Source organism: Astatotilapia calliptera, chromosome 7 (genome assembly GCF_900246225.1).
Source record: "Astatotilapia calliptera chromosome 7, fAstCal1.2, whole genome shotgun sequence".
Classification (NCBI taxonomy): Eukaryota; Metazoa; Chordata; class Actinopteri; order Cichliformes; family Cichlidae; genus Astatotilapia; species Astatotilapia calliptera.
In genome coordinates, this window is record NC_039308.1 from 6,093,100 (window position 1) to 6,210,174 (window position 117,075).

Genomic DNA, 117,075 nt, shown 5'->3' on the forward strand with positions numbered 1-117,075 from the left:
CATCCTCTGCACACGGCCATAAACAATCAGAAGAGTCTGTTCAGTGACAGGTTGCTTCTCCCCAAGACAAGAACTAACAGACTTAAAAACTCCTTTGTCCCACACGCCATCAAACTGTTTAACTCCTCTCTGGAGGGGAGAGGGAGGGGAAACAGGAGGACAAAGGAGGGGGGAACAACTAAGCTGTAGTGCCTCTTCACCTCACTGTACAATACCTTGTGCAATACTTTTTGTAAATAGTCAACAGTGCAATAGACTCAATACTTGAAATGTGCAATTCACTTGTATTTTTATTTTTTATTCCTATTTATTCTATTTATCCCCTTTGTATATTTTATTTATATTTGTCTCTGTATTTATATATATGTGTGTGTGTGTGTGTGTGTGTGTGTGTGTGTGTGTGTGTGTGTGTGTGTGTGTGTGTGTGTATATATAACAATTCTGTAACTGTAACTTCGGTCGTTGCTGTGCTTTTTGGAAGTTGAATTTCCCAGAGGAACCCACCCGAGGGATTAATAAAGTTCTATCTTATCTTATCTTATCTTATCTTATCTTATCATCACCTGGTTTGAGCAGGGAGTCAAGGAGGCCATTTACGTGAAAAAGGAAAGACCATCTCTGAATCGTGGAGGGGGCCTAAGGGTACATCTTTCGCCATCTTACAATGCTGTGATTGCAGCCATTCCCCAACTCTCTGTGAAATGCCATTGATTAGTGGTCTTTGATCAATGAGCTTTGATCTGTCATTGTTGACCAATGGTCATGACAATTTGCATATTAATGATCAAGGAACTGACCTCCCAGCCCATTTTTCCTTCAGTAGTGCTAGTTTCAGTCATTGTGCAAATTTACTGTTTCTAATACTGGGGAAACCTGCAGTCAGCTGAGAATGAAAAAGTGGTTTAGATGAGTGATGAAACATTTCTCCCACTGAAAATGCTACGTCCAGATGAACAGAATCAACTTTTGGGGGCAGGAGTTGCTTGGTCCTGGTTACACTGAGAGTGCAGGATCAGAAAAATGGTGATGTGCGTTGATAAATGAGAATAAACAAGCTGTTCTCCACTCACCCCTCCAAGATGTACTCTTAGTAGTACGAGAAAAATACAAGAACAGTCTGACTACATTGTGCCAAGTGTAAAGTTGGGTGGTGGTCAGGGGTTATAGTGTGGAGGTTTTTTTGTTGCTTTTTTCAGGAGTTTGGCATAGTCCTTTAGTTACAGTGAAAGGAACTGTTAGAACTCATAGAAGACATTTTGCACAATTTCATGCTAATTTTAGGAAAACCTCTGCACACCTGAATCAAACGACAAGTGCTTAGAGAAAGAAAATGTAGAAAAACATAATATAATAACATAACTGCTGCTTACCACTGTTTTTATTCAGTTACAACATTTCTGTCTGTGCAACCTTCATCGTTTACAGAGAAAAGCACAATTTCATGCTACTAAATTTGTAGGACGGGTTTGGTGATGGCCCCTTCTTGCTCCAACATGACTGCACACCAGTGCACAAATGAATCAAGGTCCATAAAGACATGGATGAGTGAGTCTGGTGTGGAAGAACTTGACTGGCCTGCACAGAGTCTTCACCTCAACCCAACAGAACACTTTTGAGTTGAATTAGAGCAGAGACTGTGAGCCGGGACCTTTCATCTAACACCAGTGGGTGACCTCAGCAATGCGGTTCTGGAAAAATGGTCAAAAATTCCCATAAATTCCTAAACCTTGTGGAAAGTTTTCACAGAAGAGTTGGGGCTATTATATATGTAGAGAGTGGATAGAAGTCATGTTAATCTCTGCAGATTAAGAATGGGATATCACTAAAAGTGAATATTTTTAGCAATATTGTGTATATGTTTAAGATGTATAAAATTTTTCTCAGTCAGTCACAAACTCCATTGTATATGTTTTTGTAAAACTAATTTCAAGACTTTTCAAATGTATCTGAGTTTTCTGAAACTGAAACTATGGAAATTTTCATTTTCAACTTGTTTTTCTTTTCATCTTTTTTTCTCAATTTTTGGGGAATTCTTGTCTGGAATTTTTGTCATTATGCTGAAGCTTCTCATCTGAAAAAGAATAACACATCCATGTTTTCTGAAAGCACAGAAGACAAGTGTTTGAGGGGCAACAGATAAGTCCTGAAGGCTTAATTAAAGATTACCTCATACTTCATAGGTAATTAGCAGCACAGGGAAGAAGAGAGTTGACAGGATCTACCAACCCCCACCTTTTTCCTGCCGTACAACCCCCAATCTCTTGCACCTCATCTATCCCTTTAAAGTATGAGGAAATCACCTGTGAAATGCACTTTAGCCCCCATGCAGCCATCCAGCACATGCCATCCCCCATGGATCCACCAGGAGAGGCCAGTCCCCTCCCCCAAGAATCACAGAGGACCAGGCCCCAAGTGAACTGAAGAGAGAGAGAGAAGAGCAGAACAGTGTGAGATATAAGGACACCCCCCCCCCCCTCCCCCTTCACCATGACACCTCCAAGCTGGTGAAAAGAAGGATTAGTGATTTGCATTAAAAAGGACAGCAGGTGGAGTAGGGGATAGTAAGTTTGGGGGACCAGTGACATTATTGCCAGGAGATCACCTGGTAGTGGAGATTTACCAGCTTGGAAGCAGTTATGACGTTTAATTGTAACGGTAATAAAGGGGAGGTCTGAAAGTTTAATGTTATTATAATCTATCTAATTCTATCCAAGCGAATTATCTTATAATATATTTTACTGTATTGTACATTTGTTTTTATGAAGAGTGAAAAGACTGATTTGGGCTCTTTTGTTTTTCCAGTAAAACTTAATAATGTTGGAGTCTAAAACCATATGGATGTGGTTTGAATGGGATAATTGAGAAAAATAATAACTTGGGGTAAGGCTTTAATTTTAATGGTAGCTATTCACCCTAATAATGTGATGGGAAGATTTTTCCAGCATTTCAGATTGTTATTAATCTTAAATTGCCATATGCGGTAATATACCGTGCTGTAAATCGGGCTGATGTACATCGAACAACCAGCTGGTGTCAGATGTTGTGGGACCTGCCTTTTGGCAAAGCAGTTGGCCGGAAATATTCGAGATGGGGCTTCATCACACCATCGCTACTTACCAGGTTAGCAATTAAATGAAAAATCAATGGAAAGGCACTATCAATTTTGATGCTAAACATTTTTCTTTATATGTCAGGTTATTTATTTAGTATGTGATGTGTGTTTGTTGATGGAGAGGGTGCATTGCAATTTTTGAGGTAAATTTATGGGTAGTTAACAGGGATGCACAGAACATGACAAGATGTTAAAGAACCACCTAGTTTTATTCAGGTGTGTTACAGAAGGGAAAAATCTAATATCTGTTGGACAATGGAATCCAAGGACCAGAGGTGGTGATCTCTACCAAATTAACATTCCCACACAGATTATTTGGTTGTTCTAAATTGTCCATAGCTGTCTCTATGTGATAGTCCTGCATCAGACTGGTGACCTGCGTACCCCGCCTCTTGCCCTTCGGTAGCCAGGATAAGCTCCAGTGAGCCTGTGGATGAGATGTGTGTGTGTGTGTGTGTGTGTGTGTGTGTGTGTGTGTGTGTGTGTGTGTGTGTGTGTGTGTGTGTGTGTGTAAAATGTAAGAAATTAGTTGCACATATCTCATGAACCTTGCATGAATTTAAAAAAATCTATTAATCTGTACAGAATGTTGATCTATGTCTGCACAGCTGAACAACAACATTTTTAAGATGGCATGGTTTACAATATTAAGTGGTGGAGCCCAATGTTGTATTTTTTTTCACGGGGTCCCAAATTCCTGGCGGCACCTCTGCCTCGGAAAGTTTTATTTGGTCGGTGCTTGTTTATTTCAGTAATATTTTACTAAAATTGTCTTATTTTAATTAATCCTCCGCCGTGCTGAGGCTCAGTATCAAGCCTGACCTGCTCACATCCTTCATTTGTCAAAATGATTTTTCCCCGATAGTGAAAGCTTCCTCCTGCTCTTCAAATATCCTGACGCTTTCCACATGTGACAGTGAGGGCTGTGCGAACAAAATCGCACACAGCTGACACAAATCGTTCTTTACTGCGCCTCACATAGTTTGTATGTATGACAATATGCGACGTTATATGACTATTGGTGAGATGTATTTCATATGCCAAACAAAAGTGAACGTGTGCGTGTTTTTGAGAGCAGGCTGTGGATTTATGGGGCATCAGGCTACACAGATTTAAGGAGAATTCATCCTGACAATCTGCTCCAAACCTGTCTTTCACGTGAATAGATTACCATTAGGCATGGAGACGTTTAGAGCTGTCACGTGACAGGGCACTAAACGCCAATTTTGCATATTTAATAATATGGATAAGAAATAGTTTCAGATAAAAATTGTAGTCGTTATGTTACTCGGGTTGTAGACTCAGTTTTGTCAAGTTAGCATTTTCATTCAATTTTAGTATTGCAAAAATATTTTTGATATTGTCTCTGTTTTTATATTGCAAGTTGATAACACCAGCTAGGAGTATTTTTATTTATATTATTTTTATATTATATTTATAATATAAATATATTATTATATTTATTGTTGCATGTATGTAGTTACTCGTATTTACTTTGAAAGCTTGATTGTAAGCAAGAGCGAGAGAAAGAGAGATATATGGTTGTGTTAAACTGCACATATTATAAATGAGTGTCACGATGCCCCGTCTATTATTTGTATTTTGAGTTTAATTCGTTTGTAAACAATTAACGCAAACTAATTCATTTTTTGTGGCCACCACCATATGTGGGGTGTCTGCCGACTGATACAGTTGTCGCATATAAACAACACAGTTTGGAAAGGATTGTTCTTTCCTTCCATTGTGTGCAGGCGGATCTATCCACAGCAGTGCCAAGAAAATGCTGTGCCGGAGAGCATGGGTAGGCTTCATATCTCTGCCGTTGCCCAGCTGTATAGAGAGATCACGGCTGAGATATCAAGTTCAGGGGTGCTTGAGAGTTTCAGTGCAGACCTCTTGACTTACAAGAGGGGGAAACTTGTTGAAGGTTTCATCTTTGCGACCATTTATGTGCTCTTGATTTTGCCCATATTTTACTCTCAGGCAGCAGAGACTGTAGATGGGAAAAACGAGCCACAGGCCTGGATCTCACGGCTTATGGGAATTGCAACAAGTGTAGCTATTATATGGAGAAGCGCGAGTCGAACAGCAAGGCTAACTCCACTACCTATTTAAAGATGTTGAATGACTTTAAAATGAAGGATCAACTGCGGAGCGATACCAGTTCTTTGGATGGTAAGATCGGTGAGTTTCTTTTTTGCCTGCACAAGGGGATGGTCGGCTTTCCCATCTCCTGACAGGTTTGGAAGAGTGTAAGCTAATTTTGCAACGCCTTTGTTTCTGTGTCTGTCCAGGTTCGAGACTGTGTTTTCAGTTTGATATTTTTATGATATTATTATGTCTACATGTTCCCCACTTGATTTTATGAAACATGTTTGCTGCTACGACGCATAATTTCTAACATAAAAAGTCTTTCAAATTACGTTGTTATATTTCATGCTTCTGGGGCAGTTTTGTGTAGTCTTGTTGTTTATTTTATTTAGTTATGTTTTATGTTGTTGTTTTCAAAATTATGTTTCGGTTTAAAGAGATATGAATAATCCCTGTGTTCATTTATGGCGTACAACACTGAAACTCTCCCACTAGTTTTCTCAATAAACCTCTAAGAGAATTCTTTAGTCGTTATAAAAATATAAGTAGTGTTTAATACGAATATATAACCCCAGCAGGTTCTGTCCTCTTTATTCACTCAGGCGATTCTCTTGATTTACTGAAACGAACCATTCTAGGGAAAACGTATAAATAAACAAGAGAAGAAATTCATTTTTTATGTATTCGCAAAAAAAAAGTGAATTTATTTTTTTGTTACCAGGTTTGCAGATTTTTTCCAGTAAAATGGACATATATTTTTTGTGTGCGTACATGATGACCTCTATATTCCAGCAAGAGCTTTGTGACATGCAGGTTCGTCTGGGTAGCGCTTTATTTGGATGACTTGGACAGTTAACAAATAATTCATATTCCCGAGTTACAGGGCTATGTGCAAATCACAGTCGCAGTTTTGGGAGCATTCTCCCCTTTTACATCAGCTGTAGCCTTCTCGTTCACGCCGCTCATGTCTGTTCTGTTGTCAATCAGGCGCTGACTTTCGACAGCAGGCCGTGTGTGAGGGCTGCGCGCAGATCATTTCAGACCGTTTCCTGATGAGGGTCAATGGCGCGTCCTGGCACCAGAAGTGCCTTCAGTGCGCTGCGTGCCAGCAACCGCTCACCGACACCTGCTACTTCAGAGACACAAAGCCGTACTGCAAGAGCGACTACCAACAGTAAGAACGCTTCTCTGTATCCATGGACTTGGCCTCTGTGGGCCCAGTCAGCCAGTGGCTCAAAGTAAAAGAAAAGAGTATAAATTGGGTTGTTTTTGTTTATTTGAAGGCGCTTTTTATGCAAATTTAACCTTGAGCACGTTTTATAATCTGGCTTTTTTGTTGTTGTTTAGTCCTAGCACATTGGTTAGTGCGTGAAAAGAAGGAAGTGCTTTTCTGTTTATTTTTTACGGGTTACATTTTTCCATATGCACCTTGACTCCTAAAAGATGTCTTATTTATTTGTTTTTGAAAGGCGTTTATTCTTGATTCATAAAATAATAAATATTAAAATTTAACAATTCCATAATTAATTGTAATGCTTCCAGTAATTTTATTTTAAATGGAGCTACTGGCATCCCAGAAATCTCTTTAATACAGTTCTAAGTATCCACTGTGGTGCATTGATGTAAACGTTCTTTTAAGGAGTTAGAAATTAAAGTTTAGTTATTACCTTATTTGGAAGATAGAAAATAAAAGAAGAAATTGATGCGTGTTATCATAGGGGTCTGTAATCTTTGTTATCAAAAGATTCATTATTTAGAAACTTTCATCATAAAACGTCTGTATGGAGCTGCCTTAAAGGAAGATAACACAGTTTAATCAGGTGCCTCTACTCTTGTCTAGAAATGCCACTTACCCTGCCCACAAAGGGATTTGTGTCTCTTGCAGGGATCAAACTGGGGATCTTCTGATTGTGAGGTAAATCTGTAAACCTGAGGTATTAGTAAACCTATGGAGCCACTACTCTGTCATCTGTGTAAATTAATCATATTGAAAGTAGCTTATTGGGACAATTTGCTGCAGATGTCATAGCCCATCTTTGATGGTATCTATGAAGTAAGGATTCATGGATTCAGAGTAAAGAGCTCAACTTCACTGGCAATAACTGAAGCAACTGAAGCAATAACAAATGCACTAGACATACACACATATATATATATAGGAGATTTCTTAGCATTGATACTTGACAATAAAATCAGTTGGAAACCTCATATCAGACATGCTCGAAATAAATGATCAATCAATCAATCAATCAATCAATTACTTGAACACCTTACTGTGAATGTCTTCGTGCACCACCCGTCTAAAGCAAATGGCAGTCTAAGTGTCTTTTCTAAGATGACATAAAGATCAAACTGCTCACCAGTTGTGAATTTGCTCTGTTTCTTTTATCTGCACATGGACGGTTCTCACCAAATGAAGCGTGGTTTCTCTGAAATGTCTTTCCACAATTTTCTTTTTTCAATTAATGAATTAATGTATTTGTTGTTGTTTGCAACTTCTCACAACAGGTTAAGCATACCAAACAAAGACAATTTTAAATAAACTGTATTATTTTCCTCTGTTACTTTTTCTTTTGGAATCCAGACCTGGGGCCACTCAAAACTAGCCTTTAATGCATTTCTACTAACATTGCTATTAAGGTTCAACAAAATTAAGAGGATAAGGCATCAGGTGACAGATGTAGGCTATGAAACACATTTTAATTGATACCATTTTTTCCTTTGTTTTATTTTTTAATACTTTAAAGACAGCATATAGGCTACACATTTGATAAATAATTAATAATTAGTTGCACAACCATTGTTCATTTTCATAGTGAAAATAATGTATTTTTGTTGAAGCCACTCAAAATGGGTAAAAGAGCTGAATGTTGTTGGAAACCTGCTGGTGGCATGTATCACAAAACTATTTTCAGGATTTTTTACTGAACATACAAGAGCCAGTAATCGCACTGACTGTAAGAGTTTCAATAGAGCATTATAATAAACCCAAGTGGGGACTGTCCCTTGAGAGCATTGTTGACCCACTATTGATCATGTGCCTCATCACATGCAAATAGGTGTGAAAAGGGGTGTGGGTCATTATCAGCAGAGGTTTCAGGTGAAACCACTGCCTTGCCTCACCCTATCATATGCCCTTGAGATCACCTAACGCAAGATGTGAGTGGACATTAGGGTGGCTGGGAAAAGATCTCAAAATCGCATTGTAGTGACAGACAGTTGTTGTCGTAAGCCCTCTGTTCAAAAATGGGAATTCACACTGGACATAAATGGCTTACTTTACTCCTCTTTCAAACCATTTGTCTTTTCTGTCCAAAATTTGAACATCGGTATCCTTGAAAAATTAAATTTTATTGTTTAAATGCAGATGGACAGTTGAGTCATGTCCTGTCGAGGTGGCTCTTTTATGCTGTGCCATGTATTTATAGTGTGGCTCATTGCAATATAGAGGTCTGAGCACTACTTGCTGCACTTCAACGCAGACACTATGTTGTTTAGCTTGTCTTTGGGAGTTTTGTCCTTGGGATGAACCAATTTTTGTCTGAGGCTGTCACTGGGTGGGAAGTGCACAGGGATGTCATGCTTTAAGAAAATTCTCCTGAGTTTATCTGCTAAGCAAAACATGGCAATGTTGTTCTGTTTGGCTTTCTGTTTCTCGCTAGTTGGTGTCTGACCTTCTTTTTTATTCATCTTTGTTGATTTGATGAAAGCCCAATTGGGATAACCACATGTTTTAAGAGCTTTCATTAAATGTGTGTGTTACTCCCACTATTTGTTGTGTTGCTGGAGGGGGAATCCTGCAGCTTGGTGGTCTTGCCTGTTGTATTGAGGCGTCTTCCAGACAGGAGCAGCACACTGATAGCGGGCTGACTTACTGTCACATTATCTCTATATGGGATTCTCTTTGGGCCTGTCTGCTCCTCTTAAAGCACCATTGTCCACTCTGAAGGTCACCATATCATCTGAAGGTCTTCTACAAGATGTGACTACAGCACTATAAACAATCTCTACTGCGATCATCACCGAAACCAAGCAGGTGATCTACAACTCGGCATCAGTGATGACTGAGATGCTTGACTATAAGACAAACGAACACAAGGTAAATGGACTGATAGCGCTTTTCTTCTCTCCTGGAGTACTCCAAGCACTGTATACAACATGCCTCATTCACCCAAGCACTTTCTTCTATACACAAGTGCAATCTAAGCAACATTCACACACATTCATTCATGCTCCGATGGAGCTAACTTGGGGTTACTATCTTTCCCAAGGATATTTGGCATACAGACTGGGGGAAGCCAAGGATCAAACCACCAACCTTCCAGTCAGTAGCTGATCTTCTCTACCACCTGAGCCACAGCCACAATGTCATGTAAGGAATTGCGTGATGTAATTCAAGTAGGCAAAAACAAGGTGATTGATGATATCCCGAATGGCGTCATTGACAAGTGCCTGGAAGACAGAAAGAATGTTAGTCAGTGAGTTTGTCATGTATTTCTCCATGTCTTCTTTTTCCAGTTTGGATAAACTATATAAACTGCTGGTGGGCAAAGGTCCACTAGGATAAAGGTTGATAGCAAATTGATAGTTGATAGTAAATTCTGTGAGGAGGAAGAGAAAGAGAGACAGGGCTTTTTTAAAAATACTTCATCTAAACAAGATACACGGGGTACTGAAGCTAGATCGGGCAAGACACTTCACCCGTTGCCTACTGGTGGTGGTCAGAGGGACCGGTGGCGCCAGTGTCCGGCAGCCTCGCCTCTGTCAGTGCGCCCCAGGGTGGCTGTGGCTACAATGTAGCTTGCCATCACCAGTGTGTGAATGGGTGAATGCCTGGATGTGTAAAGCGCTTTGGGGTCCTTCGGGACTAGTAAAGTGCTATATAAATGCAGGCCATTAACCATTTACCATTTAGATCAGGTGGAGATGGGGGAGGCTAAGAGGAGAATGATGGATAGTATTTTTCAAACAGAATTGATGACAGTGAGTGCTCCAACCAGAAATAAATGGGTTTTTTTCTCTATTTAGTGTTGAGATTATTCTCTCTTAGCCATGAATGACCGAGGACGAGAGGAGCGAGTGGTGCAACAAATAGATAGAAGCATATTTGTTCTGTGTGGTTGCCTTACACAGTGGGAGTTGCCAGCTGGGTTTTGTGAGTTATGTTGAGTAGTCTTTTTCCATTGAGAGCAGTGACTTGGAAACACTTATAGGGCGGGGATTCAAGCGAGGATATGATTTTAGTTCATCATTTAAAGTGCATAGGAAAGCTCCATGAGGGGCCTTTTACTCCAATCCCATGTCTTCTGCCAGAATCCAAAGACCAATAGACAAATGGCCTCAGGGAAAAAAGCAGAGGCATTGAGGTTTGAACCCTTGTCAAAAACACTGCAGAACTTAGCAAGAAACTCCTCACAAGAGAGATGAGTTAGTTTTTAATACAGCTTGCGCCCATTTAACAGCCCAGTCAGCGCTGTCACATTAGAAAGAGACAAAAGACAGACAGACAACACAAAAAGCAGTGTTTCAGGTAAAGTGTGTTTTAAATATGTACTGATTTGTGTCATGAAATTACCTCTTTGTCTTCTTACTGCTACAGCTGTTTTATTAATGACAAGCCGCGCTGTTAAAGCAGAAAAATCTTTGTGTGACAGTGTAACATCAAGATGACCGGACATTTAGATGGGCTTGTTGGAACTTGTTGAGCCAGACTGGGGATGGCGGTTGCTGCTGGTGTTGGTTCCGGATTTGCTTTTCCTTACCTTGCAGTGGGGTGTAAGAAATCTCTCCTTCCACGTACAGTTGTCTACCTCCCCCCCACATCCCTCTGACAACTGTTACAGCAATGGTGCTGTATGTGTGTGGTTTTCTCTCGCTCCCCTTTCTCTGTTGGATTTGTCCTCCCTCTGACAGCAGGTGTTTCTCCTCATAGTTGTGGGCACAGCGTATAAAGGGGAAAAAGAGGAGAGCAAACAAAGCTGTTGGGCCTTTCAAAGCAGTGTGCACACCGTGTGTGGATTTGAGAGGACGATATCGTGTTACTTCCGTTGGAGATGGTGTCTAAATAGTGTGTTATATCACGGAGTCGGTTGTAGACGTTACAGTTTCCTTTCAGATTTTACTTCCCTTTTTCCTCTTCCTTTAGTTTTCCTGGGAAGGGATGTGACTTCAGGTTGGAGATTGTTTTAAGTTCTAGTTACTTTTATATTAATGAAACAAATAATAAATAATAAAGTAATGAGAGCACATGACACATGAGCTATAATGACTTTATTTTTTAGTGTCACGGTTCTGGGTCCGTTGGACCCAGTATTTTGAGTTCATTATGTTTTGGTACTTTTGCATCATGGATTTTCCTTTATGTTTCTCTGGTACTTGGTGTTTCAGTTATCTTGGTGTTTTTCTATATTATGATTTATGATCTGATACTGTTGTGATTATGATTATCATTTAGTAGCCTTTGGTCAGTGTCAAGTCTGTCTCTGTCTAGTCTGTGTCTTAGTAAAGTGTGTTTTGTTTCCTGTTTTACTTTGAAGGTTCTTGTTCTTGTCTGATGTTAGTATGTGCAGCTTTGTTCCCCCTGTCTCGTTAGCCCTGATCTCTCCCAGCTGTGTCTCCCTCCTGTTGCCGATTTCCCCGTTACTACCCTGTGTATATAAGCCCTGTGTTTTCCCATGCTCAGTGTCGCGTCGTACCATCAGTTTATGCCTGTGTGTTCTTGGTCTCAGTGTTCAGTCCTCACTTTATGTTTGTTTTCCTGCCAGCAATAAAGCTGAGGTTTTTTGAGTTACATTCCATTTTCCGAGTCCTGCATTTGGATCCTCATCTCTGCCTGCCCGCACACAGAGCCTTGACATTTAGGGCTTGGGGGCAGTTGTGTTATCCAGAGGTTGGTGGATGAGGTTGATGAGATAGTTCCAGTCGCCTCTTCGTTGCTATTTTACCTGCACCTTAGACATTGAGGGTTTTCAGGGAGAGGCCAGCAATCGTATTCTCATGTTGCATCTGTCCCCTCAATTTTATTACCACTCTAGTTTTCACACAGTCATACTCATTTACACCTCATACACTCACATACAACACATGCACAAAACAGTCGACCTTGAACACTGTCAAGTACGGAAGGGATGAGGCGGGTCTTCCTACACCACTGCTTTTTACACCCTGTCTGGGGTGGGGACATCTACCAGAGTCAGTTTAGGGTTCTGTTCAATTTCGTTTTCTATTCTTCTTCCTTCCATCTTTCACCAACCTGGCTCTAACCCACTGTCAGCTCTGGCATAATACTGAATCAGATAATAATGTGAATAATAAAATGAAATAAAAATAGATAGATAGATAGAGGGAATTATAAACATAGAAAACTACCATTAGTGCAATCACGCAAAGTCCTCTTCAGTTCTTTGTGGCCTTTCAGTGCTAGAGTCAACTCTTTGGTGGAGCTTTAACCCATTGGACCTGTGCCCTATGCTTCCAGCAGCTTAATAAGCATAAAGAGGTACAGGATTAAAGAGGATAAGAGGAGAGGAAAAAGAATGAAGCAGTAAAAACAGACTGTGTGTGTTCCTTCACTATTGTCTTGTTTGTTCTCCCTCTTCATGGAGCTGGGTGACCTAAAAGAGGAGGTTGGGTGGATGAGTGGGTGGTGGCTTTGGGTGGCAGCTTGATGGACTTTTAATTAGCCAGAGTAATCAAAAGATGTCTATGAAGGAGGCAGGGAAAATAAAATCAGTATTCAGAGAATGGATTTGCTGTTTGTTCAGCGAAAGCTCAAAAATTCATAGTAAAGCCTAGAGATTCTCTAGAAACTCACTTCAACATGTTTTTAGCATGGTAATGATCTCAGCTATCAGTAGAGCTATCGGTGAAAAAAGGGAGTAGGAGTAGTGGAAAAACCCTTTTGTCATTTCTGTATAATATTAAACAAAAGTAAATGTGTGATTCTCACAATATGGATCTTAAAAATAATTTTTATATTCCATATATGACACAGACTCAAAGTGTTTTGGTATAATAAAAAAATGAACCCTTTGCTTTTGCCTGCCTCTAAATCTAACTAAAAGCTTGCAAAGAGAAAGACGTTTTCACTCTGCCTTTCAAAGATGACACATTGCACTGTATAATACACCATGGGACTTATTTTTCGAGTGCCTAAACATACTTACTGATTCCTGATGATACTTGGCAAGGCGAAACAGTATATAATGTTTTTAAAGTTGTTTATTTATTTTTTTTAATGCAATGAGTATCTTTGGGGTATTTCAGAGGAAAGAATAAATAATATTTCCCCTTCATTCACAATTATTAGGGATGTAGACTAGTCTAACCAACCCTTCTTACACTGTATTTTCCACACATTTCTTTCCAGGCTTTTATTTTACTTTAGTACACTTTGTTTACAGCATATATGAAAGCCCACAACAACTGAAAAACAAAAGGTTGTGAAAATTACACGTTTAGGTATAAACAAGGATTTAAACTGTTGCAGTCTATGCAAGCTTGAAAAGTTTTGTGTTTTTTAAAGTTGCAGAGAAGCTGTGGTCTCTCACCCCAACCAGTTGCAGCAGATGGCCGCCCCTAACTGAGCCTGGTTCTGCCAGAAGTTTCTTCCTGTTGAAGGGGATTTTTTATTTCCCCACTGTCACAAAGTGCTTGCTCATAGGGGGTCATATGATTGTTGGGGTTTTTTCTCTGTATGTATTATTGTAGGGTCTACCTTATAATATAAAGCACCTTGAGGCGACTGTTGTTGTGATTTGGCGCTATATAAATAAAATTGAACTCAATTGAATTTTAATTTCCTTTACTTATGCAAATTTATCTGTTAACAGCATTGCAAACATTCTTGGTGAGTTGTGTAACTGCTCACACTATTGATAACTCAGTGAATCAAGGTGTTGTGTTCGTTTTTTTGCTGAGAGTAGTTCAGGAGACAATCTAGCAATTATCAGGCAGTTAAAGATTTGGCTTGCACAGCTGTGGACTTCTCAATGTCAGGCAGTCTGCACGTGGAGAAGTGAAGCATAGTTCATAATTCAAAGCATATATTAGACCAGGGGTGGGCAATCTCAGTCCAAGAGGGGCGGTGTCACCGCAAGGACTGTATTAGACACATGACAACCGGAAATAATTTTGATTGGCTATTGATGGGGAGGTGCCATGGTTTAGACTTGATTTGTTCTCCTTGGGGTCCTTCCACATGATAGCAGTCATTAACCTCCAGTCAGAGATCTTGTCCTGTATGAAAAAAAAAACCCTCCCTACCTTACAGTTGTTACCAGGGATGTTTTATTTTCATGCATGAAAATGAGCACCCTGTTATCATACACCCAAGGGCAAGCAGCCCTTCCTGTCTGATAGTGTGTTCTGTAAGCATGTAGCAATTTACCTTCACTCAACTCTTTCTATCCCTCTTAGTTATCCCTTCACACCATGGGGTTAGTGCTTATATCCATTTAATGAGGAGTGTATCAACTTCGGCAGTGCGTGGTCTGAGGTGTTGTTGCAGGGGAGATGGATGCAATTGCATGGCATCTGCAATCACGCCTCTGCCGGCATAAAAAGCTGTGCTGTCTGTTATGTTGTTGTTGTTGATATGTGTCGGGCTGTGAGCGGCGGAGCTGCAGCCGACTGTTGTTGTACAGCGACCAGGAGAATAAAAGTGTTAAATAAAGAAATGCTGAAAACCATGAACTCGTCATCGGGCCTGTCGTGGTTCTGTTACACAACTCTATTATGAGCATACATTGCAATTACAGTGATTTGAACCAGATTGTGGTGTATTTTTATTTGTTAATTTTACTAGGCAATGTCTTATACTTTATATACTCTGTCCATCTTTTTTTTTTTAAAGAGCCTTGATGGCAAATGTTCTTCTCACTTTCTGAATTGACAGATGGTAAGACAAAGGTTGAAAGAGAAGATCAATGAGATATGGGGAATGGGAGAAAAAACTATTGAACAGAGAAGGATAGTGTCATTAGAAAGGAACAGTGCAGCTGTCCAAACTCTTGTGTACCTGCCTAATGCTACCTCTTTCCTCCTCTCCCACTCTTTAACTCTTTTCCAAGATTCAGTTCTTGCATGCCCCCCCCCTCCCACACACACACACACACAGACACGGGTGAATGAGGCAAGTTGTATAAGAACCAGTCCAGAAGCTCATGTGCTGTTACCACAAAGATACCAATGGTAACTAGAACAGACTAGCCCTTTATTGTCATTGTACAAAAACCGTCTCTCAGAGCAGTGATACCAGATCCTACAGCAACTTGTATAGCACACTAGTCTCCTCTGGTCTAATCAGTTTTCCATTAGACCAGAGGCTCATAGAGAAACAACCAAAAGAAAAACAAAACTACTGGCCTCTAAGATTGGCAAGCTCCAGTTATTGTTAGCAGGACATGAACACACCCATGAAATTTAGACTTGGTTGTGATTCAGTGGAATCAAAGGTAACCGACGCTTCCTGTGACAAAAGTTAGCTGTGGCTAAAAGTAACAGAAAAGTAACACCAAAACTAGATTCAGTTTTTTTTAATCTAGGTGTTACTTTGGTACCTTAATTAAAGTAACAATTTCTGGAAAATTATCCACCAAACTTAGTGTTTTGTGATTTAAAAGCCACAGAGATCCTGTAAATTGATAAATAACTTTACACTTCAGTGGTAATGGGATGGTGAGAAAACTGTAGAAAGAAGACATTTTAAAGAGAAGCCTCTTGTGTTTAAATACTGTTGAAAACTGTTGTTTGAGTACGCCAGTTTGTAAACCCATTCAAATGAAAATAATCGGTGAAACTATCAGCTTTTTCAGTGTGACAAATAATTTTTCACCCGAATTTCAATTTGAGCAGCAAAATGTGTTGAATTATGGTCAGAAGGCAAAACAACTTTTATTAGATTTAGCTTGGTAGCTTTTGTGTTTGTGTTATCTCATTGCTCCTCCTCCGCACTCTGTTGGAGGAGAAACATAACTGCTAGAATGATTCAATTGCAAGGAAAATATGTCAAACACAATTTTCCCTAAAAATGCTGCATCAATAACACTGTTCTTCCTTCCCCTTGTGCTCAGGTTGTTTGCTGTGGAGTGCAGCAACTGTCTTGGAAAGATAGCGCCCACAGAGTTTGTTATGCGAGCTCTGGACAGTGTTTACCATCTCAGCTGCTTCTGCTGCTGTGTCTGCCAGCGCCAGCTGTGTAAAGGAGATGAGTTTGTACTGAAAAAAGGTCAGCTGCTGTGCAAGACTGACTATGAGAGAGAGAGGGCCCTGCTCAGTACACTCAGTACAGACATCACAGACTCAGGTAATATTTTATAACAGATTATTAAAGAAAAGAACTGAATCAAAAGGAACGTACCTAATTGATGACTTTATCTAGAACTGGAAAATTCCCATGCAATGCAAAAAACTGAACTCAGGTCAAATCTGCAGCAACAATTAAACAAAGGGATTAATGGAATTATTTGTGTCTGGTGACAGATAAGAATGAGGATGAGGACGAGGATGTGAAATCAGAAAAAACCCTATCAGTCAGGAAATGCAGCAGTGACAGCAAAGAACCCCTAAGGCCCAAACGCCCACGCACCATCCTGACCACCCCGCAGCAGAGAGCCTTTAAGGCCTCTTTTGAGGTTTCTTCAAAACCCTGCAGAAAGGTGAGTAGAGGTATAGAGTATATTATAATTGTATACTGGTATATTTGAGTCAAAAACCACATATCAAGTACTACAATTACATTGCATTTCATTTCTTACATTACATTTGAATTCAGTATCATTTCGTTTATATAGCATCAATGCTTAACAGCAGTCACCTCAAGTCTATTTTTCTACTATGACTAAGAAGTCATAGTAGAAAAACAGTATTATGTTCTTAATAAAAGTAGCAGTTTAAATATGAAGGAAAAGGCCCCAAGACAACCAGCCAAGCAAATATTTAAAATTATTTTAACACTGAAACTTAAAAATTAGTTCCTCTAGCTTTAACAACCCAAATTTAAAATGAGGAGTTGAATGAATTAACAGTTGAGACTTCATTAAACTTATTAACACATATATGCAAAGAAAATTAATATGTTTAAGCACAAAACCTTACTTATGTTGTCATGAAAATTATCTTATTTCCAAGCAACATTTTGTCATTTTCTTTTCTTTTCTTTTAAAATAGGGTTTTGTCAGTCCTGCATCGACGCTTGAGGGTTGAAACCCTGTAGAGCCTACATTGTAATAGATTATGTTGTTGTATATATGTGTGTGTTTTTATTTATACTTCTGAGCTGGTGTGTCTACATTTGTCCTCTATCAAGGGTGACACTGAGGGTAGTAGAATTTAAAGCTAATAAAAACTAGCCCAGAAGAGTTTGTTTAATGGAAGCATGTTGGTTTTTTTTTATGTATTTGTTATAATAAAAAAGTAAGAATACTAATAGTATTAATTGTTTTATTAATATTATTTTTATTAATAATAATAATAAAATAATAACAACAACAACAATAATAATAATAATAATAATAATAATAATAATAATAATAATAATAATAATAATAATAATAATAATAATAATAATAAAATTTAATTGTGCTGTGATTTACAGGTAAGAGAGACCCTGGCTGCAGAGACTGGACTTAGTGTTCGTGTGGTCCAAGTCTGGTTCCAGAACCAGAGAGCAAAGGTAAGGAGCACATCCCCAAAGCTATAAGCATTTATACATTTATAACCTAGTTTCATAATTTTGTGGTTGTAACTTCTAAGCATTCACATTGTTGAACTACAGTTACAATTTTTAAATTGCTTCTTCTAAGCAAAGATAGTTAAAATGAGCCTTTAGGTGTTTCACAGAAGTCTTAGTCGCTGATGGCCCCCCACATTGCATCCTCTGACAATGGGCCCTTACTGTTTATTCCCAAAAGTCCTTAGTTATGTAATCAGTTTTTCATCAGTCAAGCTTCAGTGTACTAAGAGTTTCTAATCTAATTTGTCTGGCTTGGTGGCATTTGAGAGAATAAACTCATCATAGTCTCACTAGCTACAGGGATTTTACTATTGTCCATCATCGGTCTGATGCAATACTTGCTCAAGTCTAAAATATATCATAATCATGCCGTTTAATTTAACAGCCATTCATTGCTCTTGCATGTCTACTAATTTCTTCTTTGTAAATTAAAAAAACAACATAGTGTTTTAAAAATTCTAGCATGATGAATAGTCTGTCATCTGGTTCCCAATAACCTAGAAGCTTTTAAAATTTTCAAAGCTTTCTTCTGTAGCATATGAATTAGTGTGCATCTTCTCCTTGTGCCCTTGTGGGTTCTCTCGAGGTACTCCGGGTTTCCACAGACATGCATGTTAGGTTCCCTCCTTCCACAAGACATCGACACACACATAGACACAGTGGCTTACTGCTCTCCACATTCAGTGCTTGCTTTTCTAGATTTTTTACATGTATATGTGTGGATGTATGTGTTTTTTACTACTGTATGGCGAGTAGTATCTACTCAGGACCTTCTGAGTTTGGGATTACACTGTGCAAGGAACACTATGTCAGACTATCACCACTTCCACAGGATTCCGGAGAACATAATAAGAACTCCAGGCCTGCAGCAAGCCCAAAAGGAAGTGTAAACAAAGGAGGCAAAAGCGAGGCTGCAGGGTGGGCCCAGTAGCATGGTTAAAGAAAAAAACATTTAAGCCACCGCTCCCGAGTATTTGCTTCACCAACATTGGGGGTTTATGCATCTAGATCAATGACAGCTGGTCTAAAGAGACAAAAGACTGTAGACAGCCAGTGTTCTGATTTGGAATATTTGACTGTTAAATGCAGACCTATCTACATACCTTATGAGTTTACTGTCATCATGGTAACGGCCGTGTATGTACCACCCGATGCTAATGCTAACTCAACCATGGATGAGCTGTAAGCAGTCAACAGAAATCCTGGCCAGATTTCCTCAGGTTTGAACAGTATTTGATTGTGCAACAAGGTGGAAAAATACACTGGATAAAGCCTACAGCAACAAAGGCTCATACATCACAGTACTTTTTGTTGATTACAGCTCCGCCTTCAATACTGTCACTGTCACTCACTTTGTGTGTGGAAGTGGAGAGGGTGAGCAGCTTTAGATACCTGGGCGTCTACATCACAGAGGACCTCACCTGGACACTGAACACCACAAAGCTGGTCAAGAAGGCTCAGCAGTGGCTGTATTTCCTGAGGAGGCTGAGGAAATTTGGTATGTTGGCCAAGATCCTTGGCAGGTTCTACAGCTGCATTGTGGAGAGCGCCCTGACCAGCTGCATCACTGCATGGTACGGCAGCACTACTGCTATGGACCTGCAGAGAGTGATAGCAGCTGCAGAGAAGATCACCAGGACTCCGCTGCCCTCTCTGCAGAGCATCTACCATCGCAGAGTCCAGAAGAGAGCTGCCTCCATCCTCAAAGACCCCACACACCCCCAACACGGACTGTTCACACTTCTGCCCTCGGGACAAAGGTTTAGAAGTGTGAACTCTAGAAGATCCCGACTCAACAACTCCTTCTTCCCCACTGCTATCAGACTCTTGAACAGCTGACCTATTTTAACTAGTAATAATAATTTTTGCACATCAGGTCATCTCATGAGCTCATAGCTCTTTTGCACATAAATCTATTTAACACTTCAATTTTTTGCCGTCTCCACTTATTTATTCCTATTTGTATTTAATCTATTTGTACATATTAACCGATACATTGGTACAATATTGTGTAAAAGTCTTAAACTACCTCTGATTTCTTTACATTTTGCTACAAAATGATAAATAGGAGCCGTGATTTATTGAAACATGTGCATACATGAAAATAAAGCTTCAAAACAGAAATTAGCTCACATGAGGACCGCCCAGGAAAGGAAGTCCAAGAGTCACCTCTGTGTTTTGTCTCTATGGCTGTCTGCTTTAGTGGTCTTATCAAGCTCCTATGTGGCCCTGCTTCACATGACACAGTCCTCTTTACTGTATGCTGTAATGCTGCCCCACACTCATACCCGGGCAACTGCTCAATCCATTTGGCAATACAATACAATACAAACCTTTTCCTGAAAACACTTGTGATAAGTGGGAGCTAATTATTTGTTGCAGTTATGAGCTGCAAGTAACAAAGTACCTAAAGTGCTAACTATGTCCAAAAAATATCTTTGAAAGACCTTAAGAACATTGCTTAGAAAAATTACTGGTCCTTAGAACCACAATATAAAGAAACAGCACAAGACTTTGCACAGTATTGCATGTGTGTTTTTGGTTGTGTGTGTGTGTCTGCTTGTTTGCCTGTCAGTCATGTATCAAACTGTTTGCTATTTATTTATTTGCAGATGAAGAAGTTAGCCCGCAGACAACAGCAACAGCAGGAGCAACACAACAGCCAAAGGCTAGGCCAAGGTAAGGATTTATCTTTGTTTGCATTTCCAGTTCCTTTTTTTTGCTACTTTTCTCTAATGTAGCAAAATGAAACGCGCCACCACTGACGTCCTTCTGCGTCAGTGGGGCAGAAGAACATTAGAAATGTAACTGTCATTACAATCTGTCCTTTAGAATTCTAATAACAGCGATTCCAGAAAGCTAGGTGATTTATCAATAATTTGGAGAGACAGCTTGAAATATTAAATTTTTTATTGGAACAATAAAAAGAGTAAAGTCACTCAGCAAACACTCCCAGTTTTGTAGTTTTTAGAACGCCCCATATTGTGAAACCAGAATTTCATCTCTGCTGGTAAATATGGGTTTTTCAACAGCAGAGCTATAAAGCGGGAGCTGAGATTCTCTCTGCAATATAGTTCCACATGGCTAGTGGGCTTATTGCCACTGTGGTCTCACAGTGGATATGAACAGACAGTTTAGATAAGTGTCTCACTGGTTTGGCAAGCACTGCTTCTGTCTGTTCAGGGACTTCCAGCATGTCAATATTGGCATGGCAACAGGGTTTATTAGAGTCGAAGCCGCTGCTGTTAACCAAACGAACTAAGCAACCCAGCAGCAAGCAGCCGGTTGTTTGAAGGTGAGATTAGCAAATGAAATGTTAGGTGAGACATCTTTAAGATCAAACAGCCAATGATAATGATGATTTATTTGTTTCTATGTAAGACACGTTGTTGTACAAGAACATTTTAACATTGGTGTGCTGCTTAAGTCCTGCAGGAGAATAGATCAATAAAATAGAAAAGGAAAATGAAAGAAACAGCTACTTCAAACAAACAGACAATACTGTCATTGTGTTGTATAATATAGGATAAAATGTCAGATCTAAACTGACAATTTTATTTGTGTATTAACCTCTATACGATATACAATATTTACATGTCTTTTCAATATGTCTGGCACTTCTATATTCAGCATCCTTTGCGCAATATATCCACTATCCTTTTCACAAACCCAAACCATCTCAGCTGTGCCTCTTTCTCTCCAGACTGCTCAACCTGAGCTGACACAGTGATATACTAATTTCTGAAGATAAATACAAGTCTAAACAAGTAGTCAAAGAACAGCAAAAAACTTTTGGTGTTAACTGAGGTAGTAGTAGTAACTAAGGAGGTAGAAAGTGAATATAACCAACTGGTAACTTAAAGAAATAAAATGGACATTTACAAGATAAGGGTTTGAGAAGATGTTCAGTTAATCTCTTACTTCTGGTTTCTTTTGTTTGTCTTTCTAAATAAGTTGAACAATTCCCTGCACTTTTTCCAACCTATATTTTAAATAGAACATTGATAATAACAGAACTTTGTTAGCAGCGGCTCAGGTTATGTATAATTTGTAATAAAAGATTATTAAACTCTCTCTACATGGTCCTTTTTTTTACTTCTTTATATCTTCTTCTCTAATTTTGACAGGTATTGACTTCATCCATGACATTGACAGTGAGACCTCTCTGACAAGTCTAAATGATTGCTTCATGGCCACTCCAGATGAAGCCTCTTTACATGAAAGGGTGGGGAACACCATTGACTGTCTTCACTCCATGCAAAGCTCATACTTCTTAAGACACATCATCAGTTTCAGTTCTTCTCAGCCCACCATACCTCCTACCAAGCTGTGGACGGTGAGCCCACAATAGTGCAGACAAAAGGCACAGAGTCTACTTGGCCATAAGACACAAAACAGCAAGCAACTAAATATGACCAAGGCCGACCAAATACACCAGACTAACCTCCATCCAAGGAAAGGCGCACCTAAAGCAGATACTGGACTCCTTTGTTTCTCAAAAGTTGTTTTGTTGCAGTGGGATTGCCTTTTAAGCTATTTTCTTTTTGGTGGACAGGCGGTTAATTAAGATAATAACTAGTTGAGTCCTGTTTCATAGCAAAATGTAATAGTATTGAAAGTGTTAGTTCATAGCCGTGTATGTGTAATTTTACTAGCTGGCTGAAATGAGATGACTGGCTAAGAATGACTGGTTTACTGGTGGGTCAGTGATGGTCCAGGAAGGCATATTCATGTTATCACACCTCTATTGGCTAAGCAATGCCACTATTAGGTATCAGGATGAAATCCTTAGACCCACTGTCAGCCCCTACGTTAGTACAATGGGTCCTGGGTTCCTCCTGGTGTGTGACAATGCTCGGCCTCATGTGGTAAGAGTATGCAGGCAGTTCCTGGAGGATGAAGGAATTGATATGGTGGTCCCAACACTCACCTTTTTAAATCCATCCTCTTGGACATTATGTTTCTATCCATCTAACACTGACAGGTTGCACCTCAGACTGTCCATGAACTCAGTGATGTGCTGTTTCAGAGCTGGGAGGAGATCCCACTGGACATGATTTATCACATCATTACTTACTGTAAAAGCATGCCCTGATTTTGTCATGGCATACAAACTAATGAGTATCATTCTGAGTTATCGCAATGGAATTTCAACAAAATGGACTAGCCTGCCATCATTTGTTAACTTCAATTTTCACAGTGATTTTGACTTCAGCCCTCTGTAGCTTGATAGTCCATATTACTATGGATACCCAACATGATTTTTTCCCCATTGAGGTAAAATGTATTTTCAACACGTTCCTTTATTATTTTTTTTAAGCAGTGTATATTTATTGGACAAGAATAATAATGCTCTGTACTGTCTGTGAAGGTTCTCAGTCATCCAGGTCATCGTAGTCAAAGGAGCTTGCAAAGAAAAGCGTCTGGACTTCTTTGTCAAAACGCCAAAACACAAACTTAACAATGTGGTGTATGCTGTACAGTGCAGCGAGGAATGCTCAGACCTCTACATTGGAGAGACCAAACAGCCACTTCACAAGCGCATGGCACAACACAGAAGAGCCACCTCCACAGGACAAGACTCAGCAGTCCATCTGCATCATAAGGATAAAGGACACTCTTTCGAGGATGCCAATGTTCACATTTTGGACAGAGAGGACAGATGGTTTGAAAGAGGAGTGAAAGAAGCCATCTATGTCCACTGTGAGCGACCATCTTTGAACAGAGGCGGGGGTTTACGACACCAACTGTCTGCCATCTATAATCCAGTTTTGAGATCCCTTCCCAGACGCCTTAACGCCCACTCACATCCTGGGCCATCTGACCTCAGGAATTCGCATGATAAGGTGGGGCCAGGTTTCACAATGAACACACCCGAAACTCTGGCTGATTGAGACCCACACCCAGTTTCACACCTTGGCTCAGGCGATTAGAGGATCATCAGGGGGTCCTTTTGTCCCTCTGTGGGGGGTTACTCCCACTAGGTTATATCTGGGACTCTCCACCATTTGACCTTAGAACTGAAGAAGCTTCTCGGATGAGAGGTGAAACGTCTTCAAGCAACTTAAAGAAGTCCAGACGCTTTTCTTTGCAAGATCCTTTGAATGCTCTGTACTAATATTGTAAACATTTTGCAGTTTGTCTGTTCTGAACTAGTTCAACTTAAAGATTTATTGAAGTACTTCAAACAGTGTCTCAGAAGCACAGAGCTTTGTGTTTCTCTATGTGCCGCTCAGTAAAGATACCCGAATAATACTGTAAGTTGTTCTAAAGGAGAAGTTGAGCAAATATTATATTTTTGTTATGTGAAGTATTATGTGAGCCAGCTGATTGATACCCATTGTTGTATATAGTATTCCATCTACATATACTATTTTTGAAGAACATGCATTTTTGCATGTTAGAATGGACTAAGTTATTTATTTCTCACCAGTATGCACATACAATAAATAAAGAAGGTTCTATTTAAAAAATACAATATCATCCTGTTTTAATCTATTTATCATACTATATACATTGTTCATATTCTGTGTTTAGTGTGACTTTGCTATTTATTTTTTTCCAATGGGGTCAGCTAGAAATGATCAGGGATGCATTTTAAATTTGCTGCTTTACTAAGTGTTGGTACTTAAAATAAACAATTAATTGCCTTGAATTCTTATCTACTTATTTTTTTTATTCCTTGAGAAACAACTAATGCTCTTTTTATTTAAACACATTTTAAGCTATATTGTCAAAGTCATAAAAGTAGTGTAAAAGCACTCTGAGTGCTCAGCAAGGCTAGAGGTGCAGAAAAATAGTCAAATATGCTTGGGGAAGGTTGCTAACTGAGATAAGTGACTTGGAATTATCTGCATGGTAGCCATAATGACAGCTGGTTAAGTTCTTTTAATAATATATTAATAATATATATATATATATTTTTAAAATCCTTAAGTACTTTGTTTGTAACCTCCTTTAGTATAGGATACACTGATCCATTTGCTTCCACTTGTCCTTTTCAGGGGCGCAGGGGGCGCTGGAGCCTATCCCAGCTGTCATAGGGCGAGAGGCGGGGTATACCCTGGACAGGTCGCCAGTCTGTCGCAGGGCTAACACACAGAGACGGACCAGCATTCACACTCACTCCAGAATTCCCACCTATGGGCAATTTAGATTGATCAATTAACCTATCCCCACCAACTGCATGTCTTTGGACTGTGGGAGGAAGCCGGAGTACCCAGGGAGAACTGACGCAAACACAGGGAGAACATGCAAACTACACACAGAGGAACCCTGGTCTGATGGTCAAATTAAACTCAGGACCTCCTTGCTGTGAGGCAACAGTGCTAACCACCGTGCTGCCCTCCAGAGGTTCAGACAATTAGGGAGGTGATGCTAAATGGATAGAACATTGAGTTCAGCCTCTGACATTGAAAGGTCGAAGGCAGGAGAATAAACCAGCTGTTCTCCACAGAACCAGCCAAGGTGTACTCTCAGTGGCAGGGGAACAATATGAGAACAGCACCACCAAACCTGGAGACGGAGCAATACTGGAAGAGCATATGGGAGAAGGATGCAACCCATAACGGCAATGCTCAGCGGCTAATGGATCTGAGGGCAGACCACAGCAACCTCCCCGAACAGGGTCCAGTAACCATCACAGTGGCAGACATCCAAGAAAGAGTCTCCAGTATGAAGAGTTGGACAGCACCAAGCCCAGACATGGTTCACGCCTACTGGCTGAAGAAGCTGACTGCACTCCACGAGCACCTGGCAGCACAAATGAACCAGCTGCTAGTTGACGAGAGACACCCAGAATGGCTAACCGAACGCTGCACAGTCCTGATCCTCAAGGACCCCCAGAAGGGAAATGGTAAATGGTAAATGGCCTGTATTTATATAGCGCTTTACTAGTCCCTAAGGACCCCAAAGCGCTTTACATATCCAGTCATCCACCCATTCACACACACATTCACACACTGGTGATGGCAAGCTACATTGTAGCCACAGCCACCCTGGGGCGCACTGACAGAGGCGAGGCTGCCGGACACTGGCGGAAGGGAAATGTAGTCGGATGATAACAAAGAGAAGGAACGTATTCAGAACTGAAGGGATCGAACTACCAGAAGGCAACATTGTAGACATAGAGGACAGCTACAATAATAATAATAATGGATTGGATTTATATAGCGCTTTTCAAGGCACCAAGGGGTTTACAATGCCACTATTCATTCACTCTCACATTCACACACTGGTGGAGGCAAGCTACGGTTGTAGCCACAGCTGCCCTGGGGTAGACTGACAGAAGCGAGGCTGCCATATCGCGCCATCGGCCCCTCTGGCCAACACCAGTAGGCGATAGGGTAAAGTGTCTTGCCCAAGGACACAATGACCAGGACAGAGAGCCCGGGGATCGAACCGGCGACCTTCCGATTACAGATGCGCTTCCCAACCCCCTGAGCCATGGTACCTGGGGAACCCACAGGTAAATGGGAACCATGAAGAGGCTGCTAGAAAAGCTGCAACCACCAAGTACCTCCAGAGGGTCAGGCAAGTACTGAGAAGTCAGCTGAACGGTAAGAACAAGATCCGGGCTATCAACACCTACGCCCTGCCCATGATCAGGTACCCTGCTGGGAAGTTGGCCAAAGGAGGAGACAGAAGCCACTGACATCAAGACAAAGAAGCTCCTGACCATGCATGGAGGGTTTAACTCCAAATCCAGCACCCTGAGGCTGTATGCTAAGCGGAAGGAAGGAGGCCGGGGACTGGTGAGTGTCAGCACCACAGTCCAGGATGAGACAACGAACATCCAAGAATACATTGGGAAGATGGCCCCAACTGACCGAGTGCCCAGTGAATACCTCAGGCAGCAGAAACCCAAGAATGAGGAGGAAGAGGAGGAACCATCATGGAAGGACAGGCCCCTGCACGGTATGTACCACCGGCAGATAGCAGAGGTGGCTGACATCCAGAAATCCTACCAGTGGCTGGACAAAGCCGGACTGAAAGACAGCACAGAGGCACTAATCATGGCAGCACAGGAACAAGCTCTGAGCACAAGATCCATAGAGGCTGGGGTTTATCACATCAGACAAGACCCCAGGTAGCCAGTAGTATACAGGAACATCTGTGCCAAATACGGCCTGGAAGTGCCGAGGTCAAAATGGAAGACGCCCCCTAGGGTGGTGGAGAATGACCGAGCTAAGATACTGTGGGACTTCCAGATACAGACAGACAAAATTGTGGTGGCTAACCAACCAGACATAGTGGTGGTAGACAACCAGAAGAAGACGGCCGCAGTGATAGACGTAGCGGTTCCCAATGACAGCAACATCAGAAAGAAGGAACACGAGAAGCTCGAGAAATACCAAGGGCTCAGAGAAGAGCTCGAGAAAATGTGGAAGGTGAAGGTAACAGTGGTCCCAGTGATAATCGGAGCACTAGGTGCGGTGACTCCCAAACTAGGCAGGTGGCTCAAGCAGATCCCAGGAACAACATCTGAGATCTCTGTCCAGAAGAGCGCAGTCCTAGGAACAGCTAAGGACCCTCAAGCTCCCAGGCCTCTGGTAGAGGACCCGAGCTTGAAGGACTGACCGCCCGCAGGGGCGAGCGGGGAATTATATATTCTTTACAGATGAAAGCAGGTTCACACATAGAATGTATATATATGTATTATATATATATATCTTCTCTTCATTGGCTAATGTGTGTATGAATGAGTATGAATGTGTGTGAATGTTAGCTATGAAGCACTTAGAAAGATGTGCTTGTGTGAATGGGTGTGAATGGGTGATTGCACAAGTTGTGTAAAGCGCTTTGAGTGCTCAGATGAGTAGAAAAGTGCTATATAAGAACCAGTCCATTTACCACTCTCGTATTACAGGCATACTTGTTCTTCCTAGAGTATTTAAAAGTAGAATGGAAGGGAAAGCCTTCGGTTTTCAGGCCCCTCTTCTATGGAACCAGCTTCCAGTTTAGATGTGGGAGACAGGCACTCTCTCTACTTTTAAAATTAGGCTTAAAACTTTTTGCTAAAGCATATAGCCAGGGCTGGATCAGGTGACCAGGTGATCCTCCTTTAGTTATGCTGCAATAGATGTAGGCTGCTGGGGGATTCCCGTGATGCACTGAGTATTTCTTTTTCAGTCACCTTTCTCACTCACTATGGGTTAATAGACCTCTCTGCATTGAGTCATACTTGTTATTAAGCAACTGGTTCTTTTGTGCTGACTTCACGCTAATGGAGTGCAGTGAGCTTCTTTAGCCAATAGGCATGAATCATGTCAGGGCCTGGTGCTGTCCAGCTCATCATGCGAAAGTCTCTTTCTTAGATGCCTGCCACTGTGACGGTCACTGGGACCTGTTTGGGAAAGTTGCAATTAGATCTACTTGCCACTGAGCATTGTTGTTATGGGTTGTGTCCTTCTCCCATATGCTCTTTCAGTATTGTTCCAGCTCCACTCTTGTTCCCTTGCCACTGAGTAGAGCTGATTTATTCCCCTGAATTCTATCTCTCTGGTATATCCCTTCAAGCAGCTGACCAATGCTGTGAGTCGTTGCTTGGCAGTTTCCAAGGCTTCAGGTATAGACAGATTGCTGTACTTGTTAGGCATCCCTTTCTTCATCACACCTTTCTTCAGCTTTCATACAGTAGTTGGCTAACTTTTCTCTGCATTGCCTTGATCATGGCCTCTAGTCTCCATCCCTTCTCCATGAAGGGTACTGCTCTGTTCACCTTCTACCCATGCACCTCACAAGTATCACTTGTGCCATGGTGTACATCAACTGGTTGGTTTCAGTGAACGTCGCAGTAGGGATTGTCGGTAATGCTGCATTCACATCTTCTAGTAGACCTGCAGAGGATACTTCACATAGACTTGGTAATCAGCCACAGAGGATCCAGGTTTCCAGCTTAGCCATGATCCTACCTCTCAGGTCAGCTGTTCTAAGACTTTAGAACAAATCACACCTTCAGTCATACTTGGGACTTCCTACCCAATCATGGGTGAAGGTGATGCTATCGCCCCCCTTGCCATTTTTGTTTTGTACCTCATTGATCTTCAACTGTGGTAGCAGTTTCTTCTTCCGAATATTGGAACACTGAGTACTAGTTGTTTACTAGTTGTTTCGCCATCAGTCTGGATGTTGAGTATCAAAGATTCCATAGGTCCCACATTCTCTTCATGTAATGCTTTCCACTGGGGTTACTTGCATAGTAGAATTCTAACAGCGCCCTGTACTCATCCCTTCCCCATGTATGCCTTCTTGTTCCAGTAGTATCATCAGTGTATCCTGATTCCTAGACACCTGACATGGACCTTGTTAATCCAGAATCGAATGCCTGACTCCAAAGACGAGTAGTGTTACCATTACACTATCCAGTTGGTAAATATAAATATATATTGATTCTTTATATATGTTCTAATAGACACATATATGTTTTGGGGTTTGGTGGTGGTGGCGGCGGGGGGGTTATATGATGATGATGGTGATGATATGGACCTATGATGGCCTATGATGATAGGCCACTGTGACAGAGATCGGACCCACACAGTGCACTTGATGTGTTTTTGTTTGCTTTTATTCTTTTTGCTTAGGGGTTCGCTCAGTGTATGGCAAATTTGAGCCAGGAGTCAGCTCATTTCGCAGCTCCTCCACTGCACACACACTCCCTGTCAGTCTCCACCGTCACTATATACAGGGAGAAAGTCATTAGTCACAGCCAGAGATGGGCAGTAACGCGTTACTGTAATCCGTTTACTTTTTTCAAGTAACGAGTAAAGTAAGGGATTACTATTGCAAAAACGGTAATTAGATTACCGTTACTTTCCCGTAGGAACGCTGCGTTACTGCGTTACTAAAACCGTGATTTTTTTGCGAGAATGTCTCACGACAGTGACGTAAGCGAGTGCGACGTTCTTGACAACAGCTGTCTGCAGATCAACAGTGGATAATATATCGAGTGCGGGAGAGAGTATGAGCGTGTAGCGTTTAAAGCGTGGAAGTACTGACCTTACTTTGAGTTTGATTCTGTAAAAAGTGACAAAAACATTAGCGTCCGTTGTGCGTGGGAAGAAAACTTCTTTTTACAGCGAAAAAAACCCCCTAAACTTCCAAGCAAGCTCCGAGTGCGCTATGACGTAATGGGAAACTCACAGAGAAAATCGCGGATTCTTCCACTGACCGCCGCGGCACACCTGCACCAGGGTAAACCTCCGCCTACCCCACTCCTGCTTTACAGGTGAAAATAGAGCAAAAGGACCGCTGAGTCTTTGATTTTATTTATTTTCTGCTGTGTTTTATTTGCATCTATTTGAAAGACTGCGTGTAAACACAAAAAAAATTATTTTATGTGCTGGAATGTGTAGAAAATAGGTTTAAATATTAAACAAATTTCTTCCAGTCAGAGAATGTTGCATATAATTCAATTTTTGCTTGATGCATAAAGTTAAAAGATTAAAACTAATAAAACAAGTTTTAAAAAGGGACCTTTCCATTTGATTACATTCTGTATGATGGATTATGTAGACCGTCTCACCTCCTTATTGGTCTTAGGGCACGGGCAGGATGCGTTCGCTGCTGTCTCCTCCACTGTGGGCGCACCTGCCTCCTCACCAAACGGTACACCAAAAACTGCGCTTCCCTCCGTGCACTGAAAGGTGGCAGAGGCTCCAAACAAGCCAAATGGAAGTGTGACAAATTGGTATAAACCGTACGGAGTGGAGAAAGCTGTTTTTTCCTTGGACTCTGTAGATAAGGGAATCTGCCAGTAGCCCATGGTTCAATCCGGTGTCGTGAAAAATTGGGTTGTACCTAACCTGTCCAGGAGCTTGTCGGGGTAGACATCGAACCATGACACTTCGTTCACCTTGCAATAGTCAACAAACTGCGTTTCAAAATGGTGCTCAATGAGAGTCGTACGGCTGGGCAGGGGAGAGAACACATATGCAAAATGCTGTTGCAATGCGACAACTCTCTGAGCCTGTGTGAGATGGTTATCAATTGGAGGGAGACGGGAATGGTGGAAGTTGGCACCTTCGGCCCAAACTCATCTCTTTCCTTCACCAGGCTCACCAGAGAAGTGGTCTCAGTGAATATCACTATACACACACTTCACCTCCACCCACCCTGTTTCCAGCACCGCCCACACCTCCAGCACTCCTGCCCCGGCGTCTGTGCCATTCTCCTATGCTCAGAAGCAGTGCTGGTCACTTGCGTGTGGTCAAAAAATATGGATAAAACATTTATAAAGCATTTTAACCACAACACCACCAGCAGCTTGAGACAACTGTATATTCACTATTAAGTGAGAGAGTTCATTGCTGATAGAGAAAATGAGAGCAGGTGGTACAGTTTAGAAGCATTTGTTTGACTTCCTGTTTTTGTGTAAAATTGGTATCAGTGTTAATGTATCCACATCTTAGTCTTTCTGTCACTTGAATGAGGTCAAAAAAGCAGAACTGGATTAGATTTTTATCCAGAAAAGCTCCAGAAAAGTGTTCATTCTCTTTGAGGGCTTTGAATGTGTTCATCCAAAAACTGTTTTCCTGGTATTCCCCACCAGGATTTAATGCACTGCCCATACTGCATCCACAAATAAAACTCCTATTTCTGGCAAAAGTGTCCTTGTGGTTTCTCCCAAGAAACATTCGCCTGCTGGAGACTTGTCTGTATTCTGTGCCATTATCGGCACAAATCCTCTCTGGACAACCACCCAACCACGTAAATCTTTGATTATAATAGTTAGCATGACCTCTGAGTCATTATTTCTCGTGGATGCCTCCATCCAAACAATAAAACAACTGAAACAATTAATGCATCCATTAATTCCTATACCAAAGGGCACTGATTTATCATAAGAGTTCATGTGCCAAATAGCATTTGGCCCTTTAGTGCAGTACTGCTGATGCCTAAGATGCTGTGCTCCAAACCATGAGGATCGATTACTTCAATAATCTGTGGGATTGTGTCCTGCTGTACCACAAATCCCATTTGAATAACTCAAATATGTAACCAGCGATATCCTTGCATCTCTCCATTGTGCTGTAGTTCTTGATACACAAAGGCTATCAACTCATCCAAATCAGTGTGTTCTTTTCTTCTGAATAAATCCAGTTCACGACAAAGTCCGGATGCTTATGATAACGTGGTGATTCTGAGCCAAAATCAAAAGTATTTCCTTGTTGCTAAATCCAATTGAAAAGTATGATTCAATTAGGTGCTCCATTGTTGGAATAGTGCATGGTAATCTCAAAATGCACAGTAATGAGTTTCCTTGACCGAAAGAAAAGCTATTTTCTCACAACAAATTTTCTACACAAACCTGCCACTTTTTTTGATTTGAGACTTTAATGCTGAAATCTTTCTTTTTTTTCTCAGTTGTTTTAAAGTAAGCTATTTCAAGCTTTTTGTTTGAAGTACAATAACATAAAGAAAACGGAGAAAACCCCAACAATCATATGACCCCATATGAGTAAGTGTTTTGGTGACAGTCGGAAGGAAAAACTCCCTTTTAGCAGGAAAAAACTTCCAGCCGAACCAGTCTGAGGTAGGGGCAACCATGTGCTAGGACCAGTTGAGGGTGAATGGATGAAGACAGGACAAAGACATGCTGTGGATATCCCCCAGCAGCCTAATGCTATTGCATGTAACTATGGGAGGATTTAGGGTCATCTGATCCAACCCTAACTATATGCTTTATGAAAAAGGAAAGTTTTGAGCCTAATTTTAAATATAGAGAGGGTGTCTGTCTCCAAACTGGAAGCTGGTTCCACAGAAGAGTACCTATGTTAAGCATGTATAATGTTTTTTTGTGTTGTTTTTGTTTTCTTTAATCCTTTCCTGTCTGGCAGCCTATGCAATCAGAATTGTGATCTAAATGCACTGTGATAAGTAGGAATATATTGAAATTACAGAGTGCAAATAGAAATGCGCAATCCCAACTGCTGCTCCTGTAAGAACAAACAAACATACAGCACAAATAAACTGGATTTTGTCCACTAGGGTGGATAAGGCTAAGCATCAGGTTTCAAACGAACTGAAGCTCTGTCTAGGTGTTTGGTTAATGAAAAAGCTGGAATGGAAGAAACCCTAGCGGGTGTGTCGCCGAGTGGTGAAAAACAATTAGATTTTACTGAAACATCATGATTAGTTAATGCATTGTCTCTACTGTTCCCCAACATTCCCCGAACTCACAATGGTACCTAAGAGCTGCCATCTGGTGGTGTGACTAAAAATGGCACACACACACACCTTTAGTGAACATTTAGCAACTCCAACAGTTAGTTTACACATGACCACACTAAGGTTTGTTACATGGAATATACATGAAGTTGTTTCCAGGGAAAAGAGGCAAAATATTACTAATTAGTTTAATGACTTACTTGGCAGACATTGAAGAAAGACATGTCTTTCAGCAGGAGACTCACATGTCCAAAACAGCTGCACACACACTCACTTCTCCACAGTTCCCTCACACATTCTCAGTCTGTTACGATGCAAAACAAAGAGGTGTAGCCATATTAATTAACATAAAAACAAAACTTCACTGTTAGCAGCTCTAGGTTGTTGAGTGACATGAGATCAAGAGAGACTGAAGTCCCCCCAGCCACCCCTGTCATCATAGTTTGGGCGGGGTGGGGAGGTAAAGGGCTTAACATCCAGGCTTGTGTGTTAAAGATGACCAGAGGGCTACAACCGAGCCATTTTCATTTATTATTTTCCATATATGCTAATAATAGATTATCTTTATTCTTATTCCAAAACATAAATCAAATCCAAGCTTAATACTGAATACCAGAATATTATCAGGTAAACATAATTATGTTTAAGTTTAGATATTGGTGGATCCTATTTAAACAGAGTGATTGGATGTCTAGGGAGGAGAGATGGAGTCAGCACTTGAAAGGGCATAAATTGGAGCACCCAGAGATGTTTTGGGTCTGTTTCTGGCAGTCCTGCGAGATGAGCAGTTCAGAAGATTGGATCCCAGAAGTTCGCCGTTGAAAATTCCCGCAGTGACACTAGAGGGATCAACCACCACTGTCCAGATGGTGGACTTACAAATTAAACTTGGATTTGGCTCTTTCTCTGCTCATCATCACCATCATTGCCATGTTGGATTGTTTCCATTAACACAGAACACTGAGAAACACATCTCCAGGCCTGTATGTGCCTGTCTCTCCTCGAAAGAAAAATAAGCATTAGCTCAGAGTAAGTTAATTAGTAAATGATTCAGGTGAATTGTTTATCATTTTGTGATTATTACTATTTAATTTGGCTTTTGCTTTGCTCCTGCTAAATTGATTTTTTAAAAATATCCTGCAATTAAAATCTAAATTGTGGACATTCAATTTTTAACCTTTTGTGAAATAGTGAAGTTAGAAATCTGGATGCTAATCATTAATAGTGCAAATAGCTCTTACAGGTTACTACATCCCTTAACATATAACAGTCCCTTGGGGGCCTACTGTTGCTCATTGGTCCAGTGTTCTCTTTTTGTATGACAGTACATTTTTCATTTTATTTACAAATAAACGTCCTCAGACTGGGAGAATATTGCCATGCCAGTGTTTTTTCCACTGTGTTTTAAGCACAAAGTTATCACAGCTGTTCACTGGAAGATTTTAAAGTACTTTATCCTTTCCGACTGTGTGTGCTAACAAGATTTTTGGAGATGCATATTTGCTTTTCCAGGAGGACTGCACACAGTGCCAAAACTATTGCCAAGTAGTTTGCTAATTATGTTCTTACTGTGATTACTGTGTGGCCAGCAACCTTGTCTGACTGAACCTAATGGAGAATGTGTGGGGTATTGTCAAGACAAAATCATCAGTCTTGTTTTGTATATTCAACAATTCCAGACAGAAAAATAACTCTGCTGTTACCTTTTAACTGCACCTCTTTAAGAAGTGCTCTGTTATAAAAAAACATTCTATATTGTGTTTTCCCCAATAATGTCCCCAACTCGTCCTCTAAATGTTGCAGGGAAAATGTTCTACCACTATTACAATTTCACAATTAAAGAAACATTAAAAAAAAATCATCTCAGCCATAAAAAGCATGGTTCTGGGTCTTGGACCTAGCGTTTCTGGACCCTGCCCTGTTGGTCTGTATTGGTTCCAGCTATGAGATTTATTATTAAAATAGACATAACATAATTTTTTCACCCCCTCCCAAAGAACACATGTTCAAAGCAGCATGTCAGACCAATATCAGACAGAAATGTCACATGATATCAAACAGAAGTTGTTAATTCAGCTCTGCAAAGTGGGCAATCATAGTGAAGCAGTTCATTATAAGCTGTAGTTTTAAGTTACTCTTTATATTTCTGGCCACCAGATGTCATCAAAGATGACTGTGTTGAAAAGCTTTGAATAATGAGCAGTTTTTCAATGCAAGCTTCATTGCTTCAGAAAGCTTCATTTAGCCATCACAACTGTCAGGTTTGAACTTGAGTTTTGTGAGCTGGCCCCCAAGAAAGCTGAACTGTGATCTGAGAAGCTGTGCTTTCTGTTCCCCATCTAACTCATTCAGAGACTATTTCTAATGTTGCAATCTCTGTGTATCTCCTGCTCATTCTGAGACGGCTTGATATGCTGCCTAGGCTTTGTGCTTTGTGGGCTTTGTGTCGGACAGGGTCGTCTGCAGTACGGGGGCCCCACAGGGAACGGTTCTGGCTCCGTTCCTCTTCACCATCTACACTGCAGACTTCTCCCACAATTCCACCCAGTGCTTCCTGCAGAAGTTCTCTGATGACTCTGCAATAGTCGGCCTCATCACTGATGGGGACGACAAGGAGTACAGAGGTCTGACCCAAGACTTTGTGGACTGGTGCCAGCTGAACTACCTCCAGATCAACGCCAGTAAAACCAAGGAACTGGTGGTAGACTTCCGCAGGCACAAGCATTCTCCACTGCAACCACTGAACATCCAAGGTATGGACATTGAGGCTGTGGACAGCTACAGGTACCTTGGTGTTCATCTGAACAATAGACTGGACTGGACTCATAACTCAGACGCCCTCTACAGGAAAGGGCAGAGCAGGTTGTACCTGAGACTGAGAATTGTGTCCCTGTGCTTTCAAAAACTGCTGTGTTCCAAAGCTTTCTAAACTGTGTATTTTGAGACTGTTTGCTGTGCTGCTAACTAAATTCTCTCAGAGACTGAGACTCTGCCCGCAGCCTACCCAGAGATAAGTTTGTGACCTTGTGGTCTCCTCTCTGCTTCAGCCAGAGGTCCCTGCACCGACGCCCCGTCCTGATCCGGCCAAGGGGCAAGGGGGCCTCCAGACCTGTCTCCCTAGGGCAGTGGTTCCCAAACTTTTTTTGCTTGGCCCCCCTTTGTTTTAAATTTCATTATAAGAAGCGTTTGTGAACTAAAATTCAATAATGTGGGATACTGTTTTTCCATGATTTGGACAGCCCAGCGCGTGCTGTCGGGAATACCTACCTTCGCACCACCATTGTGCAGGTGAAGCCAAAGGCAAGATAAGGGTCGTCATATTTTCTAGTCTTTGGCTTGGAAGGAAGTTGGTTTGGAAGCATATTTGGCATATTTGGAAACAGAGATATACAGTTACAATTGTGTCATTAACTGCATTGCTAAGTTTCTTCCGTTATCTGCATGAACATAAGAAATAATCAAAAATGCTTTTTCCTTCATGCACACTTGCACGCTACAGTGTGTCATGAGCTGAAATCAGACACCACAGCACCCCTACCAAATGCAAGGAGAAAAAAGGAAAAGAGTGTGTTTTTGTGCCGGGAGTCTGCAGCTCCCATGCAGCTCTGTTTTTTAGCTCTCTCTTTTTTTCCTTTTTTCTTTTCTTTTCTTTCTTTTTTTTTTTTTGCTGTTTGCCACAACATGAAGACTTTTGTTGAATAGTTTATTAAATCCTACAAAAATCCTTTAAATTTTGAGTGACGATGATCACTAACACGTGTAAAAGACATGTATTATCATATTATATATAATATAAAAGAATAAATATTAATCTTGTTTGGGGTTTTTTTTTTAACATGAAATCTGCATGAATGGATTCAAAGATTAAATCTATGGCTCTCTCTTTCAGTTCTTCCTTCCATGCGCTTACGTTTTCAATCAGAAGGCTATTCTCTAACTCTTTTCCCCTTGTTGACAGAATTTTATTACATATATGCAGAATTCCGTTAAATTCCCTCTTCAGCCATTTATTGCGCCTCCAAGTGAAGCCTGTCTGCGTGTCAGTAGTCACGCAGGCAAAAACCCCAATCTTAGACCGGTTCGTGTTGTAATCTCGCGTTATGTAGCGAGACTTCGGGTGTACCGGGCTCAGCAGACAAATGTCTTGCTCTTTTTAATGGGCGGTAAGTTGCCGGGTGCCTAGATATTGAAATAAAAACTAAAAGGGGACTTCAGAATGGAACCGTATTGTTTGTAATAGGAGGAAGTCGAACATACGCTGCTGTGGAGACATTTTAATAGACGCTTAGAGAGCAGACAGCAGAATTCTCATCATATCGACGCGTCTCGTTTCGCCGGCATCTTTCACTCGCTAACGTTGAAAATAGCTAGCTGAGCTGATGGACTCAAGTGGAATTTGTGCTTGTGTGTGAGCTTCACGGTTGTGTTAGTGGTGAAAAGTGTGCGTTGTACGCCAAGTGAAAGCCGTCGACTTTAATAGAGGCACGTGGTGACGTAGTAGTCAGGACTCGCGATATAAAGGCGATTCAGCCTTAGGTTAGTACAGGGTCAAGCTGTTCGGGAGAGGCGGACACATGATGCACCAGCAGGGCTCGTTGATGCCCTCTTTGCTCAGTGGTGTATTCTGCCAGTGTCGGTCGACAGACACACATCCAGGGGCCGACCCTGGTGGTGGAGGCAGGGTTCCCCCCTCCGTCCCTCCCTCGGATGCATCACCATCTAAACCAGTAACCCAACAGTCAGCCTCCGGCGTGTGGCACACCGACGAAGGAGAGCATCCATGTGACATATGTGGGGGTTCGGAGCAGGAGCACAGACTCAAAGTGCTCTTCCAGGTCCTGGATGTGAACGGGGATGGAGGCATCTGTGTGAACGACTTGACAATTGGGCTGAAGAAGTTAGGAGTACATCGCACTGAACATGAGCTCATGGTAAGTGGACACAGCTCGGATGCTCCGTTGCATGATATATAGTGTCTTCACTTCCCTTTTTGTGTGTAATAACAGAATTTCAAAGCATTTCCCACGGAAAGACACCACATTCATTGTAAATTTTTCATTTAAGAAGAGTGAACATGAATGCAGGGTGAGACAATGAAATGGAACTGGTGCTCAGAGTTATTTAAATAGGAGAGTAGGTAAGGGAGTCAGATGACACCAGGGCATGGCTTGAAACAACTGGAAAAAAGTACAAATGCACTGAACAAGCTTTGGGGTAAATACAGACTGACATGTCATTTAGTAACAAAGGATTTAGTTACTTGTACACCAAAAACATTAAGATATATCAACTGAGATAATAGTGATAGCACTGTCAATAAGCAATGCCATGTTAAAGGGTGTTAAATGGTACAGTGCATATTTTATATTTAAAATATCTCATACATAAGAAGTGCCAAAATACTAGGGATCTGCACAACTAGTTGACCAACCAAGTAATCGTTGCTATTGTCACTAATTGCTACCAGATGTACTAGTCGTTTAGTCTTAATTGTTTTACATTTGAATTGATACCCATGGCAGGTGTTGTGCCAAAAAGTGATTTCCAGTATTTGCCAAAAAATGACTGCTGGAACTTAAGCTATTATAAAATAGGTCAATCATAGTTTAACAAAGAATATCAAGTCGTTTAGAGCCAGAAAGTGCATTCCTATCACAAAGTAGCTGCTGCCATCAGTTTTTGGCAAAGTTACTTTTTTTATCAAGTAAATAAAGGCTATATAAGTGTCACTGACATTAGTGAACAGAGATTCTAACAGAGATCTTTAACAGAGATTTAGCAAAGTGGCCTCTTTGCTAAATTGTAACAAATATAACATCACAGTTCTATAAACTTACTTGAAGTGACCAAAAAAGACCAGATTAATGACAGTATGGGTTCAAATACACAGTCATAAAGATACTTCAAAAAGAGGTAATTTCATTATTAAATATATATAACCCCTTCATAAATTTACTGTACAATATAAAGCGCCTTGAGGCAACTGTTGTTGTGCTTTGGCGCTATATAAATAAAATTGAATTGAATAAATCCTATTCACTACAGTCTATTTACTACTGTAAGTAAAGATATTAGATGTTAAAAAAAACCCCAAAAAACCCCCACCTAAAAACAATGGAAATCACTTGCGTCTTAATGTTATGCAGGCATCTGCCACCAGATGCAACTACATTGGTGAGAAACACATTAAATCTATTAATCTGGGCTTGATCTTTTTGTTAACATTATTATTGTTGGGGTTTTAAGGCGAAAAATGAGATCACAGATACACGTGGTGGAAATGAGCTTTCACTGAAAGGTGGATAGTGTTACCCTTAGCAATAGGATGGGGAATTTAGTCAGGGGATCATAGTACAGCTGCTGATTTTCCACATCAAAAGGAGCCAGCTGAGGCGGGCACCTCCTGAGTAAGGTGTTCCAACCAGGCATGTTCTACCAGCAGAAAGTGCTGGGGCAGACCCGGGACCAGCTTTGAATAACTTTTCCCTGGATGAGCTGGAGGAGGTGGTACATATTTCAGTCGCAGTTTCTGAGTTTTTCGGATGTTAATTTGTCACATTTCAATAATATGTGAACATCTTACGTAGTAACATGTTTTCATATCATATTTAACATCGGTTTATTTTAAGTGTTTTTCTTCTTCGTTGTCTGGAGTATAACATGCAATGTTCACAATGCATAATGCCAGGTGCTGCACAGTTAAGCTGGAGGATTTATTATTGAAGAATGTGATTAGTGGTTTAAAATGCCTTTGTTTAATGAGTTTTTGCATTAAACGGTTCTCAAATTTAACTTGATATTAAGTGTTTCTTAGTTTTAGACTAGTCGGTAGTTTGTATTTTGGGGGGGGGTTGCGCTTGGAGGACTTAGAAATTAGTTGCCTTGAACATCCCAACTAAATACAATTAGAGTACATGCTTAACGGAGTGCAGCTTTGTTATTTAAAAAGAAAAGATTTCCAGACAAGGTAAAAATGCCCCCAAGACCAGTACCGCAGGAACTTTGACAACAGCTTGAGATGCAGAGGGAAATTGGGGATGAGACTGTGTGAGTCTAAAAGAGAGACACAAGACTGAAAGAATCCCAAAGAGAAGTCTCTGGGAGATGAAGTTGGTACATCAATGCCCCGAAAGAACCAACTGACAGCTGAAACAGGAAACATATGATTCAACTGTGTTGTTGTCTAGAAACGTGCACAGTTGAGGTTCACAACCGTTTCACTTGTGTGTTAGTTGGTGAATCCTTGCTGATTGTAATGGTAAAGATATAGCTATGTATTTGTTGTTGTTTTTCTTGGAATACCTATAGCTTGGCTGTGTGCTACTAGGATAAATTCATTTTGTTGGCCTGCTGGGTTGAATGAAGGGGTTATGCTGTGTATAACTTGCAGTGGGGGAAAAAAACCCATTTCAACCTTCGTGAGGTAAATTCCACAAAATTTATACATTTGTAAAAAATGAAAATGTAACTGGTAATTCTATACCTTGTGTTTTGGGTCCCGGTGACCAATGAGATTCCTTTCCTAGTTCAGTTTGATACATGTTTCTGTACCTGAGTGACACGAGTTGATGTTATGGTTTTTTGAGTGAGAGGAGAGTTGCAAATGATGGCAAAGCTTTGTTGAACACAAGCATCTTGTTAAAAATTTTGTTTGGAAATCTGTCTTAATAATTGAGGTACCACTCTATGTTACCATATTTATGTTTTTTCAAATATTTATGAATTGATTCTTCTCAGTGTGACACACAAATTTTTCTCACTGTTTGCTAATAATAGTCTCTTAATACCAGATAACAGTGTCCTCCTAATACCATGTAACATGCTGTTCAAGATGGGATTCACCTTCAACAGCTAAATGAGAATGAAATTTCAATGTTTCTGAAGATAATAGTGAAATCCTATACCCCTTTGACAGCAGGAACCTTTCTTTAAGCAGATTAAAGTCGAGTGTTTTTACTGGAGTATTCTGTATAGTTTATTGCAATGAACATCTAGTTTGTAAATAGTGACCCTGTGCCTGGAAAGCCTACAGACAAAGACAGAACATTTTTGACTAACCATTAGAAGGTGTGACAGAAATTCTCTGTGACCAAACACTGTTGTGCCAGATGTCATGTCAGCATAAGTCACATATTTAACCAAGTCCTTTTGACTGAAAAGAATTATAAACACTGCATGGATCAACAAATCCAACCTGATGTGTTTGACACAGAAAAATTCTGCACTATATATTTTGTACCCAAGTTGTTTGACATATTTAACAAAAAATACATTAACTCTGGTGCACTGAAAACATTCAAGTTTATTGAAATAGTCCCAAATCACCACAACAGTTGCCTCAAGGTACTTTATAATCAAAGTATAGACCCTACAGTATTTGGGATAAAATCCTACAATAAGGCAATCCACTATTAAAACACTTGTGGGAAGAAAAAACTTCCTTCTAACAGGAAGAAACCTCCAGCAAAACCAGCCTCAGGGAGGGGGCAACTGTCCGCTGCAGCTGGTTGGGATTGAGAGAAAAGAAAAAAGAGCATATTGGGATTGGACAGAACACACACTATGGGGAAGAGACTGCACAAATCAGGCCTTTATGGTCAAATAACTGCTAAGAAACCAATACTAAGGAAAATCAGCAAGCAGAAGAGATTTGTTTAGGCCAGGAAACACAAGGAATGGACATTAGACCAGTGAATATCTGTGCTTTGGTCTGAGGAGTCCAGATTTGAGATCTTTGGTTCCACCCTCCGTGTCTTTGTGTGATGCAGAAGAGGTGAATGGATGGTCTTTACATGCATGGTTCCAACTGTGAAGCATGGAGAAGGAGGTGTGATGGTGTGGGGGTGCTTTAGTGGTGACACTGTTGGGGATTTATTCAAAATTGAAGGCACACTGAACCAGCATGGCTACCACAGCATCCTGCATGCGACATGCCATCCCATCCAGTTTGTGTACTTGGACCATCATTTGTTCTTCAACAGGACAATGACGCCAAACACACCTCTGGGCTGTGTAAGGGCTATTTGACCAAGAAGGAGAGTAATGCTGTGCCAGGTGGCCTGGCCTCCACAGTCCCCTGACCTAAACACAATCAAGATGGTCTAGGACAGTTGTTCACAAACTGTGGTACGCATACCACTGGTGGTACTTGGGCTCCTTCTAGTGGTACACAGGAAGTCTCCAGATTAAATAATGTACCGTGTTCTGGCTGAGAGATTTCTAAAAAATTAAACAGCTCTGCTATCACTTCCGGCATAAATTAAGACAGGAAACTAAACCGAAATGGCGTTTGTAAGCTGGTATATAATTATGTGCTACAGCTGTGTTAGCATAATATGGACACAGTGAAGCTGGAGGATGAACACCAACTTTTTTCCACTCGATTAAAAAAAAGTTCAGTTTGAAAAACTGAACTTTAAAATGAACAGTGGTAATAGCAACCGAGAGAGGCTGACAGTGATCACTGCCTTGTTTTAGGGGCTTGTTTGGATTAAATAGAACAAGATACAAAGCACAACACAACAGCCCTGATAAACTCAGAGTAGTTTGTTCATATGTCAACAGTTAAATACCATATTTCCCACCCGCTGGATTGTTTTAATGCAGTACAGTTGTTATTATTTCCACTTATCACGTCCTGTTTATGACAGTTAAAATAAATAACATTTATATAAGAAATAAAATTGTCTCATGTAAGCTGTATATGGTGTTAAATAGACCTATACTACTGTACTTTAATGTCGGTCATGAGCGTAGTACTTTAAGAGCCATATATTTTATGAGGTGGTACTCGTGAAAAGTTTGAGAACCACTGGTTTAGGATGAGATGAACTGGAGAGTGAAGGCAAAGGGCCACCAAGTGCTCAGCATCTCTGGGAACTCCTTCAAGACTTTTGGAAAACCATTTCAGGTGACAACCTCATTACGGTCATTGAGAGATGCCAAGAGTGTGCAAAGCAGTAATCAAAACAAAGGGTGGCTATTTAGAAGAATCTAAAATATAATACATGTTTTGAGTTATTTCACACTTTGTTTACTACATTATTCCATATGTGTTCATTCATAGTTCTGATGCCTTCAGCGAGAATCTACAATGTCATAAAGAAAACCCATTAAATGAGAAGGTGTGTCCAAACTTTTGACTGGTCACTCGCAGGGCGTAGGTGTTGTTTGGCTGGATTTTGTTCTTTTCATTCAGCAGGATTTCCTTACCCTCTGCAGGTACTTGGTGGTTGCAGCTTTCCTAGCGGCCTCTTCGTGGATCCCATTTGCCGTGGGATTCCCAGGTACTTGTAGCCGTCCTGGATGACTGCAATGCTGCCTTCTGGTAGTGTAAGCCCCTCAGTTCTGACTAACTTCCCTCTCTTTGTTGCCATGCGACTACAATTCTCCAGTCTGAATGACATTCCAATGTTGTTGCTGTATATCCTCGTGGATCAGTGAATCGATGTTTCGTTCACACCTGGCATACAGCTTGATGTCATCCGTCACTTGGTTTTCGCTCTCTCTGCAGTAGAATATCACTTCCTGTTCCTGTCACAATACACAATGGTGTTTTTGTGTAGCTTACCTGCATAGTAATTTAATAAAGAACTTTTAGAAAACTTTTTATTTTATAGTGTAATCTTCATGTGCTTCATCTGAAGCACACTCTCCGTGTATTCACTTGCTAATTTATGGTCACAGTATTCACTCACTGTCTTTCACTGGCTTAGCTGGTAGCTGACTCGCTAGCAGCATGGCCTTTCCACCTGTCCCTCCTGCACTTTCCTGCTCATTGCGTCAGATGTTTAGTTACTCCTCGGCCTCCCTTAGCAGTATTGATACTTGTAATAAATGTAGCCTATTTGCAGCTCTGGAGGCCAGGATCACTGAATTTGAGACTCGGCTTTGCACACTTGAAAAACCTGTAGCTAGCCCAGCTAGCTGACCCCCGGTAGACTGTCACGAGCAGCCGGGGAAACAGGATGCCTGGGTGACGGTGAGGAGGAAGCGTAGTCCTAAACAGAAGCCCCAGGTACACCACCAACCTGTTCGTGTCTCTAACCGCTTTTTTCCACTTTGACAGCAGTAATGACACCCAGTTACATCAATCAGTGTTGAGTAAAATCACAGCTGAATCGGTGTGCAACTTGGCCAAAACAATGTTGAAATCTGTAGTTTTCTCTGGTCCACTCCCCAATCGGACCAGGAGTGACATGTTTATCCGCATGTTCTTCTTAAATTGCTGGCTAGGGATGGGTATTGATAAGATTTTCACGATTCCATTTTCGATTCTGTTTAACAATTCGATTCTTTATCGATTCTCTTATCGATTCTTTTTAAAAAGGAGAACACTAAGGTCAAGTAGCTTAGAACTTTGTTTTATATCTTCTCTTTGAACAAGATAGAAATTTAGGAGTAGCATGGCCTTACAAACCCAACAGTGAGATCTTAAGAGATCCAGCCTACGGCTCTTCAATGGGGTGTCACAAGGTCCCTGGAGGAAAAAATGGTAAATGTAAAATAATAAAATAAATATTCTTCTGTAGCAATAACAAAGTATAACATAAATTATTCAGTAGCAATTACACAAGAATATCCAGTAATGTCCCTGCCTACAATTAAACACATTCACTTACCGAAAATCAGGGGCATCTGCTGTGGCAAATGGGTGCAAGCCTTTTACCACAAACTTAGTCACTGCTCGGTGACATTCGTCTATCCTGGCCTGAAAGGAGACGCTACCGGTAGACTGCAGCGAGAACTGCCAGCATCTGAGCCAGCCAGACTCTGTCTGTCTCTCTCATCATGGTCACGTAAATGCACAGTAATGGCAGGTTTTGTAATAAGGCAGAACGCGCTAACATAATATGCACTGTTAGTTGATTATTTACCTGCCGCATTAACGGGAGAGGACGTGCAAACGTTACCGCTGCTGCTGGGTTGAGATTCATGAGTCCGGAGCGAATTAAAAACACGACATTCATTTAAGGTCATCGCGTGTTTTGTGAGCAAATGCTTTTGCATATTCGTAGTGTTTCCTCCCTTAAATGAAATATCTACTTTGCAAGTATTGCAAGTTGCCCTGTTGTCATCCGTTCTCGTAAAGTATAATCAAACTTTTGAGTGTTTGAGGCGCTTAGGCGCCGTGTTTCCTGCCAGGTAAATGATGCTCCACAACTTGGTGACGTCATTCGAGGCGACTGGAATCGATAAGGGAATCGTTTGCAAAAATGGCAAACAATTCCAAGGAATTGAAACAGTGGGAACCCTCTTATGGGACACTCCCAATAGGGCTTAAAATCTGGGACTATGCACCATTTGCTCTTAGAACTGAAGAAGCTTCTCAGATAGAGGTGAAACATCTTCAAGAAACTTAAAGAAGTCCAGTCGCTTTTCCAAGATCCTTAGATCAGTGGAAGAAATGTTTCGTTACTCATCCAAGTGACTTATTCAGTCTCAGGTGAATGGAGATTTCCCCAACCTTATAAACAGTACATTTTCATCATTTATGAATAGCAGATGTGTTGATGCATGCTCAAAGTTGAAGCTTCAAAATGCAGAGTTCTCAAGCAGTGGGTGAAATCAAGCTAGTTGCATCTACCTTTCAAAAACAAAACCTTTTTTCCAAACAAAATGGGAAGATGTAGTAATCCTACATCTTCCCATTTTGTTGTATGACAACTGGCTCCTGAACATTGATTAGTTACAAACAACAGACACAGCTCTTTTATTGGTCAGGAGATATTTTGGAGCATTTCTGCTCTTTCCTTTTCATTTAATCTGCTTTTGCTGTTCCTGAATGTAGTGATGGAGCTCCTCTCTGCAGTTAATAGACTGTTGTGCTACCTAGCTACGTACCATTACTCAGCATATTAAATAACAGGTTAAAATATTTCAAATGAATACGTTTTCGTTTCTGTCTATATACAGGTATTTGAACTGTTGTCATAGATTTCTACAATAGTAACCAGTGGACTGGGACGATGCACGTTTCTGTGATTTTGTTTGATTGGTTGATGTTAAGATACTTATAAATTAATGCCAGTTTTATCCTTCTATAAGCATAGAGATATTTTTTCTTTTCTGGTCTAGAGAGCCATGTTGACAGTGTGGTCAGTAAGGTAGTAAGCCAGGAAACGGTTGCAAGAAAGCAGCGTTTAATGCAGAAATAGAACTACTCTGCTTTGCCACACTGTAACTCTCCAAGCAGGAGGAACTATATACGTGCTGAGAATGAAAATCTGTTTGCCTTGGATGCTTCAGAATGCTTGCTTGATGCTGACAATGCTCTTAGAATGACTCAGAGCAAGTGCAGGAGGCTAGTGTGGGAGGGAGGAAAAGGAACCGTCACTCAGCAGATTTTCTTTACAGGGAGGGAGGTGCAGCTGAAGGGAATCCTGCTGTTTAGCCAACCCTATCCCTCTAAGTTCATTGACAGTCAGTGACATCGCTTCATTTCCGTGCTGCTACTCGGTCCTCTATTGGCGGAGACCCACATTCTGTGGTGAAGCAGTCAGACCTGCTTGTATGGTCTGCAGTGATTGGCCAGGCTGGGCTGCAGTGAGGATGCAGGTTTTGGAGGCTCTCACTGCTGCATTTCCCTGGCTGATGATACTGAAGCTAGCACAGTGGCAAATCCTCACTGTGTGTTACTGATTCTATTGCATTATCAGCATCAACAGAAAAGATTTTTTGTCTGCATCTAACGATTTGATGATCCGTGAAGTAACTGCGCCTCAGAAGCAGTGTGGTAAGAGTTAGATGGGAGAACTTGGTTTTGTACTGCTGTAGCTTATGCTGTGATCCTGAGCCTGGACATTTTAATAAGGAAAAAGATGCACTTAGAATATGAGGCACTGAGTCTGAGAAGTGAGTGAAATCCTTTCTGCAGCCCCATGCTGTCTTTAGCTAGCCTTTCCACACTTGTAATACTAGTTCACCTCTCTGCATTTTGCAAGACCTATACTGTTGCCGTTGCTTTTGGTCTGAGTGCAGTCACCCAAATAGTGTGGGAGAGCCAGTTTGAGGATGCTGCTGGACATACTGAGCTTTCTATACCAGAGACTTTTTGGCAGGACACAATGTAAGCCTGTTGAAACCCAGCTGCCAGGAGAGAAACAGTCTGAGACTGCAAACAACTGCAGAGAGCTACAGGCAAGTCTTCAGGAAAGCACTAAAGAGTCCTCTAATGGTAAAGAAATCAGCAGGAATAATGTTACTCCAAAGAAGACCATGGTATTAATCATGATGGCACCACCTACAGATCTTCAACAGGTAGGATAAAGCTGGTAGAATAAGGTCTGTTTTCTAGACCTGTATAGCCCTTAGTGAGAGTTACTTCACTGTTCAACTTTCTAATAATATTAAATAGAGACCTTCAAGACTGAAAAATAAACCCACTGTAGTCCCCCAAAATGCAGTTTCTCTTAAGAACACTTGGGCTGACTACCAACCATGATTTTGGTGTGCGTGTGTGTGGGTGTGTGTTAGTTAGTTTTTCTTTCTAAACAACTATAATGAGGGTGGATTTGTTTGAATCACAAATTTATACTTAGAACTTATATCACTATGACAAATATTATGCTTCTTTGTGGTAAAAACCAACCATGAGGTCTGTGCTTCAGTTTTGATGATTGAAATTCTTGCATTGTAATAGTCTGTTACTTGATACACTAGTAGGTATCAGAGTCTGCAATAGCAGAAAAGTACAGTTAGATGGATGCAGTTTAGAAATAAAGTCATTCTTATATGATCTTAAAAAAAAAATTTTTATTGTAAGGTAGACCCTACAATAATACATACAGAGAAAAATGTTGGCAACAGTGGGAAGGAACAACTCCCTTTTAACAGGAAAAAACCTCCGGTAAGTATGATTCAATGCAGAGGGGTCTATTAACACACAGTGAGTGAAACAGGTGACTGAAGAAGAAATACATCAATGTGCATCATGGGAATCCCCCATTGCAGCGTAACTAAGGCAGGATTCAGGGACACCTGATCCAGCCCTAACTATATGCTTTAGCAAAAAGGAAAGTTTTAAGCCTAATCTTACAAGTAGAGATAGTGTCTGTTTCCCGAATCCAAACTGGAAGCTGGTTTCATAGAAGAGGGGCCTGAAATCATTCTACTTGTAAATACACTAGGAACAACAAGTAAGCCTGCAGTGCGAGAGTGAAGTGCTCTAATGGGCTGATATGGTACTATAAGGTCATTAAGATAAGATGGGGCCTGATTATTCAAGACCTTGTATGTGAGGAGCAGGTTTTTGAAATCAATTCTGGATTTAACAGGGAGCCAATGAAGGGAAGCCAATATAGGAGAAATATGCTCTCTCTTTCTAGTCCATGTCAGTACTCTTGCTGCAGCATTTTGGATTAACTGAAGGCTTCAGGGAGTTTTTAGGACATCCGGATAACAATGAATTACACTGGTCCAGCCTAGAAGTAATAAATGCATGAACTAGTTTTTCAACATCACTCTAAGACAGGATATCTATGAATCATTCAAGCATTAAATCATTAACACAATTGACTGGAGTTGGTTTAGAAAGTTTAATATGTAACAATGACCTCTGCCAATCAACAGTGCCAATGGAAAAGTGAAGATAGGAGTGCAGGCAGGGTGGAGTGGGTGGAGGCAAGTGTCACAGCTGACTTTTGACACAAGAATAGCAGCAAGAGTGCACAGTGAAGATTTCGTCAAAACAAAAGTGAAATCCAGGAAGGAGCAGGTGTACATATGAATCCTTATTCACCAGGTGTGTGATGGCCATATGAACCATTGTTAATGAAGGGTACCGTCTGTGGACCAGAACACAATGATGCTATCTGCAAGAGGCGCATAAATCTGCCTCACAGAGGCAGCATCACTTTGTGTGGTTTTCTGTGATGGTTTGTGATATTTTAACAGGGCCATTGCTTTCAGCTCAGATGGAGCTATTATGGTTGCTGCGTCATCATCCAGCACTGGTGAATTACACCCCCATTGGGCTGTTAATTTCCCACTTCTTGTCTTAAAAGACCTCATACTACCATATCACCCCAGTAGAGCACTTTGTTCTCAGACTGCTGGCTTACTTGTAGTTCCTTGGATATTTAAAAGTAGAATGGGAGGCAGAGCCTTCAGGTTTTAGACTCCTCTTCTTCCCCTTGCCTCCAACCGGTTACAGCAGATGACTTCCCCTCCCTGAGGTTTTCGTTCCTGTTAAAAGGGAGTTTTTCCTTTATTTTTCCAATATGAAGTACCTTGATGATTTAGCCTACTGTAATTGTCACCATAAGTATATGGATATCACTTTAAATAAAAAAATTTGTCTCTTTTCCTTTTTCTGTAGGTCAGGGTATAATAAGTTCTTTTTTATAGTCCTCTATAAAGTTTCATTTCAGTATGTCGAAATCTCTGATGATAATGTAATTTTCAGTAAAAGGAGATACCCTGGTCAAATTGCTCTTCTGTGTCATAGCATGATCTCAACAAGATGTTTTTGCTGATTTAAAAAAAAAAAATCTAACTTCATTTCGTTGTTTCACTTCACTTCATTCTTAGCATATTAAAACTTCATGATGGTTCAAGTAGACAGTTTCAGTATATCTTTTTGTGTGATGGTTGACCCCCCTTTCCTAATAGGAGGTGTCATCCATTCTTGTACCCATTACCTGACAGTAGATGGCATTTAATTGTGTTTCGGTTAAAACTGTTTCCTTGCAACCTTTTCAGTTGACCTGACAAGCTTTGGTAGCACTAAGCACCCTGGATAGTCTTAAATATATAGTAACCTGAGATGTGTGGTGGTTGTAAAATACACTACACTCCAAATCAAGTCAACAAAGCACAGATGGTACGAGGTAGGGGATTGTACACCCTAACCTCGACTGCTGTTTGTCAAATCACTCTTTCCACACAGATAATGCTGTACTATTAGAGTGTGTCATTACTTAAATGAGCTGGCATCTAAATGATTTCTCTTTGTTCACAGAAAATAGTGAAAGCCGGAGACAAAGACCTGGATGGACAGTTAGACTTTGAGGAATTTGTCCATTATCTCAGAGACCATGAGAAGAAACTCCGACTGGTCTTCAAGAGTTTGGACAGGAAGAATGATGGTAAGGCAGTTTGTTAGAAATAGAATGCCTTTTATTGTCACTATACACATGTACAATGAGATACAGAGCATCTCCTACTTAGTGCAGACATGTGGGAAACGAAAGGGGACGAGGTGCACAGTTCTGCAGTGCCATATACATATGAACAGTATTCAAAAAATATCAAATATACAAATCGGGGGGAATTTAATTGTGTTGTCTGTTTACAGTGTGGGTTATTGCATGTAATTGTAATGGTAGTTGTGTAGTCTGTGTATAGAGGGAAGTTCTTAGATTGGGGGGTGGAACTGTGTTGTCAGTACATGTGTGAGTTCAGGGTGGTTATGGCTTTTGGGAAGAAACTATTCTTGAGTTAAAAGTTAAAGCAGAGTTTGAAGCATTTTCTGAGCAGTGCCAACAGTTCCTTCTGTGGTCATAGTTCGTAAGTATTGGATTCTTAAACCAGAGTGCTGAGCCCATGCTTGTTTTTGAATAACTGATAGGAACAGATGGTTTCTTTTAGACTTGATCTTAATCCTAAAGAAATGCAGAAGACATAGGATTGTGAATGAATTTGAATTGATTTTAATGTCTGTGAGAAATCGTTGCAGTAGCCATGGCTAATAACTTCTTGTGTTGCAGGTCGAATTGACTCACAAGAAATCATGCAGTCTCTGCGTGACCTGGGAGTGAACATCTCTGAGGAACAGGCAGAGAAGATTCTTAGAAGGTTAGATAATGCTGTCATCCACTGAACACATATCTATCAAAATGGTTAGGCAGCATCATTTTTTTGGGGTGTCACATTTGTGGTAATAAAGTTAGCGGCACTGTTTTCTTTAGCCTCTTTGACACGTGCACGTCTTGGATTAACTGGGTCAGTAAATGGAAATTTAACTTTTCATCATCACATCTGAAGCATCCCATTTCTGTCAAGAAAAGTACAGACAGAGATCTGCACATTTTTGTGTCCAGTCCAATTCCTGCAGTGTTGGGTATTTCAGGAGGTTACTGTCAGTGCACACCTGGGACATCAGCCTCGCCTTTACTGATAATTTCAATCTCTTCTGGGAACGCAGTCAGTTATTCAGATACAATGGCATACATCCAATTGGACTTTGAACAAAACTTTTTTCCTTCAATACTTCTGGTATTATCTACTCATGCATTCCTGTCCTTTGAACTACTCACAGTTTACAGTTGCTAATATATCACTATATAACTTTCCCAAACCGCTCTCTCATAATACAATAAAAATTAACAAGAGACCAGTCACCTACAAACCAGGAAGCAGACCTCTAATACACACTGCTTTTGTAGACCTTATTGGAACACATCACCCATGAGGCATCCAGGAAGCATCCTTATCAGATGCCTGAACCACCTCGACTGGCTCCTTTTAATATGGAGGACTCTATCTCTAAGGGAGAGGCCAGCCACCCTTCTGGGAAATTTCATTTCAGCAACCGATGGCATGTCCATGTATGTGCCATGGGGTGAACGGAAAGATCCACGCTTTGTGTTTACATCTTTTTGCGGAATTTGTTTACCTGCTCTTTAATTGTTTGCTGTTTTAGCTGTTTGGTGGTTGTTGAAATGGCTTTGTGAGCTTTTAACTGAGATTCTGACTTTTCTGTGGATACCACACATGTCTATATTTAAATAACAGATCTGGTGGTACACCCCGATAAAGCAGATGTTCTCCCTCTCACCTCCAGTACCGGTGGCGTTGGGCTTCAACAAATTAATTATTTATTGCCTCTTACTTTCTGTAGTGTGAATGGCCATAAGGGGTTTTTAATCACTAGGAAAAGCTGCAAAACTTATGAAAATACAGTAAAGTCCAAAATTTCTGCTTATGCGGTTATGTGGTGAGCAGCAGATCAAACAAGTTAAGAATTATAAATGGCTTCAAGGGCACATTCGGACCTCTGAGACTCATTTAGACACATGCAGACATTTCTGCATCTCTGTCATTCAAAGAAACTTTGTAAATAGTTTATTTTATGCAATATTGAATACTGAACTGTAAATGTACAACGTTTTATTCAGTGTTTTCATAACAGCCTAATTTTATGCATTTAGTACTACTAGGGAGAACACACATGAGGTTTATGGACTGTACAACTTTTGCCCTCCACAATGGCTAAAAATAAAAACAGGTATCACTTTAGCCAGGTAGGTGGTATTGTGAGCACAAACATAACTTTGTCATTTTTAATTCCAATTTTAATCAAGTCTTGAAAAGGAAAAGTGTTGTGGTGTTGCTGTCAGATTGTCCTGTGATTGTTCTGTTTGTCACTCCCGTCTCCACTCATGTTTCTAATTTCTGCTTTATGTCAAGGTTCAGTGTGATCATGTCTGTTTCCTCTAACCTCCTCCGTGTCTGTCTTTGTCTCCTTTTCTCTGGCTGATCTCAGAATAAGGAGGGGTCATATCTGGGCCCCTATTATGTAGTAAGTAGTAGCTTCTATAGTCTGCTTGCTCAGCCAACGCTGCACAAATCACCAATGCATAGTCAGCATGTCTGAGTGCTGACTATCAGTTTTCAGCTTCAGTGTATTCCAGTGACGTAAAAATGCAACATTTAATTGTAATGATACAGGTTTAGCACAAATCGCTAAAGAAAAGCATCCTGCTACAACAAACTGCATCTGAATCCATGGAGGCAAATGTCTAAATTACTGAGAATAAACAGTGCATGTGAGCAAACTGCTTGTGTTTCCTCCTAAAAGCATCACATCTCTTATACTCTGTCCGCTGTGTTCTCTCTTGCATGTGCAGTATGGATAAAAATGGAACAATGACCATTGACTGGAATGAGTGGCGGGACTACCACCTCCTGCATCCAGCTGATAACATCCCTGAGATTATTCTTTATTGGAAACACTCCTCGGTACACACTCCTCCTCTCCATCCTGTAGCAACACAACAATCACAAAGCAAATCACGTGATTTCCACTTGTTTTTAATTGTGTACATATTGTATGTGATGGGCATGTTGACGTTTTGATTAATTTTAAATTATTGAAAAAATAACAAAGGAATGTTCAAATGAAAAAAATTGCCAGTTTAATAATAGGATAGTTTATATATAGGATATGAGGAAAATTTAAGTAATAGAGACACTAATCCCACTTGAATAAGGGTTTTTCTCTTTTGCTTGACTGGTATTTTCTCATGGTGTTTCCCTGTCAATGCTGTAACTTATGTGTCCAGGCTAAAAACGGCTGCTTCCTCCACAGATCTTTGATGTAGGGGAGAGTCTGATGGTTCCTGATGAGTTCACAGCAGAGGAGAAGAAAATGGGTATGCTATGGCGACACCTAGTGGCTGGAGGAGGGGCTGGTGCAGTGTCTCGAACTTGCACAGCACCACTGGACCGTCTGAAAGTTCTCATGCAGGTAAAACACAACTATTGCAGTTTTCATTTTTCTCAGTTAAAGGAGAAGACGGCTAATAAGCATTTCATCGCACTCGCCCAGGTTCACTCCTCCAAGAGCAACAGTATGCGCATCGCTGGTGGCTTTTCTCAGATGATCCGAGAGGGTGGTGTAAGGTCTCTGTGGCGAGGCAACGGGATCAACGTCCTCAAAATTGCCCCTGAGTCTGCAATAAAGTTTGTGGCTTATGAACAGGTACACAAAACCAAGCGTTAATGGAATATGAAAGATAAAAATATGTAATTTGTATTTTTTTGCATAGCTCATAGCAGAGTGAATTTGTTTGGTCTGACTTTTATGTTGCTGCTAAACAACACTGACATCTGTCCATCAGATTAAGCGACTGATGGGAAGTAACCAGGAGACGTTGGGCATCACAGAGAGACTGTTGGCCGGCTCTCTGGCTGGAGCGATCGTTCAGAGCAGCATATACCCCATGGAGGTGAGAGAACAATGAACACAAAAAATAAAGCAAGACATCAGTTTAACAATAGCTGTAGCTAGGCAGCAACTTATAACTTACTGTATGCTGAAATACACTGGACTGCTCTGCCATTTCAAATTCAAATTCAAATTCAAATTTTATTTGTCACACACACACAACCATACACAGTATGACATGGGGGTGAAATGCTTGTAGCTGTACAATGCCCGACCATTAAATGACAGAAGAAAAGTTTTACAATATTTACAATTTACTACAAAAATTTACAAATTAACTTAGGAATTTACAGTAAAGAATGTGCAAATAGCAGAAGAGATTATAAAGATAAGGATTATAAATTATAGGAATTATAGGATTATAGGAAATGTGTGGTGGTGCGTGTGGTGACGTGTGTGAGAGTCCAGTCTTATAGTGACGTGTTTGGGAGAGTCCAGTCCTACACCTGGTTCAGGCCCCGAATAGCCTGGGGGAAGAAGCTCCTCTTCATTCTCTCTGTTTTGGCCTTAAGGGAGCGGAAGCGCTTCCCAGACCTCAACAGTGAGAAGAGTCCATTGTTGGGATGGGAGAGGTCCATCATAATCTTCCTAGCTTTGGACTTGCACCGCTTGGTGTAGATGGACAGCAGGTCAGGGAGCTCTGATTGAATGATGCGTTCTGCCGAGCGCACCACCCTTTGCAGATCTCGTCTGTCCTGCTTGGTGCTGTTCCCAAACCAGGTGCAGATGTTTGACGTCAGGACGCTCTCGATGGTGCAGGAGTAGAAGTTCTTGAGCATCTTCAGTGGCAGATGGAAGTCTCTAAGTCTTCTGAGGAAGAAGAGATGCTGACGGGCTTTCTTAACCAGGGTGTTGATGTGACAGGACCATGACAGGTCCTGAGTGATGTGGACACCCAGGTATCGGAAACTGTCCACTCTCTCCACTGGCGTGCCACTGATGATGAGGGGTTTGTAATTCCTCGCCTGCTTTGTAGTGAAGTCCACGATCAGCTCCTTAGTCTTGCTGATGTTTAGGAGGAGGTTATTCTCCTGGCACCAGGTCTCCAGGTTCCTAATCTCCTCCAGGTAGGCCGTCTCGATGTTGTCGGAGATCAGGCCCACAACAGCAGTGTCGTCAGCAAACTTGACAATGGAGGTGGTGTCGGATGTGGCAACACAGTCATAAGTGTACAGTGAGTACAGCAGGGGGCTTAAAACACAGCCCTGAGGCACTCCAGTGCTGAGTGAGATGGAGGGGGAGACTTGTTTTCCCACCCTCACTGATTGGGGTCTGTCTGTGAGGAAGTTGAGGATCCACTGACACAGTGATGAGCTGAGTCCTAGATCCGTCAACTTGGTGAAAAGCTTAGAGGGAATTATTGTGTTGAATGCTGAACTGTAGACCACGAACAGCATCCTAACATAATTCCCTCTGCCAGTGTCCAGGTGACTCAGGGATGTGTGGAGCAGGTGAGATATGGCATCGTCTGTGGAACGATTAGTCCGGTAAGCAAACTGAAGTGAGTCGATGGTGGGAGGAAGTGAAGAAGTGATGTGATCTCTCATCAGTCTTTCAAAACACTTCATCACAATTGAAGTCAGTGCTACTGGACGGTAGTCATTGTTGCAAGCGGGCTGTTGTTTCTTTGGAACAGGGACAATAATGGACTGTTTGAAGCACGTGGGAACCACAGCTTGGGCCAGGGAGAGGTTGAAGATCTCCGTGAACACCGGTGCTAGTTGATCAGCGCAGGCTCTAAGGACCCGGCCAGGGATTGCATCTGGTCCTGCTGCCTTCCTGGTGTTCACCCTCCTGAAGGTGTTCCTCACGGCATGCTCTGTGATGACGAATGCATTTTCTTCACTGGTGCACTCCGAGCGCGAGCAGCCGTTTGTTGTTTTAATTGCTGCGGCGTCGAAGCGAGCATAAAACGTGTTCAGCTCATCAGCCAGTGAAGCATCGGCATTCATCATTGAAGAAGCTGGTCGTTTATAGTCCGTTATAGTCCGCAGTCCTTTCCACAGGCTCCTAGAGTCGCACTGTCGTAGCTGTGACTCTAGTTTTTCCCCGTAGCTCCGCTTTGCCTTTCGGACCGCGCTGCGCACGTTGTAGGACGCAGCCTTGTATAGGTCCATATTACCGGAGACAAGCCCTTCATTGTAGGCAGCGGTGCGTGATCTCAGAGCGTCGCGGATGTTTTTATCCACCCACGGCTTCTGGTTGGGAAACGTTCGGATGATAGTTCTTTCTGCTGTGTCGTCCGCTAGTTTCCCGATAAATCCCACAACCGCTTCCGTAAACATGTTGATGTCATCAGAGCTGCGCCGAAACATGTCCCAGTCTGCGTCATCCAGTGCGTCCTGCAGAGCGGCCACCGATTGGTCCGTCCAGCGAGCGACCTCCCTCCTGATTGGTGGTTGCTGCTTTAGCCTTTGTTTGTAAGCAGGTATGAGGAAGATGGCGGAATGGTCCGATTTTCCAAATGCCGGCAGGGGTTGAGCCTTGTAACAGTTCTTGAACGGGGTGTAGCAGTGGTCTAATGTCCTCGTGCCCCGGGTGGGGCAGTTGATGTGCTGGTGAAGGTTGTGAAATGTCCGTTTGAGATAGCGGATTTGTGTGTTTTGCATGATGCCCATGCAAGATTATCGCAGATATAGCAAAAAGTGACGAAAAAGTGGAGAAGTTAGGGCAGAGCATCCAGCACGGCAGCCGACCTCACCGGCGCCATTTTGTTCTCGCCATGGAAGCTCCTGGTGCTGTTTTTGTTCTTCCAGAAGAGGTTTGGAAATGTGGTTCTTCATTCAGAGTGTTGGTGACACTCTGCAGCCACATTCTGGAACTTTACATGGTCTGACTTATTTGTTGTAGTTCCTAAACACTTCCAGGTTTCAACAATACCACTTACTCTTGATCTAGAAGGGAAGAAATTTCAACTAACTCGTTCCAACACTGGCATCCTGTTATTTCAGTCAACTCTTTATCTTTCACAAATTCTTTGTAAAGGCAAATTGCACAGTCAGTTCCTTGGCTTTATGCATCTGCAATGGGGCTCAAAACACCTGAAATTAAAGATTACGATGTGTGGCCCAATAGTTTCATCCATATAGCGTGTCTCAGAACCTCCTTGTCTTGTGACTGATGACCTTCAGTGTGAATATGTGGTATATGGGAATGAGGTTCATAACATGAATTTGAAAAATTTTAATTTTATTTTTCCTCTGGCTTGTTATGTTATTGTAAGTACAACTGATTCCTGGGTGAGAAGTGCAGATTTTCTGTTTTTTACAAGGTGTGGCATTACTTCCTGTGCATTCAGGTCCTGAAGACACGGTTAGCCCTGAGGAAGACGGGTCAATACTCGGGCCTCCAAGATTGTGCTAAACATATCTTCCAGAGGGAAGGCGTGGCAGCTTTCTACAAGGGCTACATCCCAAACATGCTGGGCATCATTCCCTATGCTGGCATCGACCTGGCTGTGTATGAGGTTTGCTACTATTGCTGGGTGATAGTTTTTTGTTTTTTTGGGGGGGGGTTTATTAGTTAAGTCTAACCTCTATGTTCACCTCTCCTATGACAGACTCTGAAGAATTCGTGGTTGCAGAACTACGCTACAGATAGTGCTGATCCAGGAGTGTTTGTGCTACTCGCTTGTGGCACTACTTCCAGCACATGTGGACAGTTGGCCAGCTACCCACTCGCTCTGGTCAGGACTCGAATGCAGGCACAAGGTCAGTCACTGGAGAGCTCAACAGCACTGCATAAGACAACAAAGATATATACACACACACACATGCACACACAACTTTGTACAGCTGTTTTGAAGAGGGTCCACATGGTTATTATACCAGGTTTAATGCTGTAAAGTTGGAGGTTTTAAAGTGAGAGTCTATGGGGATTGACAGCCTAAGGTTAAGGCCTAAGGCTGCTACAAGAACTGTTGGGTTTCTGCGATTAACGATGATTTGTGAATGATTAAAGTTTTCTTCTCATAGCGTATTATTAAAAATATTACCCCAAATCTTTTAATTTTTGTATTCATCATCCCCTCTGAATGCAATGTTTTGTTCTCCATTTGTATTTATTCAACGTAGACAACTTAACAGTCACCAAAATTTTTATCCATAGCAGAATTTTGGTGCAGTTACCACTAAATGTAGAATAAAGAATTTGTAAAAGTGCTGTAGGCACATATTCAGGATTTATTGATACAAATACTGGTTTGAGGTGTAAAGGACAAAAGTAAAAAGATGTGTTTGATGTGTTGTTTGATGGCATCATCTTCCCTTTGTTCCTACAGCTTCTCTGGGAGGAGGTCCTCAGATGACCATGACAGGACTGTTCAGACACATTATTAGGACTGAGGGAGCAATAGGACTCTACCGAGGCCTGGCACCCAACTTCATGAAGGTCATCCCATCTGTCAGCATCAGCTACGTGGTCTACGAGTACCTGAAGATCACGCTGGGAGTCCAGTCAAAGTGACCAGGGAGGCAGACAGAAGAAAATAAGTGGCCAAAGGTTTTTTTGTTTGTTTGTTTGTGGTCTGAAATGACCAGCTACAGTTCAACATATTTTAGTGCAGAAAATGAAGGACAAAGCTGAGATGTGTGATTTGAAGAGAGAAAAAACTTGACTGAAGTCATGTCTGTTAGTTGTTCTCTTAAGCTTTCTTTTAGCAGCTCGGTGGTGTTTCAGCACCTGTGAGTCTCAGTTTAACAAGTGGTTACATGACTCTGAATTACTGCTAGAACTGGAACATGTGCCTGCTGCTGAGTACTGTGAAAGGAACAGTCCTGCGTCTCTGGAAAGGAAGAATCTTGATCCTGGTGGGCTTTGCTCAGTCATGACACTATATCATCATATTGCTGTCAGCATATGATATCATACACTATCAGCTTTGTCTGTGAAGCTGTAACTGGATTTAAAACGGTAGATAAATGGTCGATTTGGCTGCATTAAAACGGAGATGATACAAACAAGAGAAACTGGTTTACTTTAAGCTAAAATCAGTATATAATGAAATAAAGGATTAACGTGATCCAAAGTGATTAGGGCCATTCTAGCAAATACTAATTACAGAACCAAGGGAAGTGTTCACTATCCCTGAGATTAAAGTAATAAGTATTAAAATAGGCTTAAAATAGTTATTATCGATGTCCTATGAAAAGTTATTGCTGCAAATCGAGGAAACCAACTCAGACAGTGAAACTGCGACTTGTGCCATTGGTTAGTGAAGTCTCATTCTGATCCCTGAGCTGAGAGTATTTTTTTTCCATTGGCATCTTGGTGTTTTGAAACTTAGAACAATCGTTATTTACAAGGTAAGGTAAACTTCATGTTGCGTTCAATATGACCTGAAGCCCATAAAGGAAAGTGTTCACTGGGGTCACATAAAAAGGGTGCTGAAGGCCGTTTTCCCAAAGACCTGTAAATAACCACAAGTCTTTGCAGCCAGAAGAATGAAGGAAAAGGCATTAAAAAGAAAGCAGGTTTAAGGCACTTTAGCACTGACTTCACTTTTCAGACCAAGAAGCTGTGTCCATATGTCACCCCCACAGTATCTTTTGTATGATTGATGTGGTTTCTTGACAACAAAGAGGGAAAAAACAGACCATAATTTGGTCTGATTATTTTTGATGTGTGTCAATTTTTTTCTTTCTTTCTTTACCACTACAATCATTGAGAATATCCAAGTTTTTTTTTCTTGCATACTTGTCAGTCCAGGTTTTTTCCATTTAAAATCATTATCCACTGTCATTTACGTCTGCTTTTTGTTTTTTAAATGTAGAATGGCCCTAATAAGGACTCTCATATAAGTTTGCAGAGGAATTTCACAGAAAAATAGGAAAAAAAATGAAACAATGAAACAATAACAGAACGATCATCTAGGGACTTTTCGACACGCTGGATAAAGAGCTCTGTTACATTCAGTCTATGGTCATAAACAGTGAGATGGAATCGTTTGTTTTTTGTATTCAGTTTTGTTTTAATTTCGGCAGATACAACATGATCTGACCATAACAGACGTATTGTGCAGAATTCTGTTCTGAGAGAAAGAAGGTCACCACAGCAAACAAAACACTGCTACAGGGAGAGTCACTGACCCAAGAAATTAGCATTGTTGAGCCACAAAGTAGTAATGCCCATGCAGTGAAAAGGTTTGCACTCATAATGCAAATCCAAAACAACAGACACCTCTGCATTAGTTTTTCAAATTGAAAAATGCTTAAAGCAAAACCTTTATTGACTTCCTCTCAGCTGAAGTTGAAACTGAATGTTGTGTTATCACACTGATCTTATTTTGCTAACATGTCCCAGAGCGCTGTTTGGTTTCTCAAAAGCTTCATCTCTCAAAACTGTAATGGAAATTGATAATTATAAATGAAAGCCATGTTTCCATTTTTATATAAACACTCCATAAAATAAGTGGTACGGCGCCCAGGCGGCACTCTCCACCTGACTGATGTCTGTATTATATGATCATCTCAAGAGTGCCTTGTGTTACACGCATAAATCCACCTGAACACTATAGGATAGCATTCCTTTTTTACTTTAAATGTATTTACTACTGTATTCATTTATTTATGTTTACAGAGAAGTCAAGATGATTGACTGAAACGGTGTGAAAATGTTATTTAGTGCTTTTGCTGTTTTCACAGTACTCATGATAATGGTGGCAGAATTTTTATTTTTGGCTTTAACATACCTTCAGTTATACAGAAGCCCAAAATGTTTCAAATGTAAACAGTGAATCAAATTGGATAAATGCTAAATTGTTTAAAATATATATGTTATAATTCTGTATATTCAGTTTTCTATTAGATTTTTATTTAAGTACATGCAATTTTTGCTTCGTATTATTCTTTTATTTTGTCAATTAAGTCAGTGACATCAATCCTGTCAACATACAGAAAAACAGCAATGAAAACATTTCTCTCTCCTTGGCAATAATGAGTAAAGCCGTGGAAGTGACTGAATTAACCCACTGAGATTAGCTCCTGCTGTACTGGTTCTTAATGTAAGTGTTAAAGATATTGCGTGAGGTTTGAAAGAGAACAAGTTCAAATCTCTGTACAGATGATAGGTTGTAAAATAACACAAGCACCTACCTAACTATAGGCTATACTGGTAATTTAGAGGGTTGCATCCCTGGCTATGTAGCTAAATAAGTATGAAGATGATACTGAGTCTATATTTATTTATAGCAGCATCTACATAGACGTGCTAAAGGGCACTAATTGCACTTGCTAACTAATGGATAGGCAAAAGGGCAAGGAGCAAAAAAAAAAGTCAAAGAACGTACAAATTCCACTATTATATAAAATGTTTGAAACAAACAGGGAAGAATGCTAAATAAAAACGTTTTAACATGTTTAACAATTTAGTTTTTAAACCTGTTTGTTATAAGTCTTAAAATGTATGTAATGTTGAATATGTTGGGCCTGACAACATAGAATTCATATCTGTGTGTATCATTGTTAGGATGATAAAACACTACTAACCCTACAAACACATGACTTCAGCTTGGAAGCGAGAGAGATGCAGTGTGGACAGGTGTTCATCGTACTGATTCAAGTGTGTGTGCATAGTACTAGAATAAACATGAAGAAGCCAGTTGCCCTGATGTATAAAGCAATGTGCTAAACAATTTGTGTGTTTCTCTGGTAGAGCTGCAGTCCCACACACTGGACTGTCTGGTTGTGATCTTCAGAATGTGGGCTGCTCTCGGGAGCTGATTTACTCCAGCAACATGTCTGCTTAAGTCATCACTTTCTAGCAGATTATGGGCCTACACTTGCTTATAACAGCAAAAAAGTGAACGGATGACATTTACTTTATTCTTAATGTCAGTGACCGTTTCATGCCTTTATTATTGGCACGACTGGTGTGTTTCGCACTCCTTGCTCAGTTATTGCATATCATGCATAAGGCGGTGACACAGAATGTCATTGTGTGGCTGTGTGTAAATGTTTTCTGTATTTCTACAGTGAAAGGTAATGCTGCAGTGTCTTAAAAGTAACCATGTGTTGGCTGTATGCTGTACTGACCAACAGCCAATTAGGCAGACCCAGTGGAAGTGCTACCTATACAAACTAAAGGCTACGCTATTCATAAATGGTGGCCTAGTTTACAAAATATATACACTTTATATATATTTGTATTTTATTTTATTATGCTAGCTGTAAGTGAATGAGTATGTGAGTACATGTATAGTAGTTTTCTGTTTGAAGCCCCTGCCACTCAAAGAGTGTTGAGTTGAGACAAATATTTATGCTTTAATGAGTTCAGCTGTTAAATAAACTAGTTCATGACTGACTGTTTGTCTTTTTTTGGAAACTTAAAACATAGACATCCTAAGCTCCTGTAAATATGGAACTGCAAAATGAATTTGTCACATCAAGCTCCAGCAGTGGAAGACGTCCATGCATAATTGTTTGGCAATTTGTAATTGTGAAGACGAATGTTATTGTTGAACAAATACAAAAGTGTCAGTCAATCCACAAAGAAAACTGGCCTTTGTGTTTTCCATGAGGGACTTGATCAAAACATCAGGATGCAGTGCACCGTTTGATGTAATGAGTGTCCAAACATTGGGATGTAATTGGACAAGCATGTATTAGCACACATTTTGATCACTTATATTATAACTAGTACATAATATGTAACCGTCGTCCCCATTTCCATGTCCTTCACCAAATTTTCATCAAAGCCATGACTTCTGGGTTTTTAAGATAAATATGTGACTTTTCACTCCGACTCTGAGGTAGGGACCCAGGTTAACATATCCTCACTCGCTGTGTTTGACTCAAAGGAAGCTTAATTCCTAGTGACAGTAAGAGAAGACTTTCAAAATAAGAAGCACCTGCCGCAAAACAATTTCACTTTCACTCAGACATTAAAAAACTAATCTGAGGTGCTTTCAACTTGGGATTTCTGGTCTGGTGACTTAGATGAATTTATCCTCAGCAGCAGTGGTGACTCTTGGTCATGTGAGCCAGTTTCGTCATAGCACTTGATGGGTTTTTACCACTGCACTTGGGGACACATTCAAAGTGTTAGCAATTTTCCATCTCACTGACTTTCAGTTCTTAAAGTGATGATGGCCTTTGTTTCCCTTTACTTAGCTGATTGGTTCTTGCCATAATATAAATTTTAACAGTTGTCAAATAGGTCTGTCAGCTGTGTACCAGCCTGATTTCTGCCCAGCACAACTGATGGTCCCAGCCCCACTAAGAAGACAAGAAATTCCACAAATTAAACCTGACAGGCACACCTGTGAAGTGAAAACCATTTCAGGTGACTCCATCATGAAGCTCAGAGAGAGAAGACCGAGGGTTTGCAGCGCTGGCAACAAAACAAAGGGCGGCTACTTTGAGGAATTTAAATATAAAACGTATTTATTTATCAGTTGTTTCTTTTATGCATAATTCCATATATCTTGCTTCATATATTTGATGTCTTTAGTTTGTATCTACAATGTAGAAAGTAGTAAAAAAAAAAAAAAAAAGTAAGAAAAACCGTTAAATGAGAAAGTGTGTCCAAACCTTTGGATGTTATATTTAACTATCTATGAACTGAACCAAATTAGTTCCTCCCTTTACCGTAATGCCCAGTTACACTACAAAACAACTTTAGTCTGATTGGGTTTTTCTGTTGTTTTTTTTAGTGGATGCGGCTTTAACCACAGTGTGCAGTCAGGTGATCAGACGCTGACTTAACAGCTTTGTCGTAAATTTGCTGTCGTGGCCTTTGGTCTCGTGGCGTGGTCTGACTGACAGGAAGCAGTAAACACGTTTTTACTTCTGTAAACATGGAAGTGCATAAAGACGCTTTTGACTTGCCTTCTACAGTGTATCCTGTATGACAGGATTCCTGAGAGCTGCAGTCACGAGTTTTTCCCGACATTCAGCCACGTCCTCCGGAGCAGCGTGTTTCTGCTGCCTGATCGGAGGAGAAAGTTGGACATGTATTGATCTAAAATTGCTTCGGACTAAAACGCAAAATGCCTTGTTTTGAGCAAATAAAGCAGGGTTTGGAGAGCGCAGGGCAGGCGCACGTCCTGCAGTTTTGGCCGGAGCTGTGTGAGGAGGAGCGGGATGTTTTCCTCGAGGAGCTGGCTCAGCTGGACCTGAAAGGGCTGAAGGATCACTGTGAAGGGGCCGCGAAGGCTGCAGCCTCCCCGCCTGACAGTTTGGATCAGCACATAGAGCCGATCCCCCCTGAGTTCATCGGTAGCGTGAAGAAAAGTGGGAGAGACTCTCTAGAAGAGTGGGAAAGACGAGGTAAAATACACATTTGGTGCACGAGTAACGCGTTCAGACACGGAGGGGGGCAAACGTGCAGATAGTCGTTACATAAGTACAGATACTGAGTGGTAAATACTCTAGTAATCATCATCATATATGAACGTGTGCAAATATGTACACAGAACAGTTCAAAATGGCGAACACTTTAAAGTTAATTGTAGTGTTTTCATATTAAATTGGTTGAAAAATAATTGTTTTAAATTACTTTGGAAACACTTTAGCCACCAGCTACCTGGCGTTAGGAGTGATAACCAGCCTTAGCAGAGGAGAGGGGGCATGGTAAAGTTATATCATTTTCTTATGATGGAAAGGTTAATGGATTATACTTTTTTTGCATTTTGTGATTGGACCACCAACTATAGATGGAAACCTGAGCATGCGCACAGAAGGCTTATCCGATTATCTGGACTAGATTAGGAGTTAAAATTGGATTTCACAAGGTGTGAGAATGCTAAAATCAGCTGTGGTGAAAAGAATAACAAGTTGTAACAATTTCTCTTGTGAGTTCCAGGAGATTTTCCGAGTAGGCCTATAGGCAATGATCAGTTTAGACTTGCTGCTGCTGCTCCGAGGTTAACTGTCTTTCCACAACTCAGTTAATCCAAATATAAGCACATATTACATGAGAGGACATGGCGGATTTCCAACTCGTCTACATTATAATCCTGAAATTCAGTGAGTTAATCTGATGAGCAACATCATCTTAAATTCAAATTGATGTCTGCATCTATAATAAAGCTAATGAGCCATCAAATGAAGATATAGGAAAGAGTTTTAGTAGCTAGGCTAAGAAGAGAGGTGACAATCGGAGAACAGAACAAATGTGATGTTTGCTTTGAGGGTGCTGATGGACAAGTACACAGAAGGTTGGAAGGAGCTTCGCTGTGTCTTTGTGGATCAAGAGAAAGCATAGGACAGGGTGCCAAGAGAGGAACTGTGATACTGCATGAGGAAGTCGAGAGTGGCAGACACGTGAGAGTGGTGCAGGGCATCCAATGAAGACAGTGAGACAGTGGTGAGCTGTGCATGAGCAGTGACAGATCAGTTCAAATGAAACTACAGACTTTGGTTGCACAAGAGAGGTAAAGAAAAAAGTGCAGGCAGTGTGGAGACGAGTGTCAGGGGCGATTTGTGACAGAAAGAGAGCAGCAAGAGTGAAAGGGAGGTTTTACAGAATAGTGAGCTACTGTGTTTTTTTTGTTTTTTTTGTTTTTTTTTCAGGCTTAGATTTAAATCATTTTGTTGACTATATTTTGATGAGATGGTGAAATGGTAAGGGCTAACAATAGCAACCTTGGTTAGGAAGCACAAACTCCTTCAGTGGCGCTAACACATCACAGGACATATTATTTGTTAATTCCTTAATCTTCCAGTATTTGAGCACAAACACAGTTAAGTCCTTTTCACTGTGGCCAAGTAGATGGCAGTCTGCTACAGCTGCCTGTAGATGCAGACAGATGCACACATAACTTTAGGCCTTAAAAGAGAGGTTGCGTATTTAGAGAGATTTTTAAATCCTCTCTTAAATGGACTCTATAGAGAAATGTTTAATATACATATAATATAAAAACATATAATTTACATATAAATTTATTCTGATTTTTACTTTAAAAAAAATAATCCAAATCAAGTCAGAGCCATTTGCCCTGGCAGTACTTTAAAAGCTACGACATGAAATGATCTGACACTGGGCTGTCATTGCTTCACTGCTGTCCTCTGTGATTGTCATGAGTAAGCACTGCTGGGTTATGACAGCAAGTAAAACTGAGTAATTTCTAAGCTCCACAAAATTTATCTCTGAAGAACGCTTCTATAAAATTATGAATAGAGTAATAAGTTCGTTATAGTTATATAATTATAAATTAAAATACGTTATTATAGAAAGTTTAAGTTATAGAAGTAAACAATTCCCTTGTGTGTGCTTCTGCTCATTTTAGCTTTTTCTTTTTCTTCCCAATAACAGGGCTGCTGGAAATCTCGGAGAACTGTGTTGGAGTCCTGCTCTTGGCTGGTGGTCAGGGGACCCGTCTTGGTGTTCAGTACCCTAAAGGAATGTACAATGTTGGGCTGCCGAGTGGCAAAACTTTGTATCAGATCCAGGCAGAACGCATTCGCAAAATCCAAGAGCTTGCAGACAGCAAACATGGCTCTAAATGCACTGTTCCATGGTAGGTTCCTCTTGCTCTGCTAATCTGATAAAGTGTAAGAGTATATACTCAAAGTCAAAGTAAAAACCCTGATTCATTTTCTCTTTCTATAAGTTTTTGTAATGTTAACTTTTTCAATAAAGTCAACATTAACCTCCTAGGACCTGGCGTCCACATATGTGGACATCACATTTTGGGTTATTTAGACCAAAACACTAAATCTTGCTCTACAAGGGCCTGATATCCACTTACTGCTACTGTTCTATCGAAAGTTTAAACGAATATCCTCATATGTGGCTGAAATTTTCTTAGAAACAAAAATCAGGTAAAAAAAAAAAAAATCGGGTAATTCTTTAAGTTAACATTGGTTTGAAAACGTGGCTGTGGTTCATGTGGTTGAGAATGTCATCTACTAATCAAAAGGTCTGCTTGCCAAAGTGTCCTTGGCCAAGACACTGATTCTCAGGTTGTCCCTGCATCCATCGGAGTGTGAGAATGTTTGTGAATGTTAGAAAGCATTTAGGCATTAATAAAAGCACCATATCAGAGTGTGCGTGATTGTAGTAGAAAGTATTTTCAGTGCTCAACTAAGTAGAATGGCTCTATACCACTCGGCATCACTTCCTTTTAGCTTTTACATGGATAATAGTTTTAATTTTTCAAAACATTTTTCTAAATAGATTTTGCTAATGCTGCATTCAGTTTAACCCCCGAAACAGGAGTTCCACAATAGTCCTCCACTGCTGCAGACTGTGTGTAACGGTGTATAATCTCTACCCTCTGTGCTCTTCAGGTACATAATGACCAGTGAATTCACTCTGGCTCCAACTGAGACTTTTTTTAAGGAGAACAACTATTTTGGACTGGAACCAACAAACATCGTTATGTTTGAGCAAAGAATGATTCCAGCTGTGACATTTGATGGAAAAGTCATCTTGAAGGATAAAGGGAAGATAGCCATGGCACCAGGTGGGTGCATATGAAGTTACACAGAAGAGTCAGAAACAAATATGAGTGGAGTTATCTAAACTTTGGTTTCAGATGGTAATGGAGGTCTGTACCAGGCACTGGTGGACAATAAGGTGCTGGAGGACATGAAGAAAAGGGGAGTAAAGTACCTGCATGTGTACTGCGTGGACAACATTCTGGTCAAGATGGCCGATCCTGTGTTTATTGGCTTCTGTGTGAGCAAGGGCGCTGACTGTGGGGCCAAGGTGGAGTAATACAGCATCACACAGTATACATGAAAGAATACATTAAGATGTCTTTTACATTGTAATTGAATATAATCAATTGAAGGATTATATTTTGTGGAAAGTGAATTTCATTTTTGTTTCTTATGAATATTTTCTTTGGACTCTCACGTTAAACAAAGTTACTTGAATAGCAGTCCAATCCTTCAGCTACAATAAATCGTGCAGAACTGTGTCCAGTACGAGTATCTGTGTAGTCATTAGAGCAGACTGCATATAGCCAAGTGATTGGCTGTACATGAGTATGCTAATGGTTTCTCCTAATTCTTCCTTGTTCGTCCACCTCTGTCTTGCTTTAGGTGGTGGAGAAGGCGTACCCTACAGAGCCGGTCGGCGTGGTTTGCAGAGTACGAGGGGTATCCCAGGTGGTCGAGTACAGTGAGGTCCAGCCACAGACGGCTGAACTGCGAGGACCTGGAGGAGAGTTGGTTTACAGTGCTGGAAACATCTGCAATCACTTCTTTACCAGGAGCTTCCTGCAGGATGTGGCAGAGTAAGGGGCAGCACAACGTTATAAACAATTGAATGGCAGCTTTTAGTAGTACACAAATGACCAAAAAAAATTAAGAAAGAACAAATTTGAGCTCTTTTTATTCTGCAAGTTAGATCTGGCTGTTTCAGTGTATGCTAGATGTTTGTTAAAGAGTCCACAAATAGACCAAAACAATATATTAGTGCATAAATGTGTACTGTCCCAGCCTGTTGGAGTATCTTAGCTTCAATTAGTTTTTAGTGAGCACACATAAACCTCTAGAAGGTAGTAGTTGCTATAGTTCAGTGATTCTCACTTCATAATCATTGTTGGGGAGTTCAGAGGGCCCGGTGGCGCCAGTGTCTGTCAGTGCGCCACAGGGTGGCTGTGGCTACAATGTAGCTTGCCATCACCAGTGTATGAATGTGTGTGTGAATGGGTGCATGACTGGATGTGTAAAGCGCTTTGGGGTCCTTAGGGACTAGTAAAGCGCTATACAAATACAGGCCATTTACCATTTCTTTCTAGGGATCTGCAGCAACGCTGAGGTGTGTGGTGCAGTTCTATGCAAAAGTCTTAAAACACTACTTGAGTTTCTTTATATTTTGCTTCAAAGGAGCTCGCCTTTGTTGTAATATTTTAAATTGGTCATGAGCAGTAGTTCTCCACGCTTTCTAAGTTTTTCAGTGGACATTGGCTGCTTTGTCACTAACTTTCAGTCCAGTCCTTGAACCTGATCTCTCTTTTTTGTTTTTTTTTCTTTTCTTTGTTTGTTAAGACCGGCGTTAGCACTGGTCAATGATTCATTCGAGCATAAAAGGCTATTTAACTGAAGGGATGAGTCAGTGCTTTGTTTACTGATAACTGACAACTTGGCACAGAAGAAGTCTTAACATGTTTTTCACTGCCAAATTAACCAGATTTTAATTATACAGCTATTGAACTTCATTGCTCCTTGAGTATAAAACCTTCCATTTTTATGGTATTCCATTTTGTTTGGTGCTGCTAACATATTTCATCTTTTAGGAAATATAAAGACCAGCTGAAGCAACATGTTGCCTTAAAGAAAGTGCCCTTTGTTGACGCACACGGCGTTCAAGTCAAACCATCCAAATCCAATGGCATAAAGATGGAGAAGTTTGTTTTTGACGTCTTCAAATTCTCAAGGTATTAATTGCTCTACATTATCTTTCAGTTTGTATGTGTTTACACATGTTGTTTTTACTGTATAGGTGATTTGCAATTAATTAGAAATTTACTCCCTTGTATTTGGAAGGAACTTCGTTGCGTTTGAGGTTGTCAGGGAGGATGAGTTTTCCCCCCTGAAAAATGCAGATGGCTCAGCCACAGACAACCCGACCACAGCCAGGAACTCTCTGCTGGCTCAACACTGCCGTTGGGTCACATCTGCTGGAGCCACACTGTTGGATAAATATGGGAATCCCCTTCCTCTTCCCAGGTCAGAGATGCTCCTATGTACTCCACACCCTGAGGAGCTGATTTGTTGTTACTACTATTGGAATTATAATATATACTTTGTGGCATGTAGCTCTTTTTAAAATGTATGTTAGTGTTGTTTTCAGGCTGATAGAAAAAAAAATTGAAACCTATTATTTAAATCTCAAGTTGTGCATTATTCATCCTGCAGCGTGTCAGCTGATGACAGTCCTCCGGCTCAATGTGAGATTTCACCGCTTGTCTCGTACTTTGGAGAGGTGAGAACAGTGTGTTAAATTGTGGAACCCTGCAGAGCACTTAGAGACAGCGATTCTTTCTTGTATTATAGATACACTGCGGACAAAAAGTACTCACTAAATAATTTTTTAGTTTTGCTCATGACTTAACTCCTGCCTCATCTCCTCTGTCAGGGTCTGGAGCAGCTGCTGAAAGGGAGGACAATTCATACTCCCTTTGTTCTGGATGAAAAGCAGGCCAAAAAGTTGCAAGCTCAATAGCTTTTTTTGTCATTTAGAGAGTTTTTTGACATTCCAAAACAGTGGATTGCAGCTTAGAGGTGTGTGCCAGGACTGCGGCAAAGTTTTGTTTTTTAATTTTGAATTGTATGTAATTATGATCATATCCAAATGTCACTTTGATAACCTACAATGTGATGTTGTTTCCTGGGGGGAGAATTTCTAAAAGAAAAAAGAAATTGATCCACAAAAAATAAAAGAATATCAAAAATAAACTACTTTCATCTATTTTGTCTTTTGATAATCCAGAATACATGTGTGTGAATGATGGGGAGACGTGTGGATGAGTGAATGCCTGTTGGGTTACTTACTACCTTGGCTTAACCCCACCACCCCCACCCCCCCATAGAGACCCATGAGGGAGGGTGTTTTACTGACTGATACAGTCACTTAGATAATAAAGTATTTTAACTTGAATGTATAAGAAACACAACATATTAATGAAACAGTCTACTTACTGAGCACATCTGGCTGTTAGGTCACGAAGTCACCCCTTCTTCTGCAAATGCTGAGAGAGAGGCAAAAACAGACTTTAATAGATACCACTACTTACAGATTAAAATTAATAATACATAACCCTCCCACAGTTACATTAAGATGACTCCCCCCCCCCCCCCCCCAACTTTTCACATATATATGTGAACATATGTAGATGAGGTATCATCACCTCATAACTGTAGCTACTTGGGAGCCATCTTGGTAAGGTCTTTTATGATTAGAAACATTTATGGAAGCAAAATAGCCCTAATTGTCACATCTGACCAGTGTATGTTTCCTGCCCTGACTTCTAACCTGTATGTTTAAGAAATGATGTAAAAATCACAGTTTAATAAGTGTCATGAAATCAATATCCTTAGTATCCTTATTTTCCTATTATATTGTTTTATGTACTTTAATAATGAAGGCTTGTAGAGCAAGGCCACTTTTGACTCACAAACTAAGTGCTCAGCCAGACTAAAAAAACAGGAAGTTTTAGTGCATAGGCATATTAAAAGATAAGACTCAGAAAAGAGAAACTTTGCCATATAAGCAATGTTTGAAATTGTGTGTGACGTGTGTGACGTCTGAAGTACAGAAATAACACCATATAAGACACATGTTGAGCTAAAAATGTTAGAGCTCTTGCAACTGGCGTTTGAGCTGTGCAGGAGTCTCTCTCTTCCGGAAGATGATTGAATAAAAAATGTTTTTTAACAATAGTGTTTTCTCTGTTATATCATGGGGACAAAAGAATCAGGGTTAATATTGATTAGGTACATTTATGGAAGAAAAATAGCCCTAATTGTCACATCTGACCAGTGTACGTTTTCTGCCCTGACTTCTAACCCGTATGTTTAAGAAATGATGTAAAAAAAAATCACCGTTTAATAAGTCAGAACGCCAGAGAGTGGTGCCTTGAACCGCCCCTTCTGAGTGGCGGAAAGAACGCTTTTTTCCCGGTCTATGAACGCCGCTTTTCCCAACACTCGCAAAAAGCAGCGCTCATTGCGCAGCTGCGTATGACGTAAAAAGCGGCGTTGGAAGACCGGGAAAAACGGCGTTTTTTCCTCCACTCAGAAGGGGCGTTCAAGGCGCCAGTCTCTGGCGTAAAATACTGTGTTCTGTTCCGGTCAACGCCGTTTTTTTTTTACGGCGTTCTGACTTATCAAACGGCGATTTTTACGTCATTTCTTAAACAAACGGGTTAGAAAATTAGAGAATTTTGGCCTAGATTGTTTGCCATACTAATCGCTGCTACTGTGAGTCGTTGGACGGATAAAAACAAATCCACTGGAAGGAAGCGAGCGGGATGTTTACTTCCCAGCTGCCGAAACTCGACATATGTAATATGTCCTGGGTAGAAGAAATATTCAACGATTTGATTCGGTCGCAACACATCGTTTAATACTCTGACGACATTACGGCTTGTATGACGCTTGCCCAGGGAAGAGAGTGGTGTTGTCGTTTATCAGCTCCATTTGCATGTTGGATGGCTGATCTATTATGCTAAGAACATGTTCAAAAATGTTTTCGGCTCAGGGTTTCTGGTGAGAACATCACATGTGATTCTGACATGGGTCATAACGTTAATCCTCTTCCTACATGATACAGGTGAATCTATCACTTTACATTCATAGGCTTTGCCTCTATAATCGCTCGCACACCCCTGGGAGCTGTGGTGGTGTTAAGTGTGTGAGTGATGTGTTCACAGAGCTGAGGAAGCAGGAGGAGACGGGCCAGCTTGTCCAGCCCGTGCTCTTCGTCCTGCTGGTGCTGCTGTCTGTGCTGCTGTACTTCGCGGTCTCTCTGATGGACCCGGGTTTCATCCTGTCTGATGACACGGACTTGCAGGTGAGCACGAGCCTACTGTACATTACTGTTATCACTCCCACTTTTTACCTTTGTGTTGTGATGGTTTGAAGCAGCTTGAATGTTTACGTTGCTGGTTAAAAAACCTGATTTAAAAAATATATCTTAAAAGATAATCGTGTGCTTGCAGTGCCAAAACAATAATGATAACAATAATTTATTTAAGGCAAACTAACACTCTGCCTTTAATTCAGTTCAGTTTTATTTATATAAGATCACAGCAATAGTCGCCTAAAGTTGCTTAATATTGTAACTTAAATGAGCTGTAGGCCACTGCTGGCACTGTCATCTCTTTAGTGGCCACTTTAGTGTAAGTAGTGCAAAAACAAACCAATCAAGCAAGTATTTCCAAAAATTTAGTGTTTTGTTTGTTTGTTTTAAATTTCAAATATTCTATAACAAGACAAAACTGCCAGTGTTAACACATTTTCCCCCCCTCATGCTTAACTAACCGAAGCCTTTCATTAAACTACCAGAGAAGGAAATTGCTACTCTCTTTCTGGCCAGACACATGGCATCACTTCTGTTATAATTTTGTTCGTATTTAACAAAATAAAAAAGCAGACAAGTGTACACGTTAGTTTTTGACTGCTGGTGAAAATTGTTTTTTTCACAAATAACTCTCACTGAACTAACACAGCCAGTCCCTCAACATGTTTGTACTCTCTCCTCATGATGCCTTCATATTAAATCGTTTTTTGCTTTTTAAAGAACTTATTTTAACATTGCACTCAACAACAAACAAATCCTCCCAACAAAAAGGTAACTTCAATATACGGGCTGCAAGTAGGGGTGACGTGAGCCACAAGTGGCCATGGGCTGCGAGTTTGAAACCACTGCCCTACTCTAATAGCGAGAAAGAAAAGTATGTGAGGGTGGTGCAGCACATGTATGAGGACAGTGGTGAAGGATCTTCTCTAAAGCCTTTCTTGTTTCCAGTTGAAATTAGGGGTGGCTTTAAAAAATCTATTTTCCGATTCAAATCGATGTTAGCTAGAATAACACAATATCGATTCATTAAATCCTGAATCGATTTTTAAATATAAATTTATTTTGCCAGAAACACCAGAATCTCAGGTTAAGGCTCACAAAAGAATTTCAACAACCACCAAACAGCTAAAACAGCAAATGAGAGCAGGTAAACAGAATCCGCACAAAGATGTAAACACAAAGAGCAGATCGTTCACCCGATGGCATGTACACAGACACGCTGTCTGGGCTGAATTCTGATTCTGCAGGTTTTGTCATTATCCGATCAAAATTCACTGAACCAGCAGCAAAAGAAGATCAAAACTACAGTTCACATTTAATAAACATCATATTTAATTCCCTCCTACTTTTGCTCTTTTGCTTCCACCACAATAAAATCACACTTCTGCACAGCTCTCGCTCGCTCTCTTTCTCTGTGTAATTCAAGAACAGTTTCTCTCAAACTCAAATCTCAGTTTTCTGCATTATTCGCTTGCTTATTACGCACCAGTCTACCGTTGTGTGCATTGCTGTCGCCCGCTGTTTTGGGTTTTTTTTGGTTTGTTTGTTGTTTTTCAAAAATGCCTAATTTCAACCTGCATATGGCCAATAAAGCATTCATTCATTCATTCATTCATTCATTCTGCTGTTCAACGACAAAGAAATGTAAACTTTTTAAAATTATGCCAAACTGCAAAAGGCTTAGCTGTGTCTCTAATAAAACCTCTGTAACTTTGCTCTGTTTCGCTTCAGCAGCATCAGGTAATGTTCATATGTTAATTCATGGTTTTCTTCTGTTTTTGATCTACTGCAGAGAATTTTTAAGGTGGTGCTATAAAAATTCAGGCCAGGAAAATCTCCTTCATGTTTTTCTGTGTTTTATCCACAGTTACTTTGACACAAAGGCATGTGCTGTGATGCTTACACCTCTGATGAAGTCAGTTTTTATACCTAGATATAAAATATGGATATGTACTGATAAATGATCAGAATTATACTATACCTGACTAAGTCAAAATTGAATTTAATCAAATTGAATCAGGGATAGAATTGAATTGGGACCTCGTGAATCGGAATCAAATTGATTATAGAAATCAGTGATGATATCCAGCAATTGTTGTAATGGACAGGCTAACAGATGAGGTCAGGCAGGAGTCTCTGTGGACTATGATGTTTGCAGTTGACATTGTGATCTATAGCGAGAGTAGGGAGAGGTAGAGGTATGCTATGGAGAAGAGGAATGAAAGTAGCAAGAACAGAATATGTGTGTGTGAATGAGATAGGTGGAAAGGGTGAACATGCAAGGACCAGAGATAGTGAGTTACTGTCGATGTGCCAGCACAGAGAGTGGTACTCTGCTCTTAGATGAAGTAAAAGGATTTCATGCAAGTCAGAAGTTACTAGCAAAGATGCAATTAAAGGTTCAGCTGTTGTATAACTTGGTTGGGGTCCAGACCATCTAAAGCAACAGACACTGCCCAAGAGAGGTGAAAGAGAGTGCAGGCAGAATGGAGTGGGTGGAGATAAAAGTCAGGAGTGTGAAAGGGATGATTTACAAGATGGTAGTAAGACATGTTATGATGTATGGCTTGGAGACAGTGGCTTTGACTAACAGACAGGGGGCTGAGGTGAACATGTTAAGATTTTCACTTGGAGTGACCAGGAAGGATAAGATTAAAAGTGAGGACACCTCAGTCCATCTGATGTCCCTACCATATAGAAAAAGTGGGAACAGTGACAGTGTCCACTTTAACATAATTTGTTAGCTGGACAGTTACTCCTTTCTGACCAATTTGTCTTCTTTGTTGTATTAGTTCATGCTGGGAGTGACTGAGGAGCAGCAGGACATGATTCCTCCTGCCACCAAATCCCTGAGACAGCGCCGTTGTGGCCACTGTCTGCTTCAGGTATGCTGCTCAGCTCGTCGGCAGAGGTGGTATACACATGTCACTTAAATAGAAGTAGAGACACTTCCAATAAAAAATACCCTGGTAAAAGTTAAAGTACTTATTCAACTTTTTTACTCCAGTAAAAGTAAAAAAAAGTACAGGCTTTGAAAAGTATAAAAGTAAAAAGTAACTCCTTGTTACTTCAGTTCTAATTAATAATGAATGTAAACAGTTTGCACATCCATAATGTAGAACACAAGCAGAGAAAAACAAAGGGAATTAAAAGAAACTAGCTCTGTTGCCTTCATTGTAGATATGTGGAGATCAGATGGAGCTTTCCTGCTGCTCTTTCTGGCCAAATCAGCAGGATATGAGCATCTTACATGAGGTACTACGGCTGATTTTCAACCCAAAGCAGTACAAAGCTAATTTAAAGGTGGAATTCATTGAGTGAATCTAATAAACATCATCACCTAATTTGCTGCCTGCTGCCCTTGGTGTAACCTGACACTGACCACCGCTCCATCATAGGGCATGGCTGTAAACGTCACTGTGTTGTGAGATAAGCAGTGTAGTCTGCACTCAGCTGCCTACAACTGTCATGGAACATGTGAATAACAAAAAGGCAGTATGCCAGTTTATTATCGTCAGGTCTCTACAATCTTGAGCGCCTGGAGTTGATTGTTCTTGTAATTTAGTGCTATACAATTAAATGGAATAGAACTGTGTTGAATTTTGCACAATGTTTCATAATATGAAAACCGCGAATTGCTACCTTATCGTGGTGGAGGGTTTTGTGTGTCTCAGGGTTCCCAGGGGCTATGTTGTCCGGGTGCTTTTGCCTCCTGATAGGGTCTCCAATGGCAAATTGGTCCTGGGCGAGGGACCAGACAAAGAGTGATTCAGAAGACCCCTATGAGTGCAAGATCAAGGGAACACTTCACCTTGGGTGGATGATTGACATGACTCTGCAATGTTGTGTGGAGATCAGGGGTGGTACCTCTGGATTTGCAGACCGGGGTAGTGGTTCCCATCTTTAAGAAAGGGGGAACGGTCTGTTAGTCGAACCTCGGATACAGGAGGAACAATGTGGTTTTCATCCTGGTTGTGGAACACTGGGCCAGCTCCTTATCCTCTCAAGGATTCTTGAGGGTGCATGAGAGTTTGCCCAACCAGAGAAGACATGGAGAAGGCATTCAACCGTGTCCCCTGGGGTGTCCTGTGGGAGGTGCTTCAGGAGTATAAGGGCGCCTGGCCCATTTCTACGGGCCATTCGATCCATAGACAACTGTTGCAAGAGCTTGGTCCACATATCTGGCAATAAGTTGAACTCGTTCACTGTGGGTGATGGACTCCGCCAGGGCTGCCCTTTGTCATCGATTCGGTTTGTTATTTTTATGGACAGAATTTCTATCTGTACTCAAGTGGCAGAAGGCTTTCATTTGGGTGGTCTCAGAATCTCATCTCCGCTTTTCGCAGATGATGTGATTTTGTTGGTTTCATCAGATGATGACCTCCAGCTCGCACTGGAACGGTTCACAGCCGAGTGTGAAGCAGTGGGAATAAGAATCAGCACCACCAAATCTGAAGCCATGGTCCTCAGCCGGGAAAGGGTGGAGTGATTTCCTGCCCCGATTTGAGGAGTTTAAGTATTTCATGGTCTTACTCACAAGTAACGGGACAAGGGAGCAGGAGATCGACAGATGGATTGGTGCTGCAGCTGCAGTGATATGGACGCTGTACCAGTCCGCCATGCTGAAGAGAGAGCTGAGTGTAAAAGCAAAGCTCTCTACTTGCTGATCAGTCTACGTCCCTACCGTCACCTATCACGAGGTCACGAGCTCTGGGCAGTGACCGAAAGAACAAGATCACGGATACAAACAGCGGAAATAAGCTTCTTTCCAGAATAATAATAATAATAATAACTTTATTTATAAAGCGCTTTCAAACAAAGTGCTGTACAACTATTTAAAACTAAAAAGATAAAAAAAATAATAAAAGCGATACATAGCAATACAGGTAAAGGACACAATACAAGTTAAAAAAAAGAGATAGGTTTAGGACTTCAGCCATCTGGGAGGGGCTCAGAGTAGAGCCGCTGCTCCTCCACAACGAAAGGAGCCAGTTGACGTGGTTCGGGCATGTCCCACCGGGAGGAGACCCCAGGGCAGACCCATGACTCGCTGGAGAGATTATATCTCTCAACTGGCCTGGGAACGCCTTGGTGTTCCCCCAGACAAGCTGGAGGAGGTGGTCGGGGCCAGGCATGGTCTGGGCTTCTCTGCTTAGGCTGCTGCCCCTGCGACCCGGCCCCAGGTAAGTGGAAAAAGAAGATGGATGGAAAACAGATCACACCAAACAACAGATCATCTATTGATCTGATATCTTTTTTAAAAACAGCTCTAAATTAAATAAGGAGATTACACGTCAGCTATCTAATGCCACTGAGCAATCTTTATCCTAGAAGATAAAATCTCCTGTTGTCTCTCCATCTCTGAGTGAAGTTATCTCACTTTCTTTTCTGTCCTTTGCAAGCACAGCAGGCATGCTGTGTGACAAATGGCACACAAACCGTTTGTGTGTCTGCTCTTATGAGTATATTTGAAAAATTGCACTGGAAATTCCTTGAGGTGACTCTTGTTGTGAATTGGAGCTGTACAAATAACATTGAATTTAAATTATCCACGACTTTAAAAAGTTTTATGCTTCTCTTCCGTAGCACTAGATGCAGAACCACCAGTGTTGTGGAAAAAAAGCTTATTATGACCAGCTTCCAGATATCTGGACCAAAACACACTGTTCTGGATTGTTCCGGCCCACTTTAAGCCTTGAAAACAGTGCTGTAAATGATGCACCGACTAAATGTTTTTGCCCTGTTTATTTGTTCATGTGCAATAAGCACAAGCAATTATTGTTCCCTCCATTTAGGTTCAACTTTGTTTGATATTTCAAGACGCACAGTAACCTGAAATAATAACTCAAATGTCCTCACATGTCTTAAACTTAGAGTAACAACCCCGAGTAGAAAATGGAGATATTTGTGTAAAAATGTAGGGACTAAAAGGGAAAAATAAATACTTAAGTACAGTTGAGATTTGTACGTGTACAACCACAACCCAAGTGACTAGGTCTCTGAAGGAAAAGGCAGTGAATGTGTGAGATATCTTTGTCACTACATTTGTACTGCACTGATTCACTTTTCTGTGAGGGAGCTAATCTCAGTTGTGGAGAGGTGAGGGTGGTACATCTGGCCAGAACAAAATCAGAGAGCCAAAGCCACCAGAGCCGTTTGGAGGCTAAGCAGGTCACCTACTAATCAAAAGGTTGGTTGTTCGATCCCCATCTGCTTGAGTCTGCGGCCTAAAACTCCTTGGGCAAGATATTAATCCCAAGTTGCTCTCCCATCTTCATCCATTGGAGTATAAATGAGTGTGAATGTTAGATAGAAAGCACTTGTATAGAGGCAAGTTGTATAAAGCGCTTTGAATGCTCAGAGTAGAAAAGTGCTATATATAAGAACCAGTAAAATGGTACCAGTCCATTTACCAAATGGTAAATTGGATACTTGTCACGCTTAAATGTTTTAGACATAACCTGAGTAAACACAAAATGCAACTTTTAAATGATAATTGAATATATTAAGGGGGAAAAAATCTACCTGGCACTGTGTGGAAAAAGTGATTATACCTGTCGAGAAAGGTGGGATTCAGCGAGACATTCAAGTAAATGATGTATGTGCACAAGTCAGATAGATGGAGAGAGGATGATAGTTGTCGCTGGTCATCTGGTGATCAGGCGTTAACAACGTGACTGGATGTCACAAAGGGTCGGGCCAGATGTCATCTCAGAAGATGTGACGTCCAGAAAGAGAGGGAGGAGAAAGCTTGACCAGGTATAAAAGTTAGGTGAAAAAGAGATACACGGATCTTCCCTTTGTCCTCTGCAAGATGAGCAGTTCAGAAGATCGAATATAAGATGTTAAAGATTCCAGCAGAGACTCTAGAGGAATCAATATACCTGGATACCAGAGGCAGCTAATGCTGTTACTGCCCCTAACCCTCACCCATCAGGCTCCATCTAAGCTCATTTATCAGAGGTTAGGACTTTTTAAACAGAGAGCCAATCCAGATCTCCTGTATTAGATTGTTGGTTCACCAGGTCCACACCCCCTAAACCTAATAAGTGGTCATGACACCCTTTGAAGCAAGAACTGTAATCAAACATTTTTGATAGCAAGAGTTCATTTTGTTGCATCGGAACCCTGATCTTGACTGAGGCAATTGATGTGGATGCATTGGGGTACAGTATCTTGCCCAAGATAAACTGGAGAAGCGGGGGATCGATCCATTGAATTTTTGATTAGTAGACAACTTACTCTACCACCGAATCAAATGGCCAGAAATAAAAGGACAGTTAAAATTGTGTTGCTTCTAAAACAACGAACGGATGCTGCTTGTGATGGATCCACAACTCTCCAGAGGTCATTTTCTGCTGTTTTTTCCCCCTCCTTGAAGTCTTACTTTTAAAAGGAGTCTGAAGGTCGTTCTGGATGTTGAAGCAGAAGTTTGAATAAGCATATGTCTGCTTGTGACAATAGAGGAAAAGCTGGGGTGGACAGACGTAGCATCTGTATTCCCATACAGGATGGGCAAACTGTACAATGTCACCTCTTTGTTCTCTGCATGTGTTTGTGTGTCAGTGTGTGGCTCTCAGGCTGAAATGAGACACTTGATATCTGGCAGGATCCAGCAGTGGTATAGGATATCAGGAAACACAGGGCTGTGTTACATACCCAGACGACCTTAAAAGTATCAGATAATACTTCAGATGCAGTATGCCGGGACTCCGAGTAAAATGTTTCATCACCAGATAAGAAAAGCCCCACATACTCACACAAACAGGAACTAACAAAAATTGGGCAAAATTCATGACGCACTGACACTTTCTCTAAGGAGGTACCACGGTCCATTGATAATACTGGACTACTGAGTTGAGCTCTGAGTTACAGACAGTCTGCCTGTATTCATTGTATATCAGTCACCTGATATACTTTTACACATCCAACTACACTCTGTTTCAGCTGCTTTAGCCTATCCATTTCTAAGGCACTTTACAACCCACTTCCCTGTCATCCCCATATTTCATTTTCAGTTTCATATCTGCTGACATGGTTGCCCACTCTGCTCAGTGGTCTTCCTGCTGCTCTCCCTGCCTCCGAGTGGCCTATGAACTGAACGGTGATGCTAAATTGCTCTAAATTAAATGACTAAATGGCTGAACTAACGACACTTTGTGCCCTGTGCTGTTGTAATCTTACCAAATACAGTGCATTTGGAAAGTATTCACACCGCTTTACCTGTTCCACATTTTTTCACATTATAGCCTTCTTCAAAAAATGAATTCAATTCTTTTCACTTCAAAATTCTACTTGCAATACCCCATAATGACAAAGTGAAAAAGCTTGCTTGAAAATCTTGCACATGTATTGAAAAACTAAAAAAAACCCCCACTATGCTATGAATGCACATATTCATAGCATTTATGGATCCTGTTTGCACTGATCATCTGTTAGAGCCACCTATGGTAATTCCTCTTTATATAATAATAATAATAATAATGGATTTATATAGCGCTTTTCAAGGCACCCAAAGCGCTTTACAATGCCATTATTCATTCACTCTCACATTCATACACTGGTGGAGGCAAGCTACGGTTGTAGCCACAGCTGCCCTGGGGCAGACTGACAGAGGCGAGGCTGCCATATCGTGCCATTGGCCCCTCTGGCCAACACCAGTAGGGTAAAGTGTCTTGCCCAAGGACACAACGACCAGGACAGAGAGCCCGGGGATCGAACCGGCGACCTTCCGGTTACAGATACGCTTCCCAACCCCCTGAGCCACGGTCGCCCCATATATACAAGGTCTTGAGTAATCTTAAACACCTCATAGTACCATGACACCCCATTAGAACACTTTGGTCTCAGACTGCTGGTTTACTTGGGGTTTGTAGGATATTTAAAAGTAGAATAGGATGCAGAGGCTTCAGCTTTCAGGCCCCTCTTCTATGGAACCAGTTTCCAGTTTGGATTCAGGAGACAGACACCATCTGTACATTTAAGAGTAAGCTTAAAACTTTCCTTTTTGCTAAAGCATATAGTTAGGGCTGGACCAGGTGACCCTGAATCCTCCCTCAGTTATAATGCAGTAGGCCTAGGCTGCTGGGGACTTCCCATGATGCACCGAGTGGTTTATACACAACTCTGCATTTAATCATTAATTATTAGTTATTATTAATCGCTTGCTCTTTGAGGCAACTGTTGATGTGATTTGCCTCTATATAAATAAAACTGAAAGAAAGAAAAGGAAATGAATATAAATGGTACAATTATTAAAGATGAGGGTTCTATGGCACGTGAATTTAATAACACTGTATACAGTTAGTAGTGGAATTAACTCAGAATTTCAATTCTTCAGTTGTAACATAATAACTGTGGAATCATCAGATTTATTTTGCGTGCAAGAGGTTAATGAAGCAGAAATCATGGAGATGATTAATGATTTGGACACTTGTTTCATTCAAAAAAAAAAAATTGTTCTGTGTTTCAAGCAGCAGCCAATGAGATCAAAGCACTGCCAGACGTGTCAGCACTGCGTCCGGCGTTATGACCATCACTGTCCCTGGATTGAGAACTGCGTTGGTGAGAGGAACCACCGCTGGTTTGTGTTTTACCTGGCCTTCCAGCTGCTAGTGCTTCTATGGGGCCTGCGCATTGCCTGGTGAGCAACACCACCCATCTCTACCTCCATGTTACTGTTGCTGCTGTTGCAAAGCTGTCACATCCTATTGCTCTCTCCTCTTCAGGACGGGTTTCACCTACGTACCCATCTGGCACCAGTGGCTGCGTACAAATGGAGTCCTGACGGCCGTGACCATGCTGCTAGCGCTGCTCTCGCTCATCGTACTGTTGCTGCTCGGCTCCCATCTATACCTGGTTTCTCTCAACACAACCACGTGGGAGTTCATGTCGCGCCACCGCATCTCCTACCTCAAACACTGCGGTGCAGATGAGAACCCCTTTGACCGCGGGACATTCCAAAACCTTTGGGGTTTCTTCTGCATCTGGGGCACAGTGGTGTGGGAGCATGTGTACTTCAAGGAGGGCAGCGATCAGGTTTAGGTACATTTCAGTGATGAACAGCCTCTCTGGATCTGGGATTACACACCAAATAGGAGGATAAACTGTGCTTGTGACCGGTTCCCTTTATATAGGCATTTGTGTTGTTGTGCCATAACTGTGGAGCGTTTCCCTCCTTCTCATCCTCTCAGTCGTTCTTTATTGCAATTGATTGCCTGCATTTCCTGTTTGTTTTTTTTACCTCAATGCAGTCGTAGTGAAATATGTGGGAGCTTTCAAATAGTCAGTTTTGGTTAGGAAGTTTTCTAATGAGTAAAGTGATACAGGTGCATGACAGCTATAATAAAAGCATTTCAAATTCTGGTCTAAAGACCTTATGTTAAGGTCTACAGCAAGAGAAATAAGAGCTATAATAATTGACTTAATTAAGTATAATGCACACTTCACCTTTGGAATGTTTGTTGTTTATCATGGAATTAATTTTTACTTAAGGTCAGCTAGAATACATGATGGATGGAGGAAATTTTACTTCAGTCATGGAAATCAAGGACTTAAATGAAATAAATCATTTTCCTGCTCATGTGTCTTACGGGCTATGGGGCAGGGCAAATTAGCATGATGCCCTAATGATCATGATCTAATAATAGTGCACTAATTTAATGAAATTTAAAGATGCAGCCGATTCATTTCAATAATAATCAATATGCTGCCAAGAGCAGAACAAATGAGCAGCTCAAAAACAGCAGAACCGGTGAGAAACCCAACGAGGATTGTGCGAACCAACGCAGGTCTTAGAAATAGAAAATGGAGAATGCGAGGTTCAAAGGTCTGAGACACAGCTGGAGCTCAGGATTTAGCCAGCATTTTTCAAACAGCTGTATGACCTGTAAGATGTGTAGAAGGTAAACAAAAGCATCAGATCTTGAGCCTCGCACACGTTCGTGAAAATACAGCTACTATGCCTACATGCTTATGAGCATTGCTCATTGTTGGTCTGTGCAGACTCCAGAGGAAGGACAGTTCAGCCAAGTTTCAGTATTATTGAGCAGAACACTCAGGGACAGGACTATTGCTATTTTTTTATGACCTTCATGAAACATCACAGTAAGAACACGCTAATAAGGTGGGCATTTTGCCGTCCATTGTCTCGATGCTGTAATTTCAACACAGTAGACATCGAGTTGGTTAGAATCTCAGCACACAGGCTTCTTTTCCCAACTTAAACATTTTGACCTCGATGGAGAACATCACCAGGTCGGGAACAGGAAATAGGAGTCATTTTTAGGACAATTTGAACATAGTGTGTGTTTCCAGAATGAGGCTGCTCCTCTTAATAACTGGTAACCAGCACTGCGGCCTTCCTCCTTATTGTCGGTGCTGTGCTTTTTTGGAAATCGAATTTCCCAGAGGAACCCACCCGAGGGATTAATAAAGTTCTATCTTATCTTATCTTATCTTATTGTTTACACATCAAGTTCATAATTTCCTTCAAAACAAGCAACTCTCTACATTGTCTTCAGGCATTTTACACACCTGAGTGAATCCGGTTAAGCTAGGACTTTACTCACCCAAATACCCTCAGTCCTGCCTCTTCCACAAAATCATTTAAGTAACAAGTGATGTTTGTTGACATTAACCTGACTGTTCACCCTCAATTCACATCAATCATTACATTCAAAATTTGAGTAACAATTACTTTAGTGTAGTGGGTTCCATTCTCTTGTTGTCTCGTATGATGAATGCTGTGCCTGTTTTACAGGATTCACCTTCTCCAGCAGCTTTTGTCACTAAAGTAGGTTAGTCCAAGTGAGTGTGTTTGAAATATGAACTGTATTGTTCCTGGCAATTATTCCATACATGTACACGATATTTAGACCTGTTACAGTGTCTCAAGTTGTTTAAAATTGTACATATTTTTTAAACTATTTTGGAGCAGAAAATGTCTTTAGATTTTTGTAAAACTATTTTAACAGGGACTTGAATGATACAGTGGAACACTGGTTATTAGCTAAAAGGTTTGAGTGCAATATGTTTCCATTTAAGGTTTTCCTTGTGCAATAGTAACCTTGTAAGACAGCAATAAATGTTTGTGTTTGATCCAGTGCAAAATGCTGAGTCCTTCTGCTTGGACAGTAAGATCTCTGCTTTTTTTTTTTCTTTTTTTTTTACACAAATTAACATTTACAGTCTGTGGTGTAGTTTTCAATTATATACAATATTGTCATGCAGTGTTTTTTTAAATACTGTAAATACTGGAAGTACTATAAAACTCAATAAATGTTTCATGAGGAGCTTTCTGGTTAAAGTCCAGCATTTATACATTTATTCATGTTTACCTTCACATAATTTACACTTTACATATAGGCTGGTTTTGTCTAAATGGGCACATTTGTTATTTAAAATTTCTAGACATTAACAGGTCAATATCAGCAGAAGTGAGAATTTTGGCCATTTTAAGCATTTAACAAAGAGAGAATAACAAAACAATCAATAGAAAAGTACATTCAGTGCGTTTTACCTTCAGTGAGACTTCACATATTTACAGGTTAGACAGTGTTACTCTTCAGAAACATTGCAGTGTAAATATTCTGTAAATAGCCTAACGAAAAATGACAAAAAAGTACAAAAATGATTTTGGCAAAGTGTTAAAAGTAACTCCTGCACAATGAAATCAGACCCAGCTAAGCAGATCTTGCCAGGGAAGAAATATCTGAAGGATATCTATAGTTTTTCCATCTTCTGCTCTTCTGTTGAGCCAGAAGAGCAGTGTTGAATAAGACAGAGCTTGAATCGCCGTGGTCAGCTAATGAAAGAGAAATCAAAGTCTGCAAAGATTTCCTGTTGCTCAGCAGTGAGGATGCAGGGTGTCCGCGGGAGTGTAAGGACCGGTTTGAGACGAGTGAATTCTTCATCAAAGTTACTGACATCCTGTGGAGCTCTAATGGCTGGCAGGAAGGGAGGCTTCACCTTCTTGGCCAGAAGAGCATCCCAGTCCATTTCCTGGTAAGATAAAATAGGAGTTAAATTGTCTTTTTCAAGAAAGATGCGGCCACGACAGCAGCAGAAATTGCAGGAAATTACAGTTCTATAAAGGCCTGCATCGAGTATAATGTAGAAGATAGTAGGTATAATAACCGGGCGTCATAAAGATACTCTATTTAACATATAATTCCTTTGGAAAATTTGTTGTCTACAGGCCATTTACCAGTATAAGCAAATATATTAGGCATTTATAAACCATACAGAAACATCACCAATCACTTTTTGGCAGACAATTACTTTGGGACACAACATCAGACCCTTCTGTATCTCCACTAAAGTGATGGCAATTAATGCCCAAAATATTCTGACATTTATGTTTGGTCGATGATTTCTTTGTTGTAAAAATGTTAAACCGTTGGAATGCCGGTTTATATCCCTTTAAATTGTGTGTGGGTTGCACTCGTGAAAAAAATCAAATCAAATGAAAGAATCAAACTAAATCAATAAATTGTTAAATTGCCAAATATTTCCTGTTTCTTCAGACTTCAATCATCCAATCCAACAAACGACACCAAAGGGTCAATAGCAGAATAAGCTGTTTGGCATTGGCAGAGAAGATTTGGTAGGTTTTCCATGGGTGCAACCCACATACTGTACTGAACTCTACTGCTCAAGCCACAAATGATCTAAGGAGCTTGGAAAGAAAAGCAACCGGACTTCTTTCAGCTTCTTAAAGACAAAAGTTAAAGAAGTCCGGTCGCTTTTCTTCCCAAGTTCCTTAGATTACCATGACTTGGATGACTGAGAACCTTCACAAATATAAATACATTTCCTTACACATAAATAGACTTTCCAATGGAAGAAGAATTGTTACAAAAAAGAAATAATCAACCAAACAAATTTCTTTACTTTTTCTGCCTTGTTTATCTCATATAGAGTGTTTATTTTTACGTGCACCTAGGATTTCTGGCCAACAAGGCACAACTGCTGATATTTTTAAAAAGGGATTTTTATGTCACATGATCTCCTCAAGCTGTTACATGTACTTTGAGATGGCTGCGATTAAAAGTACACAAACGTAACCCTTGTATGGTATTTTAATTTGGAATCCACCTTTTTTTTTTTTTAACTACCTTGACCTGGATGAAAGAGAACCCACACAGACACAGACTAATTTCTCAACTTCTCATGATAATCACAACCTGAAACTGGTTCCAGTAGATGGCCATACCTGCCTGACCCTGGTTCTGCCAAGGTTTCTTCCTGTTAAAAAGGGACTTTTTCCTTCCCACTGTCACCAAACGCTTGCTCAAAGGGGATCACGTGATTGAAATAATCCAGAGGAAAATGCCAACAGAGTCTTTACCTTACAATATAAAGCACCTTACGGTGAATTTTGCTGGGATTTGTCATATAAATAAAACTGAATTGAATTGAATGTTGAACTCCTTTGCCTCAATTCAAATCAACTGTATTTATATATATAGCACCAAATCACAACAAGCATTGCTTCAAGGAGCTTTGTATTACAAGGTCAAGACCACACAACAATGCTCAGGTCACTCTCTACAAAGCCAACACTGTTGTTTCTTGCTCACTGGTTAAATAATCAAACTTGTGCTCTTCATCATTCCTGTCGAAACTAATAATATTTAAATGAATAATGATTGTGGATGACAGTGGGTTTGGTTGTGCACTGTGAATATTTTGAAAAATCAAATTTAAATAATCTGAAAAATTGTAATAACAATTATCCCAGGTTATTATTTGATACTGTTAATAGCACTGTTTCTCCTCCACCCTGTTCTAATGAGGATGATTCTCAGTGCCCTGAATCATTTATGTCTTTTTCTCTAATTACACTTAATGACTCAATGATTACCTTCTTTACATCCTATTTGAGACGTCCACCACCATTAGCACATCTTTGTTTTCAGTTCACTGAGGCAAGGCAGTGTTCCCTCCTATACAAAACAGCCTGAAATAACTGCTTTACTGAAGAAACTTAATCCATTGGTAGCTGTTACCAAATTATGAAGAAACACTTGAAGAACATCAATTCAGATCTTTTAGCATTTCCTCCAAATGGCAGATTTTTTAACTCAAAAGTAGGACTCCGTTTTTGAAGCTCTGTTATGATCTTTTGATGGCTTCTGATACAGGGACTTGTTTTACACTCTTCCTATTTGACCTCAGTGCAACCTTTGATACTGTTGACCATAAAGTTTTACTTAATAAATTTAAGGTTCTGGCTGGCATCTCTAGCTCTACATTCGATTGGTTTCCCTTCTACTTATCTACAAGGACTTTCTCTGTTAGGACGAAGAAGCTATCCTTGAACATAACATTGTGGGGTTTCCACAATGAGTCGTCTTTTAGTCGACATTTTGTTCATGTCTCTGATGATGGCATTCAGCTATATATGCCTTTTAAGGCTCAAAGCTGGATAGGTGGTCCTCCCTAGTCCACTGTTTAATCAAGATTAGGAACCGACTCACTATCTGTTACCTTGTTCTAAACGGCAACAAGAGCGACACTGTGGTTATAGCTCCTCCTGAAGTATGTCCTAAAATCAGTCAGGCTTTTGCTTCTTTCTGTTCAAATGCAAATTCCAGAAAGGTGATCTCTGGAGAACATGTAAAATCTATTTTACATTTCTGTTTCTTTCATTTAAGAAGCATTTCTAAATTGTGACGTACGGTCACCTTGGCTGAACTCGACAAAATCATTCATTTGTGCGATTGCATGATTACTAAAATGCCTAGATACTCTCTTCCATGACTCCAAACAAACTCACATTTCTCCTCTTTTATATTCTTTATACAGACTCTCACTAGATTCTAGGATTATTTTTCAGTTTCTTATACGACAGAACAGTAAACAGCCAGGCCGTAGGCCATTTATCCCAGCTGCTTAAACACACTGCTGCTCACAGTCTTCAGCCACAGACTCAGAATCTGTTAGATGTTCCTTATAGAAATTTAAAGACTAGGGGACACAGAGTCTTTGAAATAATTTCCACTAATGTGGTTAGCTGACTCTGGACTTCTGCTTAAAAAGCAGTTAAAACCTTTTTCTTTAACCTGACAAGTCTTTGTTGAGACTACGGTCTTAACCTGATTTTGTATTGGAACTGCGGTATTTAATTTTCTCATATTTTTTGTTCCGTTTACTTGTGCAGCTCTTTGTGATTCCTTACTTTTCAGATGTTTTTACTCAGCACCTGCCCTTCCACTATTTCATCTCATACTCGTACCGGGTACTTCAGTGACTTCAGTTGAAGCAGCTACAATAACTGGACACTGACCTCATAAAATTTGTGCCTTTTGATCTCCAAGGCATCCTCTTCTCCTGCTCCCAGTCTCAACTCAGGATTTTTCTGCAGCAGCTGAAACACAGGCGGGAGAAAGAAGGTGATGTAGTAGCCTAGGTCAACAGCATTTAGAATATTCAGATCATATAAATAGAACTCAAATGTGCTGATAAGCTCAACAGACAGTTTAGATTTTGAGCACTACTTCATTATTAAAAGTGTGAATAAAACTGAAGAGGTCATAAAATGTTCCTCATCTGGAGAATTCAGTTTCCTTAGTCTGGGAGCCAACCTTCTGAATGAGGGATGCAGAGTTAGGAGAAAGGAGGCGGGGGTAGCGCACATCATCATTGACAATGCTATCAAACACTTCTTCCTCATCGTCGCCGGGGAAAGGAGACTGAAAGAAAGAACAGAGCTGTAGTAACTTCATATTGTTCTTGACATTATTTAAGGATATAATTCAGGCATATGCTCCAATGCCTTGTGCCAAACAGCTACCTGAACTCTACTCACACAGAAGTGTTTTTACATCTTCACTGGGTACGCCTCTTGACTCCTCTGAGCCAAGCATTCCTTTAACCTTAACTATTAATTCGTGTGAATGCTGATTAGGCATTCGGACTGGCAGTAGTAAAACCATTACTTAAAGAGCCATCACTTGACCTGAGTGTCTTTCCTTTTATCTCAAAAATTCCTGAAGGAGTGGTGGTAAACAGCTAACTTATCATCTGCAAAGGAAAGGTTTTTTTGAAGAGTTTCAGAGCCCATCACAGCACAGAAAGAGCTTTAGTGAAGGTTACAAATGATCTTCTTATGGCCTCTGACAGTGGACTCATCTCTGTGCTTGTCCTGCTAGACCTCAGTGCAGCGTTCGATACTGTTGACCATAATATCCTATTAGAGCGATTAGAGCATGCTGTATTACAGATACTGCGCTGCAGTGGTTTGCATCATATCTAATAGATTCCAGTTTGTTCATGTAAATGGAGAGTCCTCTTTCCACACTGAGGTTATTTATGGAGTTCCATGGGGTTCTTTGATAGTAACACTGTGAGAAATCTTGGAGTCGTTTTTTGACCAGGACATGTCCTTCAATGCACATATTAAACAAATATGTAGGACTGCTTTATTCCATTTGCACAAAATCTCTAAAATTAGAAATATCCTGTCTCAGACTGACACTGAAAAACCAGTTCATGCATTTATTATTTGTAGGCTGGACTACTGTAATTCACTATCATCAGGAGGTCCTTCAGTTAATCCAAAATGCTGCAGCAAGAGTACTGACAGGGACTAGAAAGAGAGCATATTTCTGCTACATTGGCTTCTCTTCATTGGCTTCCTGTTAAATTCAGAATCTAATTCAAAATCCTTCCCCTCACATACAAGGTCTTGTATAATCAGGCCCCATCTTATCTTAATGACCCCAACAGGGCACTTCGACCTCAGACTGCTGGCTTACTTGTAGTTCCTAGGATACTTAAAAGTAGTATGGGAGGTAGAGCCTTCAGCGTTCAGGTGACAGACAACCTCTCTACTTTTAAGATTAGGCTTAAGACTTTCCTTTTTGACAAAGGTTACAGTTAGGGCTGGATCAGGTGACCCTGAATCCACCCTTAGTAATGCTCCTTTTTTCATCCCTTTTCACTTACCGTGTATTTATACACCACACTGCATCTAATAGTTGGGTATTATTTATCTCCTACTCTTCTCCATGGCATGTCTTTTGTCCTGTCTTCCTCCCCTTAACCCAACCAGTTGCAGCACATTGCTGGCCCTCCCTAAGCCTGGTTCTGCAGAGGGTTTCTTTCTGTTAAAGGGACTTTTTCCTTCCCACTGTCACCAAAGTGGCTGCTCATTGGGGGGGTCACCTGATTGTTGGGATTTGGTTAAGCCTTCGTAACACTTTGAATTCACGTTGATTTTTTTTTTTTCATGCGAATATCCAATATGGTGGTGTAGAGAGGCAAGACTATCAATAGTACCCTTGTCCAACAAAGTACAGACCTAACTGTAATTATATAAACATTTGTATATACAAATGGTTGTTAGTTGTCCATAAACAGTCCAGCATTCACTTCTTTTCAGATTTTTTTTTCTTTTACTTAGCACCAAATCACAAGAGTTGCCTCAAGGCGCTTTATATTGTAAGATCAAGACCCTACAATAATAATTCATGTTTGGTCTAAATAGACTGGTTCTTATATAGCACCTTTTTCCCTACTTTAATGTCCTCATTCATCCATTTATATAAGAACTTTCTCTTCGCCAAAATGCTTTCTATCAACACACACTCATGTTCCCAGCTGGGATCATCCCACCAACCTTCCAATTAGTAGATGACCTGGTTTACCTCCAGACCTAAAGCCAAAGTCATATTTAGACTTTGGCTTTAGGATAAAGTCTAAACATGACTTTATCCTATCTCTGAAACATGGTTTTAATATAGGAATTTTGGTTTGTCTGAGCTGGGATGATTTTTCAACATTAATAGAGCATTGAATTTAGCAATTTGGCAGCAAAGTCTAACAGGAAAAGCTAATTGAACTAACAAAGCATTTCATGTGAGGAAATGTGAGGTAACATCAGTGTTTAAGCTCTTCTGTATGGAGGAATGAGTAAAGATTACTTTAAAGTAATGCAGTGATCAATAATGAATGGAAATGTGTAGGAAGGTCTACACCAGACACTGAAGGTGAAGGTGGACATTGCCCCAAAAAATTCAAACCTTTTTCTTCCTGCAACCTTATGACACGGTGCATCTTTATATACAGTCTATGGTTTACACTGACCTCCCCCACCAGCATCTCATAGACGAGGACCCCCAGCCCCCACCAGTCCACACTGCGGGTGTAATTGCTGTCTGTCAGCACCTCTGGAGCCAGGAACTCTGGTGTGCCACAAAAGGTTGATGTGCGATCCCCGTGGCCCATTTCTATGCACAGTAAAGTGTCACAGAGTGACGACAGGGATTGATTACATACTTGTTTAGTTGGTACTGTTCATGCATATAAGTGTGAGTGATTAATTACAAACTATCCATGTACATTCATAGCCTTTGACACAAACACTATAGAGTTCTGAAATCTGGCAAAACACAAAATCTAAAGCTTTGACTTTCTGCACTGAAGATACAGAGACCACACAGTTTGATTTTTCAACAAAAAAATAAAATTGAAATCTATTTACCTTCTTTGCACAAGCCAAAATCTGCTATCCTTACAAAGCCATCTGCGTCCATCAACAGATTGTCCAGCTTCAGGTCTCTGAATGACACAAACAGAAAAAATGATGCCTCATGCTCCTGACATGCAGCTCATAGTTACGAGGACATAGTAATAAATTGCCTTGAAAGGACTCACCTGTAAACTATTTTGTTTTTGTGGAGAAACTCTAGACCCAAAAGCACACACGAGGAGAAAAACCTAAAAATCAGAGAAGTGGTAGAAATAACAGCACTATCCTGGATTGTAGCGGCAGGTTTTACAGAAAAAACATGAGCTCACCGAGCCTGACTCTCATTGAAGATGCTGTTGTGAATGTGCGTCATGAGGTCTCCTCCGGGCGAGTAGGCCATCACAAAGCACACGTGGTCTGCAGTCTGGAAACAGCCGTACAGGTTCACCAAGAATGGATGACGAGAGGAGTTGATCACTTCAAAGATCCTCTTTTCACACATGAGGCTGAACATGACCACACAGATACAGTGGTAGAAGTGACATATTAATACCCATCATCTCCTTCCAACAGTCTTAACTCTATTCAGACCCTTGCAGTTCAATCTTTAGATGTCACAGGTCAGAGTAATCATCGTCATACTGATATATGGTAATTAAAGATGGGGACAGAAATATGCAGATGCGAAGCGCTCCCAAATACTGTGCACCTTTTTGTGTCGGCTGGCTATTGAGCTACAAAAACAACAACACAACCCCCACCTCCATCCATCTTCCTCACCAAACGTGAGATTCCTCATAAACAAAATGGGAGGAGCTGCAATCAGAGATTTACTACAGCCGGGACGGGACACTAGACCATGTGTACAGTAACATTAAATGGGCCTACAGAGCAACACCCCTCCCCCGCCTAGTACAATCTGACCTGCTCTCTTTGCTCCTTATCCCTACCTACATCCACCTCAGTCCTCCAAGCACTTGGGTCATTAAAACATGGCCAGATGACACTCGCCTCCAGCTACAGGACTGTTTTGATCTAACAGCCTGTTCCATCTTCAAACAGCGGGACCTGGAAACCTGCACTCACTCTGTCCTTTTCTGTATTAAGTGTTGTGTGGCGAATGTGATAATGACTAAAACCCATCTGTTTTTCATAACCGAAAACCTTGGATGATGGGTAAAGTACCGGCACGGATCAGAACTCGTAACTCAGCCTTCAGGCTGAGGGACAGTTCCATGTACAGCGCTCCCACAGCCAACCTGAGGAAGGTATCCAACAGGCCAAGGAGGCCTACAGGAGGAGGACAGACGGCTTCCTCATTGATAACAACCCCCACCAGGTGTGGAGACCTCCAAGCCCTCACCAACTACAAAGGCCTTTTTACCAGGATTTTGATGAAGGTTTTGCTGTCAACCTCGATTAAGCTAATTGTGCGATAAGAGCCACACTTGTCAGGGGGTTTTATCCTTTTTAAGGATCAATGACATATTTGCTGTATACAATGACCTTGGGAGGGAGCCTGTCATTGCTGAGTGGAGATACATATTTGAGAGAGGCACTTTTAGTCAGTCCTAAATTATCTTATAAAATTCAGGTCCTTATCCATTCAGTCAAGGAGCTTTTCCATTCTGTAAAGCATTAATTACTTTTACATCTCCTTTTACTCTTTTACAACAGAACCAGGGTCGGCTGTGACTACCTGGGGGTGAGGGTAAGAGAGGCGAGCAAAGAGACACTGGAAAAAAAACAAACTGGGAGAAAGGGATAACGTTCCAGCATGCAGGAACACTCATTAAAATTATAATTTGTATTCTATTTGATAAATCTTTTTGTCTGTTCTTCATCTAGCTCAACAGCTGTTCACCTAATCTGCAAATGGTGGGTGCATGCAAAGTCTGATGCTGTGTGGTTGAGCAGTTCTCACATTTTGCCTTTTACCTAAAAGTTGTTCTCTAGAGAGACTGCTCCATTCTGTGCAGGAGGAGGGACACACATACACAAGCATGTTTGTTTGGCTCTCTTTGTGTGTGCATTCATTTACATTAATGCATTCCCAAGATTCCTACACCTGCATTTAACCATTGCAGAGATTTACTCAAACTCTAAAGTAAAGTAACTTTAAACCCTGAAACTGCGCTCTGAAGGATAACTTTTAACAGAATTTCACTGCACCGATAGTCTAAAACTCACTTTATTATTTTCTCTTTCATTCCCTGCCACAACTGGCATCCATCACTCACTCACTCACTCGTGTAATTTAGATGAGAAAGCTAAACCCTATATTCTGCCCAGCCAAGTTTGTAATGGGCACAATCACAATCACTGAATCAGCCTTTAGCTGGCTTCTTTTCAAAACAATAACTTTGACTGTCTTGTGAAGGCATCTGTACACTGTAACTACAAAATATAACCTGGGTTACACAGGCACTAGTTTTATTCATGAACAGCCCTTAACTGATTTTTTTTTTTTTTTTTTTTTTTTACTTTTAAAGAGGGAGGAACAGAGGACGATGTAGAGTGGAGGAAGATGCATACAGGTCAATTAGATGCAATCTGAAAGAGATGGGAGACTTCAGTTGATCCAAAATGCTGCAGCAAGAGTACTGACACGGACTGGAAAGAAAGCGTATTTCATCCATACTGGCTCCCTGTTAAATCCTCCTAATATATTAAAAAGTAGAACAGGAGGCAGAGCCTTCAGCTTTCAGGCCCCTCTTCTATGGACCCAGCTCCCAGTTTAGATTCAGGAGACAGACACTATCTCTACTGTTAAGATCACGCTTCTAACTTTCCTTTTTGATAAAGCATATAGTTAGGGCTGGATCAGATGACCCTCAATCCTCACTTAGTTATGTTGCAATAGGCGTAGACTGCTGGGGGATTCCCATGATGCACTGAGCGTTTCCTCTTCACTTACTATGTGTTTATACACCTCTCTGCATTTAATCATTAGTAATTATTATTATCTCTGGCTCTTTTACACAGCATGTCTTTTTTCCCGTCTCCCTTCCTTCATCCCCAACCAGTTTTCAAAGGACAAGGTTAGCAAAGAAAAAATGGAATAGCTAAGGACATAAAGAACGTAGACATGCATATAGGGAGACTAGGTGTGGAAAAGAAAAGGTTTAATTTCATCAAGCACTGGGAACATGTCCAAGACACCATCCACTAGAGTCAAAGCATTTTGGAGAAGACGAGATGAGATTACATACCTGTCAACTTCATCACGTGTCACAATATCACCTTTCTTCAGGGCTTTGATGGCATACATTTTACCTGACCTCTTATACTCTGCTAGCAGCACCTTGCATCAAATAAAAGAAACAGAAGTAATGTGGCTTAGTAGATGCACACATGGTATAAATTAGAAAATCCTAGGTGTCTTCCTTCTTGATTTACAGGATTTTCAGAAAAACTTGATCTCTGACCTTAGCTTTGAGGTCAAGGTCACTGAGATTTGAATTCAGATTTGCAATCACTACATTGCAATAGTTGCATATAAATTGTATTCCATGTTTAATGAAATGTTGCAGTCCCACTGTTGCCTTACAAATATAGGAAAGTAAGTTTAATGTATACCTTTCCAAAGTGACCTCTCCCTAGGACTGAAATACACTTGAAGTCTTCTATTTGAAGCCCTTTATCCTTCCTGCATGAGGATACAAAAGTGCACATGTTTATGTCCTGAAAGATTCCTTCATTGATTTCAGAGAAAAAAAAATGAATAAATAAAAATCAGTGTCTTTGTTACCAGAAACTAGAGAAGCAAACTTCAAACATTTATGTTACTGAGACGTGAACCTTCCGTTTGGATCCCAAACGAACATCTTCAAATATTTCATCTACACAGAATATCTACACATATCGACACAGAACCTTTAGATGTATATTACTTTAGAACTGGAACCACAGGAAGTTAAGTGTGGTTTATTTTTACTTATCCTATTTCACAGAAGGAAATAAAATCTTGGGTTGGTGATCTGGAGTACCCGAAAACTGTCTAATCAAACCTAACAAATTCACAAACATTAAGAAAAAAAATAAATCAGTATGACTTACAGTGTAGGTGGAAGAACAGACGGTTGTCTCTTTGGCTTTGGACTCTTGTTCTCATTGGAAGACTGTTTTTTTTTTTTTTTTTAGCAAAACAGAAAATAGATGAACTGACAGAAAGTGAATCCTTACAGAAAAACAAGAGCAGTATGCGAGTCAAAGCTGTAAATTCCCTCCACACCATCCATGAATTCAAAAGAGACTGATCCCAACCCTGATTACTTTAGGATACTTTCTAGAAAACATTATGATAATACGTTTCAGTTTTTATTACTTCAATTTGATATCTATTTGTAAAGATATGACGCCAAAGTTCAGATTTTCTCATCTCTCACAATACTAAATATTTTTTCCATAAATTCCTGGATCCAGAACTGGATTAACTCCAAAAGGTTGTCACATCTGAATTGAACCATGCACCAGTACTGTAACCATTTTCATTCAAATCATCCATAACTTTTTGAATATTCCTGGTAACAAACTGGACTAATCAGTTGCCTCCTCGGACCATAGATGATTAGTTTAGTTATTTTGTTAAACACGTTACAAATGCATCTAGTGTTTGTATTCATTTGTCACGCAGACGGGAAGCTTACCAGTGGGGAGTTTTTACTGTTCTTTCTTATGGAATGTGGAGATCTGCCTGGTGGTTCTTCAGCAAAATTCAGACTCATTACTTCAGGTTCTCTTAAATAAACCAGAACAAAATATAGTTTATTACACTGTACCATTCTGCAGTTATTGTCTTGAATTAAGAAACTGACAAATAAATCATTAAAAATGATACAAACTTCAATAAACAAAAAGGGCGAGCCATTAGAAAAAAGAAAAATATTAAATATAAAAAAAATATTAAATTTGTCTCATATTAATACAACAGAAATCAGATCAAACCCGAAAACAGGTCTATATTACAAGCGGTACTTAATCTAAAGTAGACCCATCTCCGTCTGTGTGGAGCCTGCATGCTCCCCATGTGTCTGTGAGGGCTTCCTCCCACAGTCAAAGGCATACATGATGTGAGGCAGAGTGCTTTAAGTATATAAATATATTTGAATTATATCTAAATGTATGATTAAAATGCAACATGATTCTTTTGGATTGCCCAAAACAATTCCATTCATGAGCTGAATAAATCCTGATTAAGGTATACCAACCTCATAAGGATAGCATCAAATCTTTTAAACAGATAAAAGATGAGCTTAACATCAGCAATAGACTTCTTCTGCTATTTAAAATTAAGAAATGTCTTAATGTGACACGAGGAGTGGGAAAAAGTTACAGAGAAAATGGGGGTGAGAAATTTATAACTGCAAATACTACATTACAAGTAAAAAGGAAATCTGCAACGGAGCACACAGGGTAACAAGCTCAAACTCTTGGAGAGAATTCAAATGGAACGGCCCACGCCACTAATACATGCTGGAGAAAATGTGGTACACATACTGGGACTTGCATACATATATTCTGGCCATGTGCAGAGTTAGATATTGGAAGAACGTTTTCTGTGCGCTCACCAAAATTTGGCTAAAGAAGATTATTGGTGGCAGCAATTACATGCATTACAATTAGACGGCTGAAGGCCGACACTCCAACTTATCACATGTGGTTGGATAGACTTTGGGAAATCTGACTAATGGAGCAAATCTCGTACTACCTAAGGCTTTAGAAACACTTATTTATTAGGAGATGGAGACTTAATTTTACATTTTTTCAACAACGAAGAGAGAGAAACACATTAGCGGGCTAGAAGGGGGCATGGAATTTTAAATTTAAATCTGATTAATGGGGTTTCCTCTCTATTATTGTAAGGTCCTTATTGGGGGCGACTGTTGTTGTGATTTGGCACTATATTCATTTTTTTTTTAATGAAATCTTAATTAAATTCTCTTTATAACATCTATGAGCATTTTCTCATTCAATTGGTCAAATGACCCTTGCAAAAACAAACTACCAACAATCATGTATGTATTCTTTCTGTAGTGTAAGTTTTTGTTGCTGTGTATTTTTCCCCCCACTAATTTTTCTTGTATGTCTGCACAGGGTTTTTTTGGAGAGCAAGAAAATATAGAATCACACATTTTTATAACCTTCAATAACATTACACAACCACTCCAAATACAGTCCAGTGATAACATTAGATTCAGCCTTCCAGTCAAGTTAATCTGTCCAGTCTGATAATATGAGCAGAAAAACAGCCTAAAGCAAACAACTTATTATTTCACTCTTTCATAGATGTCACAAAGAGATATTTCTGGGTCACAACACAGAGCCTTACTGTGCTGGTGAAAGAGCTGATGTAGTACTGGGCGCTGCTAATGGAGGGCTCATGGGCTCCAGTGAGTTGCAAGGAGGCAGGATGCTCATCATCAAACGGCCCCAAGCAGCAAAGTTCATGTTCATTTGGGCGGCACGCAGGAAGTGCTTCCCTGTGAGCAGGAATGATGGGAGAAAATTAAATCTGAGCTACATGACTGAAAAGGTTTTACATGCAGCAAATACTATGTAAAGAGAAAATGCGGTGCTCAAAAAACTTTGAAAACACCTCAGATCTCAATGGGAAAAGAAGCCATGTGGATATCTCCACTGATGTGGAATAAATAATGTATTATGAATGAAAGGTTACCACATTGTTTGATGGCAATGAAAGTACAGAGGGCTGAATTTAAAAACACCCCAAAAATTAAAGTGAAAAAACAAAACAAAAAAAACAACGATGCCGCAGGCTGAAATTTTATTGCAGTAACTCAGAATGGCACTCAGCAGTTTGTATAGCCTCCACATGCTCAGAGGTATTATGTTTGATTTAAGTCATGCAAGTGTGGGGACAGTCAAAGGAATAAATTCCTTAATTTTCCACGAACTTCCAGCATATTCTCCCCACATGAGGCTGGGCATTGTCATGAACCAGGAGGAATGTTACAGGCAGCATAATGTTCTCCATGGCTTCTCCAAATCCTTTTAACATCTGCCACATGGGAACCTACATGGGAATCTGTAAAAACCCCAAAGCACCAGTTCTGGTAATCTACAGGGTGGGCCATTTATATGGATACACTGTAATAACATGGGAATGGTTGGTGATATTAAAGTCCTGTTTGTGGCACATTAGTATATGTGAGGGGGCAAACTTCTCAAGATGGGTGGTGACCATGGTGGCCATTTAGAAGTCGGCCATCTTGGATACAACTTTTGTTTTTTTCCCCCCCCCATAGGAAGAGGGCCATGTGACACATCAAACTTATTGGTAATGTCACAAGAAAAACAATGGTGTGCTTGGTTTCAACGTAACTTTATTCTTTCGTGAGTTATTTACAAGTTTCTCTTTGTTCGCAGCCATTGACATGTCGAAGAGGTTAACACGTGAGGAACGGATCGAAATTGTGTTGATATCTGGTGAACGCAGCAACCGGGTCATTGCAGCAGATTTCAATGCAAGACACCCTACGAGACCACCCATCTCCCATGCTACAGTTAGCAAACTGCTTGCTAAGTTTCGTGAAACTGGTTCAGTGTTGGATTTGCCAAAATGTGGACGCAAGAAAACCGTCACTAATGAAGAAACATCAGAGGCTGTCCTAGTTTCATTCAGCAAGAGCCCACAGCGTAGCACTCGCCGCATATCACTGGAGAGTGGCATTAGTCAAAACATCCCTTCGGTGGATATTAGCTACTCACAAATGGCACCCTTACAAACTCCAGCTACTGCAGCATCTCAACGAGGATGACCCAGATCGGCGCACAGAATTTGCAGAATGGGCAAAACAAAAATTGGAACAGGACCCTCAGTTCACGCAGAAGATTTTGTTCAGTGATGAGGCAAACTTTTATGTGAATGGTGAAGTTAACAAACAAAACCACCGCTATTGGTCTGACGCTAACCCACATTGGATGGATCCCTACAAGACTGTTGGACCAACAAAAGTGATGGTTTGGTGTGGTATATATGGTACAACGATAGTGGGTCCATTCTTCATCAATGGTAACCTCAAGGCCACTGGATATTTGAAATTGCTACATGATGATGTGTTTCCCTCTTTATGCACTGAAGCTGGCACGTTCCCTGAGTTTTTCCAGCAAGATGATGCACCACCACATTATGGGTGCCAGGTCCGAGCATTCCTAGATGAACAGTTTCCTGTAAAGTGGATTGGTCGTCGTGGGCCAGTTGAATGGCCCCCATGTCTCCCGATCTGACCCCCTTAGACTTTTATCTTTGGGGTCATCTGAAGGCAATTGTCTATGGTGTGAAGATACAAGATGTGCAGCACCTGAAACTACGGATACTGGATGCCTGTGCTGACATTTCTCCTGCGGTGTTGCTATCAGTGTGTGAAGAGTGGGAGAAGAGGGTTGCATTGACAATCCAACACAATGGGCAGCACATTGAACACATTTTATAAGTGGTCAGAAACTTGTAAATAACTCATGAAGGAATAAAGTTATGTTGAAACCAAGCACACCATTGTTTTTCTTGTGACATTACCAATAAGTTTGATGTGTCACATGGCCCTCTTCCTATTGAAAAAACAAAAGTTGTATCCAAGATGGCCGACTTCTAAATGGCCACCATGGTCACCACCCATCTTGAGGAGTTTGCCCCCTCACATATACTAATGTTCCACAAACAGGACTTTAACATCACCAACCATTCCCATGTTATTACGGTGCATCCATATAAATGGCCCACCCTGTATAGTAAATGGCTCCAGTGTGGCAGACAGAGTCCACATGCCCCACGTGAGGATGTCAGCCCTCCCTCATGACCTTATAAGGCCCGGTGTTTCTAATTGTTCGGTCAGAGACACTGACACCAGCAGCCAGCTGGAGGTCATTTTGTATCTCTGGTAGTGCTCATCTTGTTCTTCCTTACACAGATACTGGTCCTGCTGATGGGTTAGCCTTCTACAGCCCTGTCCAGCTTTCCTAGAGTAACTGCCTGTATCCAGGACTCACCTCTATGTTCTTAAGACTGTTCTGTTACCAGCAAACCTTCTGGTAATGACATGTATTGATGTGCCATACTGAAGGAGTTGGACCACGTGTGCAACCCATGCAGGGGTCCAGGTATCACCTCGTGACACCAGTAGTGACACTGAGCCTAGCCAAAAGCAAAATTACTCAAAAAACATGCAGAAAAAATGAAGAGGGAAAAATGTCAGCGGGTCTCCATCTGTAAAGCCATTCCTGATTTTGGGGTTGTCTTCTGTTGCCCCTCTAGTGAACCTGTTATTAATTTCATTACCACCAAACCAGATGAAAGTGATTAACACCCACCGCTGCCATTTAACTGACCAGATCAAAATGTCAGAAGTTTATGTGAGATGCAATACTCTGAGAAAAAAAAAAGAAAAAGTGTTCCTTCTCAAATAGTCTTTTTTTCTTGAAATACAGTACATGTAACCATATTCTCTAAACATTTGCTTAGTAATATTTAAAAAACAATTGGTACCAGAGGGTTTCTGATTTGTTGTGTGCACATAAAACAGCTTGGCTACAAAACCTACAGATCAGCTGATATCAAAGCACACATAATGCTCAGCTGATATGCCATTGTATATATAGCATGCCCTACTGTACCCAGTAGGGCATACTATAAAAGCCACTTGACCTGTCCATCATTGGACACCTGCCAGCTGCTCTTATCGTAGTGACATTTTGCACAGACACACCAGGAGCAACATTTTATGTCTATCTGTCAAAGCTAAAGAGGAGATGAAGTAGACTATAGCAATTCTAAGTAAGAAAGATTGTGAAAGCATCCAAGAATTGTTTCAGAGGTTCTAGATTTAAAACAGTGCTGAGAGAAACGAGCAGTCACAAAATAAGTATCCTTACTGTGGACATAATGAAGTTTCATTTTGCATTATTTATGTAATTACTATCAGTATGAAAAGGGTGAGATAAAGGTTTAGCATCAAATGCAATAAACAGAAAATGATCAGATTTTCCATTCAAGAACTGCCTGATAACAACTGAAATGGTCAAGGATAAATCGACATTTATCAACAAATCTAAAAAAAATTAAAAATTAAAAAAAATGGAAAAAATATTAATTGGTGCCACCTTTTTCTTTAGGGAAAATTCGCTTCTGCCTCTGGAGCTTGAAGGGACGCTCAATGACAGGATTTATAAATGTCACCTGGAAATGAACAAAGAAAGCGATCAGGATACAGTTACAGAAATATACTGTACATATGTTTAACCATGGGATACCCCTCTGAAATGATATAACCTAAGCTTGTGGCCATGTCCATCTTTTATGTACAGTCTATGCATGCCACAGAGGTAAATAAACAGTTTGAAGATTAGATATGAACAGGAGAACCTCAATAAAGAGAACGCCCTGCGGCTCCAGCTGGAGGCACATGCCATGTCGCTGGTTATCAAGGAAGTCTTCAAGCCGCAAGAACTTCACTCCACTTAATGCTCGCCAGTCTCTCCAGTACACAGCAATTTCCAGCTCCCTGGACTAGACCAACACACAGAAACATGCACACGTATGTGCACACACATGGATTACAATTCAGATATTTTCCTCATTTCATATTTAATTTGCATTAATTCTTGTTTCTGAATTATTACATTTGGTGTGAGGGATGTTCTGTTTTCAAAATAGCTACAAACAGGTTTCACTCACTGTCATTCTTAGTCTTTACCATTTACAATTTATTAAACTTAAAAACCCTGAATTTTGAGAGAAACAGCCAGACAGATTTGGTAATCAACTAACATTTAGAAATGTTAAAATGTAAGGTAATAAGATATTTTACTTTAGGACGCGACAGTTAGAAAGAAAATTGGTGAACTTCATGAGTTCAAGATGAAATGGAACAATAAAAAAACAACTTCACTCAAACAACTATGGTCAAGTGATTATTTATTATACATACCTACATTTAAAAATTATTTTTTTTATTATGAGGTTTTTCCTATTAGTCATCTACACCAGTCAGCCACATTTTGTAGGTAATTCCAGAATACACAGCTACATAGTCCTACAGGCAATGCTCAGTGGCTAGTGGATCTAGGAGCAGTGCAGTGAGCTTCTTCAGCCAGTAGGGCTGAAGAAGCTCACAGCACTGCATGAGCATCTGGCAGTACAAATGAAACAGCTGCTAGTCGATGAGAGACACCCAGAATGGCTTACTGAAGGCCGGACAGTCCTGATCCCCAAGGACCCTCAGAAGGGTCCAGTCCCATCCAAATACCAGACAATAACCTGCCTCAGTACCACATGGTAGCTGCTGTCAGGCATCAAAGCAGCTAAGCTGAACGGGCACATGGCGCAATACTCGAGTGGGGCACAGAAAGGAATTGGCAAGAATACCAGAGGGGCAAAAGACCAGCTAAGGGTAGACAGAGTAGTCGCCTGAGACTGAAAGACTAGAATGACCAACCTGTGCACTGCCTGGATTGATTACAAGAAGGCCTATGACTCAATGACCCACACCTTGAATGCCTTGAACAGTACAAGATCAACAGGACCCCAAGAGCCTTCATCAGGAACTCAATGGGAATGTTGCGTATGACACTAGAGGCCAACTTGAAGCCCATAAAACAGGTCGCCATCAAGTGTGGGGATCTACCAAGAAGATGTTCTGTCCCCAGTGGTGTTTTGCACAAGCCTGAGCCCCCTCAGTGAGATCATTGACAAGATTACATACGGGTACCAACTACAGAATGGAGCAATTGTCAGCCACCTACCCTAAATGGATGACATCAAGCTGTATGCCAAGAGTAAATGAGACATCGATTCACTGATCCACACCTTCAGCATCTCCAGCATCTCCAGCAAGGACATGTCGTTCAGATTGGAGAAGTGTAGTCGGATGGTGACAAAGAACTGGAAGGTAGTCAGAACTGAAGGGATCAAACTATCAGAAGGCAACATTGCCAACATTGAGAACAACTACAAGTACCTGGTAATACCACAAGCAAATGCGAACCATGAAGAGGCTGCTAGAAAAGCTGCAACAAAAACACAGAGGGTCAGGCAAGTGCTGAGAAGTCAGGTGAACAGTAAGAATAAGATCCATTCTACCAACACCTACGCCCTGCCCGTGATCAGGTACCCCTGCTGAGATAATAAGCTGCCCAAAGGAAGAGACGGAAGGCACTAACATCAAGACAAGGAAGCTCCTGACCATGCATGGAGGGTTTCCCCCCCAAGTCCAGCACCCTGAGACTGTATGCTAATCGAAAGGAAGGAGCCCGGGGACTGGTGAGTGTCAGCACCACAGCCCAGGATGAGACAACGAACATCCACAAGTTCATCAGCAAAAAGATGGCCACGACTGACTAACTCAGGCAGCAGAAATGGAAGAAAGAGGAGCAAGAGGAAGAACCATCATGGAAGGGCAGGCCCCTGCATGGTATATACTACCGGAAGATACAGGAAGTGGCTGACATCCCGAAATCGTACCAGTGGCTGGACAACACTAAATTGAACGACAGCACAGAGGCACTAACAGGAAAGGGCAGAGCAGGCTGTACCTGCTGTGGAGACTCAGGTCTTTTGGAGTGAAGGGCCCACTCCTGAAGACCTTCTATGACTGTGGTGGCCGCAGCCATCTTTTACGGTGTGGTCTGCTGGAGTGGCAGCATCTCTGCTTGGGAAAGGAAGAGACTAAACAGGCTGATCCGGAGGCCCAGCTCTGTTCTAGGATGCCCTCTGGACCCAGTGGAGGTGGTGAGTGACAGGAGAAAGGTGGCTAAGCTGTCATCCCTGTTGGACAACATCTCCCACCCCATGCAGGAGACTCTGACAGCACTGAGCAGCTCCTTCAGTGGCAGGCTGCTGCACCCACGATGTGGGACGGAGAGATTTCACAGGTCTTTCCTCCCCACTGCTGTCAGACTCCACAACAAAGACTTCAACTGATCAAACACACGCATCCACACATGCGCAATAACACTAAGTGCAATACTCTTTTCTGGGATCGTTGTATTATACTCAATTGTATATAGCATTTGTATTCTATTTTTATTCAATTGTATATAGTATTTTATTCTATTCTATTGTGTGCAGTATCTTATTGATATCTTATTCTAGTGTTTATTTTTTTCTATGTAACTTTGCACTGTGCACTGCTGTAACAAAACAAATTTCCCACACGTGGGACTATTAAAGGTTATCTTATCTTAATCATGGCAGCACAAGAACAAGCTCTAATCACAAGATCCATAGAGGCTGGGGTCTATACCAGGCAAGACCCCAGGTGCAGGCTGTGTAAAGTTACCCCTGAGACAATCCAGCACAAATGGACCGCCATAACCAAGTGGCCATCTGTGCAGAGTATAGCCTGAAAGTCCCGAGGTCAAAATGGGAGACGCCCCGGTCCAGAATGACCAAGCTAAGATTCTGTGGGATTTCCAGATGCAGACGGACAAAATAGTGATGGCTACCCAACTGGACATGGTAGAGGAAGATGGCTGTAGTGACAGATGTAACGAGCAACATCAGGAAAAAGGAACACGAGAGGCTTGAGAAGTACCAAGGGCTCAGAGAAGAGCTTGAGAAAATGTGGAAGGTGAAGGTAACAGTGGTCCCAGTGATAATCGGAGCACTAGGTGCGGTGACTCCCAAACTAGGCGAGTGGCTCCAACAGATCCCAGGAACAAAATCCAAGATCTCTGTCCACAAGAGCGCAGTCCTAGGAACAGGAAAGATACCCCAAGGGACCCTCAAACTCTCAGGCCTCTGGTAGAGGAACAGAGCTTGAAGGAACAAAAGACCGCCCGCAGGGGCGAGGGGAATTATTTACAAGAGGACTCTGACACGGCTGACTATCTCATGTTTTGTTAGACACAAAATCAGCATGATTTCAGGTCTGAGTCAGTTCGGGATCCGATTTTTATATGTGCCAGTGCCTCGGGAAAAAAAAAAAGACCTCACAATCCGACTCTGGGAGGAATAAGTATTTACGCAAGTAACAGAAAATCTTTTTCGTTTCTTCTGACTACTAGTATGAAGAGGTTATACAATATCTCTGACCGCAAAGGAAAACTGTGTGAATTCTTGTCCTAAACATTATACAAAAAGGTACTTTTACACATCACACATTCTGCTTCTAAAATGATTTTTATGTCTGAAATTTGACTCTTCACAAGGACAAATTTGTTTACAGAATGACAGTTGCAAGAAAAATACAGTGAGTTGAATTATCAGGATTTTTTGCCTTGATTCACTAAACAAAAATTGGCTTTATATAAATAAATAAGCAGTTCTACTTTTCTGGATACACTCACCTTTTATAATAAAATAAATACAGAAACACTGGAAACAAAAGGTTCAAACTTTCTTTATAGAGAAAGAATGGGCAACAACTACTTTTTAAACTATTTTTCATGTTATTCCAGTTTGTAATGTAGTCTCTGTCAATCAGAACAAAGTTGGTTTAAAGGGAGCTAAAACGAAATTTGATGAGAATAAATATCGTTAATATTAAAAAGCGACACATGGAAGGCTACTCCAGCAGTCGCTAAGAAGAAAAGAAGTGAACTGTGGAGTTGGAGAAGAATAAGCCCATGCTGTGAATCTGAGGATAAAAGATTCTTCTTTCCTTCACCAAGCTGAGATCCCATGCTGTCTGTGAACAAGATTTTTTTTTTTTCTTCATAAAACAAAGAAAACTACCAAGCCAAATCCCCTGAAATTGGTGAAGAGATAGAGAATGGGCAAAGACACAATCAACTGAATTTTGGTGCAGGTGCAAATCACTTTCTTCAAAGCTGCGTTGTTCTTGACAGAGAATAACCTATTTGCATGCACGTGTAGTCTGAAACCTAACTAATTTAACGCTGTCATAATATATTAGTGATGATTTGAAATAATCCTTAAAGCAAGTACATGGCAGCCACTGACCCGTTCTAGTTCAATGCTGAAGCTCTGGCCCCAGGCCTCTTTGCCCAGCTGTCTCCACTGTGTGCGCCCCACTACTCTGTTGTCAACCTTCAGCACTGCACTTATCTCCGCTGAAAAACAAAGAAAACAGATGCAGTCAGAAAACTAATCAAAACGAAAACCTGTAAGTTACCATAAATTCAGGGCTTACTACATTTCTTAGACCTAATGTCATAAAAACAGGAAAACAAGCAATTTAGAAATCTTTCAAAATGTATATGGAGAAACATCTACCTCAGTAAGAAATAGACTCATATTATCAAGTCTTCAAAGATTAACAAACCGCCGAAGAATGTCTCCATGAGGAACTAGGAAATGTAAATAATTTAGATCATGGTCATGAGGACCAGGATTAAAACTACTTTTAGTATGAATTATGTTACCCACGGAAATGCTCCTAAACTTCAGTAACTCTTGGGTGGGGTCTGCAGAGTTAAAGAGGCAGCAGAACCCACAAGACTGCCATGATCCAAACATTTCTGAGTGGCTGGAAGCTGACTGAAATTAAAATGGTGCAAAGATTTGGCCATGTCTACAGAGCTTGTAAAATACTTTTGCTTATTTTCAGTCCTGCAATTTTGGTGGAAAAAACCTTGAGCCTGTCTGTATTTCTTACTTGTATTGTCTGTTTTTGTTACTGTTTGTACTGGAGCACTGTAACCAACATAATTTCCCCTAGGGATCAATAAAGTATTCTGATTCTGATTGTTTTTGTGTATCCTTCAAGTGTTTTGAATCTGCGTTGCTGCTTTTGTTCACCTCTTTTTTTCTTCTGAAAAGCAGTAAATCACCACCAACTGTAGCATAACACACTTACAGTTGGTACAGAACTGTGTCACAATAATTCCTATAATAGCTACTGTGGTGTGAATGAGACACGGTGGGTCCAGGGATCATAGGTTTGAGCCATTTTATTCAATATTTGTCACACCACAACACTCCAACCCCTGAGTCCCCGTGTTTTTAACTAGGCGGGCGTGGTCTGCGGTGCCGTGCAGGGAGGGTTGACGCACCTGCATGGCATCCTTAATCACGCCCGCCAGCACAGCTACCTAATGGACAGGAGTAGTTTGTTTTGTGTACAGTCCATCCATTCATTCCACTTAATCCAGCCCCTCCCAGTTACAATGGGGTGACAGGCGGGAAACACCCTAGAGAGGTTGCAAGCCTGTCGTAGGGCTAACACAGAGAGACAGATATCTAGATCCAGATAACCTACAGTCTGAAAGAACCTTTCAGTTACTGGGACAAAATATCTAATGGAAATGTAGCTAATACTCGACTACAACTTCAGGTTTGTATTGAAATACAAAAATGTTCGTCTTGTCAGTTTTACCATTTCTGAAACCAATTACTTGTTAGTTTAAGTGTCCATTACTGGATTTTTGCATTTTATGACACAAAGAAAATTAAAAGGTCTAAAAAAAAAGATAAAAAAAAAATAAAAAAAAAAAAGTAAAAAAAAAAAGTTGACTTACAGGAAATGTCTTCAGCCTTGGCACTGCGTCCGGTTCGTACCTTCAGAGACTTCATATCCGAGATGCTCCCAGAGGTGGTTGAGACACTGGTCACACAACTACGGCCTGGAACTGACTCCAACAGGTCCTGGCAACCCATCAAACATACCTCCAAACGACCTAAGGAAAAGTGTTTCAGTCATTAGTTCTTACTTGGGATAACATTACTGAAAATTCAATGGAAAGCTGCTTCAGGTAAAAAAAAAAAAATACATTTTAAATTTAAATGTTGTTATGAACGGTTATTTAATAAAATGACTATCAAAATTTTGCTTTAAAAGAGACTAGCAGACTTAAACAACCTGTTAGACTGGCTGGTTTGAAGAAGGATGAAGATGAAGAAGAGGCTGGAGCCTGGGAGTGTTTCTTTGGAGTGCCGTAAGAAGGTGAGGTGCCTACTATTAAAGCCTCTTTAATGGTAGCATGTGTGGGATGATCATGAGCCAGCTCACATAAACGTCTCTCCAACGAGAGACGCAACAAATCCACCTTTTGAGATGACTCCTGCATTCGCGCCTGGGCCTGAAGGATACAGAAATGCAATCTCTGATGCAACAATATTAATAATTATGTTGCAATTAATTGCAAACATATGGAGTTCAGATTATATCTCAATCTGTATGTATGCATGTAATCAGATTTATATTTACGCACTGAAATTTGGAAATGTGTATTGTAATCTGCTCACTATGCAAAAATATCATAAAAACATGAGCTGTACATAGACATAGACTGTAAATATGAACACAATTTGAAAAACCAGTAATACCCAATTGTTTGGGTTCACTTCTAATCAAACTACTAAACAAAAGTAGTTTTTTGATCTAATCTATCATGAAACTGACCATAAGTGTTTTAAATGACAAAAAAACATGTATATGTGTGCTTCAGTATCACCCTGACAAAGGATGCTTCTAATTTTAGAGATATTGCACAAATAAATCAAGGCAAATAGTGAATGGAATGGTTTTTCTATAGCACCTCTCAACTCACTTTGAGCACTCAAACCACACATACAGCAAAGTGCATTTAACAAACATTCACACACATACACATTTATGAATGCATCAGAGGCAATTCAGGCTTCAGTATCTAGGAGTCAGGGATTGACTGTGATTGGTAGATCACCTGCTCTACCACTCGAGCCACAGCCATCCCAGGGCAGTTCTACATATTGTGGAATATATTGTGAAGGTCACCTTGAACTCAACTGTAGTTCAAAAATGTTCATTCTAACTATTTATAGCCATCGTGTTCTTGTTGTAGCTGTTAGGCTGGTGAAAGTGAAGACATTCCAGCTGGTACCCACTTCTGCAAGTATTCGGCGGTCCTGGACTTTATGCCCGCTCAGTTGCTTCACCACATTTTTGGCTCCTTCTGCTACAGCTGATTCAATCTTCATGTGGTGAATTAATTCAGCAACTCGCAGCTCCACAGGACTGATCATCTCCATAGAATGACCTTAGTGCAGATGAACAAAACAGTCACCACCACCACCAGTAATCACCACTGTACTAAAATTAGTAAAATATCAATTATTAACATGTCTAAGGAACTTGGAAAGAAAAGCATCTGGACTTCTTTAAGTTGTTTTAGGACATTTCACCTCTCATCCGAGAAGCTTCTTCAGCTCTAAGAGCAATTGATGGAGAGTCCCCAAGAGGATCATGGACCCCCCCATTGATCCTCTGCATAATCACTTGAGCCAAGCTCTGAAAATGGGTGTGGTTCACAATCAGCGAAGGTTTCAGGTGAACCCATTGTGAGATGTAGCCCCACCTTATCATGTGATTTACTGAGATCTCTACTGGGATCTCAAAACTGGATTATAGATGGCAGACAGCTGATGTCGTAAGCACCGCCCTCTGTTCAAAGAGAGCCGTTCACAGTTGACATAGATGGCTTCTTTCACTTATCTCAAACCATCTGTCTTCTCTGTCCTAAATTTTAACAGTGGCATCCTCAAAATAATGACCTTTGACCTTTAGATGCAGATGAACAGCTGAGTCTTGTCCTGTTGAGGTGGCTCTTCCATGTTGTGAGATGCGTTTATGAAGTGGCTGTTTGGTCTCTCCAATGTAGAGGTCTGAGCATTCCTCACTACACTGCACCGCATACACTACGTTGTTAATTTTGTGTTTGGGAGTTTTGTCTTTGGGATGAACCAGTTTGTGTCTGAGTGTGTGGCTGGGTCTGGGACTCTAACCTAACTTAAAGAAGTCCAAACGCTTTTCTTTCCAAGCTCCTTAGACTACGATGACCTGGAGGACTAAGAACCTTCACAGACATTTCCATAACATCTAAGCACACTCCAACTACTTAAGACCATAAGACACAGAACAGAATACAAATTCATTTGCATTCAATATAAATTTGATATTTTCTCAAGTCATTTTTGATCCATTATGTTTCACATTCATTTTGTTTATTGAAACATACTGAAGACAAACCGTCAGTATAAGATATCTGCAGTGAAAACACTGCCCATACAAGAACAGTACGTGTGTGAGTGATAAGATTTACCATATTTGCCATCCTCCTCTCCATCTCTGGCTTGACTGACTTTAACAATCTGCATGCGCAGCAGCTCTATTTTAGTACGACTGTCCCGCAACATCTGCTGGGCTGCAGAGAGCATCTTTCTGTCCTGGAAAATAAAACAAACAATTACAAACCAACACAGAACTTCTGATCAAGAGAAAGAAAGTAACTTAAAGGTCACACACACACACACACACACACACACACACACACACACACACACACACACACACACACACACACACACACACACACACACACACACACACACACACACACACACACACACACACACACACACACAAGGGAAGTTTACTTTTTCAGGAAAGGTTAGAACTGTGATATGTGTTAGGCACACGATTTGATCTGTCATTTTGATTTAGCTCAGATGGTATAATGTTCTCTGCCCAGTTTATACAAGAAACTAAGTCATTCCAAAAGGATTTACACACGGTGCTTAACAGTATTAGTTCCCTCTTTGCCTTCAACAGCCTGATAATTAGACTGATAATTAACCTGGTCTACGCCCAGGCTGTCCATTCCCCTTCTCTAATATGTCAAAATGTCTGCATAAGAATGCCTTACTTCGAACTTTAAATGTATAAAAGTTTTAAATTTGAACCAACATCTCTAAATGACTTCATAAAGAGTAGTTATAAAGAAAGGCAGAACCTTGTTAACAAAAATACAAACTATTCTGCACAGTGAGAAATTCTAATTCATAAAGGCATCTGGCAAAGTGCTATAAGTCTAATCCTCCTCTTAATAATGTATTCAGTTACTGTAAAAGTTTTACATGGAACAGCAATTTACCACATGAGCCACTCAGAGAGAGTGTAAAGTGGTACTCGTGAGGCTTTGTGTGTTGTGCTATGCATAAATTAGGTCATGTTGTATAATACCTTAAATGAGCCATTAGTGTAAGTCTGGATCATGTTCTCAGCACCCTGTTTGACCTTGGTCTCCATGGTAAGTTGTTTCTTCAGTGTTCTGACTCGACTGTCCAGTGGTGATGTGACCTCTTCCCACTGACATGTCTCTCCTGACAGGTCTTCTTCTTCCTCTAAGTGACCTGCATGGAAAAAACAAAACATACAGGCTGTATAAAGGGTTAGGATACAAATAAGATAAATATTAGATGGATACCAACTTCAGATCAAGTGATTTATCTCTGTATAGTATAGTGGCCTTAGAAAAGTGGTGGTTAAGACAAATACAGCATAAAACACAGCATCCCCGACGTGTCCTGTCTGGGGGGCCTATATACACTGCTTAGAATTTTTCTGATTTAAGCATGTTGGGATTTTGCTTAGTTTATGACATTATGTAAAGAAACCATTCTTCTCACATAAAAAGAAGGGTAATGAATCAAATTTTCAATCTGCAGTCCCCATGGAGCTCCCAGGGGCAGATGGAAAGGTTTCTAAACATTATGCTCTCTGTGGGTAGCAGTGCAGCCCAGCTGACATCCACATGTAACAGCTTGTGTGTGCTGCAGCGCCCTTTACTGCAATCACTGATGCAATTTTATTGAATTCAATTTTATTTATATAGCATCAAAAATCACATCAACAGCTGCTTCAAGGCACTTTCTATTGTAAGGTCAAGGTCCTACAACAATAGATTGTCTGAAGTGTTACAAAATCGTGCATTTCTTTCCCTCCGTCTCTCCAACAATTTATACCTCATGTTTTCTGTCACTATGTGAATATCTGACAACAGGACTGCACTGCTGCTTTATTTATTTTTATCCAGTATATTAAAGATTAACCTTAATCAATGAACCTGGAGGTTTAGGGCAAAGTGCATACATATAAAATATAGTTTTCATAATATACCAACACAAGTCATTTACAGTGTGGTGGTTTCAACCAAAGTCCTAATTATTTGTATAAAAAGTTTTATGTGAATCAGTTTATATAGAAAAATGTTGGAGTGTGACTCAAGGATGATGGTAGCTTTTATCCATTCTGGTCTTATAAAACCCCAACGTTTTTATACTGGCTTCAATGGAAAACAGCTCTTGTAACCTCAAAAAGGGTGAAAACTAGCGACAGAAATGAGATACTGACAATGTTAACAGTTTGACTCCCTTTTTGTTCTCTCTAATTAACATCCATAACACGAGTCAGCAACAGTCAAACCTATGTTAAGAAACTGGATCTGGGTTTGTATTGGAATTCTGCTGACCTTGTTCTAGCCCCCCTTTTTTAAGGTCTTGTCTTCTGTTTGTTAAATGCAACAGAACCTGTGAAACAAATGGACTTGTACTCTTACTGGTTTTCCTCCTTCTACATGAAGGGAAAAAAGATTTTGTTACCTATGGCACTGTCTTTCTGTGTGGCCATAGACCTTGCGTTGAGTTCCTGCAGTTCCCAGTGCAGCTTCTCCAGCTTGCGGGTTGAGGCCTTAAGTTGGCCCTCCACATCAGCTGCACTCTTGCGGTTGGTGACTGCCCGTCGCAGCCTCTCGGCTGCCTCCTTGATCTTCAGCTCCCGCTGGATCTGCTGCCGGAGCACTGATCGAGCAGCTTCCAAACGCTGCTGAAACTCTGGGTCGAGAATATCCCACTCTTCCAGATTCTTCAGATTCCCATTCTGTAAGACAATAACACAGTTTCAGTCTCTTATTGGCGTGACTGCTAATTAAGGATATTCAGTCCTAAATGTATGATGTAAACATGCCAATGTCTCCTATTTTAGGTTTTCCCTTCTTAGGAATCAGTTGTTTTTCTTGATTACGTCCTTTAAACAGAAATATGTGTACATACCAAGTGATTTGGGGAAGCAGTAGGTGTGACAGTAGGTATGAAGTGTTTGAATGTTCAGATGCAACTCAAACAGAAGTTGGGCTGCCATGTTGTTTTTAGAGGGAAGAGGCATTCTTCTTCATTCTTCTTCAGATTTTGGTATTAGAAAGACTTCATACAACTTTTTTTTTTTTTTTTTTTTAAATACTACAGTATTGTTACCGACTGTTAGCTAATTTTAGCAGTAAAGAAAAGCACAGCGACACAGGCCAATGCTACTGAGAAGAACTTGGAAAATCATCAGCAGTACAAAGCCGAACAATTAGAAAATGCAATTACACTAAACTATATAATGTAATTTAATCTGAATCAATAAAATTAGTTTAAAATAACCTGATTGGCGCAGCCAAAGCGAAATGAAAATCATCACCTGGCTAAACAGAAAAAAACTGATAAGGCTGCTAACCAAAAGCATCAATCTGGACCAACACTGCATCAACAACAGCGAATGACACAATGGCTCCCTCTTATGGGCAAAAATTAGTGAGCCTTACTAAAGACAAATCTTCCATTCCAATCTCCTATTATGAGTTTCAGGATACGTTTATACCTCTATGAAAACATGAACTCCTTTCTATTGCTTTGTTCAAACAATGGCAAAACATTTGATCTAAAATAAGTGCCATGTTAGTGAAATGACAGTTTCAGTCAGCCACACTAATGCAGAATCATCTGTACTGGACACTAGGCCATATTATTTGCCAAATATTATAAATGGTTCATAGGGCACAAGGAGCACAAATACTGTCCAAGGTCAAGTTCAGTAACGAATTAGCAGAGATGAAATCTAGCAAAGTAAATGCTATCAGCCAAAACTGACTGTGTGAGCACACCTGCTAATTAGCGAGGGCACACAACAACTTTAAGCCTCAACAGTATCCAGGTGGATGAGAGCTACATTTCGCTTATTCCTTATTCACAAGGGGTCACCACAATGGGAATCTGAATAAATTTCCAATGTAATTCCTGACTTAAGGAATTTGTGCCAATTGTACAAAGGATTTTTTTAACCAACTTCCTCACATATAAAAACAGGAGTTAATAATATAAAAATAAATAATACATTTTTTTAATTACCCTCATACTAAGGGGGGAAATGTCCAGAGGCCAACATTGTTTGGATTAAACCGTTAACATGGAGTTTACAGGAATCTGCTGCCTTTTGGACCCAGCCTTAATTCACCACTAGAGAACTTGCAGTTTTTGACACCAAGCACATGGTCCATCCAAGCACATAATGTCCTAACAGGCCGAACAGCACTCCCAGTAAACCAATGAAAGCCTGTATGTATTATGTGAAACAATCTGGAGGGAATGGGTTGTCATTAATCTGTACTGCTATTTAATTTATAATTCAACAAAGAGACAAACAAACAAAAACATTTCTATTTCTATCATAAACTACTTTACAGCGTCTGTCTGACACCTGTACACTATGCTGCTTTACTCATTACTCTGGTATGAATATTCCAGCAGGCTCTCATGATCCTACAAAGAGACTGTCTCAAATTATACATTTTTTTCTACAGCTATCCATGTATACACTACCCCAATATTTTCTGTATGGAGTGATGCACATCTGTCCTGCATTGGTAGGGACGTCTGAGTTAGACATACAAGTAAAGATATGTAAAATAATGCAATTTGTTTGATCATTAGCCTCTGTGATGCTACTGATCAAACAAATTGTGATCAGGACAACTGGAAAGATTTAAACTGAAAAACTGACACAGCATTTTAAGTTGATTACACAAGTATGTAGTTCCAGGGTTCAGTGAATGGCCCTCTATGTCAGCATGGCCTTCTGAAAAAATGTTCTGGACACTTTTATAAATGGAAATATAATTTAAATGGTCACAATGGAATAAAAAGCTTGTGTTTTTCTAGGAAGTTCTGTTTCTTTTTTGTTAGATAGACTTCAATTCAGAATCCTTACAGTGTCTCTGGCTATATCATAGCCAGTGATAACAAAGCCCAGAAAAGTTAAAATATGAAACAAATTCCCAAACAACACCCGGCGTAATTATAATCCGATAATAACTACTTGATCATTACTCATTCTTTCAGCTGTAGCAAGTCGCAAAAAAGAAAAAGAAAAAAAAAGCTGAGGATGTGTCCTTTGTGTTAGGCACTACCAGGCTATTCAGCTCTATGGCTTTTTGCTCGTGAACAGACACACCACACCTTATGTCAATCAAAACTAAAAGAACTTTTCAAAAGTCCTAGGCGATGGTGTTGGGCTTTAAAGATAAAGTAACGTTCAATAAAGGATTTTATAATAACTAGGCTAACAAATGGCTAAATCGTTTAATGCTGTTAAAATAAGTGTCAGTGGACGCAATTTAAAAAAAGAAAGAAAGAAAATCCAAGCTGAAGCCTGGGAAACTATGAGGTAGCCACAACAACAAGCTCGAAGAAGTTCAGACAGCTCTGGTGCTGTGGTCTTTTTCTGTGTGAAACCGGCTCGTTTTTTGCTGGTTATGTTGAAGCATTTGTGTGATAACTACCCAGCCTGAGGTATTAGCTAACTTATCGAGGAGAAGCAAACAAGACAAACAGGAAAATCCAGTGAACCTGTTAAGCGCTGAAGCAATTACCGTCGGCTACAAGTAGTATTAACTACCTTTAACTCTGGCACTCTTGCCTCCGTGATCACTGAACTAAGCGTGAAGAATGAAAAAAGCGTTACTCAGCGTTACCTTTAGCGGTAAACCTGACATGATGGCTGTCAGGTCTGTCGTGGACACCGTTTGTCCGTTTCTGGCCGCCAACACTCTTCTTCGGGTCAGAAAGTAGATGAAATGGCTCAGGTAGGACTGACACGACTATTCTAATTAATTTCACATCGGCATGTGAACTTCAGCGCCTGCTGGATATGCTCACAGACTGGCCTGCCACTTCTCCGTGCCGCACATCACAGAAACAAATCTGAGTAGAAGTTTGAATCGAGTTAAACGGAGACTCCTGGAGAACCTGACGTCACGGGACGGCGGCCGGATTGGTTGGCGGTCAGTAATGACAGTGACACTGCAAGAACCAATCACATTTAATTATTCAGTCGCCAGCTGAGGTAGGCTTAGGACGCGTTCACGTAGCCACCTTGCGAAATCTCTTGCAAAACCCAGTTTACAGGTAGGTATGTATACAGGTGTAATGGAAATAGCATAATTAACTCCACATTTGTTGAATTTTAGATTTCATTATACAAAACAATGAGACAGCGACTTCTCTGTAGATTCAAGCA

The 117,075-nt window shown here is 40.7% G+C and overlaps 5 protein-coding genes across 8 annotated transcripts; 4 read left to right on the top strand and 1 right to left on the bottom strand.

The window, feature by feature from the left end:
- Positions 1-4,965: 4,965 nt before the first annotated feature.
- Positions 4,966-22,483, top strand: LOC113027234 (LIM/homeobox protein LMX-1.2-like). The gene is made up of 7 exons (XM_026176856.1): positions 4,966-5,296; positions 6,191-6,377; positions 16,276-16,508; positions 16,685-16,860; positions 17,799-17,876; positions 20,549-20,615; positions 22,064-22,483. Exons 1-7 carry the CDS (start codon positions 5,179-5,181, stop codon positions 22,285-22,287), a joined length of 1,083 nt encoding a protein of 360 aa, XP_026032641.1. The 5' UTR covers positions 4,966-5,178; the 3' UTR covers positions 22,288-22,483.
- Positions 22,484-37,214: 14,731 nt separating this feature from the next.
- slc25a25b (solute carrier family 25 member 25b) lies at positions 37,215-62,352 on the top strand. Of its 3 annotated transcripts, none has more exons than XM_026172714.1 (11): positions 37,215-38,035; positions 50,065-50,191; positions 50,813-50,900; positions 52,591-52,626; positions 52,955-53,066; positions 53,416-53,574; positions 53,656-53,808; positions 53,948-54,055; positions 57,353-57,520; positions 57,614-57,764; positions 58,334-62,352. In XM_026172714.1, exons 1-11 carry the CDS (start codon positions 37,679-37,681, stop codon positions 58,516-58,518), a joined length of 1,644 nt encoding a protein of 547 aa, XP_026028499.1. In that variant the 5' UTR covers positions 37,215-37,678; the 3' UTR covers positions 58,519-62,352. The 3 variants fall into 3 exon arrangements, with proteins under 3 accessions (XP_026028499.1, XP_026028500.1, XP_026028501.1); XM_026172716.1 differs by lacking the exon at positions 37,215-38,035 and adding an exon at positions 45,465-47,363; XM_026172715.1 differs by lacking the exon at positions 52,591-52,626.
- A 991-nt stretch (positions 62,353-63,343) lies between these two features.
- Positions 63,344-70,396, top strand: uap1l1 (UDP-N-acetylglucosamine pyrophosphorylase 1 like 1). The gene is made up of 10 exons (XM_026172717.1): positions 63,344-63,430; positions 63,704-64,319; positions 66,307-66,511; positions 67,284-67,459; positions 67,532-67,704; positions 68,043-68,236; positions 69,242-69,382; positions 69,492-69,674; positions 69,864-69,930; positions 70,084-70,396. Exons 2-10 carry the CDS (start codon positions 64,040-64,042, stop codon positions 70,168-70,170), a joined length of 1,506 nt encoding a protein of 501 aa, XP_026028502.1. The 5' UTR covers positions 63,344-63,430; positions 63,704-64,039; the 3' UTR covers positions 70,171-70,396.
- Positions 70,397-71,740: 1,344 nt separating this feature from the next.
- Positions 71,741-83,949, top strand: zdhhc12b (zDHHC palmitoyltransferase 12b). 2 transcript variants are annotated; one of them, XM_026172719.1, is made up of 5 exons: positions 71,741-72,279; positions 72,380-72,519; positions 75,321-75,413; positions 82,002-82,171; positions 82,257-83,949. In XM_026172719.1, the coding sequence occupies exons 1-5, from the start codon at positions 72,183-72,185 to the stop codon at positions 82,570-82,572; spliced, it is 816 nt and encodes a 271-aa protein (XP_026028504.1). In that variant the 5' UTR covers positions 71,741-72,182; the 3' UTR covers positions 82,573-83,949. The 2 variants fall into 2 exon arrangements, with proteins under 2 accessions (XP_026028504.1, XP_026028505.1); XM_026172720.1 differs by having other exon boundaries at positions 82,005-82,171.
- Positions 83,950-84,830: 881 nt separating this feature from the next.
- On the bottom strand, positions 84,831-116,831 carry pkn3 (protein kinase N3). The gene is made up of 22 exons (XM_026172718.1): positions 116,531-116,831; positions 113,343-113,619; positions 111,925-112,094; positions 111,005-111,128; positions 109,791-109,942; positions 108,784-109,003; positions 108,443-108,601; positions 106,926-107,035; positions 102,387-102,530; positions 102,125-102,200; positions 98,337-98,487; positions 96,655-96,745; positions 96,065-96,126; positions 95,585-95,654; positions 95,218-95,309; positions 92,335-92,511; positions 92,191-92,253; positions 92,018-92,094; positions 91,621-91,763; positions 89,118-89,225; positions 88,820-88,900; positions 84,831-85,530 (listed from the first exon to the last, which is right to left on the bottom strand). The coding sequence occupies exons 1-22, from the start codon at positions 116,549-116,551 to the stop codon at positions 85,330-85,332; spliced, it is 2,769 nt and encodes a 922-aa protein (XP_026028503.1). The 5' UTR covers positions 116,552-116,831; the 3' UTR covers positions 84,831-85,329.
- Positions 116,832-117,075: the final 244 nt, after the last annotated feature.

What these genes read in the sequence shown, in the direction of transcription:
- LOC113027234 (XM_026176856.1), top strand. Translation starts at nt 5,179, where the DNA reads ATGGAGAAGCGCGAGTCGAACAGCAAGGCTAACTCCACTACCTATTTA. An exon ending in TGCAAGAGCGACTACCAACA is followed by an intron (nt 6,378 to 16,275) that starts GTAAGAACGCTT and finishes CCTTGTGCTCAG; the next exon opens with GTTGTTTGCTGTGGAGTGCA. An exon ending in CTTCAAAACCCTGCAGAAAG is followed by an intron (nt 16,861 to 17,798) that starts GTGAGTAGAGGT and finishes TGTGATTTACAG; the next exon opens with GTAAGAGAGACCCTGGCTGC.
- slc25a25b (XM_026172714.1), top strand. Translation starts at nt 37,679, where the DNA reads ATGATGCACCAGCAGGGCTCGTTGATGCCCTCTTTGCTCAGTGGTGTA. An exon ending in GCACTGAACATGAGCTCATG is followed by an intron (nt 38,036 to 50,064) that starts GTAAGTGGACAC and finishes CTTTGTTCACAG; the next exon opens with AAAATAGTGAAAGCCGGAGA. An exon ending in GCAGAGAAGATTCTTAGAAG is followed by an intron (nt 50,901 to 52,590) that starts GTTAGATAATGC and finishes GGCTGATCTCAG; the next exon opens with AATAAGGAGGGGTCATATCT.
- uap1l1 (XM_026172717.1), top strand. Translation starts at nt 64,040, where the DNA reads ATGCCTTGTTTTGAGCAAATAAAGCAGGGTTTGGAGAGCGCAGGGCAG. An exon ending in GCGCTGACTGTGGGGCCAAG is followed by an intron (nt 67,705 to 68,042) that starts GTGGAGTAATAC and finishes GTCTTGCTTTAG; the next exon opens with GTGGTGGAGAAGGCGTACCC. An exon ending in GACGTCTTCAAATTCTCAAG is followed by an intron (nt 69,383 to 69,491) that starts GTATTAATTGCT and finishes TGTATTTGGAAG; the next exon opens with GAACTTCGTTGCGTTTGAGG.
- zdhhc12b (XM_026172719.1), top strand. Translation starts at nt 72,183, where the DNA reads ATGTTCAAAAATGTTTTCGGCTCAGGGTTTCTGGTGAGAACATCACAT. An exon ending in CCTCTTCCTACATGATACAG is followed by an intron (nt 72,280 to 72,379) that starts GTGAATCTATCA and finishes ATGTGTTCACAG; the next exon opens with AGCTGAGGAAGCAGGAGGAG. An exon ending in CTGATGACACGGACTTGCAG is followed by an intron (nt 72,520 to 75,320) that starts GTGAGCACGAGC and finishes TTGTTGTATTAG; the next exon opens with TTCATGCTGGGAGTGACTGA.
- pkn3 (XM_026172718.1), bottom strand. Translation starts at nt 116,551, where the DNA reads ATGTCAGGTTTACCGCTAAAG. An exon ending in TGTCAGGTTTACCGCTAAAG is followed by an intron (nt 113,620 to 116,530) that starts GTAACGCTGAGT and finishes ATTGTCTTACAG; the next exon opens with AATGGGAATCTGAAGAATCT. An exon ending in TCTGTTCTTCCACCTACACT is followed by an intron (nt 95,655 to 96,064) that starts GTAAGTCATACT and finishes ATCCTCATGCAG; the next exon opens with GAAGGATAAAGGGCTTCAAA.